The sequence below is a fragment of the Podarcis raffonei genome, chromosome 17 (genome assembly GCF_027172205.1).
Source record: "Podarcis raffonei isolate rPodRaf1 chromosome 17, rPodRaf1.pri, whole genome shotgun sequence".
NCBI lineage: Eukaryota > Metazoa > Chordata > Lepidosauria > Squamata > Lacertidae > Podarcis > Podarcis raffonei.
This window is the reverse complement of record NC_070618.1, coordinates 5253313-5397491: the sequence shown is the minus strand read 5'-3', so window position 1 is coordinate 5397491 and position 144179 is coordinate 5253313. Positions and strand designations below refer to the sequence as shown.

The following is a 144179-nucleotide window of genomic DNA, read 5'->3' as shown; positions in this document are numbered from 1 at the left end:
GTCAGCAGCTGCAGCATTCCTGTATTTAAATGTTACATTCAGAAAAAGCATCTTACCATTTTTATCACACCTCAGGAATACATTTGCATAGACGTTTGGAACAAGATCCTTGATTGTCTGCATTGTAGTGGAGGACTTTCTTCCTTGGAGAACTGACCAAAAGGAATACAATTTACCTGAATTGTCTCCACCCCGTGGCCCAGCTATGGGAGACATTTATGAACCATTATTAGCGCTACTGATTTATGCACCACCAAGCCAGTGCAAAATACTCCTGTTTCCCAGATTCCTGATCCTCTACTCATAAAAGTGCCATTGATAAGCCAAGTCAGTTCCACAATATTACCATGTTTTGACAGTTCCATTTAATGCATGCAAAATACAATTTTTTAGATGTAAAAATGACAGTGCTCTAGACAACTCAGCTTCAATTTGGGACTCCTTCTATAATGGTTACTTAATGTAGTGGCTCTTTCTGGAGCCTGTAAATGAGATGATGTTAGGAAATCCAAATACTGCTCTTCCCCATCTTCCCATTTTTTATATGAAATCAAATGAAAGGACCACACAAACAGGGCAGCAAGATAGCATATTCTCCAAGGGCTCATTTGTTCCTCTTTGGGATCTTGTCTTTGCACACAGGAAAAATGTAATGAATGGGCTGATTCATGAAAAGGCAAATAAGAATGTAGGAAGAGCAGGCTGCTGGATCAGACCAAAGGCCATCAAGTGGCCAGCCAAATGTCTCTGGGAAGCTCAGACCCTCCACGGGTCCCTATTTTCCAAGGACAGTCCCAGATTTACAGAAGCCATTCTGGTTTCTGATTTGATCCCAGAAGGTCCCCTTTTCCTTAGGACATCCCTGTTTTCATTGGAGAAATGTTGGAGGGTATGGAGTTATGTGACCCCTGAGCCAAGGAGTTGTGGGGTATAAATAATAAAATTCTTATTCTTGTTGTTGTTGTGGAATAGAACGTCCCTACTTCCATCAGAGAAATGTTGGAAGGTATGAGATGATAGATGATAGATAGATGATAGATAGATAGATAGATAGATAGATGATAGAGATAGATGATAGATAGATAGATGATAGATAGATAGATGATAGATAGATATAGATGATAGATAGATGATAGATAGATGATAGATAGATAGATAGATAGATAGATAGATAGATAGATATAGATAGATGATAGATAGATATAGATAGAGTGGTACCTTGGGTTAAGTACTTAATTCGTTCCGGAGGCCTGTACTTAACCTGAAACTTTTCTTAACATGAAGCACCACTTTAGCTAATGGGGCCTCCTGATACTGCCGCGCTGCCGGAGCACGATTTCTGTTCTCATCCTGAAGCAAAGTTCTTGACCTGAAGCACTATTTCTGGGTTAGCGGAGTCTGTAACCTGAAGCGTATGTAACCCTAGGTACCACTGTAGATGATAGATGATAGATGATAGATAGATAGATGATAGAGATGATAGATGATAGATAGATAGATAGATAGATGATAGATAGATGATAGATAGATAGATGATGATAGATAGATAGATAGATAGATAGATAGATAGATAGATAGATGATAGATAGATAGATAGATAGATAGATAGATAGATAGATAGATAGATATAGATAGATAGATAGATGATAGATAGATATAGATAGATGATAGATAGATAGATAGATAGATGATAGATAATAGATAGATAGATAGATAGATAGATAGATAGATAGATAGATAGATAGATAGATATAGACAGATAGATGATAGATAGATAGAGATAGATAGATGGGAGAGATGATAGATAGATAGATAGACAGACAGATGCATCCGGAGAGCTAAAGTTCTGTCAAATTTGACATGTGAGGCAAGCAGGAAGACTCATTCTTCTCCCCTGCCCTTTCCTTCTTCACCTCTACTGAATGAGTCTATGAGAACTGATCCTGACCCTATCTGTACCACTCCTTTGTCTGTATAGCCCTCCCCTATCACCCACTGGAGCACAATGGGTGGAATGCTGAGGGAAAGTGATAGAATTTTGGGAGAGCATTTGTTCACTTTGTTACAAAAGAAAGAAAGTGTTGGGTACTGGGTTTTGCGCGCGGGGGGGGGGGGGAGGGGAGATTTGCCATAGCCATCCCCATTCAGCTGAGGTCAGGATGGAAACAGCTGAAGGTCCCCAGGTCCTCGCATCATCTTTCTCTGCCAGCTGCCTGCGTGCCTATCTCTGCAATCTTACACTGGCGTAGTTTAAAGTTTCAGTTAAAACTCTACAGAAGAGGATTGGACAACTTCACACTTCTGCAGAATGTGTTGTAAAGGGGGGGGACCCCAACTATGCTACTGTGAATGCCGCTCTGCAAACAACTTCTATTTATTGATGTATAAACAGACACCAGATACAGAGAAAATGACAGCCAGCTGCACACTGGCAGCCCCTGCATGCTAAAGGATTTCCTCCGACATCTTCCATCCACTCAGCTCCAAGGTCTGCCGTTTACATGTGGGGGCCCACTCTTCCTGTCAGATTGTGCTGGTGCACCATAGTAATGTGGGGTTGTTTGTTATGTACAACAAAAAACAACTTAATAGATTAAGCGGGAAGCTCATTTGCTTCCTTCCACAGTTCTTGCTCCTGAAAAAAGGGAGATGGAAACAGTTGTGAGAGCTCAGCCTCTGCCTGACTGGAGACTTGTGTGGAGGTCCTGTTTTACACTCAACATTAATGCTGTTGGCGGGGGGTCAAGTCACACCACCATGCAGAGAAGCAGTCGTGCCTCTAGCTGAAGATTCAGCTATAGCTGCAGACAAAATATAGGTGTGATGGCCTGGGATTCAGGCTCAGAGGCTGAACCTGAGGAATCCCAGCCTGCACAGGAGTCACTGCCTCCAGAACCAGCTGAGCCGGAGCTGGGGCTTGAGCCTGAAGGGTCCTCACCTGTGCTGGATCCTCAGGTGCAGGCACCAGCTGAGTCTGCTCTGGCCCCTGAGGTGATGGAGGACCCATTGCCTGCAGGTGCTCCACTCTCAGCCCCGTCAGGGGAAGCTGAGGGTGCCTCTGGGTCCAGTAACCCTCCAGCCTCTCCTGAGCTGCAGAGACTCAGGGCAGAGAGGCGGAGGGAACTAAGTTCCCGCAGGAGGAGTGCTCGCCTCCAGGCCAGGAGAGGCGAGTCACCTGTGGACTGGGGCCGCCCTATGCCTCGGGGCAGATAAAAGCCATCCAGCCCCAGTCCCAGGTTGCGGGAGCAACATTGTTGGTAGCCAGTTCCTGCCTGTACCCTGTCCTGCTCTTCTGCCAGAGTTCCTGACCTCACCCGACTCCCTGCCTTGGACCCCGCTTCAGCTTTGACGGACAGCCTCCAGCACAATAGGGAAGCCACTGACCGAATCCGGATAGGACAGGAGTTGTGGTGTGGGACTATTATTTTAGACATGACATTGGTGAAGCCATGCAGAGTTACCTCACCACCAGCACACCAAAAAAACCAACACCCCCCCCAGTGGTGGGAGAAGGATGACCCAGAGGCAACCTCAGCTTCCTCTGATGGGGCTGAGAGTGGAGCACCTGCAGGCAGTGGGTCCTCCATCACCTCAGGAGCCAGAGCAGACTCAGCTGGTGCCTGCACCTGAGGATCCAGTACAGGTGAGGACCCTTCAGGTTCACCCCCCAGCCCCGACTCAGGTGGTTCTGGAGGCGGGGAATCCTGTGCAGGCTGGGATTCCTCAGGTTCAGCCTCTGAGTCCAAATCCCAGGCCGTCACAATGGCTTAGTGAGCTGGGACAGTCAATGGCAGAGAGAAGTCCGGAATCAGACAGAAGCTGAAGCGGTTGAGAGGCAGTGGGGAGGCCATCTCCCAGAACCAGAAGAGAGCTGAAACGGACAGAGCAGCAGCAGGCTGAATGTAGGCGCAGTCTCCTTTCCAGGGCTTGGAAAGAAACCCTGGAGAGGAGGGGTCTCATCAACTGATTCAGGGACCGGACTTACCGGCGACGAGGTGCTGTGCTCATTAGGCCTGACACTCCGCCAAGTCTGTGAAGACTGTATTTTTGCTAATAAAGAGTTAACTCCAGCATTGACAGTGTGCTTTACTGCCAGCTCACTCTTTGACACTCAGGCTTGTAGCCTAAGCTACTTCTGAAATGAATGTTGTTGTTCCCCAAGTAATGCTCATTGCAAGGTACATCTCTCACCAATGGCGTGCGTGTGCTGCTGTGACCGTTTCCCCCCAGACAGGAACTCCAAACTGCCACGTGTTGCTTCACAAACGAGAGGCATGGCTCCACAGTGCATTCTGCACAAGGCTGCCTTTGAAAACTATTTGGTGGCCGTAGGTTTGCATTGCAGAGAATTACAGTTGCCTCCTAGTGATGGTGTGTTGCTGGAATCACGTCTTCTCCTATGACCGTAAATGTTCCCACTCAGCCAAGTAGTTGAGCAAACAGCTCTCTGAAGCCTCTCAGCCAGCAGATGATCTATTGCAGCACTTTTTTGTTCATATGTTGGATCTCTGAGATGGAAATGTACCTTCTCTAAGCCCAGCAGAGGCTGTACTGCACGGAGGCAGGAGAGAAATCAATGGCATCAGTAGCGAATGGCATGAGGATGGTGTGGCAATGGCACTCACCTGACCTCTTGGCCGCAGAGTTGCTTCTGCTTAATGGGGGGAGGGGAGAGATAATAATAATAATAATAATAATAATAATAATAATAATAATAATAAATTTTATTTATACCCTGCCCTCCCCAGCCAAGACCAGGCTCAGGGCAGCTAACAACCAATAATAAAAATAAGTTGATTAAAATATAACTTAAAAAACAAGATTAAAATACAACATTAAAACATTAAGATGCAGCCTCTTCACAAGAGGAGAAAGGAAAAAAGAAGAGGGGGAGGGACTCAAACTGATTCTAAGCCAAAGGCCAGGCGGAACAACTCTGTCTTACAGGCCCTGCAGAAGGAAATCAGATCCTGCAGGGCCCTGGTCTCATGAGGCAGAGCGTTCCACCAGGCCGGAGCCAGTGTTGAAAAGGCCCTGGCTCTGGTTGAAGCCAATCTAACTTCCTTAGGGCCCGGGACCTCTAGAGTGTTGTTATTTATGGACCTTAAGATCCTCCATGGGGCATACCGGGAGAGGCGGTCCCGTAGGTACGAGGGTCCTAGGCCGTGAAGGGCTTTAAAGGTCAAAAGCAGCACCTTAAATGTGACCCTGTACTCCACCGGGAGCCAGTGCAGCTGGAAAAGCACTGGGTGAATATGCTCCCATGGCAGAGATGAAGTGGCAGGGAGCTTGGTGTGGTGTAGGCACAGTGACAGAGCCAATATGGCATTCCTGCCAGCAAGTGTGCACAGCACAGAAGTCTCCCCCACTTTGCCACTCACTGTCTCCCTCCCCATAAGCAACAGCAACATAGCTGTCGGCTGGTCATGTGAGTGCCGCTGCCCCACTCCACTGTCCACTACCCAACACCTGCAAAGTGGGATTTCCAAAGTTTCAAGACCCACACAAAGCTTGTCTTCCGGCCCTCACCACTTACCTGGGAGTAAGCTTTACCTGGGAGTAAACAAGTAGGCATGGTTGGGATTGCGCTGTAAGTCACGAAACCCATGACAATGCTGCAAAAGCATTAACTGGGTTGATAAAGTGCTTTGATCTTGTTTGAACACACAGGTCCATTTGCTGAATTTACCATGTGCTCAGATAAACACAGGCTGGGAGTAAACTTGTCAAGAGAGCAATTTACACACCTCATAACCGCCAGCGTTGGATTCAATTTTAGTCCTCCTTCAAGTGCCAAACCTCTTTCCATCCTTCATTCTCTCCCTTCCTCACATGGTGGCTCGTGGTTTTGCGTCCATGATGTCTCAGTTCTCACCTCTGGGGTTCCCCTCAATCGCTGGAACCAGAATCAAGTAATGACACAAGGCAGGGAGGAGAACTCTCAATCTTTTCATATATATTTTCATGTTGGTGTAGAGATATTTATTTGAAAAACAAGGAGGCAAAGGGAGTGATCAGAAGCCACCAGGCAAAAAGGGCAACAACAACACCATGAAGAAAGGAATAAGCAGAAAAATAAACACAAAACAACCTCTGCAAATATCACCTTCTTTTCTTCTAGGCAAGCTTTCCTGCAGGCTTAGATCATTTTTAGCTGTTGACGTTATCTACAATTAAAACTTATATCAGTTTGCAAGAATGTAGCTTCCTAGGTTGCCCCCCAAAGAATCTTGGGAACTGTAGTCTACTAAGATAATAATAATAATAATAATAATAATAATAATAATAATAATAATAATAAATTTTATTTATATCCCGCCCTCCCCAGCCGAAGCTGGGCTCAGGGCGGCTAACAACAATAAAACAATACAAAAGTACAACACAAACAACACTCTAAAATCATTCATTATAAAATTAATTAAATTCAAGCCACTGGCCACCATTGGGCCAGAGCTCCGCGAAGATTGCCGAGGGAGGGAGTCAGACTGTGCCTTGGCCAAAGGCCTGGTGGAACAGCTCTGTCTTGCAGGCCCTGCGGAAAGATGTCAAGTCCCGCAGGGCCCTAGTCTCTTGTGACAGAGTGTTCCACCAGGTCGGAGCCACAGCCGAAAAAGCCCTGGCTCTAGTTGAGGCCAGCCTAACTTCTCTGTGGCCTGGGACCTTCAAGATCTTTAGACACTCGGTTTTGCCTTCTCCACCAGATGTTTTGGAAAGTGGTTTGTTTCTCCGTCTTGTCCTGTATGTGTTCAGCCACTCCTTGAGATGTTTTTGCCCAATTTGGAGTGATGGTTCCTGAGACAGAGGAGCCATTTTTAGTCTATGTTTGGGTACTGGGTAGTGTTTTGAATCAAGATGGCAGACTGAAATGTTCCAAACTGCATTGATTCAGAAGCCTCTGGAGATATGGTTGCCCAGTTTGGCAAGACTGTTCCCAGCAGTGAGAAGCTGCTTTGAGTCTCTATTTGGATCCAGTCGGATGCCATTTTGAATCCAGATGGCAGACCAAACCATGAAAAACTACCAATTCAGACACCTCTGGAGATTTCATTGCCCAATTAGGCATGAAAATTCCATACTGTCACCCAGTTGCGATGGTTCCTGAGAGTGAGGAGTGGGTTTGGGTTTATGCCTGGATACCAACCAATGCCATTTTAAATATGGATGGCATACTGGACTGTTCCAAATTACACTGATTTTGACACCTCTGAAAATAACGTTTCCCAGTTTTGCACGATGTTTCCTGAAATGGAGGAGTGGGCTTCTGTTGGGATACCAATAGAATCAAGGTGTTGGGCAGAACACTTCAAAACTGGATTTCTAATTTTTTTTATTTAAATGGAACGTTCAATACAACACGTAGCTTCAAGAGGAACTTTATATGGATAGTACTTACGATTCTGTAATGAACTGTTGGAATCAGGTGTCAGCAATCACACTGCATTTTATTCCATTTGCATCCTGAAATACTGTTGATAAGGATGCAGTAAATGTTGTTATAGTAGTCAATTTATATATGTAATACTTTATATTATGCCCATGTTAATTAGTGTTATTAATGTTTTCTCTTAATGTCCATTAAAACAAATTTTATGCAGCACACAAGCATTTAATGCTATTTATGTTGCTGCAGATTGGACCACGGAGACAGCAGGGAGAAAAAGAGATTTCAACATTAATAGTTTTAATTTATTAATTTTAAAAGCAATAAGTCTCACTCATTTGGGGGAGGATGCAAATTCTGCATCTTGTTTAAGGTTATTTGAAGGATGTAGAAAACAGGAGCAGAAAACTCTGTTTTCCAATAGTTTTATATATAACCACAAAACCATAGCCTGGGTGGCTTTTCTTCTTATTTGAAAGATAAGAACGGAGCTTTGAAATGGAGTTGCAGACTGGTTGCAAGATTCGGGAGAAATGTACAAATAGTACATTCACTTTTCCATTTGTAACATGCCCATTATTTTACAAGCCCGCACCCCAGGCAGTGGCTGTCTTGTCTTTCAATATTTGCACAATTTTAGGTGCTTTATACGTGTTAATAATAATTTGTGAATCAAATGAAAGTCAATCTAATCTAGGGTTCTGCTTCCAACAGCGGTTACAGTTTGCTGCAGACACCTTGTTAATACAGGCAGAGGTGCAATTAAATAATACCGTATTAGACTTTGCAGCTGCAGGGTGAATTTGCGCTGTTTGTAGCTGTGGCTTTACCTGTCCCACACATGACAACGTGCAGCATCAGGTGATGGGCAGTGGGGCGGGGCTTGGCCAAAATGCCATGGTGGGCCAAATGGGGAGGCCTAGTGGGCCAGAGGATCCTCACGGATGTGCTAATTGTTGTCTAAGGATCCCCAGATTTTCTACAATTCTGGCTGTGAGGGACAACGGATTTCTAGTAGCCAAACCCAAACACTTTCCTCCCTTCACCACTGTGCCAGCTCACCTAAAGAGGGAGCCATTGTCCTGCTGTTTGGTGCCACCAATATAGTTGGCCAGACAAGGTACAGTAGCTTATTTAATTGCTTGATAAATTTATATGCTGAATTTCTTCCATCATGGAACTCAAGGCAGCTTGCATGGTGTTTCCAAGGTGTTCTTGTCTCCCGGCACTGAGCAGTCCCAGAAGGTGCTTAGCATCAGCAATGTGGTCCTCATACCATGAGCTGGGACCAAATGTTACATGGCACAAGCAGCCAATAGTGCAGAGGCAGCCAATGTGGTGCATTCCAGATATTTTGGACTACAACTCCCAGAAACCTCAGCCACTATAGTTGATAGTCGGGGTGATGGGAGCTGTAGTTCACAACTTCTGGTGGACACCATGTTTGCTCCCCCTGCAACAGGGTTTCACATAATCCACAGATCTCCTGCCTCTCCATCCAGTACTTGTTGGTTGTGAGACATTTTCCTCTGAATACAGAAGAGCTGTTGAGGTGGGAGAGAAGGGAATTTCTCATTGCCAGCAGGCAATGACTTTATTTTATCAGTTCCGGCATTGCTTGTACTACTTGTTCATGTACCCACAGAATCACTCCAAAATGTATTCAGAACGAAGGTGGTTGTGCAGTCACAATACATTATACTCCCCATCTCTCCCACACTGAAATCTGTGGGACTTAAAATGTGCTCAGCTCTGGCAGAACCCAGGCTCTGTAGAAGATTAAAAGGAAGTCCCTGCCTGCAGGCTTACAATCTAACAAACAGGCACTCCCGCTACAAAGGTGGCACAGATAGAAAAGGAAATAAGTGAACCTGTCAAACATTTTTACACACGAGAGGATTGGCAGCAGAAGTGACCCCGGATCCCCATCAACACATTTAGGGCCCCTCCAAGCATCCTTTTCATTGTCCATTCATGAAGTCCATTCATAACCTGATCTCGTTTTTTGACAGAATTACAAGCTGCACCTCACAACGGTTGGTAGGAATGTTTTTGCAAAAAATCTCAGAAACCTCATCAGGAGGGCTTTAAACTGACTAATGTGGGGGAGGGAGACAGTGCTCCTGAAGGTAGGAGTCTATCAATTGATGAAGATGATCATCCAAATGTCATAGACCGAATGGAGCAAACAGCACGCAAACCTAGTGGTGGGAGGAAAAAATCCTTAAATAAGAGACACGGGGGAATGATTAATGGACTTCAATGTCTGTACACTAATGCGCAAAGTATGGGAAATAAACAAGATGAGCTTGAGCTCTTGGTACAGCAAACTAAATATGACATAATAGGCATCACTGAAACCTGGTGGGATAAGTCCCACGATTGGAATGTAATAATGGAGGGATACAATCTATTTCAGAGAAACAGACCAGACAAGAAAGGAGGAGGAGTGGCGTTATATGTCAGGGATGTGTATACCTGTGAAGAGATCCAAGATTTAGAACCTCAAAGCCAAAGTGAGAGCATTTGGGTCAAAATTAAGGGAGAGAAGAATAACAGTGACCTCATTGTGGGAGTTTACTATAGATCCCCAAGCCAAACGGAGGACATAGATGATGCCTTCCTGGAACAGATGGCCAAGCATGCAAAAGGAAGGGAGATAGTAGTAATGGGGGACTTCAATTACCCGGATATTTGTTGGATGTCAAACTCAGCCAAGAGCATAAGGTCAAACAGATTCCTCACTGGCCTTGCAGACAACTTCATTGTCCAGAAAGTGGGAGAAGCTACAAGAGGAACAGCCATTTTAGATCTGGTCCTAACCAATGTTGATGACCTGGTTAGTGGGGTAGAAGTGGAAGGATCATTAGGCGCGAGTGATCATGCTCTTCTGAAGTTTACTATACAGCGGAAAGGAGCAGCCAAGCATACTAGGACTCAATTTCTCGACTTTAAGAAAGCCGACTTCATAAAACTTAGGGAAGTGCTGGGTGAGATCCCATGGACAGTAATACTAAAAGGAAAGGGAGTTCATGATGGCTGGGAGTTTGTTAAGAGGGAGATAGTAAAAGCACAACTTCAGGCAATACCAATGAGACGGAAACATGGAAGGTGCCTAAAGAAGCCAGGGTGGCTATCTAAAGAACTTTTAACTGAGTTAAGATTAAAAAAGGATGTGTACAAAAAATGGAAAAGGGGGGAAACCACCAAAGAGGAATTCAAACAAATAGCCAGCACGTGTAGACACAAAGTCAGAAAAGCTAAAGCACAGAATGAACTCAGGCTTGCTAGAGAGGTTAAAAGCAACAAAAAAGGCTTTTATGGGTATGTTCGTAGCAAAAGGAAGAACAAAGAAACAGTGGGGTCACTCAGAGGAGAAGATGGTGAAATGCAAACAGGGGACACAGAAAGGGCTGAACTCCTCAATGCCTTCTTTGCCTCAGTCTTCTCCGATAAAGAAAACAATGCCCGACCTGAAGAATTTGGAGCAAATGATTCAGCAGAGGAAACACAGCCCAGAATAACTAAGGAGATAGTACAAGAATACTTGGCTAGTCTAGATGTATTCAAGTCTCCAGGGCCAGATGAACTGCATCCAAGAGTATTAAAAGAACTGGCAGATGTGATTTCAGAACCACTGGCAGTCATCTTTGAGAATTCCTGGAGAACAGGCGAAGTCCCGGCAGACTGGAGGAGGGCAAATGTTGTCCCTATTTTCAAAAAGGGGAAAAGAGAGGACCCAAATAATTACCGCCCAGTCAGTCTGACATCAATACCAGGGAAGATTCTGGAGCAGATCATTAAGCAAACAGTCTGTGAGCACCTGGAAAGGAATGCTGTGATCACCAATAGTCAGCATGGATTTCTGAAAAATAAGTCATGTCAGACTAACCTGATCTCGTTTTTTGACAGAATTACAAGCCTGGTAGATGAAGGGAACGCAGTGGATGTAGCCTACCTTGATTTCAGCAAGGCATTTGACAAGGTGCCCCATGATATTCTTGTAAAGAAGCTGGTAAAATGCGGTCTTGACTATGCTACCACTCAGTGGATTTGTAACTGGCTGACTGACCGAACCCAAAGGGTGCTCATCAATGGTTCCTCTTCATCCTGGAGAAGAGTGACTAGTGGGGTGCCACAGGGTTCTGTCTTGGGCCCGGTCTTATTCAACATCTTTATCAACGACTTGGATGATGGACTCAAGGGCATCCTGATCAAATTTGCAGATGACACCAAACTGGGAGGGGTGGCTAACACCCCAGAGGACAGGAACACACTTCAAAACGACCTTGACAGATTAGAGAACTGGGCCAAAACAAACAAGATGAATTTTAACAGGGAGAAATGTAAAGTATTGCACTTGGGCAAAAAAAATGAGAGGCACAAATACAAGATGGGTGACACCTGGCTTGAGAGCACTACATGTGAAAAGGATCTAGGAGTCTTGGTTGACCACAAACTTGACATGAGCCAACAGTGTGACGCGGCAGCTAAAAAAGCCAATGCAATTCTGGGCTGCATCAATAGGAGTATCGCATCTAGATCAAGGGAAGTAATAGTGCCACTGTATTCTGCTCTGGTCAGACCTCACCTGGAGTACTGTGTCCAGTTCTGGGCACCACAGTTCAAGAAGGACATTGACAAACTGGAACGTGTCCAGAGGAGGGCAACCAAAATGGTCAAAGGCCTGGAAACGATGCCTTATGAGGAACGGCTAAGGGAGCTGGGCATGTTTAGCCTGGAGAAGAGGAGGTTAAGGGGTGATATGATAGCCATGTTCAAATATATAAAAGGATGTCACATAGAGGAGGGAGAAAGGTTGTTTTCTGCTGCTCCAGAGAAGCGGACACGGAGCAATGGATCCAAACTACAAGAAAGAAGATTCCACCTAAACATTAGGAAGAACTTCCTGACAGTAAGAGCTGTTCGACAGTGGAATTTGCTGCCAAGGAGTGTGGTGGAGTCTCCTTCTTTGGAGGTCTTTAAGCAGAGGCTTGACAACCATATGTCAGGAGTGCTCTGATGGTGTTTCCTGCTTGGCAGGGGGTTGGACTCGATGGCCCTTGTGGTCTCTTCCAACTCTATGATTCTATGATTCTATGATTCTAAGATTGGGGCTCAGGGCTCATCGTGGTCGTCTTCTTCTTCTTCTTCTTCTTCTTCTTCTTCTTCTTCGATCACTCGTAGTCAAGTAAGATTGTCTTCCATAAACACGGTTTTAACAATGAGTCCGTAAATGACTGTGGAGGCCAATTCTGGATCCACACGTCCTTCCACAGTGGGAATATTAGTTTCTGGGCGGGAGTTGATCACAGTGAGGGTTTGCCTGAGTTCGAGTGTCTTCAAAGGCTGTTCTCCAATTAGAGCACTCGCAGGCAAGTGTTTCCCAATTGTTGGTGTTTATACTACATTTTTAAAGATTTGCCTTGAGACAGTCTTTAAAGCTCTTTTGTTGACCACCAGCATTATGCTTTCCAATTTAAATTTGGAATAGAGTAGTTGTCATGGAAGACGATCATCAGGCATCCGCACAACATGACCAGTCCAACGAAGTTGATGTTGAAGAATCATTGCTTCAGACAGTCCAGGATTTACAGAAGCCATCACAGATTCTGATTTTATCCCAGAATCTCCCACTTTTCCTTAGGACATCTCTATTTTCATTGGAGAAATACTGGAAGGTATGGAGTTATGGGACCCCTGAGCCAATGAGACAAGTAACTATGCAACCTTTAGAAGACATCTGAAGGCAGCCCTGTACAGCCATACCTTGGTTGTCGAACGCCTTGTTACGCAGGCGTTTTGGCTCCCGCCAATGTTCCGGTTTGCGAATGTTTTTCGGAAGCCGAACATCTGACATGGCTTCCGATTGAGTGCAGGAAGCTCCTGCAGCCAATCGGAAGCAGCGCCTTGATTTTCGAACCATTTCAGGAGTCGAACAGACTCCTGGAACAGATTAAGCTTGACAACCAAGGTACGACTGTATAGGGAAGTTTTTGTTTTTCCACATTGTTGTTTTGTTTATTTGTTATTCTGTATGTGTTTTCTCCTGCTTTTGTTGTGCTATAGTGCAAATGTACCCCTCCAGCTAGCATGAATGTTCTGGTAATCTTGGCAAAGCATTATAGAAGAACAAATAAAGCAGAATGTTGTATGGGCAGTCCAATACAAATCCACCACTATTGCACTATCCACAACCTCTTGCAGAATATGCCTGCAACTCTCCAGCCCCACCTCAGCCTGCCCCAGTCTAAAGGGAGCCATAATCGTCTCTGAAAACCTCACACAGAAAAGGAGGGGTGGAGGGCAGCAGTTGGCTTGTGGACATAAAGCTGAAATAATTATTCTTAGCGTGAAATATCTGCATTAGACAAGCAAAGAAGAGGTTGGCCGTAATTTGATGTTGGCATTACCTAATATCACCCCTAGCTAAAGAGAAGTTAAGAGGCGAGAAATAGGAAAAAGCAAAGATCAGAGAAAAGGAGGAAAGAGTGAAATTACGGAGGAGTCATAAATAACAGAGAATTCATCTCTAGTTAATAGCCATTTCAGAAATGACCCATTATCCTCTGGAGTATCTGTGGTGCAGTAAATTTGCACAGCCAAAGTGGCCTCTATATATGAGGGATTATATTCTATTATTTAATTTAAATTTACACATCATTAAATCCCCCTGAATAAAGCCATAATTTTCATAATAACGGAAGTTATGAAGAGAAAAGAATGATTAGCTCCTGCATGTCTTTAAAGAAAGAATTTCATAAAAGAGGTATGACTGATAACAAATCACACTTTGATTTTCAGGAACTGTATCCACTGAGGGGCTTTGGGGGTATGGCTTCCTCAGAGGTGTTACAGGACCTTTCTCCTCATATTTTGTTTTTAAAGCATTAATTTTTTTTTAAAAAAGAAAGTCCGCTTTCTCATGTGCTGGCCAGTTAATAATAATAATAATAAAAAAAAAAAACAACACTGCAGCAAAATCCTTTACTTAGATTTCAACAACTGTTTGGAGTGTGTGTGTCTGTGAATGGACACTGTTAATAACATAATTTGTTCTTTCTTGAATTTCATTTCCTTCTGACCCTACTATTTGCAATGCTACTCTATCCCACCCCCCTCCACAAACACAGACAACCATGTCTTCTCTTTGGCGATCACTCGTAGCTGAGTAAGATACAATCCCATGAACACGGTCTTAATGGTGTGTCCACAAGTGGCTGTGTGAAGGCCAATTCTGGATCGACACGTCCTTCCACAGTAGGGATTTAGGTTTCCAAGCAGGAGTTGATCACATGCAGCTTGAGGGAACACTTCATGCATCTATTGAAGTAAAACTGTAGTCCATGAAAGATTGTGACACAGACTTGTACGTTCAGCTGCTGAAATATACACCCAATATGTAGCAGTGGAGATTTATGTTACTGCTTTATGAATGAACACTGTGTTTTATGAATGGACTCTGTGTTTTGTGAATAACCTAAGAGCTACCAATAGGGAGCTCTAGAATCTGACAGCTTACCAATTGGGTACTACCAAACAGCGACCCCTATTGCTGAAAGCAGGTAACCAGCAGAGAATGCTTCAGCTCAGCCTTTGCACTGTTGACTGAGCACCCCCTGCTGTGCAGATAATGGAGAATGCTCGTAAATCATATCCCTTCTGGCATCCTGGCCAACTCTATTACACTGGTGTAAACCCTGGTGCACCAGAAGCCCAGAATAGCAGCTAATAAAACCCACTCATACATCAGCAACTGATAAGACTTGTCAACCAGTTTTTCCAAAGTCTTCCTAAATTATAAAGCTCCAAAATACAGGCCAAAAGAGAGCAGGTCTGGGAAGAGTGAGGCATACAATGGGCACCACCAGTGAAAAGGCCCTGCTCTGTGTAACTCCTACCCTGTCATTTGATAGGGTGCTCACTTGCCCTCCTTCTTGGTTAATTGGTTTGGCAACTTCCATGCACATGACGTGCGATGCGAATTATTTCCCCCAAGAGTTGAATGAGATTCAGGTGAGGGTCAGATGCCTTGTCAATCCCAGCAGGTATATAAGAGGACGACCCGGCAGTTTTCAGTGTTAATTTTGTGCACTTTTTAAAATCACCATGGTATTTAACAATAATATCGTATGTCCTTTATCGTATGGTTGCTGCTTGCCTACAATCATCACCTAGTGAGTTTGTGGCAAGAGCGACATTTGAACTCACAACTTGATGCTCTGAGTTGAAGCAGTTTGGCACAAAGGTCTTCAACGTGACATCCTCACATGAATCAACATTTATAGGCCACGTTTTGAGTCTTTGGAGCATTTTACCTCCACAATCTCAGTAATACGTGAGCCTGGTATTATTGCCCCGTTACTGGAGATGTGGAGGCATGGCTGGTGCAAGGAAGACAACTGAGGGAAGGTGTGGTACAGGCCCCATTTGAACCCTTAAGCCATGGACATGCAGTAAATACCGGTACTTTTCCCCATCACATTACACTAACTCTCAGTGGTTGTAACGCTGACCTTTGATGAATCCTGACCTTTGTAATGCATTTGCTCCATCTAAATACTAGCAATTTACTGAAGTAATTGCTCTGATGAGTTTTTAAATTGTTTTTAATATAATTTTTTACTAATTATATTGTGTGTGTTTCCTTAGCAGGCTGGAACTGGCATTTCAGTTGAGGGCTCAAAATGCTCTTCAGATTGCTAGTGAATGGAAAGAATTCATGGAAATTAAATATCCATCTAAAATTGTGAAGATGGGGCATTATTCACAAGCTCTCATTATTGCCTATGACAATTTGTCCTAGAATTAGAGCAGAGAAGAAGCAGAATTGGAGCAAAAGACATTGTATTGATATTTTGAATCTTCTGTTTTCCCATCTACTCCTCACTCAGAGGTTTAATTGCTCCCTGAACTCTAAATCCAATCCTCATGGTGATTAAAGATTTATGCAAGATAATTCAATATATAGAGTAACAAAATATGTTTTATTTTCACATCCAGTTGTTAATAATTTAGTACCAGATCCTCGGCTGGTGTGAATTATTGATGTCAATAGAGCTACACTGATTCACACCAGCAGATTAACTAGTTGTTAATGCTGTAATATCAGTACACACACACACACACACACACACACACAAACACACACACACACACACCCCTACCTACTCAAACAGAGGTGCTATATAAATCCATATTGATGTGAGATCTTTGTTGTTGTTTAGTCGTTTAGTCGTGTCCGACTCTTAGTGACCCCATGGACCAGAGCATCCCAGGCACTCCAGATCTAGCCCTACAATTATTTCCAATATGGAGTGTTTGTGGTAAGGATTTCAAGGTCACAGATTGAGGCATCAGGTTTAGGATGGATTGGACATTTGGCAAAGGAGTCGCTTCCAAGATATAAAGCCTAAATCATCTACCCCACTGGTCTTAATCCACAGAGTCTGCCAATCTCAGGATCTGACCCTTTCAAGGGTTCAGCCTCCTTCTCAGATTCTCCAGGAGATGAAGTAAAATCTCAAGGCATGGATCCAGAATCAAGTAAGCAGACTACATTCTAGATGCCTTGAGAGCATTTCCTATTGCTTATTAAGTTCCCCTCCAACAGTCACAGTCAGGTCCCCTCTTCCCCAGTCGACTGGGTGCTGCCCCACCATGCTGCCAGTCACTACTGGGCTCCACCAATGCCCACCTACAAACCTCCACCATTGATCTCCTGTCTGAGCCTCAGGAGACCCAGCACTCCTATATCATGATCCCAAAATTTGTCCTTGCCGTTCTTTATATAGAAAATGTACATTGCACAATGTACTGTACAGCACTGGAGGAAAACGGGAAGAGGAAATGGTGGTGAAGACCAGGAGCTATGTCTTGACATTTGCATCAGGGCCTGAAATGCCCAGCCATATTTTGGGTGGTTAATCTTTTTTAGTAGATGATGAGTGCTATTCTAACATATTTAAAATACTTTTCCCCCCTCTCTGCTGCCTGCTAAGTAATGGTTATATTTTGCAATGTGGATCAAATTTAACTTCCCTTCCACTGACACAAAATGCTAGTTATAGAGCAGTTCAGATAAATAGAGCCCCATTCACACAGTGCGACCTACTCTTCTCTCATCTCCCTGTGTGCCCCAGGATTTGTTCTGGAGGGTCCCCTAACACCCTTGAGCAGATTTTGAGGGTGCGTGGAGGGGGCACCGGGGGAGAGGAGAGGAAAAGCCCTGTTGCACAAGTGGACATTTGTTGTGTGAGCAGAACAACAGCAGTGGATACAACCAGTGCTTTTTTTCTGGGGGGAAATGGTGGAGGAACTCACCTCGAAGTTTGTTTGTTTGCTTGCTTGCTTGTAGCGGCCTACACTGGGCAGTGGCTAAATGTAAGATGTGATTACTAAACTCAAGCAGACAATGATCTTGATTGGAAATGGCCACAACTTTATTAATTACAGATATGGCTGAATTTTTGGCTCAGGCATTAGATGTACCATATTTTTCTCTCTATAAGACGCCCCAGCCCACAAGACGCACCTAGTTTTTGGAGGAGGAAAACAAGAGAGAGAGAAATTCTGAATCTCAGAAGCCAGAACAGAAAGAGGGATTGCTGCGCAGTGAAAGCAGCAATCCCTCTTGCTGTTCTGGCTTCTGGGATAGCTGCGCAGCCTGCATTCGCTCCATAAGACGCACACACATTTCCCCTTACTTTTTAGGAGGGAAAAAGTGAGTCTTATAGAACAAAAAATATGGTATATCTGTCCCAGACAACAACAACAAATTTAAAATGGTGAGAGAACTCAGCTCTCTTGAGTTCTTGCTCAAAAAGATCCCCTGGATACCACAGTAATGATATATTTTAGCCATGCCAGTGTAAACCCTAGTTTTGCTATGTTGTAGAACATTCTAGAACTCCATAGGGAGCTCCTCAAACCAACGCTTTCCACATAGAAGAGTTGTGTGAGCCAGCTCACAGTCTCCAGAGGTCTTTGGACTGTGTTATGGGGGGGGGGGTTGTGCTGACAAGCTTTGTGAAATCCTCTCCAGTGGGTGGAATTCAGTAGAGACAGATGATAATGGTTGTCTTAATACAGATGTTCTCACTTTAGGGAATTCCAGAAGAACTCGCCACTAATCACGGACCCCATTCTAATTCAGGAGTAAAGGCTGCCCGGGGAGTTATGAATGAGAGGGGACAGGATTTAAAGCCACCGAGCTGCCAATAAACAGATGTGTTATCGTACATTGATAATGATCCAGCCCTGGAGGGCACACTCACAAAATGTGCAAGTGATATGATCAGATTGGATAAGCTGCAAATGTTTCAAACGTTTTTCATAACGTTCTGCAAGCACGGCTACTAGATTGTTACCCAGAGACACAGTGCCTATAGTTTCCAGTACCACATCTGGTGTGCATTCCTGCCCCGCTCCTTCACTGGTCACCCTCCGTTCTCACCCAGTGCTGTGGTGTGGGGCTGGAATGAGAGCTCTGCTAGCTGTCGCCAGAGGGCTGGTGCAGAGGGCAGGGAGGGAAGGGGTTAATGGAAGGACAGAATGAGAAGCCCCCCAATGAATGAGTTAGAGAAGAGCTTTCCAAACTGTGTGCCGCTGCATGTTAGTGTGTCACTTGCAATGTGTAGGTGTATTGCACGATATGTGTCTGTATCATTTATGAGGGGCGCGGGTGGTGCTGTGGGTTAAACCACAGAGCCTAGGACTTGCCGATCAGAAGGTTGGCAGTTCGAATCCCCGCGACGGGGTGAGCTCCCGTTGCTCGGTCCCTGCTCCTGCCAACTTAGCAGTTCGAGAGCACATCAAAGTGCAAGTAGATAAATAGGTACCGCTCCGGTGGGAAGGTAAACGGTATTTCCGTGCGCTGCTCTGGTTCACCAGAAGCGGCTTAGTCATGCTGGCCACATGACCCGGAAGCTGTATGCCAGCTCCCTCGGCCAATGAAGTGAGATGAGTGCTGCAACCCCAGAGTCGGTCACGACTGGACCTAATGGTCAGGGGTCCCTTTACCTTTACCTTTTAGTTCAACCTCCAGTTTGCTAGTAAAACTGAATTACAGTGGTACCTTGGTTCTCAAACTTAACCCGTTCCGGAAGTCCATTCCAAAACCAAAGCATTCCTGTTGAAAGTAATGCAAAATGGATTAATCCATTCCAGACTTTTAAAAACAACCCATAAAACAGCAATTTAACATGAATTTTACTATCTAACGAGACCATCAATCCATAAAATTAAAGCAATAATCAATGTACTGTACTATAAAATAAATAAGACAGTATTGTAGATGATAAAAATTAAAATTATTATTTTTTTCTTACCTGCACTGATGATAGTCATTGTTTGGATGGGGCGCTTTTATCCATTTCCGCACTCACACAGTCAATCAATCAGTAGCTGAACTGGGTGCCACACAGTCACAAAAACAAATTAACCGAAAAATCCTCAAAAGCAAAAATGCAAAATAAATAGCAATAACAAAAGCACCAAACTTAATCTGTTCCAGAAGCCCATTTGACTTCTGAAATGTTTGAAAACCAAGGCGCAGCTTCTGATTGGTGCAGGTGCCCCGGAAACAATAGCCGACAGCTGCATTGGACGTCCGGCTTCTGAAAATCATTTGAAAACTGGAACACTTACTTCTGGGTTTTCGGCATTTGAGAACCAAGGTACCACTGTACTGTGTTGCAAAATGATAGATGTCTAAAAAGTGTGTCCCCAACAGGAAAAGTTTGGAAAGGTAGAGGAAACTCAGTTATGCATGTGATTTAAAAAGTGGAATTTTCTCTCTGCGTGTGTCAAATTGTAGGCCATCAGCATAACAATAGCTTTCTATATCTTTATTTTTTATTTGCAACGGCCGTATCCTTAATGAAAATTATGCGGTTAAAACTATTGTGAAAAAGCTTCTCCCCCGTTGAAAGTGAATTAAGGCACAGCATTGCTGAGTCCAGATTTTGTCAAAGCATTCATTTCAAAAGTTGATCTGCTTCTTTTGTTTTCTGCTTCTTTTAGAATATTGTGTCTTCTAAAAATTCCTTCTCCAAAAGGGCAAAGTGAACTACACAAAGAGGTGCTCCATTTTGCCTGAATGCATACAAAGGTGTTACCTGCCTTTGCTATCAGGAATCAAAGGGAGACCCTTGCCAATTTGCACCTCTCTATCCCTGGTGCCCACCAATGACAAGTGCTAACTACCCATCTCCAAGGGATACAGACAGTGTGCTGGAATTCCCCACCTCCAACACCCCTTTTAATTGGATGACTGCCCTTCATAAATATAGTGCCATTGGAATATATCGGTTGTTCCCATTTTAACCAAAGGAAACCTATATGTTCTGTTCCACCTTGAACAGGTTTGTCTGTTTGCGCGACTAGAAGAAGATGCTCTGGTTGTAAGTTTCTAAACTTAGGAACTGCATTAGCGTAAGAACTACCGTATTTTTTGCTCTACAAGACTCACTTTTTCCCTCCTAAAAAGTAAGGGGAAATGTGTGTGTGTCTTATGGAGCGAACGCAGGCTGCGCAGCTATCCCAGAAGCCAGAACAGCAAGAGGGATCGCTGCTTTCGCTGTGCACCAATCCCTCTTGCTGTTCTGGCTTCTGGGATTCAGAATACAGTGGTGCCCCGCAAGACGAATGCCTCGCAAGACGAAAAACCCGCTAGACGAAAGGGTTTTCCGTTTTTGAGTTGCTTCGCAAGACGATTTTCCCTATGGGCTTGCTTCGCAAGACGAAAACGTCTTGCGAGTCTTGCGATTTTTTTTCGCTCCCCCCCCCCTTTTCTAAGCCGCTAAACCGCTAATAGCCTTTTAGCCGCTAAGCCGCTAAGCCTTTAATAGCCGCTAAGCTGCTAAACCGCTAATAGCGCTAATCCGCTTAGCCGCTAATAGGGTTGCTTCGCAAGACAAAAAAACCGCTAGACGAAGAGACTCGCGGAACGGATTATTTTCATCTTGCGAGGCACCACTGTATTTTTTTTCTTGTTTTCCTCCTCCAAAAACTAGGTGCGTCTTGTGGTCTGGTGCATCTTATAGAGCGAAAAATACGGTACCTAAGAAACAGTGTTGCTTGCTTTTTTAAATGCAGTTTCTTATTTCACCTTTTCTGCTACTGAGCTCATATAAATCACTTCTTTGGATGAGTTGACAAAAGATGGTATTCAACGAAGTTTTACTCGGGGTTAACCCACTGAAATTAATGGACTTGATTTAGACCTGTTCATTAATTTCAATGGTCAGGATTTGCCTAAGGAGACCCATCAGGAGAAACCCTGTGCAAGGACATCTGCTTGCTCAGTGGGGTCCCTCTGTCCGCTCTGCACCCCTCAAAAATAGTTGTGTGGGGGCCAGGAGAACCCCAAGAACAGAACATGGGGAGGAAGAGGAGATTGCTCTACAGGTGCCTCGTCTGATTGCTGAATATGATCAGAATATTTTTTTAGAAAAGTAAGAAGGCGCAAAGCCTTCTGTGTGTGCACTTTATTATGCATGCAGAATCCCAAAATCAATAGCTGGCAAAGGTAAATTGTCAGGTTGGAAAGGCATCTGAAGGCATGGGGGGTGCAGCTGGTTTAATAAGATTTGTGTACGCAGTGTTTCTCTTCTGAAATTTCAAGCCTCAAACAGGAGTACACATGAACAACTGCAACCTGTAATGAGGGAGGAAATATAGCAGTCCCTTCTATGATTCTATGATTCTTGAAGGAGACCTTGGGATGAATAGGAAAGTTACCATTAACTTGTGTTAATGGTACCTGCTCTGGTAATCTCGCTTGGACTACTGCAATGCGCTCTACGTGGGGCTACCTTTGAAGGTGACTCGGAAACTACAACTAATCCAGAATGTGGCAGCTAGACTGGTGACTGGGAGCAGCTGCCGGGACCAGATCACACTGGTCCTAAAGGATCTTTACTACCTCCCAGTATGTTTCTAAGCACAATTCAAAGTGTTGGTGCTGACCTTGAAAGCCCTAAACGACCTCAGCCCAGTATACCTGAAGGAGCATCTCCACCCCTATTCTTCAGCCCGGACATTGAGGTCCTCTTCCAAGGGTCTTCTGGCAGTTCCCTCACTGCAAGAAGTGAAGCTACAGGGAACCAGGCAGAGGGCCTTCTAGGCAGTGGTGCCCTCCCTGTGGAACGCCCTCCCATCAGATGTCAAGGAAATGAAGAACTATTCAACTTTTAGAAGACATCTGTAGGCAGCCCTGTACTGAGAATTTTTTAATGTCTGATGTTTTATTATGTTTTTATATATTCTGGAAGCCATCTAGATTGGCTGGGGAAACCCAGCCAGATGGGTGGGGTATAAAAAATAAAATAAGTTTAGTGCTACTTCAGTGTTATTCACAACAGTGACACAATCATAGTTCAGAAAGCTCGCAGTCTCTTACAGCAAGACAAAGCAGGTCTTGTGGTTGGTGGCTTTCAGGCAGGCAGGGTTGTTGTTGTTGAATGATAGCTTTTCTACAAGGGATTCTCAGAGCCATCATTACATAGTTCACAGCGACCTTTGGAGCAATCAGTGGTTTTCAAACAATTGTTTTGGGAATACTGGGATTCCTTGGAAACTGAACCTGGCCCTTGATGAGATCAGTGAGCAAGATTCCCTGAAACGCAGCTGGTTCCCCATTGCTGAACTCCCCTGTATTTTGCAACCCCACTAGAGTATTAGCTCATGATGCTGTGGAAACTCATTTCTTGCTTGGAAATCATTCTTGCTTGGAAGCCTTGCTTGGATTCAGACTTTTAGTTGCTCGGTAAAAACGTAGCCCTGGATCCAAGTGGGTGGCATGGATCCAGACCTTCCTAGTCGCCCTGGGTGACTTTACAGGAACTGAAAGTACAAACAAGTGAGAAATGCATGGGCGTGGCCAGGGGGCAGGGGGATCTGCTCCCCCAATCAAGTAAACAAATTAAAATACTTAAGAAATTGATCAATTGTGTCACAGATAACTTGCTTCTTCCTCCCCCTAACATAAAGCCTGCCCCCCCCCCAGAAAAAATCCTGGCTACGCCCATGGAGAAAAGGTCAGTTCACACTGCATTCACAGGTTGTGTACACACTATACCTTTAAAGCATGTTTAAAGAACAATCTTCCCCTCAAAGAATTCTGGGCACTGTAGTTTACCCCTCACAGAGCTACCATTCCCAGCATCCCTGAACAAACTACAGTGCCCAGAATTCTTTGAGGCGGGAAATGTGTTTGGACTGCGCTAAAAAGCTATAGTGTGCGAGCATCTAGAGCCGAGCTGGCTTCATTCACTGTTTGGGGCTACCTTAACATGACAATGCAGGACTTGATATGTTTAATATACAATATTAAAAAACCGAAGCCCCTTTTTGAAATGAGAGGGCAGCACTTTTCAGCTCTATGGACTTGTTATGGAAATAAGGGGGGGCACTTATGGGAAATCAGTTTTGTCACCTCTTCCCCCCCAAACCCCGAGACAATGAGCCCAGCCACCTTTTATTCACAGTCACATAAGCACTACACTACAGCATGGCCATAAACTTGTACATTCAACCGCTGAAATATACACCCAATATGTAGCAGTGGAGATTTATGTTACTGCTTTATGAATGAACACAGTGTTTTATGAATGGACTCTGTATTTTGTGAATCATGTAAGAGCCACCAATAGGGAGCTCTAGAATCTGACAGCTAACCAATTGGGTACTACCAAACAGCGACCCCCTATTGCTGAAAGCAAATAACCAGCAGGGAATGCTTCAGCTCAGCCTTTGCACTGTTGACTGAACACCCCCTGCTGTGCAGATAATGGAGAAAGCTTGTAAATTGTATCCCTTCTGGCATCCTGGCCAACTCTATTATGCTGGTGTAAACCCTGGTGCACCAGAAGCACAGAATCGCAGTAAATAAAATCCGCTCATACATCATCAACTGATAAGACTTGTCAACCAGTTCTTCCAAAGTTTTCCTAAATTATAAAGCTCCAAAATACAGGCCAAAAGAGAGCAGGTCTGGGAAGAATGAGGCATACAATGGGCACCACCAGTGAAAAGGCCCTGCTCTGTGTAACTCCTGCCCTGTCATTTGATAGGGTGCCCACTTGCCCTCCTTGACATGGAATGCTCTCTATTGGAGTCTCCAGGTCCAGTACAAAGACCGTAAGAAGGGAGAGCAGGGACTTTGAAGTTCCCCACAGCTGTTAATCAAGCCAGGAAGCCCACAGGTCACCTTTGTCACAGTCAGGACGCCTATGTCCTGGCCAGACCTGCACCCAACCTTGTTTTTGTACAGTCTTGTTGTCCTCAGTAACCAAAATTATATTATCAACCTATACAAGCAGAAAAGTTGTTTTCCTTCATTTGCAAGGAATCATACAAAGCAAAATGGCACTAATAAAGAAAAGTTCTAGGGTGGCAACAGAAAGCAAACTAAAAATGCTTTTGCAGTTCATCAAAACTATCCAGCAATATCAAGTTATAGGAAAACTGGTGCTATTAACAGTAATCCTTCTAGTTGGTTAATTGGTTCGGCAACTTCCATGCACATGACGTGTGATGCTAATTATTTCCCCCAAGAGTTAAATGATAACTAATCAGAGGCAGCTATAGGAGAGCTATCAGATTCAGGTGAGGGTGAGATGCCTTGTCAATCCCAACAGGTATATAAGAGGACGACCCAAACTGTCAAGGCCTGCAGTCTGCCTAGCTTCCATGGGGTCCAAAGTTTAACTTCAGAGGATGCTGAGCCATGGTTAAATGCCATGAAGGCTGAACGAGGAACAAGGCATGGGAACTAGTTCCAGGCCTGCCCAGGCCACAAAGTCACAAAAGCAAACAAAAAAGAGCTGCAAAAACAAAAACGCAAAATAAATAGCAAAAACAGACAGACCTCAGTGTAACACTCAAAGCGGAAGTATGGCACTCAAATTGGAAGCATAACACTCAAATCATCAGTGTAACACTCAAAACAGAAGTGTGGCACTCAAAACGGAGCATGTTCGGCTTCCAAAAAAAGTTAGCAAACCAGAACACTTACTTCCGGGTTTGCCGGGTTTGGGTTCCAAGTTGTTTGAGTACCAAGGCGTTTGAGAACCAAGGTACCACTGTATAGTTTATCTTCAGGGTTTTTTTCCATAGGTATGGGGATAACCATGTCTCTTTGTGGGCCCTCTGCACTGGATGAAATGCACATTGAATTATGACACAGAGTTCAATACAACATTCTGTATTCCCACAGCACACACACTGATTTTTTTCAAAGAGGTTGATGGCAGGTCTTTTCCACATTCCTCCTAGCAAATCCCAGAGAACTATTTCAGTGTTAGTTTCTTTTAGGATTGTGGGGAGAGGCAAATGTTTGATGCATATTAGCCTTTGTTTGTTTGTTTGTTTGTTGAATTGATATACCGCCCTATACCCACAGGTCTCAGGGCGGTTCACAGGATAAAATCAGAATACAAAACCATGAAATACATAATCAAAAGCAACAATATTTAGCATTAACAAGTGAATACAGCCTTGTAGCATTGCATAGTGTCATTTTGATGGGAAAGTCACGTGCAGATGATCCCCACCACTTACTAAATTGTTTATTGGGACTGTTGATCAATTCAGGAATATTGAGTTGATCAAGCAGATCTGTCTTTTAACCTGGAAATAAATCTGCCTCTTATCAAAAACTTCAATACAAGTGCCTTTTGAAGCTACTGAAGACAGCTTGCAATTTAATAAACACTGACATTCATTTGGGGAGGAATAGCCACCTCATTTCTCTCTCCTCCTCCCCTTTAAAAAATTCCTTATTACAGTTAATCAGCCTCAAAAAATAGACAAACAATCCACTAAGTTAAACTGTTCTGTAGTCAAAAATTGCCCTCACCTGCTAAAATTTGTTTTAGATTATTAATATACTGAATGCATGAAGTTCTATTTATTTACCACATTTCATAGAATCAAAGCGTTGGAAGGGACCATGGAGGTCTTGACCTCAAATAAGATATTGTAGAGCTGGAAAAGGTTCAGAAAAGGGCAACCAGAAATGATCAAGGGAATAGAGCGACTCTGCTCTGAGGAAAGGTTGCAGCAGTTGGGGCTTTCTAGTTTAGAGAAAAGGTGAGTAATAGGTGACAAAACAGAAGGCTATAAAACTATAAATACTGCATACAACACTAATGTCTCACAACAAATGTAACTGATCTGTAGAAAACACAACCTGGAAAAAAGAGAAAATGCACGTATAGTGGTACCTTGGGTTACAAACGCTTTGGGTTACAAACGCTTTGGGTTACAAACTCCACTAATCCGGAAGTAGTTGCTCCAGGTTGTGAACTTTGTCCCAGGATGAGAACGGAAATCGCACGCCGGCAGCGGGAGGCCCCATTAGCGAAAGTGCGCCTCAGGTTAAGAACAGTTTCAAGTTAAGAACGGACCTCCGGAACAAATTAAGTTCATAACCTGAGGTACCACTGTACTTTTATTTTATTTTATTTTTACAAAAGTGACTAGGGAAAAGGCTTCCTCCCTCCAGCAGGACTCCTCTTAGTCTTATCTAATCCAACCCCTTGCTAAATGTCAAACCTGGCAAATTTACAAGTAAGTCAGAATATTTACTATTCCCAGCAACGAATCCCGCAAAATAGCAACCTAATTAACAAACAAACAAACAAAAACCCCCAGTTGCTTCCATAATAGAAATACACCACCACCCCTGATCATACTGATTTGTTGAGAATCCATTGAAGTAAATGAAGAAGGCAACACTTGCTGAAGCTTCATGTATAAAAAGTACACATGGTGCTCTGGACTGGAGCATTTCTGTGAAATATCTCAGAAGAACAATGCAGGGGGTTGAGGTCCCTTTGGGCCCCTTCCAACTCTGCAATTCTGTGATTCTATGATTCTTTACACTCAGCTAGTTTATCTCATCCTGTGTTGTGCCATTGCTTTGCCCTTCTATACTTGTTTTCCTCGTCACATGAGTTGTCTCAGACCACCCAGAACATGTGCTTGCAGTAATCTCACGTTGCCAGGGTCAGGGTAGTGACTCACCAGTCTGGCCTCAGCACTCTAAGCTACAGAAAAGCAGCCCCTTGAGGATTTTGATTATTTGGGATGTGAAGGGAGAAATGCAAGCTGCTGAGGAATTCCTGAGCTAGAACATGCCAAAGGACTTGTCCAAGCTAGGACCATTCAGAAACAACATAGGGTCGTTAAGGGCCACTGACAATGCAAGAGAACTGTCCTCCCCCCCCCTTGCCCTGAGGCATGAACAGGAACTGGTTTGGAAGGTTGCCAAGGTAACTAGGTGTGGGGTGACAGGAAAAGAGAATTTTAAGCAAAGTGTTCTGGGAAGGAGAAGGAGGAAGAAGGAATGAGATCCATCTTGGGCAGGCTGGCTGAAGGCAGGCTGGGAGAGATGCCTTGGACTCCATGGCTGCACTGCTGTGGGGACCAAGCCTCTCTTGAAAAGACCACTCTGTAAGATCTGGACCCCCTTCATGCAGACTGAAGGTGTAAATAGGTGAATAGACCATATTTCTTAAAGCTATGACAGTCTCCGCCATGTCTCAATTCTCTAAAGGAACACAGACCCTGAGTGAACCCCCAGGAATCTTGCAGAGAGTGAGGGGTGGCCCACGACTTTTGTAACAGTATATTGTTGCTTTTTCACAAAGCTGAAGCCAAATTTGAGTTCAAACCTGTCCCTTGATGAACCACAAACTTGGTTTCTCCCTGGATTTTAAAAGAAGAAACCCCAATAATCAGGATGGCATTCTGCGGCCTCATGGTGACATGGTTGATCGTATTAGCAGATTGATTTGTCTCCCTCTGTTATGAGTTACTGGCCACAGCCTTATCTGGATGTGATCAACAGCCCCCAGTTCTGTAACAAAACTGAGTAACACCACCGAGACTCCTTCAGCTCAGGGTCCCTGTATAGAGTCCACTGGCAAAACCTCCATCCTATGCATCTCTTTTTCTTATTTTCAATAAACACTTTCACCTTCTGGTACCTCACGAAGGGAGGAAAGCTGCCTTTAAAAACCAACAACAATTTGTCCATTTCCCTTGCTTGGTAGTCCCTGAATGGAGCATTAAAGGACTGGTGATGGATTCCTCCGTAGAGGCCAAAGACCATGACAGCAGCAATCCATTCCCTTCATAGTCCCGGCCCTAGTTACGGCAAATGACTTGGCAACCAGTCGAAAGGATGATGACTACAAAGCCAGACAGTTACCACAGCCCAAACAGTATCCAGTTACACAGCTACAAAGGGGCAATGAGAGAGGAGCCTCTGTGAGAGATTATAGGAGGACTTCAGATGGGAGAACTCCAAGGACCCAGATGAGATCAAAGGCAACCAGCCAGGGAAAAAGAGGCGGCTTGAAAAAGCAACAGTTTTTTTCTTCCCAGGAAAAAAACCTTGAGAGAATGACTGATCCCGCTTCCCAAGGGAAAGCCATTTCCTAGCAAAAATCCACCAATGCATTTCCTACACGTTGTTTTAACATTCTTCCACTGTTTGTTATTTAAAATACAAAAGAAAATAAAGAGGCCTGCAACAGCAAAAAGTGTGATGTGGAGTACTGCTGCTGTTCAGTTGTTCCATCTCTCTCTCTCTCTCTCTCTCTCTCTCTCTCTCTCTCTCTCTCTCTCTCTCTCACTCACTCTCACACACACACACACAGACCCCTTCACACTCTGTGATCACCAAGCATGCTCAGTCTTCACTGGTGTGTGTGTGTGTGTCCCACTTCAGTTTCCCCCCTAAAGAATTTGTGTTCTTCTGCAAATTTTGGGATACCCTCACCCAAGCCCAGAATGTGAGGGTTATATTTCAGTTCTCAGATATCAGTCTTCATCCATGTTCTCAGAGCCTCCAGTTGTTGTTTAGTCGTTTAGTCGTGTCCGACTCTTCGTGACCCCATGGACCAGAGCACGCCAGGCACTCCTGTCTTCCACAGCCTCCCGCAGTTTGGTCAGACTCATGTTTGTAGCTTCGAGAACACTGTCCAACCATCTCGTCCTCTGTCGTCCCCTTCTCCTTATGCCCTCCATCTTTCCCAACATCAGGGTCTTTTCCAGGGAGTCTTCTCTTCTCATGAGGTGGCCAAAGTATTGGAGCCTCAGCTTCAGGATCTGTCCTTCCAGTGAGCACTCAGGGCTGATTTCCTTAAGAATGGATAGGCTTGATCTTCTTGCAGTCCATGGGACTCTCAAGAGTCTCCTCCAGCGCCTCCAAGTGTCCCTCTTTTCCAGGGAGAGTCCTGGATTTACAGAAGCCATCCTGGTTTCTGATTTTTGAATGTCCCACTTTCCTCAGGACATCTCTGTTCCCATCGGAGAAATGTTGGAGGGCATAGGCACCAACTCCCTGGGGCCCTGGGTGGTGTCCAAGCACACACAAAATTCCCCATGAAGGGGTTGGGCACCCACAAATGTCAGTGCCAGGGCCATGCATGCTGCATGGCACCCGTGGCCCCGAGCACCCATGGTCGCAGGGCCAAGCTGGCACTCCTGTTGGAGGGAATGGAATAGGATGCCCCTAGGGTTTTTTCCCCCACCCGGAACTCGCCAGAACTCAGTTCCGGCACCTCTCCGGTGGGCACCATTGCCATTTTAAGAGAACAGGAGAGGCATTCATGGTGAGTTCCGGCACCTCTTTTTCTGTAAAAAAATAGCACTGGACATCCCTATTTCCATCAGAGAAATGTTGAAGGGCATGTGTTCTCCTCACTCACTATATGTGGCTACACTTTTATATATAGTGGTACCTTGGTTCTCAAGCGACTTGGTACTCAAAACAACTTGGAACCCAAACACTGCAAACCCGGAGGCAAGTGTTCCGGTTTGCGAACTTTTTTTGGAAGCTGAACGTGCTCTGCTTTGAGTGTTACGTTTCCAATTTTAGTATTACGCTTCCAATTTGAGTGTTACGTTGAGGTCTGTCTGTTTTTGCTATTTATATTGCGTTTTTGTTTTTCCGGCTCTTTTTGTTTTGTTTTTGTGACTGTGCGGAACCCAGCTCAGCTACTGACTGATTGATTTTGTGACCGCAGTACATTGTTTATTGCTTTCATTTTATGGATCAATGGCCTCGTTGGATAGTAAAATTCATGTTCAATTGCTGTTTTAGGGGTTGTTTTTAAAAGTCTGGAACCGATTAGTCCATTTTGCATGACTTTCTATGGGAAAGTGCGCCTTGGTTTTGGAACGCTTTGGTTTTGGAACAGACTTCCGGAACAGATTAAGTTTGAGAACCAAGGTACCACTGTAATTTGCACTGGAAGAGGCTGCTGCTCCACTTTCAGGCTTGATTTGAAGTGATGTATCAATTTCCAAACCCTAAATGGGGCACCAAGGTACGTCAAGGACCCACATAATGCAGCCTATCTGTTAAAACAGGGATCCCCATCCTTTGGGGGCTTATGAGCACATTTGGCGCCAACATGCTGTGAACACCACCACAAACACTGCCATAGGGGCAAGCCCAGTCGCCAAATAACTGCATAGCAGAGGGATGGGCAGCTGGATGCTAAGGGTTATTATGAATTGGCAGTCTTTTTGCAGGGGAACTCCCCCTCCCATAGTTAAATTAAAGCTTGCACTGGTGTCTATAAGATGGCAGTAAAAAACCCACAGAACTTGTGCTTATTGGCATTGCCATGGCACAAAAACATGGAATCCAGGCAGAGTTTGTAGCTTTTACACTGGGTCGCCAGCAAAACCAGAGGTGACCTACGATGCAATTAATGGGGATTTTAAAAAAATAAAAAATAAAATCGCAAATTGCTGCCAAAATGTTGCGAAGTGCATTGAAGACAGGAGCGGGATTAAGAAACTGAGAGAAAAGAAATCAACGTATTCTTCCTATTCCTACCATTTCTTTGTTTATTTAAGAATCATCTTTTGCGTGTAGCTCAAGGTGATTTACAGACAAACCATAAAAGCACCTAAAAATAGTTTTAGAAATAACACAAACATGCCTGCACAGGAGCAAAAGCTGGTTGAAAAGCCTGCAGTCCTATGCAAACTTTGTGGTCCCTAGACCAAACGTTTTCACAAGGATAATGGGCAATTAGAATGCGTTAAAGCAGTCCTGCCATATGGAAACACGCAAGTTCATGAGAACAGATCCCTCTGCAGGATTCCCTTCTCTATGGCTCACTCGAGGTGCAGAATCAGCCTCCATCTCATTTATCGGGCTGCCACTCCCACCCGGAGCTTCTGGGGGCAGAGGAACTACCAAGAGAGCCCCCTCTGCCAATCTCAGCACCCGACAGTGTCAACAAAGGAGGAGATGATCTTTCATATATTTAGGGATTTAACCTCTAACATGAGCACCTTGAACTGGGCCTGAAAATGAACCAGCAACTGGGTTATTTGAGATCTGAAGGGAACCCTATCCAATGACCTGGCCACTGCATTTTGGACCAAGTTTCCAAATCAGAATGCACCCAACCAAAGAATGTGCATATGCACGCGCACACACACACGAAACCATCAACAGGAGGGCTCAGCCACAGCTATGGCAATCTTTATTTAAAGAAAAACCTTTGTAATTAAGTGTGTGCCTGGGATTTTTTTAAATCTCATGTGGATTTTCATTTAAGCTATGAACCAAGTCTGTGTGATCCCAGTTAAGTGGGTCTTACCACAAACCGGCAAGGTGCTATTAGTACACAATGCATGCTCTTCACTCTTTTGCTTGAACTGGTAGGCAGTCTTGAAAGGAAAATGGACCTCACCTAAAAGAGTACACACTCAGTTGCCTTACTATGTTTAAAGGCATTCATTTGCCCGTGTCATTTTCTTACTACAATGTGTGTCAGCAGCCCCTCCGGTCCCTCCCATCCCTTGGTGGGCTTCTGAATTCCTCGGGTAATGCACATATTAGATTCTTCTCCGCTAACAAATGACAGAAGAGTTCAATCTTTTAATCACACTATTGGCATATTTTAAAGGACAAGAGCTAATGCATGCAAGATTGGGTCTAAACTTTTCACTGGGAAAGAAATGTGGCAATGATTTGCCTTTTTGAGAACAGAAAGAAAGAGTGAGTGCCAAAAGCCAGACAAAAGGGAACGGACATCTTTTAAAACCCAGGCCCTGCTTTTAATTTCAAATAATCAATGAAACTTCCCTATGTTATCTGGGCTGCTCTAGCTTCTCAGACGTTCCAGCAGTCCCACTGCTGACAATACTTGGGAATCTCATTAATAAGTCATACAATGAATGCTGCTCAATAACTTGCAATTTCTCATTAGTAAATCAGAATCTGCTGTTATTCGGGCCCAAATGGGAGGGGAGAGAGAGAAAGATCCAGCAGCCTTTAGCGCATAATTCAGGCCATGCACCCAGAATGAAACCTTTAGCAGCTGCCGCTCACACAATTAACATTCTGCAGTGTGCCGAAATGGGACTGTCTGGATGCCAAGGAGCGGTGGAAGGCACAGGCTTGGGGAACCCCCAAGCAAAGAAAGCTCAGAGCCAGGGGATTGGTGGTAGGACAACAATGAGTGGTCAGAGGGAGAAGAGGGAATAGACTGGGAGGAGGTGGTGTCAGAAGCTGAAGAGGCAACAGGGTTTCGTGAGCAGGAAGAGGCTGTGGCAGAGAGCAGTCCAGAATCAGAGGCAGAAGTGGAGGCTGGAGAGGAGGGGGCAGAGACTGGACAGGCTGCCGAAGAAGCCAGGGAGTCTCTCCCTTCGGCTGTGACCAGCTTCCCTCCCCCCTGGTCTTGGGTTGCAATGAGAAGTTTGAAGCAGGACTGTCATTGAGATGAAGAAGGAATTTGGCGAAGGAAATATTCTCGTCAGCCTTACATATAACACAAAGCGTTGCGGTGGGGGCCAACGGGACACTCCAAAGTTGTGGGGCAGGCTAATTGATCATTGGCCACTATTGTGATTGGGCTTCCCTTGTTGTGGGGAAGAAGTTAATGTTGCCATCTGTTGATTGACAGCCAGAAATGTTAAAACTCCCTGCATGAGGCATAGAGCTTCCTCTATTCGCTCCGTGCATCGGATTGCCTGCCCCCCCCCTATATTTAGGGGTTGTTCGCTTTGACCTTGCTATGCCTGTCATGGGGTCGTCTGCTCTTGGGGCAGGGGCCCGGTAGGAATTTTGTCCATTTGGCTGATTGGCTGGGGCCATTTGCTTTTTGCCTACTGCGTAGCAAATCGTCACAACTTGTAAGGTTGTGGTTAGGCATTGGTTTATTGGTTTGGTTGGTTGAGGGGCATGGATTGGCTGTGCCTGCCCCTCTAATGCTGCTGCTGCAAGGGATTCCGTTAAAGGAATACAGGGGATCACTATTGCTTTCGTCCGAACCTTGTCAAGGGGCTAGGGCCACGCAAGAGCCCCTGGTTGCATTTGGGGAAGGCTGAGGGCAGGTTCCCTGCTCCGTCGCTACCCCCAAATGTATTCCCCTTTTCTGACTTTCGCAGGCGTGTGGAATGTCAGTCTGTCCCCCACTGGGGGGCAGATAGTCGCAACCAATGCCTAAGCAACCACTCACATTTTTGTATTTTAATAAAGTTGTGGCCAAAATTATGCCAAAAACCTTAAACAAAAATTCTGTGTGGTGTGTGAGTTATTTGGGGTGGCCTGGGGACCTCGACACACAAAACCCCATAATATATCAGAAAACATCAAGATGAACATATTTAAATTGGCAAGTTGCTTTTTTAGCTCCTGCAAGTACAAGATTCTGGATTAGTTGGGCATTTGGCCAGATCCAGTAGGACTCTTCTTCTGTACTTGAATGCAGACCGTGCCTCACATTCAAGGAAATGAGACGTGCTATTTCAGTGCATCCTCTTGTCACAGAAAAAACAAGTAAGGAACTTTGCCATATGCTATCTTCCTACCAGCTTGGGTTAAACTGGCTCACTTTTGCATGTTTTTTGAGCTAGGGAGCAAGCAGGATCGCTTTGAGCTCAATAGTCACGAGGACTATTGAGTAGTCTCAAAGTGAGTACTCTCCTAAAAAGTAGAGACATCACCTTGCCAACAAAGGTCCGTATAGTAAAAGCCATGGTTTTCCCAGTAGTGATGTATGGAAGTGAGAGCTGGACCATCAAGAAGGCTGATCGCCGAAGAATTGATGCCTTTGAATTCTGGTGCTGGAGGAAACTCTTGAGAGTCCCATGGACTGCAAGACGATCAAACCAATCCATTCTGAAGGAAATCAGCCCTGAGTGCTCACTGGAAGGACAGATCGTGAAGCTGAGGCTCCAATACTTTGGCCACCTCATGAGAAGAGAAGACTCCCTGGAAAAGACCCTGATGTTGGGAAAGATGGAGGGCACAAGGAGAAGGGGACGACAGAGGACAAGATGGCTGGATAGTGTTCGCGAAGCTACCAGCATGAGTTTGACCAAACTGCGGGAGGCAGTGGAAGACAGGAGTGCCTGGCGTGCTCTGGTCCAGGGGGTCACGAAGAGGCGGACACGACTAAACGAGTAAACAACAACAACAACATCCTCATGAGGACTAGCGTGCAAAGAAGAATGCGTGTTACGTGGGCTGCCGAAGTGCAAAGCCCGAGAACGAGGGAAACAGTGGCGGCTGGGTGAATTTCACAGCACTGAGCTCTACTCTTAAAAGCTTCCTTAGCCTTTTCCTTTACTGATGCCATCATCTTTTACTGTAACGTTGCTGTAACTTACGAGGCATGAGAAAAACATAAAAGTTACTGTGCGAAATAATAATGGGGAACTAGACAGGCATATCTATAACATTAGGCTTTTGCGTGCTCATAACTTTCCGCAGACACTGATGTTACTGTGCTGTTTGTTTCTAAGGTCTGTGTTGCTTATATATTGCCGTTCTGTGCCAACATTCTGTCTCCCTGTTGTGCTCCAAGTGTGACAAAGAAATGGAATACTTGGGACTGGTTGTAGGAGAGAGGTGATGCGTTTTATAGCCTCCCATCCCAGGAGCTGGGTGAGAGGGAGAAGGAATTTGCGGGGGGGGGGGGTTAGGACTACAGGTTTTTAGTAGCTAATTTTTGAAGAATGAGTCCTGGAGCTGTGTAATCTTAAATTCTTTTTTAAAAAGTGCTTTCTTCTTTTCATTGTCCTTCCCTCCCTTCCTCCCCACCCATCCCATTTTATTTGTTGTGTTTTATCTACTAGATTGTGGGCCTGGGGCCAGGGACTGCCTTGCTTTTTAATCCCTATGCAGCATGTAGCAAGTTGCAGGCAGTTTAATAATAACAGCAAGTTTGGGCTTGTCCACATTTGAGCATTATTTAGCTGCTAATCTGCTCCCCGCCCCCATTCGAATTAGACCAGAGCAGTCCACACACGCACATTTTTAATTTATACGAGAGGAGCAACTTTGATTTTTTTCCATTCGTACCAGTTGGCGTTCTCTATTGCGCATGCCCCTGCCTTCTGATTGGTGAAGTCTGTTATTCAAATTCAGCACAGTCAGGGCATGTGCGCAGATAGCTACAGGCACACCTAGTTTCAAATAAAAAAATTAAAAATCCTGGCCAAGGTGGGCAAGAGCTCAGCCAGACAATTGTAAATTTGCTTGTGCGTATTTCTGGTTTTGTGCAAATCTGGGGGGTCAAACTGTTTGTGGGGTGTCTGAGAGTGGCTGTGGGTGGGTGTCCCCTGCCCTTACTAGCACACTAGAAAATAAATGAAAGCAATTGTAAATTCTCGGCACACACTTTTCAGACTTTTGCCCATAACATCTGGTGTAGAAACTTTCAACTATCCTTTGCTTATGCAGTTTTGGGGTTCTGTGAAAATCTGAGTGATAGAAATTGGGGGTGTGGGAGGACCATTCAGGAGCACGCTAGAAATAGTTATGAGCACTGTCAGAAAAGAAATAAAAGCAGTGAGAAAGTATGGGTATGGAAAGGGGACTGCCTCCGCGCAGACTGAAGGTGTAAATAGGCGGATGAACCTGTTATGTACTCAGCTGAACAGGATCCAAAAGGCAGCAGTCTGATTGGTCCTAGAACAATAGGATTCAGAATGCAGCAGTCTGATTGGTCCTAGAACAATAGGATTCAGAATGCAGCAGTCTGATTGGTCCTAGAACAATAGGATTCAGAATGCAGCAGTCTGATTGGTCCACAGGAGCCACCCAATCCAGCTCCAGGTGGAAGGGAATCCGCAACCTGATTGGCCTACAGGAGAATCCCAGAATTAGCCAATCACGTGGGGCCCAATGCGTAAATAATGCATATAAGGCAGACATTCTGGGGGAACTTCCATTCCTCCTCACCACTATGAGCTGAATAAAGAGCATGAAATCCACTCTCGACTCCAAGTATATTTCAGAACCATACTTCTTAAAGCTATGACAGCCTCCGCAGAGTCTCAATTCTCCAAAGGAACACAGACCCTGAGTGAGTGCCTGGGACCCCCTGAAATCTTGCTGCAGCTTGGCAGAGAGTGGAGGTGACGCCTGACTTCCGTAACACTATTATATCTGCTCTTTCTAAATTCCCCTTGGTGAAAGCATTCACTTTGGCTAGGATTCAGCAGCTGCCACCAGCAGTTTTCAAAGGACAATATGATAATACTCCATTCCGTTGCCTTCATTGTATCTATGGAGATGGTGGCACTCAGAACATTCCACGATACAGGTTCTGCCGCTTCATTACTGAGGATATATGGATTGTTCTGTCTTCATTATTGGCAAGATTATGTAAGAGTATTTACTTGAGGATATAGAGCGAGCAGAGTAGGGAGGGAAGGAAGGGTCATTCTGAGCATGGCCAGTTTCACTGTGGTGGCTGCAGAATACCTCCAGAATTACTCTGACAACCATGTTGTGGTCTGCAAACCAGATCATGTATGCTTTCTAGGGTAATCTGCACTATTGTATACTCTTGTTATTTTTGGTATACCTGTTCTAATTTTAAAGATAATTTGTTGTAGCTCATGGGTAGCCAGTGTGGTACCTCCAGATGCTGTTGGACCATATCTCCCATCAGTCCCAGCCGGGATGGCCGATGGTCAGGGATGATGGGAATTGTACTCCAGTAATAACTGGAGGGCACCATACCGTATCTACTACCTGTTACATAGCTCATATTGATGATGGAGGAAGATGTTAGTAGTGAGGAGGGGGAAAGGGAGAGCAGTAAAAATGAGAGAAGGCAAGGGCAGGAGAAGGATAATGGACAAGGGAATAGCTGGAGACCTTCTTCCACTTCGCCACTGAAATTTCATGAGTCTGTAACTACTATGTATGTATATTATAAAACCAACATTTAGATTTGTGGTCCATTAAAATGGTGATTTCAGCCTGCATTTCAAAATCACTTGTAAAAAAACCAACATGAATTGCCAGTAAATTTACGGATAGCTTCCAAGAATGGCAGGAAGTCAAAGCAAGGAAAAAGAGGTTATTCCAACCCCATAGGGCTTTGTAAACATTAGAGGTGCCACTCCCTTATATCCCTTATCGGGATTCAGCTTCAGTTCATTGGCCATCATGCAGCCCACCACAGCATCTGAGCACTGACTCAGGACTTGCACATCGACACCTGATTCAGATGATACTGAGGAAAGGAGTTAGGCATTACTGGTGTACTGATGCTGCTGCCCTTCAAATTTCCTAATGGCCAACAGCTTCATATAGATGTTCAGTAGCAACAGGGACAAAACTATGTCTTGCAGCACTGCACAGCATAGATGCCTGGGGGCAAGGCAACTCTCTAAAATCAATTCCGGCAGATAGCAGTGGGACCACTGCAAAACAGTGCCCCAACCCATGGACTTGGACCTGAAGTATACCATGGCTGGTGGTATCAAAAACTGATGAGAGGTCCAGCAAGAGGGTCTCATGAAAGGGTAAAGGTAAAGGGACCCCTGACCATTAGGTCCATTCGTGACTGACTCTGGGGTTGCAGCACTCATCTCGCTTTATTGGCCGAGGAAGCCGGCGTACAGCTTCCAGGTCATGTGGCCAGCATGCCGAAGCCGCTTCTGGCAAACCAGAGCAGCGCACGGAAACGCCGTTTACCTTCCCGCAGGAGCGGTACCTATTTATCTACCTGCACTTTGACGTGCTTTCGAACTGCTAGGTTGGCAGGAGCTGGGACCGAGCAATGGGGGCTCACCCTGTTGCAGGGATTTGAACCGCCGACCTTCTGATTGGCAAGTCCTAGGCTCTGTGGTTTAACCCACAGCGCCACCCACGAAAGGGTAGAGCCCAATGAACACTGAAGTGGGGGAGAGAGGTGCTAAAAGGAAAAACACAATTTAACACCAGATGAAAAGCAGCATGCTCTGCATTTTGGTACACCTCTCCTGGAGACCCCAAAATGGAGGCTAAAATCCAGAACCTCCAAGTGTCCCTATTTTCCAGGGACAACCCTCCCGGTTTCTGATTTTTCCCCAGAATGTCCAGCTTTTCCTTAGGACACCCCTCTTTTCACTGGAGAAATGTTGGAGGGTATGGAGTTATGTGTCCCAAGCCAAGGAGATAAGTATGCAACCTTTAGAAGACAGCCCTGTATAGGGAAAGGGGTTTTTTAATGTTTTATTATGTTATTATATATGTTGGAAGCCACCCAGAGTGGCTGGGGCAACCCAGATGGACTAGGTATAAATAATAAAATTATTATTATTATTATTATTATTATTATTATTATTATTATTAAACAGGACATCTCTATTTTCATTGGAGAAATGTTGGAGGACTAGATGATCCTCGGGATCCCTTCCAACTCTACAATTCTATGAATCCTGACCTCCCTTTCACCTCCCCCTGCCTCCCCACTGAACTCTGAAACGACGTTGTTTGCGTGCATATAGATACAGACCAGGCGACATTACTTTCAGGGCACATTCTCAAGCTGCGAGTACAGTTTTTGCCTTAAACATCATCCGCAGACGTTTAACTGGTGTCAAAGCACATGAAAAGCAAAAGAACATTGCCTCCATCGCCAGCGTGCTGCCAGTCTCTCATTGTCTGAATGACAGAATTCACTCTCTGTGACTGCTCTCACCAAACTGACTCCATGTGCCACAGGAAGGGGGGGGGAGCATCTACTCTTCCATGAAATTTCATGAGCAGTCAAGCAAGGAGACAAGTGTCACCACTGGAATGATGCCTCAGTGGGTGCCTTGGTTTTTTGTTTTCGTCTCTCCTCCTCGCCCCCACCATTGAATGGATGATACCTTTGCTATTTAAAAAATATTTTGATTGTGGCAGCCGAGCTCCGTGTAGCAAAACTAGGAATTGCTTTGGGTGCCTTCTATGTGGAAAGAGGATTGATACATTTTATTAATAAAATATGGGGAAGTTGAGTAAGCTTCATTTATTGATGTTTTGTAAATTCCACTTTAACCCACAATGCGCTTGGCGCTGTGGGTTAAACCACAGAGCCTAGGACTTGCTGATCAGAAGGTCGGCGGTTTGAATCCCCGTGACGAGGTGAGCTCCCATTGCTCGGTCCCTGCTCCTGCCAACCTAGCAGTTCGAAAGCACATCAAAGTGCAAGTAGATAAATAGGTACCGCTCCGGCGGGAAGGTAAACGGCGTTTCCGTGCGCTGCTCTGGTTCGCCAGAAGCGGCTTAGTCATGCTGGCCACATGACCCGGAAGCTGTACACAGGCTCCCTTGGCCAATAAAGCGAGATGAGCGCCGCAACCCCAGAGTCGGCCACAACTGGACCTAATGGTCAGGAGTCCCCTTTACCCCTTTAACCTTAAATTCCATGTCAGACCCCTGTACAAATTGCTTTGTTCCATTTTGGAAACGGTTTTATGTGTTTTAAAATGGTAGCAATTTTTATCTGTTTCAAGACTGTGTTTTCTATTTTTTCTAATCCATTGTGGGACCTCATGGGGAACGGAGGGTAATACACAGTGTTAGAAACTGAGATATGCAAGTCAAGATCTAAATGGCACCTTAAACCTAGGTTATGGGTGCAACAACGGAATGTCTAAGCATGCTTTTTTTATAACAAGAATACAAAGCTGCAAATGAATGAACGGCGGCTATAATCTTATATTCGCTTTTCACATGGTCTAGTCCTCATCTGAAGACCGCAAAAAACAAAGACATACTTCCCCTGCCCACGCCCCTAATATTGTTAAAAGGGTCTCTTCTCCAGTCTTCAGAGAGTAGCTAGAAGTGGAGAGGCAGAAAACAGTCCTCCTTTCCTTCCCCTCTGCAGTTTTAATCTGAAATCTTAGGCGCAGTACCGCTCCCAGAGCTCAGAAACTGCTCACATTAATGAAATTCGCTGTCGCAAAGCGCGCCTAGAACAATGGGAGTTTCGAATGCTGGCAATACATCTTATAAATAAATAAAATTAAATTTGCTGGAGGCTTTTGTTGAACAAAATCCCAGGGATTGCAAGAGATTTATTTAAGCAACCCTTAAGAATGCAGGATATAAAGTCTTGATGTAAATCCTCACCTGATGAGTTGGGACAAATGTGGTTGGTTGGTTGGTTGGTTGATTATTTAATTTCTATACTACTTAATATTTTATAAATACCTCTGTGTGGTGCGTGGTACACACAAAAACTAAAGCAACAACAGACAATGTCAACAAGATATTACAAAAATAAAAAGGTAAAGGTAAAGGACCCCTGACAGTTAAGTCCAGCCGCAAACGATTCTGGGGTTGCGGCGCTCATCGCGCTTTACTGGCCAAGGGAGCCGGCGTTTGTCCGCAGACAGTTTTTCTGGGTCATGTGGCCAGTATGACTAAGCTGCTTCTGGCGAACCAGAGCAGCACACGGAAACGCCGTTTACCTTCCCGCCGGAACGGTACCTATTTATCTACTTGCACTGGCATGCTTTCGAACTGCCAGGTTGGCAGGAGCTGGGACTGAGCAATGGGAGCTCACCCTGTTGCGGGGATTCGAACCACCGACCTTCCGATCAGCAAGTCCTAGGCTCAGTGGTTTAGACCACAGCACCACCCATGTCCCGATTACAAGAATACACAGTTGCATATTAAAATGTTACATTAATACAAAGGGTGTGTGTGTGTGTGTGTGTGTGTGTGTGTGTGTGTGTGTGCATTTTCCAAAAAAACTCTCCTCCACCAAAGTCTCACAATGAGAAGAGTTACTGGAAACAGTGGACATCACCTTTGTGACCTCCAACAGCATTGTGACCTCCAACAGATTCCTAACAGAAGCTTCATGACCTGGAACAAAGGCTAATGAGAAACCCAGGACTGTGTGAGCACAGATTTAGGACCTTCCTTGGTTATAAAAGGAAAAGAGGTGTTCAACATCAGCTCCTGTGATACGTTCACAGTATGAGTCACCTGGATTGGGCAAGCTTGAGATAAATGATGGCCCATTGCCTGGTCAGTCTCCTGTTGTATCGCCTGCCCTCTTAGGTTCCATCTCTGCATCAGTACTAGACCTCCATGGACATTAAGCTGGAGAAACCTTTCCAATCTAGACTTTGATAGAGCAGCCAGTGGCAAGCAAACATAGCATAGTGTTGTTTTCTTCCTGGGACAAATCAATAAATATTTTCCAAACAGTGGCATAAATTTTAGGAAAGAGGTGTATGCCTCACCCTGTAGTAAATCCCCAGTCGCTATTCAATATAATTTTATGTAGTGATAATAATGTTGAGACAAGAGAGAAGTTCAACTCCGTACGATATAGTGTTCCCGAATGCTGAGAAATCTTATGGCTTTATGGGGTAAGCACATGCTGCTCTTAAAATAAATTGGTTTTATGTCTGGCAATACACTGTTTCAATATTTGGGTCATCATTTGTAGTAATGAGAAAGGACAAGCGCCAATAAAATGTGGTGTACATCATAAATACTGATTAGCTTTTCGACACATTAATAATAATGACATTGCAATGTTACCTCTAGTACCAGCACAAGCTTGCACATGGTTTTTTTTCTTCTCTATCATCATACTGTAGGAGATCAGGGGTGGGATCTCCCAAATTCATTGGTGGTTGCTGCCTACTGGAATCGATAGGGTGAAAGTCAGGGAGCTTGATGGTTGAGGAGCCAGAATCAATGATACAGCAAATGAGAGGTGCAGCCAACCAATTCTAGTTTGGCTCCATCCTCTGCCCTTGTCCTTCAATGCTGATGCCATGAAGCTGTTGTGACATTTTAGGGTGCACACACATAGCAGACACACACTCCACAGAAAACCAATCCTTCACCCTTTTTTTGTTGTAGACTACCTCCTTATGTATGATGTTTTTAGGGTGGTCTTAGGCTAGGGGAGATGGGACGTGGGTGGCGCTGTGGGTTAAACCACAGAGCCTAGGATTTGCCAATCAGAAGGTCGGCGGTTCGAATCCCCACGATGGGGTGAGCTCCCACTGCTCGGTCCCTGCTCCTGCCAACCTAGCAGTTCAAAAGCACATCAAAGTGCAAGTAGATAAATAGGTACTGCTCTGGCGGGAAGGTAAACGGCATTTCCATGCGCTGCTCTGGTTCGCCAGAAGCGGCTTAGTCATGCTGGCCACATGACCCGGAAGCTGTACGCCAGCTCCCTCGGCCAATAAAGCGAGATGAGCGCCACAACCCCAGAGTCGGTCACGACTGGACCTAATGATCAGGGGTCCCTTTACCTTTACCTTTTGGCTAGGGGTGGGGCAATGTCTAAAGTATTTAAAGGGTCTTGCACACCTTTGTTCTGGGTTTCTCTTACCTCCTTTCAAGGGGGGGGGGGACAGAACTCTGTTGCAACAGAAAAATAAAGATTTGCCACGCTTTCACTGGATCCGGCCTCTATCCATTCTTCTCTGACCAATCATGGACTTATGGGACTCAGAGTCCCTTGGGGAGTTAGGCATCAAAAGCCAACCCCCAATTTTTCTACAACAAAGTCAAATGTGTTTGGTGGTTTTGACTCACATACTTTTATTTACTGGTGTCCAGTGATGACAACCTACCAGATAAGGTGTTCTGGCATCGTTCTTTTCACTATGGGTCCTTGCAGACTGGTGCTTATTGTGAGATTGATGCTCCTCATTCAAGCATTAATTTTTGCAGCTCCCCCCCTCCAACAGCCCATTTACAGCCCAACCTTTCTGATCCAAACAGGATGGGATCACCTATGTTACTTATTCAGGCAGGAGGAACGTTGAGGGGACACACTGGCTCAGAGGAAGAAGAAACAGCATCCACTGGGAAGTCACTTGCAAAAGTGAATATTCACACCACCTTAAGTGTTGCCTGGAGGGGGCGGGGAGAAGTTGCTCTATGGAAATTGCTAACTTCTCTCTGAGAACTGAGGTTTATGAAACCTGGTATAGCCCTCCAACACTCATTATTCAGTCTCACACACACACACACACACACACACACACATTTCAACCCATGTTTTCTGAAATTGAAAAACAAGTGTTTGTCTAATATTAAGACAATCTCATCCTAGCAAACATGCTGTATTTGAGCATATCTATAGCTGGACCATAAGGAAGGCTGATTGCCGAAGAATTGATGCTTTTGAATTATGGTGCTGGAAGAGACTCTTGAGAGTCCCATGGACTGCAAGAAGATCAAACCTATCCATTCTTAAGGAAATCAGCCCTGAGTGCTCACTGGAAGGACAGATCGTGAAGCTGAAGCTCCAATACTTTGGCTACCTCATGAGAAGAGAAGACTCCCTGGAAAAGACCCTGATGTTGGGAAAGATGGAGGGCACAAGGAGAAGGGGACGACAGAGGACGAGATGGTTGGATAATGTTCTCGAAGCTACCAGCATGAGTTTGACCAAACTGTGGGAGGCAGTGGAAGACAGGCGTGCTCTGGTCCATGGGGTCACGAAGAGTCGGACATGACTAAACGACTAAACAACAACAACATCCTGAATGTGATTTGGTTTATTTCTGGCCATTTTACCAAGGCAGGCTTTTCTAGCCTTGTTAAGTGCTTGCTTGCATCTAATTTCACATTGTGTGTGTGTGTGTGTGTGTGTGTGTGTGTGATCTCTTTTTTCCAGTATGACGGCTTTCCCCCCTTTCTTTCACATCCCTCTCCATTGGTTCCCTTCCTACCTGTTTGACAAATCATTCAGTGTATCCTGCTATAGAATGTTCGTTCACCTGCTCTTTCCCATTGGGTAACCCACTTGGTGGGACTGTCACTCATGCACAACAATACTGCATCATTTATAAACTGATGAAACCCATTTCTTTTTCTCTTTCACTTTCTCTGCACCTTTCTATCTGCATGCCTCATCTCCATTTGAATTGTTAATTTTGGTACCTTAACAACAAGGGAGATGTTGGGGTTATCACAATCACCTTTTTCTCATTGTATGTGAGTTCTTTTTCACATCATGGGGGATGTTTTGATCACTGCCATTGTCGCAAGACACCTGATGCTATTTTAGATCAGAAGCTTTGTCTCTCGCCACTGCAACAGCCCATAACTTACATTCCAACCCTGTATCTAGTTGCCCAAAGGTAAAAGTGAGGCTCCCTTTGATCAGCGAGCCACTGGTCCATGGCTGGTGGAATTCCCCAGGGGTCACTAATCTCAGGGACACTTGGAGGGTCTGCTAAGGGCCCCCTAAAAATATATATATAACCTATAAAAACTCTTTAGAATAGAGTTTTACACATATCCATAAATGTGAGCTTATCTGGACAGTGCTACATAAATAGTAATTATTGTGGCTTTGTTAAATAGACTTGCTTTTACTACCCATTAATAATTTCGCTAGGCTTTCATGGTACATCAGCTTTCCCCAGCCTGATGTCATCTGGTTGTTTTGGAGTACAACTCTCAGCTCCTGATGGATATGATTGTTTATAGAGCAACTTAAGTAAAAGGGAACAGATCCAGGTCCATGGAGCTTCCAGCCTAAATTTTAGCACTGAGGTCCAGATTCAAATCTAGATCCACTTGGCCATGAAGCTCACTGGGTGACCTTGGGCCAGTCACTGATATCTCTCAGTCTATATTACCCCTGGGATCGTTGTGTGGATTAAATGGTGGGGGAAGAATCCTGTACACCAAGGAAAGGGAAACTTGTGGCCTTCCAGATGCTTTTGGACTACAAATCCCATCATCCCTGGCCACTGGTCATGATGGCGAACCACACCTGGAGGGCCACAGTTTCCCCATTTCAATGTATGCCATCCATAGCTCCAAGGGTGAAAGGTGAGATAGCTTATCATGCAAAGGTCCAAAGTTGTCTCCAGGTACAGCTGAGAACGATTCCTGCCTGAAAACCAGAAAAACCAATGCCAGTCAGCAAAGACAACACTGAACTAGAGTCAGACCAATGCTCAGATCCTGTATAATGCAGTTTCTTAGGTTCCTAAATACAGTGGTACCTCTGGATATAAATGGGATCCATTCCGGAGCCCCGTTCGCATCCTGAAGTAAACGTAAGACGCAACTGCGCGTCTGCGGGTCGCATTTCACCACTTCTGCGCATGACGTCATTTTTAGTGTCTGCGCATGCACGAGCAGTGAAACCCAGAAGTAACACGCTCCCTTACTTCCGGGTCGCCGCGGAACGCAACCCAAAAATATTCATCCCGAAGCTACTTCAAGCCGAGGTATGACTGTAGCTCTGTGTCAGGGACTGGACTGAGGAGGAATGGTGGGGACCGCTCCCCCCCCCCCACTTCTCAGAGAAGAAGGAGACAGTGGTTTGCAGAGGCAGTTCAGAGGCTGTAGAGGGGAGAAGCTGGGAAATATTGGAAGAGCAGCAGTAAGAAGAGGAAGCGCCAGGGGAGAGACAGCTGACAGATGCAGTGTCTTTAGAAAGCATTCCAGACACTCCCCCCCCCCAAACTCGGTGGGCATTGAAAGTAGGAGAATAGAAAGCTCAGAGGCAGGAAGCACAGATCAGCCAACATAGGGATGACGTATAATAGGAGAGACAGAGGGGGTAGGACTTTACTCAAAGCAACACTGTTATGTACTGAAGTTCTCACCCTGGGCCAGCAGGGGGATACTGTAGATAGTTTTCACTCAGGTCCACATATGCAAATAAGGGATTGAAAGTGACGTTCAGTGATTGGATAGTTACAGAAAATGGTTACTGTTGCGTTCTAGTGGAGCTCTATATAAGCAGGCTGACTGAACCCTTCAGTTTAGTTCTGTTCTGGCCTGTGAATAAACAAGAGCTGTTTGAAGAATCGCTGTGTCATCTGATATGTTCACCCACAACTTAACAAACACCATAATCCGAGAGACGGCATTTCTACGTCTCTCTCTGAATACTAAATAAAATAACCTTGTCTTTCCATTACTGGCAGCCTGCCATGAAGGAGGGGGATTGAATTCCTGGAAGCCTGACACTCTGGTTTGTTGCTGTGCAGAGGTGTAAGGCGGCCCCCAAGATGGGGGACCCTGGTGCATGACATGCACTGTGTGCATGTGACAACGCACACGCGACGGAGGAGGCAGAGCACTCTGAAGGAGCTGGATACTGGACTTGCGACATGTGTGATGCATGTGTGATGCACACAGGGCCACCTCAAAATTGAGGGGCCCCCGCCTACTTAAAACAAATATTGAGAGTTGGCACGCCTGTTGCTGTGTGATGTGTGAAACGGCCTGCAGGTATCGCAGCACCTGATCCAGATGTGGAGAGGCAACACCTCTGCCTCGTTGATGAAATACATAGGCACATATAAAGTGACTTGCTAATGGGCGATCCAGCAAGTAATCAAATTTGATGAGGAATTTCAAGAGCGCACGCACACACACACACACACACCCCACCTTGAGGATAAACGAGACCCTATTTATGTGAACAGCAATAGGTTGTTAAAGACAATGGAAAGTACACAAAACACAAAAGAGTTTTAAATATTACAAGAGCAGCTGAGGAATGCCACGGGGAGAGGATTACAAGGAGCGAGAGAAGAGGAGGATTCAAGAACAAGAGGGGAAAGGTTGAGGTCACTGCTCTGATATTTAAATCACAGAAACTACAAACGAAAGGCGGAAAAGAAATGGGGTTATTTGTTCTGGAGAAGGGATGGAAGGGTCTGTCTGTTTTGGTTCTCTCGGTTTCTTCTTTTTCCCATCTTAAATTTGGTTCTCTGCCTTGCTGCAGCAATTTGCTCTTTTAAAAAAATCTGGGGGGAAATCTCTTCAGCATTAAATTTCTTCCAATACACATTTTTCTTATGCAATTTTGACTAATACACACATTTTTGCAAGCAATTTCTCTCAGTATGATTCAATTTGTTACATTGTGTTCACTAATGCATTCTTATGCACACTTTCCCCTAACACACACACATTTTTGTAAAGAAATGTTTGGTTGGAGAACTGATTTGCAAAAATTGGCTAAGCACAAATTTTAAAAGATAGCTGTGTTTTAGTTCCCACATGGCTTCAGAAAGTGCAAAGTTGATAGAGTCAGTTTTAATTGATAACTGAATAGAATTTATCCTCCATCCTTAATCTTGAGTGAATACTATTAATTGCTCTTGAAAACACCATTAAGAGGCATCACTGATCACATAACAAAATTAACCAGCAGTTACGAATTATGAAAATATACTTAGAGAACTTTATCAGGGCATTGGGAGGGCAGCTGTGGAAAAAGAAGGCTTGCAAAGGCTATTTTAAGGTGAGGATCACTGTAGAGCTGCTGTAACAAAGTGGCAAAACCAGGAAGTCGTGGATTCAAATCTTCTCTTAACCATGTGTTTAGTAGCTTTAGATAAGCTGCTATTCTCTCATCCCTCCATCAGCAATGTGGAAGACATAATACTGACATCTTTTACATAGTGGCTGTAAAGATGTTTGATATAAAGTACAGTTAGAGATTTTGGGGGTGGGACCCCACTAAACCCTAGAAATTAATAAATGGTATAGTTTTGATTATTTGTAGTACTGAAGGGAAGATTTCAGGGCAGTGGAAAAATACAAGCTAAGCTTTCTTTCCAAACAAGGACTTCGTCTAGGTCCTAGGATAGTGCCATTTACATGACCAAAGGTGTTGATGGCACATCTGAGAGGAATTCTTGGGCCTGGGCAGACAGAAGGTTGCCAGGGTGACTGGGTGTGAAGTGACAGGAAAAGAGAGTCTTGCGCAAGGTGTGCCTGGAAGAAGAAAAGGGAGGTGTCCATCTTGGGCAGGCTGGCTGAAGTCTTTGACTCCATGGCTGCACTGCTGTCGGGAACAAGCTCTCTTTGAGATGACCATGCTGTGAGAGCTGGACTCCTTCCATGCAGACTGAGGGTGTAAATATGTGGATAAATCAAATTTCTTAAAGCTATGACAGTCTCCGCCGCATCTCTTTCAGCTTCTGCCTTCTGGAAGAAGGTACAGGGTTATAAAGACTAGGACTAGCTGTCTGAGAAACAGTTTCTATCCAAATGTGATTTTGGTTTTAAACGCAGTGTAAGGTAGTCTCTATGGGAGTACATTGTATTTAATTATGGGGTATCAAAGTTTTTAGGGGGCTAACCAGGCTGGGATAGCTGGGATAGCAGGATTGTTGGTTTTTGAATGTCTGATGTAGATTTTTTCAATTTTGTTGTTCTGTATGGGACAATGACAATAAAGATTATCGTATCGTATCTCAATTCTCCAAAGGAACATAGACCCTGGGTGAGTGCCTGGAACCCTCTGGAATCTTCCTGATGCTCGGCAGAGAGTGGGGACGGCAGCCAACTTTTGTAACACTAGGTAGAGGGTTTTGTGTGCTCAGAGTGCTATATAAAAGCTAAGTAGTGTTAAGTAATGTGTAGGCTGCCTTTTACTTAACGAAAGCTGGGCTTCATAGAATCACAGAATAGTAGAGCTGAGAGGGCCTGGAATTTGGACTCAGAGGCTGAACCTGAGGAATCCCAGCCTGCACAGGAGTCCCCGCCTCCAGAACCAGCTGAGCCGGGGCTGGGGCCTGAGCCTGAAGGGTCCTCACCTGTGCTGGATCCTCAGGTGCAGGCACCAGCTGAGCCTGCTCTGGCTCCTGAGGTGATGGAGGACCCATTGCCTGCAGGTGCTCCACTCTCAGCCCCATCAGGGGAAGAGGAGGTTGCCTCTGGGTCCGGTAACCCTCCAGCCTCTCCTGAGCTGCAGAGGCTCAGGGCAGAGAGACGGAGGGAACTAAGTACCTGCAGGAGGAGTGCTCACCTCCAGGCCAGGAGAGGCGAGTCACCTGTGGACTGGGGCCGCCCTATGCCTCGGGGCAGATAAAAGCCATCCAGCCCCAGTCCCAAGTTGCAGGAGCAACATTGTTGGTAGCCAGTTCCTGCCTGCACCCTGTCCTGATTTCCTGCCGGAGCTCCTGACCTCACCCGACTCCCTGCCTTGGACCCAGCTACAGCTTTGACGAACAGCCTCCATACCGCACCCTTGACCTTAGACTGGACTTGGACCTCGCCTCTCGGTTAGCCCCCAGGACCAGCACAAACCCCCTGCAATGCAGGAATCTCAACTAGATCCTTAACAGGTGGCAATTCAACCTCCAAGGACGGAGAATCCACCACATTCCCAAGGAGCAATGACACCTTCCCACCCCCAGATGTTAAAAGTGCAGCACTCACTGTAACAACTTCATCATAAGAGCCAGTTCCTATAAGCCAAGGTCCCTTTGCCTTAATAAAATATAAAATATTTGAGTGCCAGCCCCCCAAGTTGATGGGCATTGCCATTCAAATGGTGTGCGGGTGCCATGTCTTGTGATCGATTATGTGGGGTGGGGTTCACCTGGGGCCCCCATTTTTTATTTGGGTTGGTACCCCTGAAATGCATGGCAAGTACTGAAACCTTTTCTTCTTAAAAACAAAACAAAACACTGGAGTTATCCAGCCACTACAGTGGTACCTCGGGTTACAGACGCTTCAGGTTACAGACTCCACTAACCCAGAAATAGTACCTCGGGTTAAGAACTTTGCTTCAGGATGAGAACAGAAATTGTGTTCCGGCGGCATGGCGGCAGCAGGAGGCCCCATTAGCTAAAGTGGTACCTCAGGTTAAGAACAGTTTCAGGTTAAGAATGGACCTCCGGAACGAATTAAGTTCTTAACCCGAGGTACCACTATATAAAATGGAAACAGGCATCTCAGACACCAAGAAAACAAGGAGAAATGGGTCACTCATTCAGTATATGATTCGGTGGGTGGGTGGAGCGGGAATAGAGGGAAAACTAGAAGCTGGAAGAACATGCCTGCAAACAAAGCAAGGGTTTGTTCACATGTTAATTGCAAGAAGGAAAATGTAGTTACACAGAGAGAAATTGTGGCAGCAAGGAGGAATGCATAAAATAGTTCAAACGAATGGCCTGGGGAGGGGGGGTGCTTAGGAAGTTGATAATGAGATAAGAAGCCTTTCACCTCTGGGTCTCTGCCTTGAGCACAATCCTGATTGGTAGAATTGCTCCTGAGCAGATGCTCAGTGACCTGTACATCATTAACTTCTGGCCTTGAGGCCATGACCTTGCATTGCTGAAGTCGATAGATCTGCTGTTGACCTCTGTGACCAAAATAAGATACCCCAGTGGAGCCGACCCCCACCTCATGAACCTGACCATCCTCCTTTGCACCAGTGCAGATGCCTACTTTAGATCCAGCCAGCCTGCCTGCATCGTGTTAAGCCATTGCCATCTCTCAAAAGTTGACACTCTAGTCTGCAAACCAACAAGGAAGCCATGTACAGGTGAATCTGAGTCTTGGAAAATCTCATCTGTTCAGTGCTCAAAATCGTGTGCTTTAACATCCTCTGTATTAATAATTAAGTTGCAGTAATGTTCAACCATAAAAAATATTGTATCAATTTTGCTAGAACCCAAAACTAAGATTTTGTCAAGGGTGTATAACTTGCTGTTGAAATGGAATACTCAGGATGAAACGGTGAAATCTGTTATGATTAAATGGGCACAGAATGTTGGACACAATATTATGTTTGCTGACTGGGAACAGTTATGGACCACAGGTATGAAGTTTATGGCATGTAATGCCCTAAGAGAGAATATTATGAAAATGATATACAGGTGGTACATGACCCCAGTCAAGCTTGTAAAAATCTATCATTTGCCCGATAATAAGAGTTGGAAAAGTAAAGAAACTGAAGGTACATTCTTTCATCTTTGGTGGACCTGCCCAAGGATTAAGGCTTTCTGGGAGACGATATATAATGAATTGAAAAAGGTATTAAAATATACCTTCTTGAAGAAACCAGAGGCCTTTCTCCTGGGCATAGTCGGCCAATCGGTGTTAAAGAAGGATAGAACTTTCTATATGTACGATACAACAGCAGCAAGAATACTTATGGCAAAGTATTGGAAGACAAAAGATATACCCACTCTGGAAGAATGGCAGATGAAGGTGATGGACTACATGGAATTGGCGGAAATGACTGGTAGAATCCGAGACCAGGGAGAAGAGTCGGTGGAAGAAGACTGGAAGATATTTAAAGACTATTTACAGAGATATTGCAAAATTAATGAATGCTAGAATGATGTTGGATTGAAATTAAGTGGTTTCTAGCTGTAATGGTATATTTAAGGTTATAATAACTTAAGATTAAAGATCAGGGTAGAATAAAGAGGGAAAGAAACTGCTGAGCTAATAAATTGAATTGGAATACAAAAAAGGGAGGTATGAGGAGGTCCAGGAAACAAGTAAATGAAAAATAATGTGATGAAAAGACTGATTGTTTTTAACTATTTTTATTTTGTATTTTTTCTTTTTTTCTTTGCTATTTTGTAATGTAAAAACCCTAATAAAAATTTTATTAAAAAAATAAAATAAAAAATATTGTATCAATTCATCCACAGATGGTTTCTGGTATTAAATATATTTCTTTTTCCAGCTAAAAGGTAAGAGGGTGAAAGTGTTTCTGTGTTTCACCAAGTCAGACCATTGCTTAATTTAGCCTAGTACTGTCTCCTCTGGTTAGCAGCTGCTGCTGCTGTCCAAGATCTCAGGCAGAGAGGCCTTTCTCAGCTCTGTTCCCCAAGATCCTTTGTTCCACTGGGATGCCAAGGATTCAGCTGAACTGTGGACCTTTTGCATACAAACCCTGATTGACCTCAGTTCTCCCTTGCTCTCTCTCTTACACACACACTTTTACTGGCCTTGCACTCCTGTGTCTTTCCACAGCAGAACCACATGCAAAATCTGAGGCAGGCAGTAATTATTAGCAGAGCTAAAAGTAACTGTAGCTCAGGGGCAAAGCACCAGCCTTGCTTGCAGAAGGGTTCCTGGTGCAATCCTTGGTGTCTGAAGATAGGGCTGGTCGATGTCCTTGTCTGAAACCCTGGAGAGCCATTGCCAGTCAGTGCAGTGATGACTGGCCTAGATGGACCAGTGATGTGATTCAGCCTCCTATGCTGGCTTGATAAGTGGCGAGCTCCCCATCTATTTATTACGGCATAAGCAAAAGCTCATGTTATCTGTGGTGCAGAGAGTTGCCCTGACACTGCATCACAAATAGCCTTAAAAGTACAAGTGTCAATCCCTATTTCAAAGATTATCTCCTTTGTTTAGCCTGAGCTAGTGAAGCTTTTCTTGACGTAGAGATAAAGAAATGGAAAGAAATGCAAGGCCGGTCGCTGATGCGCACAAAGACCTCCATCTCCTGTGATATCTTAAATACGTACTTCAGCGGAGGGGGAAATTCATGAATGCATCCCCATTGCAGAGGCTTAAGAGATAACTCTCTAAATCAGGAGTTCCCAAACTTTGGCCTGTGAGCTTCGTTCAGGGGTCTGTGGTGTGTCTGTGGGTTTGTGCTTGAAGACAGGACGTGACCACATCCAAGTCGTTAAATATTCACAATGATTTTTAACTGTATTTTTATTGCATCTTTTATTTTGTATAATACAGTCGTACCTTGGAACTCAAACACCTTGGTACTCGAACGTTTTGGCTCCCAAACACCGCAAACCCGGAAGTGAGTGTTCCAGTTAGCAAACGTTCTTTGGAAGCAGAAACGTCCGAGGGGGCTTCCACGGCTTCCAATTGGCTGCAGGAGCTTCCTGCCACCAATCAGAAGCCACGCTTTGGTTTCTGAATATTTTGGAAGTCGAACGGACTTCCGGAACAGATTCTGTTTGACTTCCAAGGTACGACTGCATGGCATTCAAATTGTAAGGCAATAAAATACAAGAGGTGGGGTGAGGATTGTTAAGTGGTCCATGAAGACTCTCAGCAATTTCTTCTCCTTCTTCTTCTTCTTCTTCTTCTTCTTCTTCTTCTTCTTCTTCTTCTAGTTTCAATATTTTTAACATATACAATCAAAACACAATTTCATCTTTTCTCTTATTTTTGTTGTCTCCCTACCCCGTTTTTCATGTTTCTCCCCTTCTGTTGCACCCTATCTTCTATTAAATCATAACCTCAACAGCACTGTTATCTAACTCTAGGATCAGGGAGTTGAGAACCTCAGCTCTGAAGACTGAATGTGGTCCTCAGGCTCTTCCCAGGCCACACACCTTCCCAGTCCAGAAAGGTAAGAACCACACCTGTTGCTTCACCCACCTTTGCCTCTGTCCCCATCCAGCACTGCCATGAGAAGGTGTGACCCCCCAGGCTGAAAAAGCTTCCCCATCCTGTACAAGATTGTGGGTCGTCTTCCAAGTGATAAGCCTACATGCTCAGTCATAGTAACCCAAAGTGTATCCATAAGGGATACCTCTAACCAAAATATGGTATATTGGAATGAGAGAGACAGATGGATTCCTGAAGCACCTCATTATATCACTGTAATAGACACATTTTTCTTTTGGCAGAATGCATAGGAACCTGCATTTTGACATAGCTCACTGAACTGTGTTCACTACCTCTTGTCATTACAATGAGGCTTCTTGCATAATGTTTCTGTTTAAAAAGAAGCGCTAAATATGAAAAGTCATTTCGCGATCTGACTGGCAATGGTAACTTTGGCCTGTAGCTGCAGAAGCTGTATCTGCACAATTCAGAGCTCGTTAACCACGGCACTAAAACACCAAGGCATTAAAATAACATTAATGAGTGCAATAACAGACTCTTGCATTTTTCTCACTGACTGACCATTCCATTAAGGTATGCCTATATTACTTAACATGAACAGAAACACTGTGTTGAATGCTGTTACTTAGAGCTAGAAATGAATTGGCATTCTATAACGAACTTTATGCAGGTAATGGTTCATTTGTTCGTTCATTATATTTCTATGCCACTTTTCACTCATTCGAGCCACAAAGGAGCTTACAAACCATTGTTGGTTTAGTGCTACGGACAGGGCCAGCCCAATACATTTTGGTACCTGAGGCAAATCACAAAATGGCGGTCCCCTCCCCGCCAGGAAAGAAGGGGTGAGTGAAGATCTGCATCAGAAACAAGGCGGGAATAAAGATCTGTATTGGGATCCGCTGGCCCTATAAATCTTGCCACCTGAGGCAGTTGCCTCAACTTGCCTCATGTATGGGCCGGCCTTGGCTAACTGTAGGACTCATTGTGGAGTTAGAATGTTCCATTGCGCCTTCCCAGGATTGGTGGAAAAATAGACACATGGATGTATTTTACCCAAAATAGACACATGGATGTAGGCAATGTCTGAGGCAATTGCCTCACCTTGCCTCTGGGTGGGCTGGCCCAGCTGGGCACTGTAGTTGCTGGAAATCGTAACTATGTGGGGGGTAAACCATAGTGCCCAGAAGTCTATGAGGGAAATAACGTGCTTCAAATGGACTTAAAGGCAATGGTTCCTGACCTTTTCGGTATGACATCCCACAAGTCCAAATTTACTTGGTATGGTGACCCGTTGATTTATTGTCAACTGAATTTTGGACCTTAGGGCTCCTCTGCTGCCAGTTGCAAGACAGCAGTTCCCAAGTGTTAAAATAAAATGCATGAGCCTTTCTAAGATTCATTTACAAGTGTCAACAAAGCATTATAGCATACCAAGGAAGCAAGAAGCTGTAAGAGGAATTCATCACATCAGTTAAGGATTACAAGCAATAATTTTTCTGGGACTACTAAGAGAGCCTGCAACCCACTTGCACAGACTTTGTGACCTACTCACAAGTAGGTTCAAAAATGCTGCTTTAAGGTATAGTGTGTGCACAGCCATTTTGTCTAGTTCAGGCCTAAGACACTTGACGGGGAGATTGTTGAGATCAGTATCAAGATGTATCTTAAACCTGGGTCTTTCACAACACTAGTGCCCCTCCTGCACTCAATGTTGTGTGCCTTGCTGCAAAATGGGGTTGTTGTGGAGGCCACACCCCTGGAATCAGGCATTGGTGTGGATGCGTCATTTGACAAAGCCCATGTACAATCACACATGGGCTTGCACACAGATGGGGCACCCACACAATTAGGCAGAGGCTTTGTCAGTTCAAATGGCTTTCAATGTGCTCGATGAACAGGGATAGGACCAACAGGGCAGCCTCGCTCTGTAATAATTGTGCAATTTCCCCTCTTGGTGTGATTCACAAGTGCAGGGCAATACTGAAAGCCCTGATCTTGTTAAGTTCAAAGTTATTTTGGCATTGGGGAGTTCTATTATAACTGGAAATATTTCACATTATCAAATTTGACAGGAAAGTAAGAAAGGTTGTCTATCTTATAGAGGATGGCAATTCTTACTTATTACCTTTTAAAGCTATATCATGCTTAATAGACACACTGTATTCTTCCTTCAAAATCCTGCAGAAGACTCCTTTATGGAGACTGGTTAAACTGATATTCTGGTTAAAAGCTTGAAAGTTATTTGATTCCTGTCTAGGTAGATCTCATTAAAAATTCATTCAGTTAATGAATTCGTAAGTTTCACTAAATATCCACCACCGAATAACAGCAAGCTGTAATGTTAGGGTATGCTACTGACTCTAGTATTAAGGCAATATTTTGGCAACAGATCAGGGTAATTTAGTACACTGTCACAGCCTAGCCAAACATTTCAGTTCTGTGTTCTTAAGCAAAATTAACTGTTTATTTTTCAAGACACCTTTTCTGATTGATTTTGACAGCGGAACAGGGCATTGCTGAACTAATTAAACATCTGGGATTATCAACTGAAAATTAATCTTCATGTTCAGACTCTGCATTGGTTGTGCAACCTCTGGAGACACCACAGAAATCCCAATGGCCATTCCAAGCCTTGGAAATTCCAGACTCTGAAGGCAACTAATTTGCCTGACAATCGCAACAGTGTCTGAAAACTAGTATTAACTAACCAATTAAACAAGCCTAATTTATTTGGAAAATAAAAATAGATCAATTTTCTAGCTCTCCCCCAATACACACCACCATCTCTATGAAGCAACCAATCTATTTCTAATCCCTTTTATAAAATTGTATTTATTAATCATTTTGCTTTGTGTTAATCTCAGTTTTCACAACTGTTCTGCAATATAGGGGGAAGACTGAGAGGAACTTCCAAGTAAATGAGTTTGGGATTCAGGCATAAAGTTCAACGATTTCAATGAGTTGTATAGCTGCAGAGGAATTTGAGTGTGACATAGGATATTCCCAAAACACATGTATATACAGCTGAATCCTGTCCATGTTTATCCAGAAACAACTCCCACCAAGTTCAGTAGGGCTTACTGCCAGGTGCACATGTCTGCAGCCTGCCTTAGCAGGAAGTCCCATAATTTCAGTCCTATGCACTCCCAGTTATGTGCCTGGATGCCCCCGATTCATGCTTCCAGACAGCAGCAGTTGATCAATGAAGGCCACATAATTAGCACTGGTTTTTAATCGGGGCTTTTGGGGGGCGACGGGGCTACTCAGGAAGTCTTCAAGCTCCTTCCCAGCGCTTGTTGTCGGCGGCAGGTTCTTGCGCGTCTGCAGCATGGTTGCCAGATGTTCCACCCATGAAAGGGCTGTCCAAAAACCATGACAGCCTCGCGCAACGCACTTGATTCGTCCTCTTGCGAGGCGCAACCCTCCCCCTTCTCTCCCTTACAGGCCTCCGGAGCGTCCTTTCCTTTATTTTTACGTTAAACCCGCCGCCAAGGTAGAATTTAGCAGCGCTGGACGGAAAACACACTGCGCACTAAAGGTTTCCTTTAAAAATACACACAAACAGCTGGGTCGTGCGCCCAGGCGGGCGCAAGCAAGCGGGCCAGCCAACGAGCAAGCAATCGGGATCGTAAAAGCTCCTTGTTCGCGTTAGGCAGAGTTGCTGCACTCTTATTATTATTATTATTGCTATTCTTGTTGTGAAGTTGCGGGAAGCCCAGATCAAGATTCGTGATTGACAACCGCAGGGGCAAGCTGTGGCCACGCAGCCTGCAGTCCCTGGAGCTGCTCTGTGCTAGTAAATAATAGATCCCTCGATTTCTCTCCTCCTCCAACGTCCGTCCGTCCCCCGCCCCAATTCCTCCTCCTCCTCCATCAGTCAGATCCCCAGCTTTGTCCGGGCAGCTCTTTCATCGCCTGCTTCCCACACTGCCTCCCCTCCTCCCTCCCTCGCTGTCCTCAATGCATGATGGATGGAGAGCCAGCCCGGGAGCTGGAGCGATCAAGCCTCGTGCAATCGCCCGGCCGTCCAATCGATTGCACCACCAAAAAAATAAATAAAATAAAAATGCTATTTGTTTCACTTCCTAGCACCGGGGAGGACGGCTTCCCGAAAGAAAGCGTGTCTTAAATTTAAAAGGAGGCGGTGGGGGAGGGCGAGAAACAGGATCCATTTCCTCGCCAAGTGCGCACCAGGAAGGAAATTCGTTGCTATTAATTAAGGAATTGCAACGAAACCAAACACCCCCAGCCCTGTCTTTTCTTGCTTGCAATGACACTTTGCGCTTCCTTCCATGCAAGGAGGGCCCTTTCCTTGCTGAAGAAGTGCCAGAAGGCCAGCAATGGGGCAGATAAAGATTTATTATTTTTCAAGGCCCCCTGGTTGCTTGCGTTCCCCTTCCCGCCCACTCCTCCCCCTAGATCGCCAGGAACAAAGAAGGGGGAAAGCGGCTGGGAGCTGGGGGGGGGTGTTTGAGGATGATTCCGGGTTTGGCTCGTCGGGTCTGCCTGAGGCAGAGCTCTCCAGTGCTATTGATCTCTGCACATTTCACCCCGTGGTCGCCGAGAGAGGTTTCCTGTCTCTGTGGAAACTCTGTCTCCGGATCCCATGTGTCAGAGCTCATCTGGGAGAGCATTTCTTCCTCGAAAACGGCATCAGCTGGAGAGATGCGAGGCCGCTGTTCCCCAGCCTCTTGACAGTTAACTCATTTCATGCAGCCGTGCAATCAGTCACATGCACGGGTGCAATATAAGACCCCTTTATTATGCAATGTGCGGATAAACACACACCTACTATAATAATATTAAATAAATGTTCTGTATTCCAGTCCATTATAGCCACGGAGAAAACACAGCGACCCTCGTTCCATTTTATTTTTAAAAAGCAGCTCTTAACACATGCAAGGAGGGAGTAGAGAGGCGCTCGGTTTGTTCCCCTTCTCCGCCTTACAGTACTTTCGGCACAAGCTCGGGGTTTTATAATCCGAATTAATTAATCCGGAGCAAGTACCGCCGCTTGGTTCCGTTTACACACTCGCAAACGTGACTGTCTTCACTCCACCCATACTTCTCCGTTGAGAGTGAGAAATATCCGCTCTTGCAGCAACCCTGATGATACACCGGGATGAGTAAAAGGGCGTTAAGGGCCATCACAGACCCGGTCGGGGCAGGTGATGCGGAGTGTGCGCCCTTAGTGGTTACTGGCAGAGTTACAGGGCTGAGTAAGTCACCCTTGCCCAGTCTTCACACAGCACCTGGAGGTAGGAAACAGACTCTGCACTGCAGGGTTAGCTTTGTGGATGTACGAAGCCCCTATGAGAGGCAGATTCAGCCTCTTTTGCCACGTAGAACCCTTTAATGTCTGGAGCTGCTAGTACGATTGGATGCAGTTGCGACGAAGAAGAGGTGCGGAAGAAGGGGAAATCGGGAGGAGGTCGAAAAGGCGGCTATTTCCATAGGAAGGGGAACTGCACGCTGGCGCAATCGATCGCCGTCTCTGCATGAGTCCCTGTTCTGATATAGTTCTGCAAACACGGCGTTTCCTGTTTCTGGCCGATCCAAGCGGGCGGGGCTGGTCCCGAAGTGAGAAAGAAAAAAAATAATAAGAAAAGCTTGCTGACAAACCCCCCCCCCCATTGCATAGTTTACGCGGCGCTTTTGAGGCCGGCGTCAGCGGAGCTGGGAGGGAGGGAGTTTCTCATTCGGGGTCTGCAGTAGCAGAGGCGAGAAACTTCTTTTCCCAGGGACCTGGGATACAAAAAAGAGACGGCGGCACAAAGGCAGATCCCGATATTATTTCTTGCAAACGGGCGCGCACGCTCTCTGCTCTCCGCCGCCACCCAGCACCACACCGGATGCGAATCGGGAGTGGATTTCGCCGCTGTCCCGCCAGTATTTTCGAGAGGAGGGCCCAAGGGTGTGCGTGTGCGTGTTTAGAAATCCGCTGCGTGGATGCCCTTCGCTTTCCCTCCCCCTGCCGGCCTGCTGCTGCTGCTGCTGCTTTTGCAAAGAGGCGGTGCTGCTGCGAGCAGCAGCTGCTGCGTTTCCTGGGGAGATCGGCTACCTTTGTTTTTCTCTTGCACCGAATTACACCCCCACGAGGAACACCCCGCACACGCTCGTGGGCCGGGCGTGGAGGAAGCAGTTGGGGGGGGGCAAGCGAGGGGCAGCTGCCGCTTCTCTCTCCCTTTTTCTCCTCCCCTCCTCCCTCCCCTTCGCTTCCCTTCCACCCCCCCCCCGGTGTACTTTGCTCGGCTGCTCCTCCTCCTCTTAAGGAAGTTTCCTCCCCCTCTTCTTCTCTTCTCTTCTTCTTCTACGAGCGCCGCCGCCGCACTTCCCCATATTTCGCAGCCTTGCCTAACCGCCCGCCCCAACTACTCCCGGGGTGGGGGGCTAGAGAGAGAGAGGAAGGGCTTTGGCCGGCGGACCCCCCCCCTTTCCTCCAGCGCGGTGGGGCTGAGCCGGGCACCGGCGCCCCCCGGCCCCTGAGCGAGGCCGAATGCCGGTGGCAGCGGCGGCGGCCAACTCGCACCCCCGCGCGGTGCAGCAGCCCGACGTCCGCCCCTTCGCCGCCTCCGTCCGCCTCCGGGACCGGGACCCCGCCAAGCAGCACCAAGGCGCCGAGGAGCGCCCCGAGCCCCACCACCGCCACGGCCAGGCCGCCGGGGAGGCGGCGGCGGCGGCGGCGAGGGCAGCCGGCGGCAGAACGGCGGCTCCTTCCGGCGCCGCTTCGCCGCCCGCCCTGCTGGCTTTCTCGCCGTCTTCTCCGCCGGGCCCGCCGCCGCCGCCCGAGCCCCCACGGACTCGCTCGCGCTCCCGCTCCGGATTCTTCAGCCTCCTCGCCATGAACGGCGGCGGCGCCACAGCCACGGCAGCTGCCGCCGCCGCCGCCGCGCACTTCCAGCCGCCGCCTCCGCCTGCCCCGCCGCATCTCCATGGGCCGAGCCTGCCCGAGTTGGGCGCCCGCAGCCAAGGCAGAGGGAGCCCCGCCGGACACGGGCACCCCAGGGCCCCGCCGGGAGCCAGGGCGCCCGCGCCAGGTAATGGTGGGGGCCCACCCAGGCGGGGTTTGGGCGAGGGAGTGTGGGGCGCTGGGGGGCGGCCATGTGGGAATGGGGGGGGCGGTTGTGGGGAGTAAACATGGGGGGGTCTGGGGGGGGGGAGGAAGAGGCCGGCGGCGGAGCGGGGAGGAGGCAGCCTCTGAGGGAACGGGAGGTGACAGGATGTTTGTGAGGTGACTAATAAGTGGGTGCTGAGGTGAATTCCGCGTGAGGCGCCGAGCAAATATTCCATAAGGCGGGGGCCGGGAACAAAAAACGGGGGGGGAACACCTCACAAAAAGGGGAAAACGGGGGGAAGGATAAAAAACAAAAAAACTTGGGAATGCCTTGGCCCAGCCTTCAACTTAATCCTGTTTACTTGGGAGTTGGAAGTCCCACCGAGTTCAATAGGGCGCAACTTCCTCGTGAAGTGCGTTGAGGATGCCCGCCTCGTCGAAAGAGCGCTGGCTCTTCAAAGCCTCCTGGCTTTAAAATGATGCCTTCATTTGCCAGGTGCGGGGTCTAAAGAGAAGCCATAATAAACCGAGGAAATGATTAAAACCCAGAGACAAAGAGTACAAAACAACAACAACACCCCAACCACCAGAAGCACACCCCCCCCTCAACAACATGTGGTAGGCAGGATGGAAATGGAAGCTGCTTTTCCTCAAAGGGGTGGGGTGGGGGGCTAAGGTCCACAAAAAAATCAGCATTTTGATTTCCCACAAAAGTTGTCCCATTCAGCGCTGCTTCTCCTCCACGGGTTGTTTGCCATCACTCCTTCCACTTCTCAGGGGTGCTTTGCTCTTCCTCTGTGTGTTTGTGGGTCGGTGTTAAGTGTGTTAGTGTATGTATTCTCTTTTAATATGAAGGGCATTAAATACGCTGGCTTTTTTTGTGTGGAGGGGCAGAGAGAGGGGAGAAGGCCTTGGAGGCTGGGAGGACTTTTCCTGTGCTTCTGTCGCCTGCATGTTGGCGACACATGTGCATCTTCCACTTCTGGGAAAGAGGCTCCTGATTCTTTAGTAATAAGCTTGGTGTAGTAGCCTGTGAATCGGTGTGGACGATTGTAGATTGTGTTGTCACCTGGAATTGGAAGCTGGAAGACTGTCTTTGGAGTGAAATGGCAATAGTGTACATATGGAGATGAAAAAAACCCAAGCTGGCTTTGGGGGGGGGGGAAGCTCTCAACTAAACAACTTGAACAATTTTGCAGCTGGTGATTTTCAGAACAGCTAAAACTTTTAAGTGCATTGAAGCTAGAAATAATGTGACGAAGTTCAGTGTGGCGCTGAACCTAACAAGATGCTGCGGTGGGAGTTGAGAGAGAGAGAGAGGGGGGAAAAAACTTTTCACCTTCCACAGATATCAGAATTTGTGACTCTGGAAGACCTGAAATGCCTGCCAAAGAAAACTCTAGACCCATGGTTCCCAACTTAGGGGGCACACCCCACAGAGGGGCAATTTGATTTTTAAGGGGGGCAATTTGGAAGCTTGTTTAGACCAGGTTAATGGCCTTTTAGGCTTCCTCCATGTGAATAGGAATTCACTTTTTGAATAATAAGAATTATATGTCACCAGGGGTTGGGGGCATCAGGATTTTAGAGATGCTTAGGTGGGGCATGGCCAAAATAATGTTGGGAACCACTGCTCTAGACCCTAGAACAACCACTGTCACATAACATGCACTATATCATACAATAATATCCATACCGAGTAGACATCTTTACAGCAAGTATACATGGTATATAATTTTTTTTAAGGGAGTATTCTGGGTTTTCTTGGTTCCATAGAAAGGATCATGTCATTGACAGGGGAACGTATAGTTGAGAGTGCCCATCTATTTGTAAATTAATTAAAATGTTTTTTTTCCTTTGAGCCTGTGATTGTAATTGCTTTCCTGACTGTTCAAAATCTTATTGGTTCTGCTTTTGACATGAGGTGTTCAAACTATCCTGTGGCTTTAAGAATAATAACTGATACAGTAAGGCAATATTTTCAGGTGTTTCATGACTAATACCACTTTATGAATTAATAGTTTGGAATAAATTAGAAGTGCCAGAGCTTTAAGTCTTCTTGGAAGTCACTCCCTCTGCCCTTGATGATCTTCCTCCTAATTCCACATGTACGTGGGCTGGTTGTGGTTACTCACTAGGGAAGGAAAGGCACTCTACCAGTTGCATTGCTCATATGAGCACTTCTTTAAAAATCAGGTGTCAGGTATCCATGAGTTCAGTATCAGATCAGGCTCTTGAACTACATTGTGATAGGTTCAGGTTTTGTCTAAATTAAGCAACTTTTTCTGGGTGCTGGAGATAATAATTTTCTGCACTGCACCCACTAAGTAATGTAAAAATGATCAATGTATTTTATTAAATGTCAACTTTCACCTCAGTAAGATAATCTTAGATATGATTTGCATTTAAATTAAGAGTTGCTTGTTAATACTTGAGGACATGAATTCTATTGTTCTCCTGAAAGTTCACATGTAATAAGCCCCCATGAATTTGCATTTGTGGGGCTGGTATGATCTGAAATATGCCTGGTCCTGATTTCTTCAGAAACCTTTATACCTAGTATGCTGATAAAACAGCAGAGAAAACAGTACTTGTGGGCTAGATGTGTATTTCTTTCAGCTGGGCAAAATCTTTTTTATATATATAAATTGTGGTAGCTGAATTTCAGATAACCAAAAAAAGTTAAATACGTCTTCTTTTATTGAATTGGCTTTGTGCTGAGCAGCTGATACCTGATTTTGAACGTTAGGCCTATGTCCTAATGCAGGCATAGGCAAACTTGGTCCTCCAGATGTTTTGGGACTACAACTCCCATCATCCCTAGCTAACAGGACCAGTGGTCAGGGATGATGGGAGCTGTAGTCCCAAAATATCCGGAGGGCCGACTTTGCCTATGCCTGTCGTAGTGTAAGGAATTATTTACAATAGTATTCAATGAGAGATACATCTTTTTCTGTTCAACTTTAAGAACTGCAAATATTTTTAAGAATCTCAATTCTAAACATTCTGGCAGACGCTTTGTTATTCCATTTTTATTTAATTTGAATACTTTTGAAGTCATTAAATGGAGTAATGTGGAATAAAGAGCAAAATATGTGACATAATTTGTAATGTATAGAGAGCATGCTTCAGTACTAGGTTATTTTTAATGTTTAGCTAAAGTGACTGATGTAGTCCTGGGGCAGAGCCAGTAATGATGGTACACTTTCAAATAAAGTGTTAGTTTTACATTGGGCTGTAGTAAGTAATTCAAAATGGTTTCAGTTCTTCTTTTCATTAGAGTTATTTCTTAGACCTGAAAAATTCAGACTTGCATATTTACACCTGCACATGATTACTCAAGAAAACCCACTGAGATGATGGGACTAGTTTCAAGTAAGTGTGCATAGGAATTGTCATAGGAAAACATAAAGCACTCCCATTACATCTTGGAGACAAGTATTAGACTTTATTGCATTTTATTTTATTTTTAAAAATAAATGGAATAGACTTCCAATTAATGATGTCACTCTAAACCAAGAAGAGGTTAGTTGTAGATGATCAATCCCTCCTTTTTCACACAACAACAGTGGCTTATCCTCGCATAGTTTCTGGTTGAACTATTGCTTCAATGGAGAGTAAAGCAATAGGGAGTTCATACTTTGGCTGACCTTTGTAGCAAGCCATTGTCATCACTGATACAACCCTTTACCTTCCCCTGTCCTCTTCCTATGTGTGCTCTGCACAATCTTCAAATCTGCTCTGAGGGGTTGAGAGAACCCCCAAGACAGATTTAGGAGGCACATTATTCAGTTTATTTAGTCATTGAATAAACTTGTTAAATAAATTTTAAAACCTGTGGTAAGCTTTCAAGTTAACCAGAACTCTTCTTCAGGCAAGATGGTATACAAAGCAGGGGTTGAGGGTGGGTGGGTGGGAGACAAAGGAAAACAAGGTTCAAACATTAGGATGATGTTGTAGCTGTGAGGTTAGCTTGTTCTAAGATTGCAGGCTGGATAAGTCCCTCTCAGGTGCTATAGGAACCAGGTTACACATGTAGAATTCTGGGATAAAAAAAGCAATGACTGCTACTCATTTCTGAGAAATTAAGGTCTAATTTGTAACCCAGATCAATCCCAAACCTTAAATGGAACACACAGGTTGCTGGGTAGGCAGAGACCAGAAGTAAAGCGAAACATGGCAGCCTTTAATTTAGCAAAGCCACTGATTAATTTTGATGTACTAAGTAAAAAAGCCAAATGAAGCCAAATTGTATAGTATTACCAAGTGCTTTGAGGGGATGTCCTTGGCTGTGCTAAATTAAAGAGACCTTGTGTAACACCTTCCCTGATGAAGAGTTCTAGAGAACTCAAAAGCTTGCCACACTTTGGTGACATTTTGGCTGGCCCTACTAAAGGCATTGCCCAACTGTGACTGTTGGGTAAGTGAGGTGTCTTGTATCATGCTGGGTTTGGAGAATTTGGGAGAGGAACAAGAGTCTGCAGATGCATACATCTTAGCATTTATTCTGGCTCCAGTGCACTCCCACTGCTGAGTATAAATCTGTATACAAATGTTGTTACTAACAACCCTGTACTGTAGTTCAAAGCTTTCCAAACTGTGTTGTAACACATTAGTGTGTTGGCTGCAGTGTGTCATGCAAACATTCCCCATGTGTCACCAACGTGAAAAGTTTAGAAAGCTCTGCTGTAGTTTCTTTAGAAATACTGCTGTCTGATGCTTTTTCTCTCAAACCAGCTTCAACCTGGAAGGAAAACTTAAGCCACATTCACTTAGCAGTTAAGTTGAGGTGTGCGCATTGGAGACAGCCATTGTGCATGCGTGGATGACAGCTTATGCACAGATGAGATCTTCATGTTTGGAGGGAGGGGTTGCAGGGGCAAGGAAACCAAACAGGTAACATGCATCAGTGAAGACATCCCCGCATCTTCTGTAGTGTGCATATAAATGTGCACATGCAACTTGAAATGCAGCAGGGGAAAACTTATTTCACTGTGTTTTAAGCTGCTAATGTGCACATAGCCTGACTGTCTTGTCCAGCAGAAGCTGAGAGACTCCTCCCTTCTCAGATTTCTGTGATGTGGGGGAAGGGGGAAGGGTCTCTTGCTTTGTGCTGGGTTGCTAGCAGAAGATGATCGTCAGTAAGAGACTTATGGTCATTGCTGTTGACCACACAAATGGGCCTCTGTAACCGTTGCTGTTCCTCCCTACTTTGTTTCTATGCTGATAAGATGACATAGTGAAGGTTCCATACTCGCTTGTGAGGGTGTAAGTGCTTTTGAAAAGGGTGTTTCAGTGTAGAAGAACTAATTTTTGTAGTTTCAGCTTCTCATGCTGCTGGAATTCCCTCTTCTACACAACAGTTGATAATAAAAAGAGTGTTGTCCTCTATTGCATCTGATGGTATTCCTCCCCCCCCCCTCCTTAAATAAACAGGTGGGAATCCTACTTGTGGATTCTCCTGATCAATACTCTATCAAACTATTTCTGCCTAGAAGGACAGACAAACTTACACTCTCCTTTCAAATCACACTGTCTAGCTATTTTAAGCAGCCCAGAGGACACAGTAGTAAACTACTGCTGGTCAAGTACAAACTGTACAATGATGTAAGCATGCAGTAAACCAGTAGTATAGTTGTAGGTTGAGCATATCTATATGCAGCTGGAAATTGGTATCTTTTGTGGGGGTTATTTTTAAAAATAAAAGATTGAATTATTAGCATTTCAGTTGTGTGTCTTTTTTTAAAAATCTGGTTTATGAAATTTAAAAATCTAACATATTTTAAAGCCTGTATTCTTCTAATCTTAATCTGTAATCATGATCCTTTATCACTCAAATTGAGTTGAAGTCTACTTTTTCTGTAAAAAAAGAAAAAGAAAACCAGGTAAAAAAAAAGACATCTGAGTCAAACATAAAAATATGACCTAGTTATTTGACTGCTACTACTGTGGGCTTTTTCTTGAACCAAAGAACAAGCAAACCATCAAACCTGCTAGGATATAGGATCCAGGAGATGTAATTCTGTATTTCCCTAGGATCATCCACTGGAACCCACCTGGGTGAACTTGTTTTTTCGTTTATGCCTTGTAACTCCCTGAGATCTGCAGTGTGTTCAGTTCTGAATATTTTATTACTTTACTAACCAAACAAGGAGGATATTTACTTCTGATTTCATGAAGAAACGCTGTTTTGCTCACTAACAACCAGCAATTTTTGGAAAGTGATAGGCACTCAGTGACCTTGCTTTGTGTCCTGCATGTGGACAGAGACAACCAAACAGAAATCTTCTCTCTCTCTCTCTCTCTCTCTCTCTCTCTCTCACACACACACACACACAGAGAGAGAGAGAGAGAGAGAGAGAGAGAGAGAGCGCGCGCGCGCGCCAGGGGTAGCCAATGTAGTGCATGCCAGATAAACTACATTTTTCATCAGCTGCAGCATTGGTCAGGGATGATGGGAGTTGAAGGGTACTATCTAAGCTTAAAATAATTATAGGAATATCCCCTTATGATGGTTAAGGATGTCTTTATTTACAAATCAGTGTTTTACTATTATATAGTAGCCAGTTAGTATGCAAGTGTATTCAGGAAATGTATGAACTACAGTTTTACCTGTTACTGGTGCATCAGGTACAGCTATTCCTAGTCAGGGATAGCCTGGCCATGGTGATCCATGCTTTCATAACCTCCAGACTCAATTGTTCCAATGCACTGTATGTGGTGCTACACATGAGCCTAGTCTGGAAGCTCCAGCTGATGCAAAATGCAGTGGGCAGATTTTTTTAATGGGGGCAGGCTACTGCCAGCACACAACTGAGGTGCTTAAAAGCTTGCACTGGCTTCTCATATGTTACCAGGACAGGTTCCAGGTTCTTGTATTTTTACAAGGTTTTTAACAACTCTGGTCCAAGATATCTTAAGGGCCACCTGATCTCTTATATTCCTGCTTGAGCACAAAGAAATTTGGGGGAGTCTCTTGTTTGTGGTTCCCCACGTCTCAGATTCACAGCTTGCAACTACTTTGGAAGCTGAGCATTCAGTGTTGTGCGGGCCTAGTCCTGTGAAAGTCCCCCCTGAGATTAGAAAGACACCCTCCTTGCTGAACGTCAGGCACACGACAAGACTTTCTTCTTCCACCAGGCATATTAATGTAGTGTTTGGCTTAGTGACGCCTTTTTGTTCTCTGTGTGGTTTATTTTTACTCTCACTGCTTAGAATTGATAATGATCAAGCAATATATAAATGCCTTATATAAATGATACAATATGGAGTAATGTCAGAAGGATAACAATATTACAGTAAAGGCAAAATAATTTTGTGGCACGTTAAAAGACAAATTTATTGTGGCATAAGCTTTTGTGGGCATGAACCACTTCATCAGATACATGGGGTGTGTGATTTAAATTGGTCCACTATTCCTCCATATTTGGAATGCCACTCTGTAGAGAATAAAAATAACATTTGAAAGTAGCCTCAAAATATGCACCTGCCCATATCAAAATGACATAGTTTAACTCTTGACGGGGTTACACTCCCTCTGAAGTGGGCATGTAGCTTGTGGGTATATCTGGATCCTTTGCTGTTGCTCAAGGCTCAGGAGGCCTCAGTGGTGTGGAGTACCTTCCATCAGCTTTTGCTTGTGGCCCGCAGCTGCACCCATATCATATCTGGACAGGGATAGCATAACTTAGGTCATCTGGCAACCTCTAGGTTTGATTACTGCAACACGTTATATGTGGGGCTGCCTCTGAAGATGATTCAGAAACTTCAGCTGGTGCAGATTTGGTGGCTAGGTTGCTCACTGGGGCAAGATAGTTTGAGCATATTACACTAATCCTGGCCCAATGGTACTGGGTGCCAGTTAAGTTAGACCAATAAAAAGTGCTGGTTTTGGACTATAAAGCCCTAAAGAGCTCAGGAACGCAATGCCTCAAGGACCGCCTTTCGCCATATGAACCTATCCTGTGATCATTATCGGAGGCCCTTTTTCCCCACAAGAGGTCTGAATGGTGGTGACACCAGAACAGGCCTTTTCTGCAGTGGTTCCCTGTTTGGAATGCTCTCCCTAGGGAGATGCCATATCTTTAGATGCCAGGTGAAAATGTTTCTCTTCAATCTTGTGTTCAGCGAATTAACATTTTATGTGGAAGGGAGTTTATTGGTTTGGTTTTTTAAAAATGTATTTTGTATTCTCATTTTGTATTTTTCTGTTGTGAACTGTCCTGGGATCTTTGAATGAAGTGCAGTATACAAATTTAATAAACAATAATGATAATAATAAACTTGGCTCATTGTATGTTACATAAACATTGGAGGGATAGGTGGGCCAAAGGAGTGTCAACATGGTATTTTAAACTGTTGCTCTTTATAATCCCAAATAATTCATTTAGGCTGCAATCCTATGCACAGTTCCCTGGGAGCAAGTGCCTTCCTCCTGAATTTTGAGAACCTATATCTAAGTCTAAACACACATAGGATTGTGATACTTGCAGGGGAACTATAAATATCTGGGGTGTTAGAAAAGTATAATTATGGAGTTTGTGCATTTAGAATTGTTTGGGCCAAATCTTCAGAGTGCTCTTTATTTATTGAAATTGGCTATCACAAAAGTACTGGCAAATAGTAAGATGGGACAGTGAATTTCTGAGCTTAATTTTTTTTTGTTTTATCAGCAGTCTTGGCCAACTAGAGTTAAAGTGTTCTGTGAAATTTATTAGTCAAACCTTTTCCCTATTTCCTCACTTTTTAAAATGTAATCTGAGATCACTACACTTAATACATGATTGAAGTGTCACTGTGGTTCAGTGTTAGAAACTGAGATGAAAGCTAGGAGCTAAATGGCACCTTAAACTTAGGTTATGGGTGTAACAATGGAATGTCCAGGCTCCCTTTTTTATAACAAGTATACAAAGCTGAAAATGAATGAACTGCAGCTAAAATATTAAGTTCATTTTTTACATGGTCTAGTCCTTCCCCTGCCCACGCCCCTAATATTGTTAAAAGGGTCTCTCCAGTCTTCAGAGAGTAGCTGGAAGTGGAGAGGCAGAAAAAGGCCCTCCTTTCCTTCCACTCTGCAGTTTTAATCTGAAATCTTAGGCGCAGTACGGCACCCAGAGCTCAGAAACTGCTCGTGCTAATGAAATTCCCTGTCACAAAATGCGCCTAGAACAATGGGAGTTTCGAGCACTGCTGTGGTTTTAGAAATTAGTGTCACCAGTACTGACTAGGCAAATCTGGATTCAACTCCTCTTCATGAATCTTCTGGATTGCCTTGAGCAAGTCATTCTGTCATCCTTGCTACATCTATGGAAATGGTATTGCTAAATACCAACTTTAGAGGACTGATGTGCAGTTTAATAAAGTGAAAACACTTTCCCCAGATGAAATCAGGAAGTAGAAAAAACTGTGTTTGTATGTCAAATGTTATGAAAATCATTGAGGGGGTATATACATTTTGTTAAATAATTAAAATAAATGTTTGCTATGCATAATTCAGGTTTTCATCAGTATATTCATAATTAATGCCCAAGATATGTACCACAGTTTCATATGTATGCTTATTTGATGGCGAATGTGCATAGGATTGTAGCCATAGGTTGTGTACATACTGACTTTGAAGCACATTCTTCTCAAAGTAATCCTGGGCACTGTACGTTACTCCTCACAGACTTACAATTCCCAGCAATCTGTAGCAAACTACTGAGCCCAGAAAAAATGTTTTTAGAATGCTTTAAAGATAGTGTGCGTATTTGGCCTTAGTCCTTGAATTAGCAAAGCAATATTGGGATGGGACGTTTTGCTGAGCAACTTAACTTCTCTTTCATATAAGAACTAGATCCTAGAGACACACAGGCAAAATGAAGAGGAAAGCAATCTTTAGCCATATCTCTGTCTTGTAGGAGATAGAGAGAGAAGCAGCTTGGGCAGGTTTGCTCAGTATGTGAGCCAGCCCATTTATTGTGGCCTGCCAGTAGCTTGCAGTCACCATTCGCTTCATGTTTTGCTGTCCTAGACAGGCAGAAAAAACCCAGGAGGTTTACCATACATAACTGCTGGTTGCATTTGGCTTGGTGAGTCAGAATTTGTACAGGCCTTGGCTAGAGACAGGTTTCTCGGTTGGGAGGTGAGATCTTCCTTGTAATGGAACATTTTAGTTGGCTAGTTTATTTATAAGTAGATGTTTTTGGCTTTATTAAGGGAAACTTTATAAAAATAAGTTTTGAATATGTCAAGGCAGTTTTTGGGGTACCCTTGCATGCTTTTAATACCTCAAATCTCTCATGGTATTTAGGATTGTTTTATTAACTGTACTAAGATCTTTAGGGTTAGTCTTCAACATGGTTCAGTTTCATTTTTTTTAAAAGACAGTAAAAGTGTTCATAATCAAAAGGCACATATTCACCAGTTTTACCATCAAATACTGTGATGAGAGGTTATGAAAAGCTGTCTTCTAAACTGCTTTAGTTTGAAAGAATTCAGTCTGAGGGATCTACGCCTTTTTTTGAATATGCAAAATTCATCATGTGAAGGTTATAAACCATGTAAAAAGCAGTGAATGAAAAACCGCTAGTTCACAGCAATCTTGACAGATGTTGTACATTTTCAATAGTGTGAGTCTTGAATTGGCACAATTTTTTTTTATTGTTTTAAAGCAGTATGTTTTGCCTTGTAATTGAAAAGCATGTACTGTAGCTTTATAGCAAGTTGTAGCCTTAAAATTGACATTTCATGATACCCTTAAATAAAAAAAATAAAGTTTTCATAATTTATTATGAGCAAGTTCAATAGTTTCTTGGCAATTAAAAAAATTGTGATTGATTTTTGGTAGATGAAAACTGGACTTCCATATTTAGTGAGTGCCTCATTTTAATACCTTAAATTAGGTTAGTCTGTAACACATCCTTAATGAAAACTTTGACAGCAGAGGTTTACAGTATTTAATGGAGTGCAAACATGCAGAAATAACTCAGTACCTCTGCTAAGTGACATTTCTCTTGAAGCTTCTGAATTAATTACTAAAGACTTGGAAAGTACAGTTAATAAAGGAATTAAGTCTCAATAAATAAGTAAATATATAAATGGCAATATTTAATAGCCAGAAGCACATAACTTAAACATTTCCCCATTTCATGTAGCTGTTGAGTGCTAGTATCGGACTGGGAAGAACTTGGTCAATGAAGTTTACTGGGTGGCATGAAGTTGGTCAGTATTAGCACCAAACCTTCCTCATGATGGCTGTTGTTTGAAATAATTTCTAGACCACCCTTTATTTTTTTAAAAAAACCCCAAACAAAACACATCTGAAAAAGACCGTGTGAAAAAATGAACCCATAACCTAAGTTTAAGGTGCCATTTAGCTTCTAGCTTTCAAGGCGGTAGGATGCTGGAGTAGATAGTTCTCATTTAGCAAGTCTAGCAAGGTTCTTCCTAGACTTGTGTGAATCAATGAGTCCTTAGATAGAACTTTCATATGTTCTCATGTCACCTCAAGAGACACAAAAAGGAAATACAGTACAATATCCAAACTCAAAAGTAAGCTGAGGTGCAGAAATAGGTATGCATATAAATGTGTATATTATACACTCTCCCCCCAAATATGCATGTGCGCACACATGCAGCCCGCCTTTACGCGTGTTCAATATATTCACAACCATGCATACGTGTATTGTGCTGAACCTGGAAGTGACCTGGAAACGTCATAAAGTTGTCACTAAAAAAGCGGAAGCCTGTTTGCAGGCTTTTTCAATGGGCTTCAGTTATACATAATTTCACTGACGCATGCAGTGCCTTGGAACATAACCCCCATGTAAACGAGAGCCTGTAAACGAGAGAATATTATTTATTCATAATAAATATTTCTGACAAAACTGAAAATCTTGGTCTGAGGGGAAAAATATTTACAGGAAACTTACCTATCTTATCTGTAGAAAATCTGAGTACATATGATAAGTCTTGAAATATGTAGGTTGATATGAAGGTGGTGTTTTTCTAGTGCCCAATCTGTAAATATAGATAATGCCAAATTCACCTCATGTCACTTTAAACATGATGCATCTCAATTGAGTTATTTCACTCATTTTGTTATTTGTCAGCTGCTGAATAATCAGATGATGTATGAGAATATGTGAACTACATCAGTTATCTTTACTGGGAACTTATCTATCCACCCTTGCCCCCTATTTGAATAAATTATTGTAGCATGAAGAGCCTGGGTGAATTTAGTTGCATTAACTAAACTTTGTAAAGGATTATTAAGGCTTGGAATAATATTAGGCCAGAGGTTTGCAATGCTGCATTTTTAAATATGAGCAAAACACTCATGGATGAAAGATGGCAAATGGTTGAAATAATTTATAAGTTCATCTCATGTATTGCTAATCATGTTACCAGTTTTGAGAGCATACTTCTGCTAATGAAAGCCTGCATCTGAGACTTTAGGCATTTGACAGATGTAACATAAATTGCACTGTTAAACTAGCTGTGTCTATGAATAATAAAATCTGCAGACAGAAAAGTATTTCATAATTGAGGGGAAGATCTATTTCTGTATGGTATATTAATATGAAATACTGGATTGAGTGAGAATTGTTCATTTTTACTCTGTATATATTGGGATATTCTCTCTCTCCCCCCCCCCCCAATACCAGCTGAAAAAATGTGAAGGGGTTCTTCAAGCAAGGGCATTTTCAGTCTGCAGCTCCTATTGATTTAAATGGGAGTTTAGTATCCATTAGCTTTCTGAATCATCCCTAAGGCAGTTGAAGTACCAATGTCCTATGTTATAAGGTACAGGAGCTGACATCTGCATAGCCAGAGTCCATCTGGATATGGCATAAAGTCAGCAATGGCTTAGCTAGAAATGAGGCAGAGATGATTTGGAGATGTTACTCTCTACCATAACCTTTATAAAGCTGACAGCAGACTAAAATATTTAATTCCATCTTTTCAGAAACAGACATAGTAATACACATGCCAGCTGATTATTTATTAGTCTTAGCAAGATATATATGCATAAAGTGTCCAAAATGCAGTCCAAGGCACATCTGTAAATAGATTTAATGAAATATATTGGACTTAATTACAAATTAGCCAAGCATTTTGGCATTCAGTTAACCCAGGTTTTTTAAGCAGCTACTTGCCTACGGTGAGCAAGAACAGGTGATCAAGAAGGGAAGCTTTTTAATATGGGATTGAATGTTTGTTTCAGGTTTCCTGTGCCATACAAATAACTAAAGCAGATATTTGATAAAGTAAGCTAGTTACAGTTTTGGTGGGTTGTTGATTTGCAGGAGTGAGTTGCCAGCTGCCCCTTTATTGCCTCCAGGTGTACAGCAGAGCAGCAACCATTGTAACTGGAAGCAGAATACTGTACACTGCTGACTGGATATGCTGTTGCAGTACTTTTGCATTGCTCTCCTGACTTTGTAAGCACTGGGAAGCAAAACACGGCCACACTGCTTATGACCCATTTGTAACTGTCCTGTGATATGCTGTTGTACTCCCGAGTAGTTTGAGGTGGGGGGAGTGACACTTGGTGGGGCAAGACAGACCCCTTGATTAAAAGCCTATTTAAACAATTGTGCGAAAGAGGCAATGTAAAAGAAGTTTGGTAACGGTGAAGGAAGTGGCAGTAGTGTGAATACTTAAGAGTTATATTTTCCATATATAGAATGGCTGAGTATGGAACTGGCCATATGTGATGTAGCTAATTTATATCAAGATGATAGAAGTGTGATTATCAGTTCAGGGCTGCTGTGGACTATGCAGTGTCCACACTAAGTTCAGGATCAATGTGGCAAGCCGAGGTATGCCAGATTGCCCAAGGAGAAGTGAACTGGTCCCGGTTGGATACGGAGCAGGTAAAAACTCCCGTGCCAATCAGTAGTGGGACCGCGCTTGTGAATAGCTGCTGTAACCTTACCTGGGCAAGACAGTGAAACCCAGAACTGTGATTACTTTCAAAGGGAAAGGGTGGCAGTAGTAGTGGAGAGGGCAGTACATGTTTGGTCTTCAAAACCATACCCACCCTTTTCTCTTCCCTTGCTCACATTTTGATTAAGATCCTCCATAAAGAACAGTAGTAGAAAACTCAGAAGTTTGTTCATTACGCTGTGAGATTTTAGCAGTATTAATAAAGTTGTTATCCTACTGTGACTTTCAGATTTTTCTAATGGACCACTGTGGGTTACCTATGCTTTTTGTGCACTCTGGTGAATATCAAATTTTGTTATCCAAAAGAGAGGTCTTAAAACTAGAAATAAATTTATCTACTACCACCTGAAGATGGAAGTTTGCTTTGAAGGGGTTACATGCCCGCAACCACTAAACAATATTCTGCTTGGCTGCTTTGGACTATTTTTACCTGGTGCTTCAAAATTAATCTCCAGCTTGGCTGATATAAAAAATACAATGTTTTTCTTTACTTAATTTACTTCTGCTTTCTGTCTCACGAGAGAAAAGAAACCCTTGTGCTCTACTTGGTGCTGGTGAAAGGTCTGAGTGACTGCTGGCTTTAATAGTTTCAATTTAAAGACTACAGCCATTATTTTTTTTGGTTCCAGCAACACTTAGGTCCCATCTACATCATACATTTAAAGCACATCTTCTGCAAGAATCCTGGAAACTGTGGTTTATTTAAGGGTGCTGGGAATTGTAGCTCTCTCCGGGGTAAACTACTTTCCCCAGTATTCCTTTCTTTGGGGATGGGGCTTTGGTGTATGGTGTGTATGCACCTTGGCATGACCTTGAAGCTGTTTTGCTCCAAAGGGAGACTTGTTTAATTAAGGCTGTCAAACACCTGCATTATTTGTATAGTCCATCTTAAGGCACTGCAGACTTTGGGCCTTAAATGTCATACTACTTCCCCCCCTCTATATCCCATCCTCATTTTTCTTAACATCCAGTCTGATAAAGTGTTGTGGAGAACTTGAAAGATGGTTCCCTATTTGTAACATTTTTTGTCGCTCCTAATAGAACCTATATTAGCCTGTTTTTGAATCAGAATTAGTGTCTTAACAGGTTTGTGTTACAATGCCTCTGTTCCAAAACAATAATCCTAGCAAAGAGATGCCCTTATGCCTGCAGGTCTTGTTCTCAGTCTACTTTTAAAGTTCACTTTATTGCATGCACAACACAAGTTATTTTTAAAAACACATGCCATTGCCACTTCAATACAAACTTATCAAAGGAGCTAAAATGTGAAGAATTAACTACAGCTCCCTCTTAGATTGGGAACAAAACATCAAGCTGTCACAAGCTGAATGACATCCAAAACTCTTTAAAGGGATATTGTCAGGGAAGAGAGAAGACACAATATTAGAACTAGTCGCTTTTTGAGGGGGGCAGGGAGAGTGAACTTAAAGCTATGTACAAACAAAACGTCAGTGATGGTGCCACTCTGGAAATACATTTCCTGATTAATGTTTGAATTACTCTCTAGTGGAGCTTGGGGGGAAAACATTTCTTCAAGTTTGCCTTGGAAAACAGCTGTGTCCAGTGTTGTTTGGCTGCTGACCTTTGATGTCATGAACCAACCTCCCCCTTTTCAAAGAAAAAGAGATTGCTTTATAAAAACACATGAATGAAAATTTAAATGAATAAATGCACATGTAAAGCTTCAGAAAAAAAGAAAGCACACAACCTGTCTAAAAAGGGGGGGGGGGAGAGAGAGACTGAACTACTAACTGAATTAGCATTTATATTGCTGGTAGGTCTGTCTGTCACATACCTTATGAAGGTGGGAGGATGCCAGGCTCACTATGGGAGAAAAATCCTGCTGAGACCCCTCCTTTAACATTTCATTTGTACACAGCTTTCAAAAGCATCATTTTAATTACAAATTAACTGCTTCCATTTTCACCTCTCTCTTCATCCTGTGTTTACAGAAAGAGCTGAAATTTCACTTGCAGGATGCATTGTTTTCTCTTGTATTTTTTTTTTTAAAAAATCTTTTGATTATTGATAAAGCAGCGATTTTTGTAGCTGTGCTTCATTCTATCACACATCCAGGTATGGGTTTTCTCAGTGTCCTTTAGTGACTGAAGAGGCAAGCAAGTACGTAGCTGGAATGAAAGGGGCAATAGGGATGTAGGCAGCAAAGGGAGAGGAAAAGATAACAGCTGGTGATGTTCATTAAAGCAACAAGGTTATCCCTGTACAACAGGTTTCTCAGACTGAGGGTCAAATAAGACAATACTTTAAATTGGCTAGTGCATTTAGTGTTTCTGATTTTTCATATGTGGGAAGGGTTGGTTACCACACTATGCATACGGGTTTGTGTTTCTTTAATGCTTTTTCTTTGCACTGTTGTCTTGTCAAAAACTAACCTCTCCTGAAGCTGTTTATTGCCTGCAAGGGGACCTTGGAGCTATATAGCAGGTTGTATCTCAGAATTAACTTTCAGAGATAAACTGTTTTCCAGGACCCTGGAAGTTTCTGGTGTGTGATGTTAGTTTCCCAGCTTGAAATAGCTGTAGTTCCCTCTTTCAACTAGTAGCAATGGTATTTCAGGGAGTAGGAAATTGCTTGTGATGTAGGTTCCCTTTCTGTGGTGCTCTAATCAGGTTACAGAAGTAGCAGCTACACTTTTCATCCCTGAACCACCTTTGCCTCCAGATATCTTTCTGTAGTTGTCTTCATTCATCATTGGGTTCTGTTGCATTCGCCTCTTTACTATATTGTGAGTGTATACATAAACTTCTGTGGAAAATTCAAGGCAAAAACTTACGTAGAAAGTGTAGACAGAAATCTTCTATTCCAACTGTGCACTAGGGGTGGGCAATATCAGATTTTCAACATCGTGATATATTACCAGCCAAACATTGCAGTCTGGCGGTATACCACGATGTTGGAAAAAACAAGCTGCATTGGTCTCAGCCTGCAAGGCACCAGGTGAAATTGCCATAGTTCTCACTGCAGGAGCTGAGGCAGTTTCACCCCAGCACCTAGCAGGCTGGGACAACACAGTTTGTTTGTATGGCTCAGCTGGGCTGCAGGAGGGCTCCCGATCCCCAGCTGAGACATCCCAGTACGAGCGGGGAGAGCACTGGGGCTCCTTTGCGTGTCTCTGCTGGGGATCAGGAGGGCTCAACACCGCAGAGCCATCCCTGGTGTCCCCGTCCCCCGTGTCAGTGGTGGGCCGGGGGATCCTTTAACTGCTTGGAAGTCGCTAGCAGAGGGACTCAGGAATGTGGGGGTTTCACCAGCGATATACCACTGAGTGAAGCCAGCATCATGGTCTGCTCCTCATACCAGTCCTGGGTGAAATATTGATATATTGCCCAGGCATACCGTGCACCAATTTAATTGTTTAATTGCGAGCCTGTTTGAATCTAAACCAAGTTGGGCTTCATTTGTAGCTAGCTGGAAAGCAAGTAAAAGGGCTTGATTTTGAGTCAGTCTATGTAAGTGTCAGCTCCGTGACACAAGGTTTATTACTTTACATCTGTTCTGCCTGCCTGCATGCAGACAAGGGAGAGAAGTTATATTGTTGTCTTGCCCTGGGCTGTTTTTCATTGCATTCCTGTGACTAAAGCCTGTAGTGTGGGAGTGTCTTTCTGCCCATGAGTTAGACATGGGATTTTTAACCTAAGTCAGTTTCAGAATATCTCTGCCTGACCAGTAGATTTAGAACAGTTTGGCCCTGCCTTTTCATAGAGGCTCAAAGTAGCTTTCTAGTGTGCTATTGTAATCTTTTCCCTGTAATGATTTCTAGCCCCTAGTGGAATAGAGTGTTTCTGGAAAGGAAAATCTTAAATTAGCCTTCAGTGTTGTGAATAGCATAGATATTTGTAAGTAAATTGTGGCTTCTAGCAACATGATGGAATGCATTTTGGGGAGGGAACTCCATGACATGTAGCATATTGCCATAATTTTAGACATTCTTTTGTGAAGTGCCATGCTTTAATGCACACATACTGCTCTATTGCATTACAAATACACCCCCTTAAATGTGCAAATTTACACCCTTAAACATGAAAGCTGAAATGGCAGGTGGCTATTTCCTGATTTATCATTCAGACATACAGGGGGCATTAAATACCTTTATGTGGCTTCAACTGGTATTTCTTGTTGAAAAGATTGAAATGTAAGAGGAGGGGTTGGTGGACTGGCATTGCACTATGATGAGTATGACTGAAGGAAGAAGTGAACTGGAAGTTCTCATTTGTTCTGAAAGTGGATGGAAGATGTGCAGGTAGATGAAATGAATGTAGCAGAAGTAGTCTCATTAAATGAGAGTTCATCAATCTGTTGTTTCAACAGTAGGTCATAATAGAAAACAAAAAGTGAATAATTACAGAAATAAAACATTTCCTTGAACTGACATTTGTGCAGGAAAAATAAAAAGATGATGTGCACAAAATGCAGGAAAGCAGTATGCTGAAAAAAAATTGGCCAAAATTTGATACTTGTATATGGATTATTTTTTTAGGATAGTTTGTATATACAAATCTCAAAGGAATGTAGTCTTTTAGCCTAAGATCAAAGAACATACTCTATCATAAATTGTACCAATTTGTATCTCAAATGTGTTTTGAAAACAGTTGCTGTAGATGGGCAGAGCAATCCTATACAGTATACCAATTATGTGGTGGTGGGAATATTGTGGTGGAACAACTTGCTGTATGTGTTCAGTCTGGGAGGAGAAAATAGTTGCAGAATACAAAAAGGCTTAAAAATAGCAGGCATCCCTGGAACGCCCATCAATAGGGGTGTTGGCTATAACATACATCCCTTTGCTTCCCACATTTGGAGCGAACCAGTTAGCTTATGATGACTGAGACACATGTCTTTGCATCACCATACATGCAACACACATGGTGATGCCAGAGCACGCCCAGTCCATCAGCTGCAGTAGCCTGGTCAGCAAGGAAAATGTTACTGGTGCCTCCAGACATTCCTATAACCACTGGTTTGGAGCAAAATGTGCAAAGGGAAGGAAAGGGAGCTCATACAACACAACATCTGAATAGATCTCTGGGCAGGTGTAAGTGGTGTCACCTGAGTGCTCTGCCTGTGAACATGGCTCTGCCTGAGGAGGGGACTGTAGTATCCATATCCCTTCCCCTTTGGAGTTGCATTTGAGGTGTATGTGCAGTGGTAGCGATAGTTTGTTCTGTTCCATGCATCCTAGCTTTGATCCTGCAGGGGGAATACATGAGCATTTGGCTAGCAATGACAGTGAGTGGAGTGGAGTGTGCGGCTTGTACCAACAGAGAACTTACTCTGTTGGGGTGGGGCAGGAAGTCTGTCTCCTTTGTGTGGGAGAAATACTTCTCCCACTGTTGGGGGTGGGAGGAAAAGCGATATGCTTCAGACAAGAACATAAGAATAGCCAACCTATGGGAAGTTCACAAGAAAGACCTGAGCATAACAGCACTCTCCCACTTGTGATGCCCAGCACATTGACATTGAGAGGCATACTGCCTTCAACAGTGGTGGCAGAATGCAGCCTTCATGACTAGTGGCCATTGATGACAAAATACCGGTACATACGACGAAGGGGGTGGGCTAAGACATAGGAAATAATTGCAGCGGTTATACTTGGTGGCATGGTTGCCCACTTTATGGGATGTTCTGTCCCGACACCCCCAATTGCAGGAGTAGGGATGGTTGTTGGGCATTTGGGTCTGGTGTAGTAAAATAGGGGTGCTTTCATGGCAGTGACATATCTGGTGGTATGGTGGTGGGGCATCTACCATATCTTATAGCCTCTCAGCCATGGCTGCCATATTCCAAACAGTAAAAATCTGGACAGAAAAGTTGCTGGGCTTTCTTTTTTCAAGCTTTTGCAAAATCACATAAAAACTTGATGTTTGGGGACTATTTTTATTGATTATTGGCAAAAACGACACAGCCGACATGGGCTGCCATACGTTCAGATTTTCCTGGACATTTTACCAACTTCCGTCCAGACACTGCTGCTGACTGCAGTATTCTGGGATATTCCAGACGTATGGCAACCCTAGAAGGATTGCTATGTTCAGAAAGAAGAAAGAAATGTCTGTGTTCTTACAAGAAAGTACTTTTAAGATTTTTAATCTGAAGGTGCCTACATTGCCTTTCTGGGCTGTAATATTATTTTGATTCTTGATGTTTACCTGCTCTTGCGTTTAAATATTTATTTAGCTAGATTTTATTTCTTTCAGACTGAGGGCTATAGAACAGCATAGCTGTCTGCCCAGGCTGTTTTCTCTTTCTCCTCTTCTGAATACCCTTCCCCCCCTGCTGCCCTGCACAACAATATTTGTTGTGTGAATGGGTTATTTGTTGTGTGGATGGGTTACTGTTGCTGAAAAGGGAAGCACAAAGGCTAAAATGTGGTTTGGGCGTTTGGGAGTATATGTGGACATGACCATATGGAACACTTATCTATAAACACTGGTGTCTTCATTGAGTTTTGTCTGTATTGCTGCAATTTATATGATCACAGCAAAAGGGGCTTAAGTCAGAGTGACCACCTATATATTGTAGAGGCACCAGTTCCTATATCTTTGTGTTGGAGCAATCATGAGTGTGAGCAGAGTTAGAGAGAGAGATTGTAGTCTAGCTCTCTTCCTGATGTGTTAAATTTTCTATTCACAGGTGTTTTGTGTATGAGGGAGCATTAAAACATGCAGTTTGAAATGTGTAGTCCCTAGAGGGGTGACTATTCCGTATCTGGAGATAATCTCTAACGGAACAGGGGAAGGGGCTGCAGCTCAATTGTAGAGCATCTGTTTTGCATGCAAAAGGTTCCATGTTCAATCTCCAGGTAGGGATGGGAATGTCCCCTGCCTGAAACATCGGAATGCTGCTGCCAGTCAGTCTAGACAGTACTGATCTAGATGGACCAATGGTCTGACTCAGGATAAGGCAACTTCCTAGCTGTGGATTATACATGTCATCTTCTTTTGCGAAGATGAAAATTGGCTAACTGCACGTGTCCCATCCAGTCTTGTGTAATTGTGGATAGGAATTAAAGCATAGGGTGGTACAATAAATGATTAACATGCCGTCATCAAGTCAAGAAAGAACATAGCTGCTGGATTGCTGATGACGTTGAGGGTGGATCCTTGAACAATGAAATGCTTACAGCCGGGGCATTGAAACTGGCTATTGCCAGATGGATTCAGTAACTAGGAGTAAGAATTCGAACTGCATTAACTGCTAAGATTCTCCTGTTCAAATTGGTACATCTACCAAATTATGTTCCTTCTGTTTGGTAGTCCTATCTAAATAGTTCTGAACTTGTCCATATAATTTGGTACTAAAGGAGGCGGCGGCACAAGGAGAGTGAATCCCATGTGTTTATAAAATATGCACCAGACTATTGATCCTATATTGTAACTTCACAAAAAGGACTTCCTGCTGTCAAATGGAAATTTGATGTTGCAGTGTTTTGCCTCAGATGACAGATTTGGCAGCCTACAGCTATTTGATGAAATGATTTTGCGGTCTGTATTTTTTTCTCTTGCACTCTTATATAAGGGGTTTATTTTGCCATCAGCAGTCTTCCTACTTGTGCTAACTTTAGGGTGCACCAAGTCAAATGTAAGTGAAGGTATGAGGTGGGGGGCATGTGAACGTCTTTAATTGAGGGGATGGAAGTCCCCAACTATTCCTTTTTGACTATCAATATGATGAGCTGCTACCTAGTGAATAATTTAAAATCTGTCTGTGGGCATGTTTATATTTCTGTATAAATGTATGCTGTTTACATTACTGACAGTTCACTTGGGTTTACACCAACTCATGTAGGAAATAGGAGGGGATGGAACTGAACTGTCAATGTAAGAAAAAAAGGGATTTTACAAGTGTTTAGAATTCCAAGATAACAATAGGGGTAGTTTGGGTGTGCTTTTATCTTGCTTAAAAAGTGTAATCCTTAAAATTGCAGAGCTAGATGCATTTGACACTCATTTTTTGAAACACCCCCCCCCCATGTTCTTGATTTGGTAAAATCAGGTTCCAGTTTTTTTGGCCAGGTCTTCATGGTTGAAGCATTTTCTGCTGGGAAATAAGTGTCAGTGATTACCCTTAAACTAGAACATAGATTTCTTCATGTGTCTCTCTTTATATGCTGTCTTCCACTTCTGTACAGTTTCTGTTTTCCTGAAAATGTAAATTCAGATGTAGTGGCAATATGAAGATGGGTTTGAACAAAGCTTTTGTTGCATCAAAGAAGGGTTAATAGGATTCTAGAACACATCAAAAGCAGTATTATCAGAAAGACATTGGAAAATATTACAGTATTTTACAGAACTCTGGGGAGACTTCTGCCTTGGGCTATAGTGTCTAACTTGAGGATGTTCATCTCCTATAGGGATAGACAAAATTAGAATTGTGCGACTTACTTAATTGGTGGGTTATTCAGTGCCTTGACTGTAGCCCTCAGAAAATCTGAAATCTGTACAGTTGGGAGTTTTATTCCATTGTGTTGTGTTCTTGCAGTGAATGTAGTATGATTAGTGATGTGTTTTAACATTAACAGTATAAGCTATATGTTCGCATTCTTGGTCACTCTTCTTCAGCCAACTTTTCCACCTATGTAGTGCTTTTGCCTTATAATCAAGAGTGAATAATGATAGATTTCCTGCTACAGCAGCATGTTTGTTCCCGCTTTGTGTCTCTTCATTTGTGCACCATCCGTTGCCTATCTTTTCTTGTGAATTACCGATTACCTGTCTTGGAGGGGGATGTGCTAATGGACTGTGCTGGTGCAATTCAGCTTTATGTGCATCATTTGCATTGAAGAAGAATATTGCTTGACTTGTCAGTGACCAAGTCCTAAATATTGTCAGCAACATGCTGAGCTTCCAACACTCTGGATCCAGCATAGATTATACTACCATTAGCTAGTGGTGGATGTCTGGAAAGGCAGAATAAGAAGAATGGTATTGTACAATCCAAACTTTAAAAGCCTCAGAAATAGGACTTGGCTCAAGGGCTTAACATATATGGCAGCAGTGAGGTAGCTATCCTGACTTCAACAGCTTAGGGACAGTCATCGTAAAATTCTAATTCTGACCTGTTTGCTGCAAATGGGTTCATAATGTCACTTGCACAGCCAGTATAGAGGGGGTGGTGTACTTTTAAAGGTTTTTAAAACAGTGAGCAAAAGCAGTATGTGTTGTGGTTCACAACCTCCTCTTTCTCCGCCTCTTCATTTTAAATGAAAATGCATTAAAAGGAAGGAATCAAGGCCACCCATATGCAGAAAGATTCCTTCACTTCAGTAAAATTGTGTCAAATGGACAATACCCAGGATTTTGCCATTTTCCAACTAATAAAGTAGTTGAAATAATTTAATGTGGGTATCTAATACGTCTGCCTTTTAATCCAATAAATCTCAGGTCTGTGTGTTTGAGAACAGTTATTCTTGGCTCCCCCCTTTTAAGGGTCATCTAAGCCGATAGACTCTTAAATTATCAAATACAATACTGCTTGAGGTTCTTTGTGTTGAAATAGGATGACTGGGTCAGTCTTAATCGGAAATAACCATGACCCGTATTACTTTATTGTGACTTCCTCCTAACCCCCAACCCCAAAATCTCTTAAAAGGATTTCCAGAAATAAGAGCCCAAAGCGTAATAGCTTGTAAGAGCCAATACAGCACACAACTTCATGGATGATATGGACTGGAAATTGAGAAACTTATGGGATGTGAACTCTTACTGATATGTTACATACATGGGTTTTTCTGTAATTCAGAAGCTGTCCTGGTCTTTAATGTTTGAAAGTTTTATGTGATGTAGGCTACTATTTGAGTCCTGTAAAAACAAGTGTGACACTGGAACACATTGGAGACTGAAATTGATTTTAGACAGGCTACTCTTCCCCATCATGTGCACATAGTTTATCAAATAGATGCCTCTGGTCAAACAGATATCGGAACCTATATAAAAACTTGCAGTACATATTATCAAAGGTTGAAGTTGGATGAGTATACACATGAGCAGAGATCCTTCCTTAAAATTGCCTTTGAGTCCCTGAAAAGGTGACTGTACTTAAGCTGTAGTGGGAGAGAGAAACTGATGGCGGAGCACATGGGTGTGGGCAGGGGGGCAGCTGCCCCTCTAGATCAAGTAAAACAATAGAAATATTTAACTAGCTGACCAATCATGTCAGTTTTGCCCCCCCCCAAAAAAAAAATACTGGCTACAGAGGAAATGGGTATGTGGTATTTCAAGAAAGGCATTTCTATCTCAGCTTTGCAGCATCATATAAAACACAGTGGTATTTTGATCTCTGGTGCTTTTTAGAGTTAAGCAAACAGTTTTCATATGAGAAAGGAGGCAAAAAGATTATTCTTTGCACAACTCTCTCCTACAGTCTCACTGTAGAATTCACTTAGCATAGCTCTCCTCTGGTCTTGAGACATGACCCTTGGGTTTAGCAAACAGAAACTACCACAGGGAAAGAAAAGCAAAGGGTAGTGTGCTGAATGAAAGATTGATATCAATAGGTCATAGGGCCATTGTTTTGCTCAAAGGCTGCTTTAAGTATGCATTTACATTTCTGTTGAATATTCAGTAAGCATTTTTCCCTGCTATTATGTGTGTGCTGCTAGCATCCTGGTGCTCTGAAAGAAGGGTTAAGAGTTCAGAACATAAGCAATTGATGATAAATTCCAGCCTCTTAGGGGTCTGGGTCTCCTTTCCTTGCATCTGTTTCCATTGATGCATTTGCCACTAGAAATGAATGTATCACGGCACACAGAAGCATCTGCATATATTTGGTTTCCCCCTACGTTGCAACCACCTCTGAATCTTTCTGAGTGTATATTTTAGTTTAATGATAGTCATGTCTCTTGACTTCTAGTCACGTGAACACATTATTTGAGGACAAAGTAGATGTAATACAGAAGATTGGTGAGTAGTAGCTCCCCAAGTGCTGAATTCCTAATATACTCTCTCCCTGCTATTGCTCTTGACACTTATTCAAAAAACGGAGATCTAATTGAAGAATTTCTTGCATCATGTCTAGTAGGTCCATAACAGAAAGGGTGTATGTGTGTGTTGCTGTAGAAAAGTGAAAGGTCTGTGGAACTTTCATCTTGGCAAGCATATGCTTTTTTTAAAGTTGTAAACATAAATCTGAAATTCTTTGTGGCCTGTAGGTGTTCTTGCTGCTGATTATTATTGTGGTCAAAGAAGCCTCACTTGTTTCTGACCTCGTTGAAAACACCTACATGTTGAACTGGGGTTTGCATTTGAAGCAAAATATTTTCCTTGATTTGTATATCCACTTTCATTCATGTCTCAGGATTTTTTATGTCTCGGTGTAAATTGGACTGTGTTCTGTACAGTATTTTCCTTCCCTGCTTAACTGGGTACAGTAGCCAAGCTGACATTCAGACAGAACTCTGCCAAAATAAACAAAAAAAGAAAAACCAACCATCCATGGAATTGCGCCCTGGATGTTTGTACCAGGTTTCATTCTAATATTGTAGCCATGAGGTGTGAAAAAGAACAACATAAATATTCAGGAGAGAAGGAACATTCTTCCTCGGGATCTTTTCAGAACCCACTCCTCTCCCCTACCAGGAAACTCCCATGAAATACTTTTATCTTTTGAAGTGAGTTAAATGCTTTTTGAGACAAGTTTTTATCTATATAAAAATGTTTGTACCTCATATTTTGGGAAAGGCAATCTACTGCATTTGAGAATGATAATGTGCTATTGAAAAGTGTTGTTATCCAGATTAAATTTGACATGCAATATGCTGCAGGGCTCTTAGTAAAAGAACAAGTGCAATGTTCTCACACACACACACACACACACACACACACACACATTTTAGTATGACTGTATAAGACTGCTTCTGTTGCCAGATAAAACACTTTCTTCCAATGCATGGCTTTGTTTCTATTTCCAATTCAACCCTCCTCCCCTCAACAAAGCCATTCTCAGATGGCAAAACTAAGATACATTTGCTTAGGTAGCATAGATACAGCCGTGTGTGTGTGTGTGTGTGTATCTTCACTTGTATTGAGTATATTCACAAGTTTGCTTAGACAAAACTAAGACATTTGTTCTTTGGAGACTGCAAGCCTATAGCGTTCTTGCTTGGGAGTAAGCACCACTAAACAGATTAGGTCTGTCTTCTGAGTAAACATGCATAGCATTGCTCTGTAAATTTAATAAATTTGCCAAGTAGGTATAATTATAGTATGCTAACTACCTTATAAATTATGCAATTTATATTAAAACAGTAAGACAAATTTAGGTTTTATAAGAAAGGAGTGTATTTCAATTTCCCTATTTCTGTTTTTCCTGTGGCTGCAACAGTGTTACATCTTTAGTTGTAATGCTAACGTTTATTAACAAAAGTGTCAAAATGGTGAGTTAAACCAAAGGCCTTATGTCACTAGGCCAATAAACTGTTTCAGCCTTAACAACTGCCTTTTCCTGCCTGCCCCCTTTCCCTTCTTAGAATCTTCTGAGATTTCAGCTTTGCAAGGTCCCTTCTCCACTTACCATGTAGCACCTGCATTTCCTCTTGTCAGACGCATGTACAAGCACATACACAAATACAGTCATTTGATCAGCTGAGGCACTGGGGCCATACTTATCTGCTGCCCACACTACTCCTGCTTTCTCCCCCCAGCTTGTTTTGATCTTCTGCAGAGGTGCAATGTGATTGTTGTTGCTGTTTGTTTGTTTATCACATTTATATACCACCTTTATCTTCCAAGACACTCAAGGTGGTGTGCATGGTTCTCCTCCCCATTTCATCCTCACAACAACCTTGTGACTGGCTCAAGGTTACCTAATGAGGTTCATGGCTGAGTGGGGATTCAAATCTTACTCTCCCAGGCCCTAGTCCAACATTCTAGTACTCTACACTGGTTCTTCAGAGTGCTTGGGACAGTGTAAATGGTCTCATATTATCATTGGAACAGCCTCATGAACTAGGCTAGAGAGGGGAGATGGGGATTTGCCCAGGGCCCACCCTGCTTCAGAACTGGTAGAGTAGAGTGGGGTTTGGGTCATCACTCTCCCTTTTAAAAGTCTGATTCACATAATCTGTGACACATTGACAGACATGGGTTGAAGATGGGGTTGCATTCACTCTGTGAAGATAAGCCATGACCACCCAAATCTTTCTGCAGCATCATAGCTTCCTTGTCTCTGTGTATATTAATAACTTCAAGTATGCTAAGATAACAGTTTGATTTAGATTGGAATCATTTGTGGTGGGGGAAAAATATGTAGTATTGTGGCTTATGGAAAGTGTCTGCACTTCTGAGAAGCACGCCGCCAAGAATGATCTGTTAGTAGGGAAGGGGAGAGAAACAAGAATTCACTTTCAGTTGAGCCAACTAGGATTGTTTTGTTGTTACTGCTCTAATTTATGCTCTTTGTAAATTTTGAAGTGCACCTAAACTGGAAGGCTGTGTTGTTGTTTATATACATACATATATACTAGGAGTACAGATTCCAGTATTCTTGTACTTCCTTTCAAACCCAGCCATTGTATCTGTTAAAATCTGGCTTGAGTCAGACTGAGCCTCTTTGCCAAAATTCCTATCCAAAGGAGCCAAGTTCCTACTTTCTTTCTTTCTTTCTTTCTTTCTTTCTTTCTTTCTTTCTTTTTGTAAAACTTCTTGGTAATATAATTTTACAGTCACAGCAGTTTACAGTTTCATTCCTACTGTGATATGTCTTATAGCTCTATTGGCAGTATTGGAAACCAACAGGAGAGTTACCCACAACGAGAGTTGATAATATAAAAATAAATTGGGGGGGGGGGGATTACAGCTTTGTCTATTTGTCAATCTGTTTATGTCAAAATACTCCTACCACTGTTTATAAGCAGCAGTATACTAGTTGCTGATAAAATTCCTTTGTGATCCACTGCCCTTCCCTCTCATAGTGCCTCAGAAAGAATTACAGTGCCAAAGGCAAGTCAGTGGGGCTGGTAGCTAAGTGGTAGAGCTACTAGGATCATAGAATTGTAGAGTTGAAGGGTACCCTGAGGGTCATCTAGTCCAGCCCCCGCCATGCAGGTATCCTGTCCACAGTCGTCCCTGGGTGAACTCGAACCACCAACCTTCTGGTTAACAGCCAGATTTACTGATTTATGATGAACTCAAGTACAGGGCATCGGACATTAGAAAGCCATTGCTAGGGTGTACTTTGCTGCAAGGGGCCAATGATTTTCACAAGGTAATTCCACATGCTTAGCTATTCCTTTTTTTAAAAAAATGGCAGTTCAAGGATCAATCAACATTATATCTGCGCTAGCCTTACGTGTAGAACAGTAGGAAGCGATACCCTAGTAGGATAAAGTGACTGATTCAGACATTGTGTTAAAACCATAGTTAAGGTTAAAAATCCCTGCTGCACTTCTTCTTTCTCTCTTTGCTTGGGTAACAAACCAAACAGAAGCTGGCTTTGTGTGTGTTTCTCTCCAAACAAACCATGAGTGGAAGCCAAGGCTTGCACTTTGCTTTTTACTTAAGGTTTGTTTTGGAGAAACAAACCAGGAGAGCCGGTTCACACATAACTCAAAGACAGCCTGTGGTCTCTTTCTTCCCCAATGTGCCAATGGAAGCAACAGTGGAGGAGCGCAGCATGGACTTTTGAGCAGTGTACACCAACATACCGCTTGTTCACATTAAACCCCAGTATAACCTTAACTATGCTTTAAAGTGATGTCTGAACCTGGCCATTAATCATGCTCCTAATAGGTCAGGCATCTGATTATTCTATTTTCTAGAAGAGAGGAAATAATGAATTGTAACTATGTAAGATGTGCCAAAATGATTCATTGTCAAACTGAAACATGTTAGGTACAAACATACAGTTCTTCTGGGAGAAAAGAGCTAAACAGTTTAACTAAAATAAAAGAGCATTCTACTCATATTTAGTGTTCAGCTTGATATTAGCTTTGCATTAAATTATTTCTACGTGCAGTGGCTCTTTCCTTCCACAATTTATAAACTGGACAGTTTATTAAGTATTTTTTAAAACTTAATAACATTGTGGCAAATACGGTAATTGATACTGTTTGAGCAACAGTAGGATAATCCTGTGTATGGAAATGAGTTTCAGGGTGTTGGGGATTTCTTGGGTTGAGTACAAACTACCCAGATGAATACATCAGAAGACTGTGGCTTAGTTTGCATGTAATACTAAGCTAAACCATGGCTTAGCACAAACCAATTAATGTGTGGGTTCCCATAGCAAAGATTCCAGTCCTTTTGCTCCTCCTCTGGTTGTCCTGCTACTATTTTGCTGTAAGTCAAGCCGGATTTTGTCTTTGCATTATGTCCAAACCTGGGCTCAAGGTTTATCTCCTGTAGACAAGCCATGTTCAGTAAGCCATAGAACAAACCTTGGCTACAGCTTGTGGTTTGGCTAGAGAAAGAGATATCACAAGTCCAGGTTTCGACGTAACACTAAGCAGAATCATGGGTTTACTCACAGAAATTTGGGAACAGCACGATCTGAAGCAACCATTATTTTATGTCCAGGACATTGCACATTTAGGCTATGCCATGGTTTAGCTTAGTGTTACATGTGACCCAGGTCTGTGTGCCACAGTGCTACACTTTAAAAGTCCTCATGTTTTTGAAACACCCCTCCTCAATAGATGACGTCGCTGTTAGGACTGGGAAAGCTAATCTTTAAGGAGAGTGGATGCCTCCAGAATGCTGGTTCTCTCAGACTTCCTTGGGTTAGGTCATTTGAGTAGAAAACATTCAACATTTTCTGCTAAAAACTTCTGTAATTCATTGATTTGTGTGTATGTATGTATATTAAAATCTGAATTAGGATCTCTATTAAAATACTTATGGGTTTCTGAGTCTCTTTTTTTTTTTTGCCTGCATATTTTTTGAAAGTTTGTGATAGTACATATTTAAGTTTTTGGCAGCAGCTGCATTGTCCGTGTATGAAGTGAAAACTATTAATCTAAGCAGCAGTGAGGGCTAGAAATGTTAGTGGAAGCTAGGATTCTCAGGATTTTAAGAGCATCTACGCTGCAGAAACCAGTTTTTTGGTGGTATAAATTGTTGCCCACCCCCAATTAGTAGAATTAACTTTCAGTATGGTGTTATGTGAATACTGTTGCCCTGAGTCCCTTTCAGTGTACTCGTTTTTGGAAAGAAGATGTCTTTGCAGGTCTTGCTTTATTCTTAGCCTCTCACATTTCGAGTATTACCTTGGTGCTTAGTTAAAATAGTGAGGTCTGTTATGGATAATTTCTTTGCAACTGGCCATTTTGGCTTCCTGGATTTGAAATGCCGAGGCACATTTGAACTTGCAAGAACTTAATTGTTGCAGCATTTTGACTACAAATATTTATTACAACTGCCATTCCTTCCCCTAAAGGAGACTGGAAATAGTATTTCAGGGCACTTGGAATTCAGTGTGCCCCATAATCCCTTCTCACAGAACTACAATTCCCAGGGTTTCTTGTGGGAGGAGAAATGATTCGACTGTTAAACCAGCCTGTGCAGTGTTTATACTTTCCAGTTCATTGCTCCCATTTCCCCATTGCTTAGGCCTCATGTGACATCTTAAGGTGGTTTGTCTAAGATGCTACATACCACAGTTACTCACAAATAGTTTTCTTGGCCCTTTCCCCTACTCCCTCGTGATAATAATTACACAAGTCCACTAATTACATGAGCTCAGTATGTTGACTATTAGAGATGGAACAGGATACCCCTTGTTGGATATTAGAAGAAACGGGATACCCCATCTTTTAATGAAAATGCAAACTATATTGTGTTAGATCTATTATTTTAATAGATACTCGTACCTTTTTTGCCTCTATTTTGAATTCTGTACCAGTACACAGTGCAAGTTTAGATGTGGCTTTGAGGTACATTTCTGCACAAAGCCTAAGGTATACTTGGACAACCAAACTACCAACATCAAAGCTTATGGAATCCTTACCATTTGGTTACTATATTGATTGCTATATCTTTTAGTCTATTTTTTGTTTTGTTTGTAAGTAGTCCAGGGAATATTTTTTGGTATTAGAATCATAGATTTGTAGAGTTGGAAGGGACTATGAAAGTCATCTAGTTCAACCCCCTGCAATGCAGGAATCTTTTGCCCAGTATGGTGCTTGAACCCACAGCCCTGAGATTAAGTCTCATGCTCTACCGACTGAACTATCAAACATTATTTTTTGTTGGCATCAGTCAGTCTTTAGAGACAATGGAGTGTGCATCCAGGGGTGAAGACAAAGCAGTGGAGAATCAAAGTGCCTGATGTGGCTGCAGAAACCGGTAACTCACAACTACATTGATTTGCTGCGTTATCAGCACTGACGTGACCTGTCTGGGGCGCAAGCCTGGGCAGTGTGTATGGAGGTCCTGGGTTGCCCAGAAAACAAGACCTCTTGGCCTCACCAGTGTGGTGCAAAGGAAAGCAGAGCAATACACTTGGCACCAGCTTGGCTGTGGGAGTTGCCAGAAGGAGGCATACAAGGTGCCATCAAACTGCCTAAGGGACTCCACCGGATTTGTGTAGGGTTTACTTGTTAGCTTTTTCTTCTCCTGAAGATCTCCTGCAAGGCAGCGGGTATGGATTTTTTCTTGGGGATTATTCATAAAGCCTTTCTCATGAATGAGTATAGCCGCAAGGCAGCAGAGGTTTCAAATCAGGGTTATCCTTCTCCTAGATGGGCTACTGGTAAAGCCCGAGGCTCTTAATCTCAGGTTCGTGGGTTTGAGCCCCACATTGGGTGAAAGATTCCAACATTGCAGGGGCTTGGTCTACATGACCCTCATGGTCCCTTCCAACTCTATGATTCTATCTTCCCTGGTTGATGAGCCCCACATGCCCCTCATTTCTCTCTACAGCACATGAAGCCAACATTAAATGACTAATAAATAAATACAGTACTACAACTTAATAGAGCTACTGGACAGCTGCCCTTCAGATATTCACATTAACATTAGATGATTTTTTAATTATAAGTTGAAGCCTAATAGCGCATTCTAGAATGCATTGCCACTTATACTAACTTTGCTTAGGTAACAGATAAAATTAACTGTCTAAAAAATTATTGCCATGAAATTCACATCTGTATAATTGATTTTAAAATAGTTGGCTCTTGTGAGCCAATGGAGCAATAATAGATTTTTTAAAAACACACACACAAAAACACACATTGGGCTTTGTTCTACACGGAGGGAGGGCAGCCAGATGGCACAAGTTTAAGGCCTTAGTGAGATTTGACCCAGGGATAGGGTGGGGGGTTGATTATGTATCATTTCCAGTGTCTTGGGTTGCACTTCATTTGCATATTTTGAAATGGAGCTAGAGAGTCACTTTGTGAACAGTTTATTCAGCAGAATACTGGGATTGGAGTCCTAAAATCAGAACCCTGAATAATGAAATCATAACTACAGCATACAGCTGTAGTTGTACCTTGTAGAAGAGGAATAATTCTGCAGATTTGAGAAAAGAAGCTGTACAGTGACTTGAAAGATGCAAGCAAATTATTGGGGGTTTTTTTAATACAGTGAGTGAATTTGAGCTTTTCATTGATTCATTCATTCGTTACATGAATAATCCCACCTTTCCTTCATAAGAACTGAAAGTGGTGTTCATGGTGTTCCCGGGCAGTGTGCCGTATGGGTACAGACAAGAACCAAACCTGTTTAAATTTAGCAAGGTGGCTATATCACATGTCTTCAGACCATCAGGACTTTTTATATAGAAATATATATCTAGAACTAATCTGTAATATTAAATAATTAAGATGTTTTGGGATGGGGGTAATAGAAAGTTGAACAAGTTAGAAAATATTACCAGGGTATTTTGCAAACATGCTGGCAAAAGTTTCTAGTGGCATTCGTAGTACTTTGAAAATGTGTAAGTGTATATAATATCTATATAATATAGACAAAAGTAAATGCTGAGCTTGAATATTGCCCTTCATGAAAACAAGACTGGGACAGATGCTCACTAATTGGAGCGAGACCAAGACAGACAGGGAGAGTGAAAGTTAATTTATGTTTGACGGGCCATGAAATAACTTTTTCATTTTGGCCCTAGCATGTCATTCTGTCTGACTATTAATGTGAATTGCTGTACTAAGCACTTCCATCTACTATAAGATCCTCTAGGCGAGGCAACAGAATCCTGCTTGATTTTGTTCATATATACTTCTGTTTTAAGGTGCAAGTCACCTTGTGAGTTTAACCTACTTGAAGTCTGTTGTGAAGAATTCTGCCATCTGTATTTAAATATTCTGCAATTGTCATGAACAAGCACTTGGAAAATTGATAGGTGTTCAGTAATGGTGTTGTATACCTGAAGGAGCGTCTCCACCCCCATTGTTCAACCTGAACACTGTGGTCCCATTCTGGGGGTCTTCTGGCAGTTCCCTCACTGTGAAAAGTGCAGTTACAGGGAACCAGGCAGAGGGCCTTCTCGGTTGTGGCGCAATCCCTGTGGAACACCCTCCCATCAGATGTCAAGGAAATAAACATCTATCTGACTTTTAGAAGGTATTATAAGACTGCCCTTTACAGGGAGGTTTTTTATGTTTGATGTCTCATTGTATTTTTATATTATGCTTGAAACTGCCCAGAGTGGCTGTGATATAAGTAATAAATTAATAATTAACATGATGATGATAGAATCTTCAGGTTGGCCACAAGTCATTGAGGATGGCAAACTATTTTTTGTTGTAGGCTACCGCATTTCTGTGCTAAAAGCAAAAAAACTGAAGCATAAACCCATCAAGCATGTGCACAAAAATAAGGGGTCTTGTCGGGGGGGGGTGCTTTTTGTGCTGCTGAATATATAATTTACAGTTACATGACTAATACTTAAACACTGATTTGTGAGAATACTTGTCATAACCTAAGGTTTTAGTCAAAATATTGTGGGCAAAATGAATAAAACATTTTGGGGAATCAGAAGTGCAGGATTGAGGGAGAAAATTCATCATAACCTCACGTTATGAGAAGTAAAGATGCATTCAGCTACATGGGCTGCTGTGCAGACTGACATGAGATAGTATGTTACAATTAATGGGCTTCTTATATTCATGCATTGTTAATGTTACGCTCAGACATGTGCAGCTTCTTCTGCAGTCTGGCATGTAAAGTTACCAGATATACTCAGTTCTGCATATAGTAACTGATTATATTGGAGGTGAGTTTGCAGGTCTCACAACCTGTCAAGGAAAAATGGTACATGGTTTTGGAAACCCATGTCTTATTCTTAAACAATATCCTTTATTATAAGCTTAAAAATGTACACTCCTTCATTGTGGGACTTCAAATATGGCATAGAATGGTCTTGATATTGTGGAACATCTAGAGAATTGTATTAACTTTAAGGTGAAACCACACATTCTTTAAGATCTCAGGTGACCTTCCAGAAAAATTATTATGGACAACAGGAACAGCTGGTTGCCTGGTATTTTTATTCTCTGGGGCCAATATGGCAATAATGATGCCAACTGTCTTATAATGAAAACAGCATTCAGGTAGTTGGCAGTTTCCAATTGGTTGCTCCGTTTACTGGAAAGAACAACTTTCAACAGCCTTATAGGTTTTATTTCACTTGGCAGTAATTGGAGTAGGTGAACAACAACCGGCTGGAGTTTACAATGCAGGGCTGGCAGAGAGGCAACTGATATGTGAACTGGAGACGCAGCAAAAAGAGTGTGATCAACTCTGAGAACAGCAGCAGAGGAAAGATTGCATATTCTAGTTTCAGAAGTGGTATATATCCATATTCAGACAGATTATTTAATAAGATTTCTTTCCCATCCTCAACAGAAGTTCCCAGGGTGGATTACAGCAATAAAATACACAGTTTTAAAAAGTTGAAACCATTGCACATAAAATCATTCCAAATGGAACAAAACTGTATAAATTCAGCGGAAGAGGTATGTCCCACAAAACAAAGGTGAGAAATCCGTACAACAGAACTGCTAGATGCACCTTTGTAGGCAGGGTTCCACAATGTAGGGGCTGCCACAGGGAAAGCCCTCACCTGGGCTTCCATTCCCTGCACTTTTGAAGGGTGGTGACACTACCAAAAGAGCCCACTCTGCTAGGCCTGGGCGACATATCAATATATTGCCCAGGAAAGGTATGAGAGGCAGACCGTGATGGTGGTTTCACTCAGTGGTATATCGCTAATGAAACTGCCATCACTCCTGTGTCTCTCCAATGCCCAGCACAGTGAGGGAGAAACAAGCTTCAGCTGGCCACTGGAGGCAGAGGGACTCAGAGCCTTGGCTGTTTCAACAACAATATACCGCTGACTGAAACCGCCATCACGGTTTGCCCCTCATGCCAGCACAGAGTGAGAATCAAGATGCATCGGCCAGGCACTAATACAGCTTGTTCCTCCCTCCTTTTTAAAAAACTTCTTGACTAAGGAGTGCACGGCTGCCCTTGCCTCAGCCAAGCAGATTTACAGAGCCCCTAACCCATCACTGGCTCGCACGAGCCAGGGATGGGGGCTCCATTAAAATGGAACTGCTCCGGGCTGAAGAAGCGCCGATCCTTCTCCTGCTTGCACATGAGCAGGAGGAGGATCTGGGCTCCCTCAGCTGGGCAGCAGGAGGCTTTGCGCTCCCTGGTTGAGGTCTGCAAATAAGCCCCTGTCCCTCTGGCATGCGCACACACCAGTTGGGGACCTTTCTTGGCTGGGGGGCAAGAGCCTTCGTTCTTCCCGGCTGAGAAAGCCCTGCCAGTGAAGGCGAAGGGAGCCCTGGTGACAGAACCTGTAGCAGCACTCTCTCCATCTTCGGGCAAGGGAGGGGGTGAACAAGCAGCCTCTTTCTCCCAGGAGGAGGAGGGCCTCCCCCTTGGGAAGCTGTTAAGTGTCCACTTCTTTTATACCGGTATATTTTCTTGTTGAAGCACCTACCACGATGTCAATAAAGGTATGGCAATTTATCTCACAGCTCTAGAAGGAATGGAAACCCCCTACCTGATAGTGGCCAACCTGATTTCTGAAGGCATGGACAACTAGAGAAAGATTGGTTGGCTTAGTCAATGGGCTTGTATGGGAGAAGGCAGTTCTTCATTACCTGTCCTAGACCTTTTAGGTCTTTGTAAACTAAAACTAGCACTCTGAAGTATTGCCAGAAGTTAATGAATATCTAAAGTGAATCTCTAGATAGGCAGGGAAAGATTGCTGTCTAAAGTCCTGGAGAGCCACTGCCAGTGTATGTGTAGACAATATACCGTATTTTTCGCTCTATAAGACGCACCAGACCACAAGACGCACCTAGTTTTTTAGGAGAAAAACAAAAAATATATATATTCTGAATCTCAGAAGCCAGAACAGCAAGAGGGATCACTGCGCAGTGAAAGCAGCAATCCCTCTTGCTATTCTGGCTTCTGGGATAGCTGCGCAGCCTGCACTCGCTCCATAAGACGCCCACACATTTCCCCTTACTTTTTAGGAGGGAAAAGGCGAGTCTTATAGAGCAAAAAATACGGTAGCTAGATAGACCAATGGTTTGACTCTGTATAAGACACTTCCCTATGTCCCTAGAGACCCTCAGTGTTTCTGCAGCTGGAGTAACGTCCACATCAGTTCTAGCCTTCAGTCAGTTCTTACCTTACACCAGTACTTTCCTGATTATTTCCTTGCATCATAACAATGTTCACCCATTCCTCTATTTTTACATTGCTTTCCCAGAGTCCTCTGGCCTATTTACATTACTTCTCCCTCCCACATATGACGACCCTTTGTCTACAGTCGAAGTAAATTTTGCCTATGAAGCCAATTCTAGCTGTCCACATTTGGGGAGGTTTGTAGCTTGTTTTCTGAACAGGGTTAAATTGCTGTTATAAAGCAAGTTACTTAGAGGTCCCCTGAGCTAATGTTATAACTGCTAGAAGGAAAGTCTGTATGCACTGATAAAAATAATTGTCAGTTTCCTGTTTTGAACTGTGCATTCTATTGCTATGGCATATTTTGTCTGGGCCACTTGACCAGGACATTCCTTTAACAGAAGAGGCTCCTCTGTAGAGTTTATTATGACAGTGTTCAAGGTGGTGAGATGATTCATGGGAGCACAGAGCATAGTTTTCTGGATTATTATTTTTTGCCATTATTAAAAGAGGCAGCTGGTTAAAATGTAAAATATGGGGCGTTTTCAGATATACCATATGAACTCCATATATAGATACTTGCATGAATGAATGCTGGAGTGGTCTGGTTCACCAGCTGCATCCCCCCTCTCCCGTTCAACATAAATGTACATATAAGAAGGTGCTATTTTGTATTATTATGTTTGACTATATTCATCTTTTCATTGTTAATTTCTCTTAAAATTAAAACTATAAATATAAAAATTGGAAATATCAAGTGGAGACAAAATTCCAAATAGTATAAACTTTTTCTGCTCACCTAAATACAGAATGGTTGTACTGCAACTTAGCTGTGGCTTTCACAGATGGTGCATGACAGCTGAGTTGTACACATGGGCAACAATACAAATCTGTTTTCTCACCCTGTGTGAATGTTTGAAAGTCAGAGCATTAAAAATACATTTTGATCGATATAAGTGTACTGCAGGGGAGTTCTGTTTGTTAAATAGGAATCACCCATCGGAAGGTAGTTTCCCAAGTATTTTGTGGTATGAAATTGGGGTGGGGGGGGTCTGCTGTTGACAAGATAATGTCAAAAATTCCACTGAGGACATGTAAGCTTTGATCATGTCTAATTTAGCTCTCTCTAGTTCAGCCTTCAGTTTCTCCTCTTCCCCCCACCCCTGGCAGCCACGCACACACACCTACATGCATAACTTTGCTTATGCTGTTCTAAAATTCCCTTTCTCCTGTAGGGGAGAAATGTGATCCTGCGTGGGTTGTCACCACCCATCTCTCCACTGGTTAGAAAGTATTTCTGTACCGTCATCATAACATATCAGTGTTGTGTACAACATAAAGACATAAAATACCATTAAAAACAAGACAAATAATAATTTAAGTGATTAAACTACTGGGTAATCAAAATTGTATACAACTACTGTTATAAGAACAGCCTTCAAGAGACAACTGAAAGTCAAAAGTAAGAGTGCCTGCTGAATCTCTTTTGGAAGAATGTTCCACAGCAAATTTTATCCATATTGGATATAACTGGGGGGAAACTGCTCATTTTGCTACACCTAAATCCCTCCCTCCTTTCTGCAAAATGCCTGCAACGGGGTGCTTTGAAGTAGCAAAGGGAAGTACTGCAGACACTTTCTCCCTCAAACTTAGTTGCCTCTCCCCTCCTTTATCTCTGCCAGAATTCTGACTCAATTTCAAGCCACTAATGTGAATATATGTGAACAGACAATAAAATAAATAAGACTTTTGGAGTGCATTGAAATAAAAGCAACTGTTATGTAGCACCTCACAGGTTTATGTGTCATAAGCTTTTGTATACCCAGAGTCCATTTCATCGCAGACCTAAATTGGTAAAACGTCTGATGTAATTTGTCAACATGAGACAACTCTCTTCCTCTTTTCACCTGACTTGTTCATAAATATTTGTCCTGTCTGGCTTTGTTTCATGAACCAAATTCAAAGGAGGAGGAACGATCGGACAAATCAGAGCATTTTTTGAGTTTTCCCATTTTTGTTGTTTTTTTGCTTTGGGGGGGGTCAAAATTCCATGGTTGGGAATCAGTTAGAATTAGGAAATTGTAAACTTGTTATGTGAACGCTTGCCTAACAGATTTTTTTCCAGGGAAAGCATTGTTTTGGTAAGCCAGACCTGCATGTACTGACCTAGATGGTCCATTGGTCAGACTCACCATAAAACAGCTTTCTGTGTAAGTCTTCAGAGCAGAGCTAACAAAGAGAATCTGGCTACAAAATAAGTATCAAATGTGACAAGGAACTTGCTTAATCATAAGGGGAAAGTGGAAGGCACCACCCCAAACTGTGGAATGCCCTCCAGGAACCACTGGGGAACTAGTTTCCTGTAGCCTGAATGTGAAAAATGTTAAGTATTCTGAATGGAAAGCTGTAACATTAACTTATAAATAAGGTGGAACCACACTCCTTGAAAGACAGCAGTCAGGATCTAGAGAACATTGAAAGTGGCTTTCTGCATTCAAGGGGGCTTTGGACATTTGTTTCTCAAACTGCAGCCCTCCTTGTTGCACATCAAGCTTTGTTCCTAATATTGAGGGGACTTGCAAAAGCAGCTTGTGGTACGGCATGATGGGAATAAGCTGTTTGAAGAAAAACAAGGCCAAAATCCCACTGGGCATGTGCAAGCTCTTGGGCTTGCCAGGAGCAGCTTGTTGTGTCCCCGTATATTTTGTGCAGCCATGATGAGAACTGTGCTCCAGTAGCTGTGGTAAAGCCAGCTAGTTTGCTAGCGAGGTGGCTCAGGCTTCAAATGATGTGAACTGGCTGTAGTCCATGAACAAACAACATCCAGAGGCCAAGTACTGGGTAGGGCTGGACATGTTTTTACTGAATGCAGAATAGTGGCTTCATAACAGAACACTGTTTTTCCATACTTCGTGCTGATCAGGGAGGAAAAGGAGGGGGGAAGAGCAGTGATGTGGGGAAGGGAAGGGAAGGGAACTCCAAACCAAAAGAATTTCTGTGGCATAATGCGACTAGTAGCAATTGCTGCAGGACATTCTACAAGCTATTTTCTCAGCTTCATGGGCTAGCAGTGGCATTTCAAGTGTATGGGTGGAGGAAAGCATGAAGGGCTCTTTTAAAGCATCACATTTCTTTTCCTCTTCAACAGTTTGGTTGAAATAGTTTTTTAAAAATACTTGAAATTAAATGCAGTTGAAGAAAACAAAAATGCACACCAAGTGAAAGCCATGCTTTGAGAGAGAGACTGCTCAACTGGAAAACTCTCATGGCAGTGTACATAATAAAATGATTAATACAGTGGTACCTCAGGTTACATACGCTTCAGGTTACATACGTTTCAGGTTACACACTCCACTAACCCAGAAATAGAGCTTCAGGTTAAGAACTTTGCTTCAGCATAAGAACAGAAATCGGGCTCCAGTGGCGCGGTGGCAGCAGGAGGCCCCATTAGCTAAAGTGGTGCTTCAGGCTAAGAACAGTTTCAGGTTAAGAACAGACCTCCGGAACGAATTAAGTACTTAACCCGAGGTACCACTGTACGTAAAATCATCAAAGTTGTTCACAAGTATACATAAAATGATTATCAACAAAATAGGGATAAAATCAGAAAATCATTTAAAAACAAATATAGATAACTAATTATATGTCTGGGGAGGTTTTCTGAAATACATAAATTAGTTTTCAGCAGGGATCTAAAACAATATAGTGAGGGTGCCTATATAGGAAGTGTCTGCAAAACAGACATTATTTTAGGTTTTGGGAGGAAGGATACTGTACTTGGAAGAATGTTCTGGTAAAATCTGTTTAGCAGTCTGTATAATTTTCGGTATGCTGGGGGTGTAAGCTTTCATGTTACAGGGAAATTCTTGTCAGGCATAACTATTCAATGCAAGAAGAGTGGCTTATAGCATCTAGATTTAAACATTTTGATACAATTTGAAAGTTTATGACATTAGGTGGTCCAGGAAAAGACTACGTCATTTACACTATGGTTTTGGGGAAACCAGCATGGACACAAAACTTTGGTCTCTAAGAAGTAGTGTACACAAATCTAGTGTTAAGGATATGACAATCTAAATACTTTATTTTAAATAATACCTTGGCAACAGATTCAGTTCAAAGAAGCCATATCAATGACCGACTGGCTATGTTATGCCCACACCTCTTAATATTTATGCAGTTGTTCTCATGTTGATGGCTTTGGGGTTTGCTGTTCTGTAGTTGAGAGTGTGTGTGTGTGTGTGTGTGTGTGTGTGTGTGTGTGTGTCTTCAAGGGATGAACATACACATGCAGTTCAGAACTGGTCTAACTTCTCCAATAGGTTTTTATATATACAGATTGCCACAGAGAAGAAAGTGTGTTTCAGTATTAAAGTTCTATCTTTAGTATTATAATAAAATTGCCTATCCTTCTGGTTACTAGTCTCCCACACATTTGTAATCTCTGTTAAGAGCTGGAAGGGATAATCTGTGAAAGGCCCCTTGCCCTCTTCTTCTTTCTGCACCACCCCTTCTATCTTCCTTAGAGGAGGAACAGAAATCTGAATTTATAAGCTAGCATAGGGCCTCTGAAATTAGGCCAAGGACTGCACGAAATCATATTTAGGGTCACATGCCCACCCCCATCTATAGGGCTGCTCTGAAAGTTGGTAATATGCTTCTTCCTTTTTGCATAAGATCAGCCCAAGGCAAGTGGCAATAAGATATAATGAAAACACATCGTATGCTGGAAAGCTATAATATACAGTTATGTACATCATGTGTGTTACACAGATCAGGTTAGATATTTAACTGAAAAAAGGTTGCTCACCTTTGCTATTGATGTCTACTCAGAAGTAAGTCCCACTGAGATCTATAGTACTTACTATCGGGGGTGGGGTGGTGATTTTATCCTGTAGTAGGTTTTTTTTGTAAATTACTTTAATTTTAAAGAGAAAATACAGTATCAAAACACTATGCTTTTTACATGCACAAAATATTGTTTTGAAAAGAGTACAGAATAAGAAAGAAAATAAAAGAAAGAATTGTTAAAACAGAAAAACGGAAGGGTACTGATAAAAGGCATATTATGCAATTCTTGAAGAGTAAAGCATTCTACATTACCTTTATGTATTGCTATAAGGGGAGAGGATAGTGGAGACAGTATCCTGTAGGATTTTATATTTAGTCATTTCAGAAAGTATACATTGTATTTTTAAGCAGCACAAGTTTACCAATACTGTTAAGTGCATATATACACATAGAATAAAAGCATACATTAAAATCAGTAAAGGTATTTTGTTTTGCCTTGCCATCCAAGCTGCTTTAGGGTCTGTTTAAAAAGTAAATGAGCCTTTTTCCACCACTGCATATATACGTGTATCTTAATGTGTTGGCAGTAAGACACGTGCCAACCTCTTGTTGTGCACCTACCCCTGTTTTATTACAGAAACACCTTAGAAAGTGACAAAGGAAACAGGAGAATAGACTTTTATCGAAAAGCTGAGGGAGAATAAATGGCAGAGGTTCTGTGCTCTTTGGCTCACTCTGGCTTAAGTAGTTACATTGAAATTGTCAATTGGAAATGAAATTGGCCACTGTTAAATTTATAGCAGTTTGAGAAACTCACGAGAGGCACGACACTTGGTTATTTATCTGCTAACATTTGTACTATATCTTCTAAGAAGCCCACACTTGATGCTTTAGTCTGGCAACAACTCTGTGAAGGTAGGCTGATGCAAGGAGGCAATGGTAACTTTCCCTTAAGTCCTCTTCATTGAGCCTTAAAAGCCGAGAAGATTCTCTGAACTAGGTTACCCCGCATCCCAGAACTTAGTTCTGTAATCATTGCACAAATGTCTCCCCTAACTTTGTGCTTGTGTATTCTTGGAATACAAATATTAAGTCAATGAACAAGTGCACATTGTTAATCTGGAGAAAATGTTTTGGCAGTTCGTGAAGAAATGTCTTCCTCCTGTCCTAGAATCACAAAGACAGAAGCCATGATAGCTAGATTTGAGTATACGGTCTGTGTTTTCAAATGCATTTTTTTCCTTTCTTTACTTGCAGGTGGTGTTGGTGCTTCCTTCCAGTGCCAGTTAATCCATCAAGACCACATCTGTACTGATGACAGTGACAAGGTAACTGAATTAAATGAGTTTCCTTCAGGTATTAAAAGTGTCAATTTTATGCAATTGAAAGTCTTGTTTAGCTGAAGTTTTATAGCAAAACTGCTTATTTGTCTCAAGAGGATGTTGCTCTTTATTAAAAAGGTGTATTTTTGTGTCAGTTGTTTTGATTTTTCTATTGACACCACCCCCATGCGACGATGGGTGATAACTTGTACACAAAGAATTTATTTTCTTCCTCTCGCAAAGTAAAGCTTCTCTCATTTGGTTACTTTTGCCTTGCAAAGTATGAAGGAGTGTTGTGTGTGGGAATTTTCGGTTTCTGTTATAAATATTCCCTTTGATTCAGAAAAGGTTTGGGTCTCTTTCCTTCACTCCCAAAACTCACTTTGGGCCCACTCAAACACTGAGATCACATGGGTATGTGGTTGCAGTGCAGCGTCGTGGGTAAAATGTGATAAGTTGTTTGTGTAAGCTGCTTCCTATTATGTAGATTTTAACTATACTGATGCTACTCTTCAAATATAGCAAATGTGTGGTTAGCATAAACTGTTGGTGCAGAGCTCTTTTCAGATTATAAATTAATGCACACTTCTCAGATTATAGGACTAATTTCCATGGCTTCCTGAGCTTCACGGGAAGGAGAAAACAACTACAAACTATTGAATAAGTCAGTCACAGGAGAAAATTGTATGCCTCTATAAGCTCATTGCAACTTGGAAGCAGTAGAGAGAATAAACTGCATAGGTGTCTCCCTTTCCACACCCCATGCCCTGGACCTAGGATAAAAAGGTTCTCTCACCAGTTCTTCTGGCTACTTCAGGCTATGACAGATGAAATGGTCTTGTTTTTAGTCACCTTGGATTATCTGTACAGCAAATTCTGAAGTTGAGAAGCTTTTCACTTAGAGCTGTAAATATTATTCTGTGCGTCTCTTCCACTCAACCTTTCAAGGGAGAGGGGAAATGTACTTGCTTCTGAGCTAAGGACTTTAAGAGGATGTGGTAGCTACCTCCCCCCACTGCTTGCCATTCAAGTTCTTCTGATGGATAGGGAAGGTGACAGTTCTCTCAGGTTAGAGCAGGGGTAGAGGTTCCAGAAGCTATGAAATCACTTCGGGGGGAAATTGAGTACTGTGGGTCCAAGGAATCTCATGACAGAACTGAAAGAGGGTTCAGATCTTAGCTTAGTGATGAATAGAGTGACTTTGCGAGGAGGGATTGCTTTCTCTACTTTAGTTGCCCAGTTGTAAAATGAGGAAAATAGTGCATAAAGCTGGCTGCGGGGGGGGGGGGGGGGGAGATGCATGGAAAGCACACCTGAATAATCACATACAATATAAGTACTTAAAATAAATTACTGTTTGAGAAGTGATGTTTTTGAGTTTGCACTTTTTGTGCCTTGTTTTTAAATATGCTAATATGCATTATTTCACCTTTTCATTTTTTAATATTTCTTCTTTGGTTTTAAGAGCAGTTGAAGTAGCATTTGTCCTCCATTAGCGATGGTGGCATTTTGTTGTCTTTAGGGAGGGTGCTCGATATAGTTGTTCTCACATCACATTTTGTGTGGAAACTGGCCACTGTTAGACTAGGTTTTAGAAAGAAGAATGAATAGGAGGTACAAGTCCTGGTCATCTATTTATAAATGCTTTTTCATATCAGTATGGAATTCATTTGTTGTAAACCAGGGTCTAGAATGTAAAACACATGGCAAAAGAGTTTTGAATAACATCAGTCCTCATATTTCCACTTAAATTTATTGATTTTTCTTTCACTTGGACACTGGTGGTGGTGTGTGTGTGTGTGCATAGACATTCACTGCTGATTCCATAGGAAAGATATGTGATTGCACCCACCCATGTGGTTTGGTCATGAGATAGTCACCCAACTGCTAATGGATAAATAGATCTCTTATTGTTAGGAAGACATATAGATATGATCTGAGATCAGCAAAAAGCGAGAGTTAGGCTTTTAATATGTGGCCTTAGGAGAATATATGTCTGAAGCATCACTGATACTCCTCAGAATCTTTTAAGAGTGCCACTGATTCTTCAAGACTTTTCTAGCTGAAATCTGCTTGGGCTTTAGGAGCCAGTATATCTGAACTTATCTGCTGTAATAAAAAAAGAGGTTTGAAAAACTGCTGCTTTAAGTGCATCAAGCAAAACAGGTGACAGAAAAAATTCACTTCTGAGTATTGCCTTCAGTTTCTTAGTGTGATCGTGACTTCACATGTAACATTTTTAATGTGCTATTTTAAGCGTTTTCCAGTTTGCAGCTCCCTTCTCACTTATTTTGACTAACCTTTGTTTTAAATCCAGTCATTAGTTATTTTCTATTTGTGGCATCAACAACACAAACTTTCCTGCAGAGTGTTTTCACTGAAAATAGTGTCTAAAGCTGAAGTGTGCCCAGCCCCACCCCGCATCTTATCACTGATTCTCTTTGATTTGTGCTTCACTTCCTGGATTCTCCACAGGAAAGTGTGTTTCCTGTTAAAGAGCCGCTTACCTATCAGTTTATTTAATTAGAATTTACCATATTTCAACATCTTGCAGCTCACTAGCAACATCCCTTCAGTCGCCTTACCCATATGAATTGTTATGTACTGACAGGTATTCTGCTAGATAAACTAGAGTTGATTAAAGGCAATGGGTTTAGGGCTGCTCTGGAACACAGGGGGAAAAGATGGTAATGATGATTTTAGACTAGTGGATTTATAAAGTTAGGTGAATTTATTTGAATATATTTCTGGATTTGGAAAGCTCTGCAACATATTCTACAGATCATACAGAGGCAGAGCCTAGAAAGGCACAAATATAACTGCATTTTAAAGGCAATTCAATAACATTAGAATCTGATTTATCCTGCTTTCTTCTTCCCATTACTGTGCTAGATAACTGCTCTGCAGAATGTTCTTATTCCTGTGAAGTAAAAAAACAACAACATAAAATATTCATTCTTTTTAGTTTCTCTTCATTTTTTCCTTATTTTGTGGTGTCTACCAACTTTGCCCTTTAATATTTTAAGTTCTGGTTTTTATAGCCACCTCTTCATCCCTATCCTTTCTATTTCCATGACAACTCTGAATACCTTCTATTGTGGCACCTTGATTTGAGCGTGCTCCAGTGAGTTTTATTGTTGTACCTTACTCTAATTCTGTGCTTTCCCCCAAAAGTTTTTACTTTTTAGTTGATATTTTAGAGCCTCTTATTAGCATGGAACTGATTGAAGGATTATTAATACTGATTTCTTGGTAAAAGGTGCCTAGTTTTAATTATGATATTACTTGGGACCTATTTCTCTCAAGGATAGTTTTCTGGCTCTGTTGTTACTTTATCAAAGTCAACCAAACTGTCCATTTTAATTTGGATTAGTGATGCCCAGTGCTTCAAACAAGCTCTTGGAAGATTTGTTGAACTATAAGTTAATATAAGTATTGTTTGGAAATTTCCCCTGATATTTAGGAGGAAAACAGCACTATCTGAAAATTGAAATGTGTTACTGCCTAAATATTTTCCACACTTAAAATACTTGACTTTGATTCAGGAAGGAGCACAGTCAGTATGATTTAAGAAATCCTATAATCTAGCTTTCAGTAGTGATAGTTTTGTCTTTTCTTGCATTCTTCTGGTGTACGATTCCTAAAACTACAGGATGGGTTGAAGAAGAACTTTTCTAAAACGGATTTTGTGTTTTTGTTAATGTACCCCTTCAAAGCTTGCAAAGGGAGGGGAGACTGCTTGGGGGTCTATGACAAAAGGCTTGGGAAATGAGCATCTCTCCTAACAACTGTAGCTTCCAGCACTGTGTATATTCACTTGACTTAAGAGTTCTGACATTTCAGCACAGTATAGAACTGAACTATTATTGCTCCATAAAATAACTTGGAACCTGTAAATGAAAATACTGTTGTGTGTATCTTTTTAAAATTAAATGACATTTCTGTGCCAGAGAGGCAGGTTTCATTGCTTTCTAAAAGGCAAGGAAGTTGCAAAAATGCTGTTTAGTAATGTTCCCCGGAGGTAAGACCAGATAGGAAATAATTTTATAGGGCTAGTGAAACTGCATTTTGTGTATTTTTTTTACATCAGGCAGAAGTAAGTGTATATCGCATATAAAAAAGAAATGTTTTCAGTGGTTGCATTATTCTGCTGTAACACACATACACTATATTTTATTTTAAAACATTTCTCAGCTGCTGTTTTGAAGCTTAAGGTGGTTTACACAATTAAAACAAAAATGAAAATACAGAATAGACAGCAACTGGGGGGGGCAGGGGGTAGAGCAAGCCAAAAGCCAAACAGAATAGATATGCTTTAACCCTTCCTAAAGGCTAATGTGGAGTGGGAGCCACACCTCTTGGGGAGAGATCATGCCCATAGCATTGGGGAAAATGTATATTGATTGCTTCTAGCTGCAACAGTTTGCACTTCGTGTGCAGAAGGAAGATAAAGCAGGGACTGAATAAGTGACTGAAGATGGCATGGAGAGCTATCTAAACACAGAATCCAGATCAGACAAAATCAGTGTGCCTTTAATTCATTTAGTTCACAAAATGTTTTCCAGGAAACCCTGTGATTCTTTAGAAGCTCCTAAATGAGATCAGAAATGATGAGGTGACTTAGGAGATCATTTGCCTGCCTACTATCAGTCGTGTGTGTGTGTGTGTTATGCCATGCACTCAGTTGATCTTTGGTGATGCTGAGGCCTGAAAGATATGTCAGCTGAGCATGCAACCTAGAACATGCCTTAGCGGGAAACTCATTGTGTAGAGTGGACTCTGAAAGTAAAGCATTCGAAAGTAAAGCGTTCAAAAACCACAGGCACAACTTGACAGCTGAAAAATTATACAAAAAACTTCTCCTCGACGTTCTTCACTGTTCCCCAACCCCAATGTATATTATCATCTTTTTATGTTGTTCCTTTTCTCTCAAACTGCTTCTTGCTACATTCCTTTTAGAGCTAGTTATTATTTTGGTCCTGTTGGACTGAAGTAGAAAGTGTGCTTTTAAAAAAGAAAGGCCTCCCTTTCTTTAGGCAGTGTTTTGTGACTGGCTACATAATTTGTTTGGGGCTGTTCTCTTGGAAGAAGGTAATGCTTCGCTTTACCTCAGGATATGTACTCAGCAGATGCAGAGAAGAGGAAATGGCGACAAGTTAGTATTGGCATCTCTTATTTGCTTGCTATCTATGAAATATGAGAGAGATTTTTTAAAAAAGTTCAGGAGAAAAATAATGTTTTCAAATTGTTTATGATTATATAGAGCATTTCCTAATTAAGTCTTTTTTCTGTCTGCTGCATTTTCATTACTGAAGTTAGCCAAATTCAGCAACACCCCAGCAAGAAATAACCTTGAGGTGTACATGTGTGGAAGAGTGATAAGGTTTTTTTATTTCTTTATAATGGTGTAGCATCAGAAACAGGGCAAATGTGAGTGTTTGATGCTCCTCATGTGAATGTCATAGGCACTGATCAATAGGTGCCTGTAATACTAGTGCAATAGTAGTAAAATACCTTTGTCACAGATTTGCACTTGATAGGGCAAGTACAAATTTACCAATGAAACTGCTTGCTGACATGGCGTAATGTGTGCATACACACATGTGTCTGCCTATCTGGTAATCATCCACATCTGGAACAATCCTAAATATTTCTGAATGAATTATGAAAAATTACCAGTGGAACATGCCCCCATGCACTAGGTTGGTGTTTAATCAAGGGGAGAACTTCCCTGGCTTTTTCACACCACTGCCACAGTGCAGCAATGTCTGCTCTGATCTTCTTGACTTCTGGTCTTTCCCAGTCTATGCTATCCACTACAACTTATTTCCACCTGAACTAATATAGCTGCTTGTGGTTCCCATGGTGACTGGCAGTAGCATTAGATAATGCCATGTTCTGTTGTAGCTGCCAACAAAAGCCAGGCTCCTATCCTGGTATTTTTGGCTTGCTCTCTGCTCTAGTGCTGGCTGCTATTATGAGGTATGCTTTGTGCCACATGTTTCAGCAGTTACATAAAACGTCCCAATTTTTTTAGGCGTATTAAAATTGCTACTGTAATTTTTGACTACTTGTGTACCAGGTTTTCTCTTGTGGAATTATGGCAGCAATTTTGATGTCCCTTTGACTTGAGTGAGTTGGTGGGGCAAAGAAGTATTTGTGTGTTTGTACATTTTCAATGCACAATCTTCTATGGTTCGTGGCTGGTAGAAGAGGTGGCCTCTCTTTTGGCAGGGAGGTGTTTCTGTCAACTGCAAGGGCTCTACTGCCATGGAGGCTTTGGCTTTGCCCAGGCAGGTGGAAGGCTACTCCTGGCAATAGGAAGTGTGGGCAGGCAACCAAAAGCGTACCTAGGCTCCTTTGCATCCTTGGCAAGGAGCTGTATTGGCACCTCTGAAGCCGGGAGAGACCATGGACAAGAAACTAAAAAAGGTGGTTTTTGTCTATTGCACTCCACCAGTGACTTCCTCTGTGGGCATTGGGGTTGGTTCCGCTCTGCTTCACCTCCCTCTCCTCCTCCATTGGTCTATCTGCCTTCCTGTGGCGGCCCATGCCAGCATCCAGATTCCTCTGCTGAGGTGCCTGGAAGAGCCTGCGTTCCTTGCCTGGCCACTCAGAGAAGCAGAGGAGTGGCCCCAGAACACACAGATGGGTGGAGTCCTAGCCATTCCGAGCCAGAGTAGAAAGGCACAATTTATGTGCCTGCCTGGGCCCTTAGTGGGGGCCAACCTAACCAATCCCTACGTATGCTCCTGCCAAAGCCCCATGGATCCATGAAGCTGGAAAAGAAAGAAAGAAAGAAAGAAAGAAAGAAAGAAAGAAAGAAAGAAAGAAAGATCAGAGCAACCACCGCCCACCATTTTTTGCCCTCACTGGTGTGAGCCAGAAGGGCTTGGGATGTTGTGGTGGATCTGCTACTCTGCCTTTCCCCAGTCCAGTTATGGTTGTTATCGAAACATATAATTTCAAAACTCTGTGGTCTTAGTTAAATATACAAAATATATGATTCTTGGTTTGTTTTTTTGGAGCAATGTTGAACAAATCTGTTATTTTGTAATGTTTGAGTGCTCAGTCTTTTGACCTATTCTATGTCTATATACGTTTTCACTCTATTGAAATCAAGAGAAACATCCAAGCCTTTAAGTCAAATTGGGCAACTTGCTTTAAAAAAATCTATCCCCTTTCAACTCCCCCATTGTGTGGTGGTGGTGTGGTTTGCACTTCACTGCTTTCGATCTGTCATCAGCCTTGTATCCTCATGAGTTTTGTACTGGTGCCTCTCTTGGAGGGGGCAGCCACAGCCACCACTACTTATTTGCATAAAAGAATGTCACTGTGAAAATTGCTGATTAAAAATTGCTGATTAATTAGCCTTGAGGTTGAGCTTTAAAAATGCAGCTGGGAAGCAAATACAGCAGCCAAAGTACTTCGAAAAATAGACAGACATACTATTGTCAGCCAAAGTGATTGGCTGATCCTAGCTCAGTGGAAGAAAGTATTGCAGGAAGGGAAATGGAAAAGTATATTTCTCTTCTCTTCAGTCTGACTCCTTTCTTTTTATAAGACCCTGCATGAAAGTGGCCTCCCTAACTCTTCCCCCCCCCCCCAGCTCACATGGGACCAGCACAGATAGTTGGGCCTGATGTATTGTATATTTTGATTTTAGCCAGGGAGGGCGGGGTATAAATAATTTTTTTAAAAAATATTCTCCTGTGATTTTACTGGTACCCTCATTTTTTGAGTCAAATGTGGCTGTGTTGAATTTTTATTTTTTCAATTGGCCATTTATATGTATATTTAATTTAATAGCACAATGGTAATGGCTCCCAGTTGGTTTGACAGCACTTATATCTTACACCAGGTCTTGGGCATCACTCAAGCTGAAATCCAAGTTGTCGCCCCTCAGGTCAGTACCAGGACCGTTGTTCTAGGGCACAGTCACTTAAGATATCTAGAATTTTTTATCTCTTAGTCAGTGTTGGAACACATATGTTGCCAGTCCACGTGAAGCTAGTTAAAGGCTCCCATTACTACAACATTTCCTCTTTTGGATGCTTCATTGATTTCAGCTTTCATCTCAAAATCTCTGAGCATTTTGATCAGGAGGATGATAGCATGTTCACATTAATAATTTTTTGGGACCTGGTATCACTACCCACAACGCCGGCTCCCTCGGCCTATAGAACAAGATGCGGGCCACAACCCCAGAGTCGTCCGCAACTGGACCTAACGGTCAGGGGTACCTTTAGCTTTTATCACTACCCACAACAATTTTATGGAGGAATCTTCCCCTTTTAGAATTTCTGGCTTACTAGCCTTAGTGCCCTTTCTGACATACAGAGCAACAGCACCTCCAGTGAGTCCTTTCTGCAGAGTTCTCTCCATTCTACCAGATTTCTGTTATGCCCATTATATTAATGCTGTCCTTTAAGACCAAATACTCCCATTTACCTATCATGGCTCTCTTGGTTCTTGGGTTCACAGAAGAAAGCCAGGCTATGATCATGCAACACCACCCCTTCCCCCCATACCCTATTTATAATAGGTTAGAACTCATAAAAGCATCAACAATAGGATCTAATTTAAAGAGTAAAATATTTTAAATGTGACTGTTGGGTTTTTCCCCAATCTATGGTTCTTAGATTGGTTATTGTTTTGTAGAATGAACCTTAAAGCTTGTTGGAATCGCTGTTGGCCGTATTACCCTAGTGTCTTTCTGATGCACCTACCCAACAAGGGAAAGTGTCTCTTTCAAAATAACCTTTTGAAAGGAAAAAAAATCGCTTTGGGAATCTTTGCCTGTCAAAATATGGTGCTAGGCTTAGCAACAGTTGCTAATCTAGGTCCAAGCAATGAGGAAATAAATTCTGAAATTGACCTGCCACATCTAGATAGTAATTACTGTACTATAAAAGCAGATGGGTTTCTTTGCCTTCCCATTAAGACAGTTTGCCCTATGTTTATTTAATCGGTTGCCTAATCAGATTGGTAGGATGTTCTGGTGTTTTGAAGCGTGAGGCAGGTTTTTGGGGACTAAACAGAGCTGGGGGTTTGCTCTCTTGAATTCTGGATTTATCACTCTAAGCAACTCTCATTGTCACACTGTCAAGGTCTCTCTTTCTCTCTCCCCCTCCTTTCATATTTACTGTAAAGACAGAATTACCGTGTACTACTGCACTATAGCCTTTTAAAAAATCGGTTTTTGAGACTTAAGGCAGAGTTTAGTGCTCCCTCCGCTTACATTTCAGCCCTCGCCTCTTAAGGCAAAAGGTTCATGTTTCCAGTCAGCCGCCTCCTGCCTGCTCAGAAAACAGCCCACGAAGGAAGCAGCCCTCGCTGTTCCTCTTCCAGCAGCTGTTAACTCAAAGCTATACTGCTGTCGAAGGTTAAATCTATGGTTTTCCCAGTAGTGATGCATGGAAGTGAGAGCTGGACCATAAAGAAGGCTGATCGCCAAAGAATTGATGCTTTTGAATTCTGGTGCTGGAGGAGACTCTGGAGAGTCCCATGGACTGCAAGAAGATCAAACCTATCCATTCTGAAGGAAATCAGCCCTGAGTGCTCACTGGAAGGACAGATCCTGAAGCTGAGGCTCCAATACTTTGGCCACCTCATGAGAAGAGAAGACTCCCTGGAAAAGACCCTGATGTTGGGAAAGATGGAGGGCACAAGGAGAAGGGACGACAGAGGACGAGATGGTTGGACAGTGTTCTTGAAGCTACCAGCATGAGTTTGACCAAACTGTGGGAGGCAGTGAAAGACAGAAGTGCCTGGCGTGTTCTGGTCCACGGGGTCACGAAGAGTAGGACACGACTAAACAACAACAACAACAACAACAACAACAACAACAACAACAACAACAACAACACTAACACTGCTGTCGAAGTTGGAGGCTCCATCTGGAAGAACGGGAGCTGCTGTACTCGCAGCCCAAGCAGAAGGTGGGCCTAGCAGGGAACTGGTGCGAGGAAGCGGCAGCTACAAATTGAAACTAAAAAGCGGCCTCGGCTCCGCCTCCCTTAAAGGAAAGATCCGATACAGGAAGGGCTGTTCTGTAACCACGTGCGCAGGCGCCGCAAAAAAACCAACTTTTTTTATTTACATACAGCGCGTGCGTGTCGCCGCCGCCTGCGTCATCGCGTTGACGTAAAGCAGACCTACCCTGTGCGGTGGTCTCCGCGTAACTGAGCTAAAACAAAGGAAGACGCGGGAGGGAGGGGGGAGAGAGGGGGGGAAAGGAGGCGGAGCCCGAGGGCTCGCGGGCGGGCTGGGCAGCTTGGCAACCGCGATTGGTAAACCGGGAAGTCAATTCAGGTGACGTCACTGTATCCCTGCTGGCCGAATGGTAGGTGGAGGGGTTCCAGAGGGAGGGGGCGGGGCTGGAGCATCATGGAGCGCGGCGGCGGAGGTGGCGGCGGCGGCGGGAGGGGACGGCTCCGGGAGTACTGGCGGCGGCGGCGCCGCGGCGGCCGGGTCCTCCCTGCTTGTGATGGGCGGATGGAGCCCCGCTGATTATCCCGGAAGCCATTGCAGGGGGCGGAGGAGGTGGTGCTGGTGTGGAGGGGAGCCCGGGCCTGCTGCTGCTGCTGCTGCTGCTTCCAGCGGTGGCCGCCGCCGCCCCCAGACCGGAGGAGTTTCCTGCTGGCTCCGCTCAGGTACCTGTGCCTGCGTGGGGAGAGCGAGAAATCTGGGATCGGTTTATCTCTCTCCCCTCCCGCCCCCAGTTCGGCTCCATTCCATCAGGCTCTGCCCTTCCTGGCTTACAGGCGGATCCGGGAAGGGATGATACGCTCTTTTCCGAAACAATCCCGGCCGGGGGGGGGGAGCTGTCTGCAAAACGCTGCTAACCTCTGAGGGGCTTTCCCGCCCGATGCACGGGTGGGCGGCTGACACGTTTACCGATAGGTCAATTAGCAAAAGGAAGGCACAGCAAAAATGGGACGCGCTGGATCCAAAATTGCACTATGAATAAAGGGCGGCAGGACCCACTGAAAGCAGTGGCCCCAAATGGCTGTGGGGAGGGGTGTGTGTTTGCTTTGATCCCCCCACCACCACTTTCCCGAATGGAAAACGAGTCTTGCCCCTTGTGTCTCCTACCCAACTCTCAACAACCCTCTATTGTGCATTGTTATGTGTTTGCAGAGGGCATATTGATTTTTAAATGAAACACCCTATCCATTTGCCTTTGTTTTAATTTATATATTATTTAAAATGTAAATGAGCAGAGTGTTTTATAGGGCAATTTAATCAGTACACCCCCTTCCTTGCCCTATGGAACTTGTCATCTGCTCAAGCAGGGGAGGGGGAGGAGGCAAGGAAAACTGCACTGTTGTGCTTACCTTTTAGTTGTAGGTGACTTCTGAGGGAGAAGTGAATGGCTTCTAAGTGCTTAGAAGTTAACCCAGTCATCTTTCTTTCTTTCTTTGGAACAGATTTCCTATAAATTGACCAAATATAGATAATCGTGTTACTAAAAGAGTTTGTACAAAGGAGCATGGCAAACTAAGCCACAGTGCTGAATGATGCTTATAATATAGCTGCAAAACATTTTTCCTAGTATTGTGTCACAAGAGATTTTGTTAGTGCTGTAGGGATATCCTTTTATATAAATGAGTTTATTCTAATTACTGTTATATCCTCCATTCTTTACTCCACCTCCCCAAAGTTGTTGCTGCTATTTTCAAGTGCTTTGAGAATAAACATTTAAAGAATTAAGTGTGGTGAGGTGTTTTTTGTGAAGAACTTGGGATTAATGCACCCTTCACATTTGTTAACTTGTTCTACCTTTTTTAGTAGCAGTTTTAGTCCAGGTACAAAAAGCATTTATATGTTGTTCTTCTGAAATAGGTGGAGTGGACAGAAAACATTGGAAGGGAGAGGAAAAAGTGTTCAGTGAAGAATGAAAAGAAAGGTTGGTGTGACAGCAGTGTAAGGAATTGTATGACAGTGTCTACATGGATTATTGAAAAGCTATACAATTTCTTTAATTGCATACTTAGCAGTTTTCCTGAAGACACATTGCATACTTGTGCAAAATTAGTCGACTTGTTTCCATAGTTGTGCATGATTAGTGTAGATAGTACTTGTAGGGCAGATCTGGGGGTTTACATTTTGGTAAACAGGAGTATTTGCCATTCTTTCAAGAATGGTGTCAATGTGAGTTGTGCAGTTTCTCTTACATCGTATGGTTAAAAAAATATTTCAAAATTACCTTTGTTGGGAGAGAGACTATGGCCCTGTTAATTCTCCTTGATATCTCAGTTGCTTTCAATACTTTTGAGCATGGCATTCTTCTGAAGTGGTTGTCCAAATTAGGAGTGGGCAGCACCACTCGTTTGTTGTTCCATTTCTGCTTGGATGGTCATTCTCCAAAAGTGGTGCTTGGGGAATATTTTTTGGCCCCGTGGAGCCTTCAGTGTGGGGTTCTGCAGTGTTTGATTATACTCCTATGCTGCTCAACATCTACATGAAACTGCTGAGCAAGGATCATCTGGACTTTTGGGAGTGCATTGTCAGCAATGTGCTGATGACACACAACTCTCCCTTTTCTTTTGCATGCGCAGGTGTGGCAGTGGATGTGCTAGGTTGATACCTTGCCTCAGTAAAGGGTGGGGTGAGAGCCAATAATCTGAAGCGTAATCCAGGCACAACTGAGGCCCTGTTAGTGCGTGGTTCCGTAGTCTGGATGGGTGGGGTGTGGCATAATCTGGATGACATTGCGTGCTCTCTGAAGGAGGAGCAGGTACCTAGCTTGGAGGTACTTTTGGATCAATTACTGTCACTTGAGACTGAAGTGCTTTCAGTGATGTGGAATGCCTTCCATAAGCTTGTCTGGTGGCCCAGGTGAACCCTCATTTGGACAGGGACAGCCTAACTTCTGTTGTCTACACTCTGGTAACTTCAAGTTTAGACTATTGCAATGGGTTACATATATAAAAAGGTAAAGGGGCCCGTGACCATTAGGTCCAGTCGTGACCAACTCTGGGGTTGTGGCGCTCATCCCACTTTATTAGCCGAGGGAGCCAGCGTACAGCTTCCGGGTCATGTGGCCAGCATGACTAAGCCGCTTCTGGCGAACCAGTGCAGCACACGGAAACGGTGTTTACCTTCCTGCTTGAGCGGTACCTATTTATCTACTTGCACTTTGACGTGCATTTGAACTGCTAGGTTGGCAGGAGCAGGGACCGAGCAACAGGAGCTCACCCCGTCGTGGGGATTCGAACCGCCAACCTTCTGATTGGCAAGTCCTAGGCTCTGCGGTTTAATCCACTGTGCCACCCGCGTCCCTTGTTACATATATACGCTAAGTCTATACACTTATATATACTTTACCTTTTACCTATACACTAGGTCACTCTTTGAAGTATATTGTGGACCATTGTGAGAAAAATGGTTGCTTTTCTGTTCTATATGCATTGTTTTGTTGTTTAAAATGCATACATGCAAGTCCTTGCACCTGGAAAGAAATTCTAAATGAGTAGAAATAAAAGTGTACACTAAATATGTATGCATAAATATATATTTGTGAGGAAGAGAGGTTATTTGAGAGGCATAATAACTTTAGATATCCAGAACTCTCTTTAAAAGCTTATGAACTGCTGAACCTATAAAAAAGCATTTGTTGTATCCAGTGGTTCACCGTCCCCTCTGCCGTCTTTCCATCCCATCCCCCTCTGTCTGAGCTTCATGCAAGACATACCTGTGCAAATTTGGCCAATCCACACACACACACACACCCCACTTCATGATGGAGCCCATTCTGTTCAGAGGTGTCCTCAGAGAAGGAGGGGAGAGAAAGATTGGTTCTGTGAGGAGTCTTCCATTCACACAATTGTTGGATACAACCCCATGTAATTAAGAACATGTTGGGATTTTAACTAAAACATTTTTTTCTGTACTTGGGGATGTACCTCCAACAAATATTTTTGTTCATTCATTTTTGAACTACCACTACTTGTTTGGGGTATCTTTATCTGCGAAAAACTTAATTCAAAACAACCTGGCACCCATGTCAGATCTGTGCAGTTCACATATATCCTGATAACTACCTGTCTTATATACATCTGGAGACCTGGAAACTAGCTATTTGAAGAGTTTGACTCCTATTGTATTTATCCAATAGTATAACAGAATAAAAGGCTGTATTAAGTGAAGTCCTGTGGGTGTAAGAACATCTCTCTTTTCTTTGTGTAGCCTTGCAAATACCGTCAAATCTGTTCTGGGGGTTCCCCAACACTCCAGAGCAGGGATGTTGTTTTTTGGAGGCCACACAAGGAGATGGAGAGGAGGAACTGTGTTGGATGCAGTATTACATTTTTCAGTCAATTTGAGCTGTACAGATTAATGGACTACAGTAAATTATTGGAGGAGCGTTTTCTTGCACTGTTCTTGCATTTGAAAACAAAAACTGTATCTCCTCAAATGTTTTTATTTTCTCATGCTTCCCAATCACAACTTTTCATAAACAAGTAAAATACGTTAGATATGCCAGAATGATATATATCTGGAGACTGGTTGAGTAACACATAACCTTTAAGCTATGAAAGAACTCCTAGGTGGCCAACTTTAATTGCATTTAGACAAGCCCCAGCCAGAGGAAAACATAAAATTGAATGTGTAAATTAGAGTGATCATACCATTCTGTTGCTGAAGCTTAAGACACCTTGCCAGAAAGATCTAACCAATGGTCAATACCATAATATGTGAGCTTTTCTAATGCCATATCTCCTGTATTTCTAAGATGAAATCACTTTAGGGAAAAAACTGACTGGTGCCTAATGTGTTTTGTGGCAGCCTTAATCTGATATCTAAAGTTGACAGTTTATTTAAAGTTTGATTTATAAATAAATAAATAAAATTATTTAAATTGCTAAGAAAAATCAATTTTCTAGTGATTTACTATTTCCTGAACAAGGTTGCTATAAGTACTGGTTTGCAGCTAAATCGAGTTCCAAAAACAACGTAGAAGTATAATCCAAAATCTTTTGAACATATAGTCCATGTACCTTTGAAGAATTACCTTATTTGAGACATTTTGAAGTCATACAAGGACACTACACAAGATGCCTTACTGTAATATTTCAAATAGGACTGCCACGTAAGGAGGATCTAAGACAGCACAAGCATCTGGACCAAAAATAATTCTTAAACAAATGCTGCAGCTGCATATATTGTCACAAGTATTCTGGCTCTAAGGATTGCTGTTGATGATAAAGTTGGAAGAATGTCCTTGTGGCCCACTAAATTGCAGCATATAACCAAGGTGGTTCTGTTTTATGGTTTCCCCTCACATAGGAAATCTGAATTAGACCAATTGGGGGACGGGAATAGATAAGGAACAATTGCTTGTTTATGTTACTGATTTAAAAGTATTTAATGATGAAATGTTTGGGCTACATGGGGCTGCCTTTTTAAAGGTAGTCTGGAAACCGATACAATCACCAGTTGCTAGTAGGGGCAAGGAGGTACCTCGGATTAAGTACTTAATTCGTTCCGGAGGTCCCTTCTTAACCTGAAACTGTTCTTAACCGGACGCACCACTTTAGCTAATGGGGCCTCCTGCTGCCGCCGTGCCATCGGAGCACAATTTCTGTTCTCATCCTGAAGCAAAGTTCTTAACCCAAGGTACTATTTCTGGGTTAGCGGAGTGTGTAACCTGAAGCGTATGTAACCTGAAGCGTAAGTAACCCGAGGTACCACTGTATGTTATAAAAATTCTGCATCAGTTACATTGGTTGCCACTGTGTTTCCAAAATTAATTTTAAATTGCTTATGCTACCCTTTTAAAGTCCTCAAAGACCTAGAAACAGTGTACAAAGGACTAACTGCACACACATGAACATACCCAGACTGAGCTTCAGAGGCCCTGCTGTCCATTCCATAGCTAGTGAAGGTTAAGTTGGCAGGTGAAAGAGAGACAACCTTTTAATTGGTGACTACGCTATGAAAGTCTTTTCCCCAGGTGCTCCATCAAGCTCTCTTCCACTCTTTAGGTACATGTTTATATTCTGAAACACCACTATGGGGTGTTTTTATGTTGATTTTATACCTAATCCTGCTGTTTTTAAAGTTTGTGTTTATATGTCTGAAATATTAATTGTTCTTACTTTAACAAATAATTGATAAAATTGCTGCTTTGGAAACATACAAAAAGGTTGTAAAGCCTGCAAATTATTTAGATGTGCGTCTCTCATATGTGGTCTAAATTGCAAAATATTCTGTTTGGGCCTATGGTGTGCAAAAAAGGATGACCTGAACCTGCACTAATACATCATTCTGTAGAGGTATCATTTCATATATGCTGCTATTTATATGGATTGCAGAGATAGAAGGAGATTTTAAAAACCTTTTGCAATAAATTGAACATGTAGGTTAATACAGCATAAACTTCATAAAATTGTAACTTGTATTGATCTTTATTCTTGCAATCAGTAATTTCTTGATCAGATCTAATTTGGCTTCTAAGAAGTTCTGATTTCTAGTGTAAAGGAGCTTTCCTGAGTTTTATGGTGGTGTTTTGAGTAATCCCAGTTCCTAAATATGCAGAATTTCTAGTTTAATATTTGGTGCACCTTCTTAGGTAATTTACTAGAGAAAAAGAAATAGAAGAAATTATGTTTAAGGTTTTTCCAGTACCAGTAGTAAGAGGTAATACCTGGCACAGAATGAAAACATGACAATTTGGTGGCTGAAGAAAGAGTTGCTTTATCTCCTGTCTTCCTGCTACCTTTTTCTCCTCCTTGTATGTGTCTTGCATGCACGCACACACTTTTTATAATATTTTGGCATATGCTGGCTGTTTTTCATACAATGATAGAGGTGGGCCACATTTTTAGAAGTCAGTAGTATATAGGGATAGATGCTTCAATGGGTAGCTGGGAGAAAGCTGAAGTTAGAAGACAGTGTGTGTGGTGTAGCATTTATGCCACAAAGCATTGCATAATTGCCATATTTTTCTGTTAATAAAGCAAGCATTGCTTTTTAAAATTATTATAAAGTCTCTAAAATCTATAGAATTCAAAATATTCACAAATAAGATGGATTTCATCAAGGGGTAGGGTGCCGCACAAGGGAAGCAAGAGTGCATTTTTGCTCCAACGTCTTTTCTGGTGATGCAATTATTCGTGTATATTAAGTCTTCATGGAGAATGTTGTTGACCTAGAGCACTTACTGTGCCATTACTAACTCAATATTAGTTTGAGTAAGCATTGTGTTCACACCAGTGTTCGGAAATGGCTTGGGGGAGGCGGGTGGATAGTGTGTGCAGTTCTGGTTGAAAATATTGCACTCTAAAGTCTAATTTCTTTTTGGCTCAACAGTATTGAAAATCTTTAATAGGGGGCTGCAGCCATAGAAGTAAGGCATTGTTTGTGTCCTTGTAGGGAGTAGGGAAGCACAACCAAGGGCATAAGTAGGACTGGACTGCTTGACTTTTATAGTATCTGCTGCACTATCAGGCAGTTGGGTGACCCAAGAGGGGAGCTCCAGCCTGAAGAGCGAGAGAGACAGCAGTCAAGTAGCACCCAGCTGTTCTGGTGCACAGTGATTTGTTCCCTTCATAAATATCGTGTCTTTTAAAAGCTTTAGCTGTTTAAATACATGGGTTTTAATGGTGCAGGACATGGGCTTGACTTGGGTTTATTAATGCTTGATGTTTGGAATGGGTCAGATTTTGCTTTGTATCAAAGCAGATTTTAAGTTGGGGGGGGGGGAGAGCTTGGCTTAGAAACAAGTGAAATTCTTGAATTCCTTTCTGTTACTGCAAATGAAGTGTTACCACTGGAGTATTCCAAATTTTGTCCTGAATTGGAGACTTTGATTTAGAATTAAAGTGGTTGTAGTGTGCCCATCAACCCCAAAAGCCGTCGGCATTCAGCACTTAATACACAATAGCATGGAGTGTGTAGATGCCCTAAATCTGGTAATTTGCAGTGAGTTTATTGTATATAATCATAAAAGAAACTTTGGTAAAACTAATCTTACTATTTTTCAATCTAGGTTTTTCCCATGGTTGAATTTAAGCTTTGTTGTTACTAATATGATAGGTTGTGAGGAACTGATTATTGGAAATATATCAGTGCCTCCAGACAGAGCTAGCATAAATTAAATGATGAAGTGTCTCACTTCCGATGGGAATGGTTTGTGCACATTCTCTGATGAAAGCTAATGGGGTTTTTTAAATACAGATTTTAATTTGGATATCTCTTCTTACAAAGAAATTCATACGAATGTGGTGATAATGTCCGTGCTTGTACAGTGAATAGCTGGTGTTGCTGCAATTTTAAGCAAACTTTCCTAGGAGCACTGAACTTAGGTATAATACATAATATTGTGTTATACATGAGCTATAAGCTTTACTATTTCATGGTCTTGTAGCTTTGAGAAAGTAACTTAGATGAAATTTGTTTTTAAATTAAGGAACTTTGTGATCAAGATGACACGAGTCTTGGGCAATCTGTGTGTTTCTTAGCCCTGCTGCCTTCACCCAAACATCTCTCCAAACTTGTGTCAAAATCTCCTGTTGCTTGTTAGTCCCCATTACCATTTTTGCAGTCTTGTCATCACTTGAGGGTGGTCTCACAAAGCCAGTATGTGAAAAACGAGGGGGAATGTTGTGGACCCAAGTGCTGATTTGCACGTAACAGGATGCCAGCACTCTGCTTTCTTTCCTTCTGGCACAACAGAGGGGTTGGCATTGATTTGAGAAGTGTGCACCAGGATACTTGTTCCCAGAAAGCCGAAGTTTATTTAATTGTAGCTTTCCGTTAATTTGTGAACAGCTCAGTTTTGACACCTAGACAGTGTGAACCACAGAGCTGGAAATTTTGGGGCAACCAGGAACTTGAAGTAGTATCTGAGCTGTCCCAGTAGAGGAGTGTTTCCAATAGCATATATGAAACTTGAGCATTTTCTCATGCTTTGATAAAGTAGACTGAAGTCAGTAGTCACCCAGCTTATCAAATTTGCAGTATGGGACTCTGTGCTTGCCCACCCCTTTCAATTGCCTTTCCCCACCGATAGATAGATAGATAGATAGATAGATAGATAGATAGATAGATAGATGAACTGTTACTGTAACTATCCACAGGTCAGGATGCAACCCATTTGTGGGTCTCGGTCCCACTAGTATTTATTTATTTGTTGCCCAGCCTTTACTGTAAGGTCCTAGGGTGGGTGACAACATCGAAACACAATATTAAAAACAGTTTAAAACAAGTTACAATCATCAAAATAAGGTCGGTCCTAAAAATATACACCCCAAGTTTCAAAAGCCAGGGTTAAAGAGGTGTGTCTTCAGCTTTCTGCAGAAGCTGTATCATGAAGGGGCCAGATGGACCTCTGTGGGGAGTGAGTTCCACTACAGAGAATGCCCTCTCCCAGGCTGCCACCCCCCAAGCCTCTGAAGGAGGAGGAACTACCGAGGGCTGCCTATGCTAATCTCAGCAACCAAGAGGGTCTGAAGGGGGGGCCTTTCAGATTTGGGGGCCTAGCTGAATAGGAATAAGGGCTGTATTAATGGCATCCCACATAGTCACACAAAGTCATCATTTACAGGTACATAACTGTACATTAACCTAAAGGTGCGTAGTGTTCTGTTTCCCTAATTTGTGTACTGTATTTGTCTTTTAAGCTGCACTGACCTGTCAAAGATAATATCTTTCAGATAGATGAAAACTAAATATGTACATCTTAGATGCTGTAAATACTATATGTATTGGAAAAGTAACTGTAAAAAAGCTATCAAAGCTAGCTCAGCAGACCAAAATTTGGCTGCAGTGTAAATCACATACTTAGTGGGTGGTGAGTGCATTTGTTGAGCTGCAACTCCATCTGTCTGTAGCTCCTTTAAGAATTCACAAACCTAGAGCCTATTGACATGAAAGTTGTGCTTAAGCAAGCATATTTCAAAATGGGTATACCATAACCCTTATTCCCTTATAACAGTTCTCAGTTTGTACTCTGTTCTCTTCATTTCCCTCAGACATAAGAGAAAAAGTTTAGAGAGAATATGAGCAATAAACTGCAATATTTCTGAAGTTGTGAAACATCTAGACATTGAATCTCCGATTTGTTCTTTGGAAATGTGTAACGCCTAGTTAATTTTTTTATTTTTTGGAAATGGTTGTTCTAATAAATGACGTTCTAAGTTACCCATTACTTTTTGATTTATTTATTTTGTTACTCCTTGCCCCGCAGAGTGAAGATAGTCCAAGTCCCAAGAGACAGCGCCTTTCTCATTCAGTCTTTGACTACACAGCAGCATCACCAGCCCCATCACCGCCAATGCGACCATGGGAGATGACATCAAATAGGCAGCCTCCTTCAGCTCGACCAAGCCAACATCACTTCTCAGGGGAACGATGCAACACACCTGCACGCAACAGAAGGAGGCAAGTAGAATAGATGGACAATGGTTGTTAAGGCAGCCTTCCTGATTGAGGATTGGAGCAGCTTACATATCGAGCTCTTAATTGAACAGCCATTTTCTGAGCTATCAAGTTTTATTACTATTAGAGTTAATTAAATAGTTACTTAAGAAGGTAGTGGTGTGTCTACTCTGCAGGTGTACATGTTTGTGGGTGCTAGTGTCCTGGAAGTCATGAGAACTTCACCAAGAATGTAGTGTTTTGTACTGCAGACAAGCGAGTCTTATCACCTTATTGTACTGGTATTGTGAGAACTGATGCCTACTACTTAGTAAATAGAAGCTGCTTCTTTTTGGTTTTTGACTGCCCGTGTTTAGTTATATCTAGATTGGGTTTTTTTAAAATGTTCATCTTCTTTCAAGGAATGCATTGTGTTTCCCATCCACCCCTTGTCTTCACAATAAAAGTGAGGAGCATTTGGCTTAACAATTGCACCAAATCACCTAAGGAGCTTGACAAAGATGCCAACTGCAAAATAAACCTGAACAAAACTCCAAAGGAATATACCATGTCCGGCTGCTCTTAGTAGTATTAACGTATTTTGTTGTGGTGTGAGTCGTGAACTTCATGGAGCTAAAATTGTACGGTTTCCAGGAGCATACAAATGATGCTCCTAATTTTTTCTTTAAATGCATTATTATTATTATTATTATTATTTATTTTGCTTAATGACTGGAGACAAAACTGAGGACATCTTTACAGCATTTGCTATAAAGACTGATGAAAATGGATCTTCTTTGTAGGGCTTCCAGGAATGGGTTACCAGGGGTTTTTCCACCTGTGTAGATTCCCTCCCTTCATGTTTGTATCTCATCCTTTCTCCAAGGAGCTCAGTATAGCATACATATGAATTATTCATTTATTGCCACAACCCTTTGATGTAGGTTTAGGCTGAGAAATAGCAACTGGGCCAAGGTCATTCCGTGAATTCAAAGATGATCAAGGAATTGAACCCGCATCTCCATGATCAAAGCCCACCATTTTAAGAATGATCCTGTGGTAGAAGCAGTTTTAGATTGCCCCAGGCTGACTTTTCCTTGCACTGTAATGGGCTTAAAAGATTACATGAAATCTATCCTTCGCTGAGCTCATGTCATGTCCTACAGCATTGGTGAGGTTTCATGCAACTGTTGTGTCTTTGATGTGAAAGCCAGTCTTGGGCTGACCAATAACTGGCTATCACCGTGGTTTATAATATATTTATATGCTGGTTTCAGGATGAATCTCACAAAATGGCTTACATGAAAATAAGCATCAGTGAAAGCCATGTAATAAAACAGGAAAGAATAATACTTTTTTGAAAGCTAGATTTCTCCTCTGAAGAGAAGATGGTCCGTAGGTAGTCCCGTCTTAATACTGGAGAAGGAAAGCTCACCTCAGCTGGAATTGGGGAGCTATGAGGAGAGGAAGAAAGCAGTGAGAGGAAGTCTCAAAAAGAAGACTTTTAAAAGTGATGTGAATGAACCCAGAGCTTTGGAACACTTCTTGCTTGCCAATAAATTCCCCTTACCTACTACCAAGTTCTGCAAGAATATGCATTAAGATTGCAGTGTGGAAGAAAAACCACCACATTTACATGATGGTCACAGAAAAGTTTGTCAGTTGGCAGCTGTCATCACAGGGAGAGTTAGTTACATAACTTCCAACTCATGTGATAAATTCCGCTTGACCTTCATTACTGTTAACTCTGAATTTTGGGGAGAAAGGGGCTAGGTGATAGCTTTGGTATTATTATTTGGTTGGAAACTACAGATGACTGTAATAATAATAATAATAAATTTTATTTATATCCCGCCCTCCCCAGCCGAAGCCAGGCTCAGGGCGGCTAACAACAATAAAATAGTACAACATACCAATCCATAATCCATATTTTCTTATAGCTGCCAAGTTTTTTTAAGCAGCTGCTGTTTCCCTTCTGGTATTCTGTTTACTTGATAAGGAAAATGATGTTAAGTGTTTACAGATCCATCTGATTTACATAAATTTTGGAATGCAGAAAGAAAAGTACAAGTTTGAGGTCATAGTCCATCCTTGAACAAAGGAACTTCAGGGGGATTAACACTACATGTATTAATTGGCTTGCTAATGCAGGACTTCTGTGTCATCAACTACTGTTTGTGTGAATAGCCACTGTTAATTAAAGCCATTATCACTTATTTCTGCATTTCATATCCCTCTGACCTCTGATTGTAATCCTTTCCCTTGCATACAGTCATGTGTGTATGTACTAGCGACTCAGATTAACACTTCATGCAGCTGATGGAATAGACTAGTCCAAGAAATCTTATGCCGTAATAAATTTGTACGTCTTTAAGGGGCCACAAGATTCTTTGTTTAATCTAGAAGGGAAACGTGTGTAAAAAAAATCTTTGTCCAATTTGATTATTTGCAGCCCTCCCGTTAGACGCCAGAGAGCAAGAAGAGATCGATTATCTCGACATAATTCCATTAGTCAAGATGAGAACTACCATCTCCCCTACGGACAACAACAAGCAATAGAAGAACCCCGAGCCTTCCACCCTCCGAATGTATCTCCCCGTATGTTGCACCCAGCTGCTCATCCACCACAGCAAAACGCAGTGATGGTTGACATTCATGAACAGGTATTTGAAAGGATGGAGCAGTGTATTCCTAATTCCTGGTAGATAGGTTACACTTTGTGATTTAAAATTGGAGGTTACACTTCATTTGTGTGCCAAAAATGTTTTTTTATTTTCTAATGTATAAAGATAACACCCCTCGTCTCACTGTTTTGGGTGTGCTGCCTCTGAGGCTGGATAATGGTTTTCTGTTCAGTGGCTCTCAATGCAGACAGTCTAATCACAGCTGCTGCAGAGACATGGGGGGTGTTGCTGTAATAAAGCCCTGCTTGATCAGGCCAAAGGCCCATCTAATTAAGCATTCTCACAGTGGCCAACCAGATGCCGGTGGGAAGACCATAAGCAGGACATAACCCAGTAACACTCTCCCCACTCATGTTCCCTAACAACTGGTACCTAGAAGTATACATCCTCAATACTGGAGCTACTACACATCTATCATGACTTACAATCATTGAAAACCATAGCCTTCGTGAATTTGTCTAATCTCTTTTTAAATCCCTGTTTGGCTAAAGGCCACACATCATCTTCACATTGAGGGTAGTTGTCTCTTACATTTCACACTATTCTGTTCCCATTGCCCACAAGACAAATGCAGTCATGTGACTGCATGAATTCAGAGTGGCATGGAGAACAATACATTGGGCATCCCTGCTTTACAGAAAGAAGGGTGCTGTGGGGGGGGAGGCAAAAGATAGTAACTCTTGCCATTCTCAATTGAATTGATTCAATTTTTAGAAGGTCGGGGGTGACTTGCACAATGGTGACTTGCACAATTTCACTATAGGTAGCCAGTTGACAGTATTTGTGAACAGTGTCCTAACCTGGTTATAGTGCATTTGTGGAAAACTGGAACTGGGTCATCTCGAATGTTTTCATATATTTTGTTTCTAAATCCTGTCTTTGTTGCATTTTGAAATATTTACTAATAGTCTTTGTGCTGTGAAAGAAAAAAGGGAAAAGTTGAGCATCCTTCTGAGGTTGGTAGCTAAGCAGACCTGCTGAAAGCTCTTTGCATTTTTCTTTGCAGATCCACCAGGGCACAGTCCCTGTTTCATACACGGTGACTACGGTGGCACCACATGGGATTCCACTTTGCACAGGTCAGCACATACCAGCTTGCAACACACAGCAGGTCCCTGGGTGTTCCGTGGTTTTCAGTGGACAGCATCTCCCTGTCTGCAGTGTGCCTCCCCCAGTAAGTAGCATCTTAATCTTAATTTTGAAAACAAATGCTTCAAACGACTTCGGAGGTCGCAGAAGACCAAATGAATTTACTTAGAGCTGAATTTTCTCTATATTTACTTGGAAATCACGTATTACTTAGGGTGGTGTGACTTCTGGTTAAGTGTAAAGACAATTTTAGCCTTCATATAAGAATACTTCATCAAGATTTTATGCATATTCCACAAACTTTTAATGATTTTATTGGTAGAATTTTGTGGGGTGGAGGGGTTGGATGAGTGTTAACCTTCTGTGCTCTGTAATATAACTAGCACACTGAAACTCTTGAAAAAATCCTGGATTCTAAAGCATAATCCCTTTCTATGCATTAAAAAAAATCTGAACCAAAGTAATCCAGATTTATGGTCCAAAGAGAGATGGAGCCTCATCCTCTGTGTTCAGATTTCAACAACTTCTGTCTTACTTTGCATAATTTATTTACTTCTGCTAGGTGTGGAAAGGGTCCATCTTTTCCATGGGAACTCTATTCGCTATAAATTGTGCTTTATTCTTAAGAATGTAATGAGGAATCAAATACTATGTGTTGCATAACCTTTGTGAATGTTTCTTTTCTTTTTCAGATGCTTCAGGCATGTTCTGTTCAACACTTACCAGTTCCATATGCGGCATTCCCACCTCTCATTTCTAGCGATCCGTTTCTTTTGCATCCTCCACACCTCTCCCCACATCATGCTCCACACCTGCCACCTCCAGGCCAGTTCGTTCCCTTTCAGACACAACAGTCACGGTCGGTAGGTATCTCTTTAAAAAAAACCAAAATCCTTACTTCCTCTAGTAGTTGGTTCTGGAACAGTGAATTTAAAGTGGGATGCGTTGGTTGGCTGCCTGGAAAAGGAGTCAGCCAAAAATCATGAAGACTTTTGCAAGTGAGAGCGAAGCTTCTAGTATAGAAGTCTGAGAACTGCAAAATCTGATCTACAAGCTGAAAGCCGTAGCTGCTTTAATTTCCAGTCTGCCAGAAAAGCAGAAGCAAAATAAGTGTTTTCCAGCACTAGTTTCAGAGAAACTGAACTACAGAGAAAAAAGATGGAGCTCTTACTATTTTGAATAACCATGTTCCTTTTTGAGCCTTAAGAGCATCTAGAGATTGAGAGCTTTTTTTGAAAGATGGCATTTCATATTTGCAATCCATGGTGTGTGTTAAATTTCTTTACATCCCATACTATTAACCATTGTTATATGGCACACATAGTATTTGAGAGGTTCAGATGGGCTTTTTCATCTCATTTGTGGAAAAACGTGATCTCCTGGTGCTTCCGAAAAGGTATTCGAACTGAAACTCAAAGCAGATCTGTAGGGGATTCTATAATTGTGAGACAGTTGCTGATAATTTCTCTCTGAAGCAAAAGTGGGCTATGTAGAATGGAATGAATGATGATATAGTCCTCTCTGTCTTTCAGCACAGTGAGTGCCTGTTCCTTATCATTTTAGTTTTTCCTGTCATCCAGAAATGGGGGACGCGGGTGGCGCTGTGGGTTAAACCGCAGAGCCTAGGACTTGCTGATCAGAAGGTCGGCGGTTCAAATCCCCACGATGGGGTGAGCTCCTGTTGTTCAGTCCCTGCTCCTGCCAACCTAGCAGTTCGAAAGCACGTCAAAGTGCAAGTAGATAAATAGGTACTGCTCTGGCGCGAAGGTAAACGGTGTTTCTGTGTGCTGCTCTGGTTAGCCAGAAGCAGCTTAGTCATGCTGGCCACATGACACGGAAGCTGTCTGTGGACAAACACCGGCTCCCTCAGCCAATAAAGCGAGATGAGCGCTGCAACCCCAGAGTTGGCCACGACTGGACCTAATGGTCAGGGGTCCCTTTACCTTTTTACCTATCATTCAGAAATAGAAAAGTAGAACTGCAGTTGTACTAACTGCAAGGAGAGTTAATGTAGGACAGGGTTTCACAAAATGGGATTGCCTGGTCCCCTGCTTTCCCAGGGAAGGGGCATTGCATGTGCATGAAATTGGTGGGTCACCCTGTAACATTAGAAATCTGATGATAAGTAACCAGATAGGCAACCAGAGCAGCTCTTGAGTGGACTGAATGCACAACAAGATGTGGCCTCCTCAGCCCCCAGGTTTAAAAGTGGAGGCTAGCTCAACAAAACGCCCCGCTCTGAAAGCCTCAAGCTAAGGATGAAAAAGGTCATTTTGCATTCTAAGCAACCAGAGTGTCATCACGTCTAGATACATATCCTGGAACAAGAACAAGTGAATGTTCTCAGTGATGTGGTAGCAGGAAAAAGTGGCACAAGATCATAACATTTGTACTGAAATGGGCAGCAAATGCCTAATTACAATTTGATAAAATACTCAGAACGGAGCTATTAAGCATGAGAAATGTGAATTTCTGGCAAAATACACAGTGAAAACACACCAACTGAATAAAAGTCATACTTCAGTGCAGTATGAATATGCTTTTACTGTGTAGTATTGACTAGATAAACTTCGACAAATAACTATTTCTGGCAAATAACTGTGGTAAATTATATGTTTCACAATTGTTCGTGCTTTTTTTGTTTTCTCCTGTAGCCTCTTCAAAGGATAGAGAACGAAGTAGAGTTGCTTGGAGACCATCTTCCTGTAGGAGGTTTCACCTATCCGCCTTCAGCCCACCCACCAACATTGCCTCCCTCAGCCCCGCTACAGTTCTTAACGCATGACCCTTTGCACCAAGAGGTGTCCTTTGGAATAGTAAGTGATGGCTTTCAGCTTTTGCTGTGATTTTCACTACGCATTTATTTCACATTTTGATTCTGCTAGCATGTTCTGAATTGTTTCCCCGCCCCCTTTGAACATGCATATTTACTTATTTATTTACATTAACCTCAACATGTGCAACTGTTGGAAACAGAAAATAAATGAGCCTTGGTTGGGTAGCGAGATGTTCTCGTGGGTGGAAGGAAGGGAAGGTGATCCATGCTGATTTCCTATCTTCAGAGCAGCTACCTCTATTTCCCCCCCCCCAAAAAAAATCAGCTCCAATACAGCATGGGAGCAAGCACTGGGGACTGCTGGGGTGCTGTGGAAATCAGCAGAACTAGGCCCCCACCCCCAGGAGTGCCCAATTTGCAGAAGAGGATTCTCTACTAGATTTGACTTGGTTTGTGTTCCAAAAGTGGAAAGAACCCTTCTTTTCATAGACCAGCAGGTTTGAATCCAACTCTAGAATTAGGACCAGCCTGTACAAGAGTTTATCATCAAATTTTCAATAAGCCAGAAATGGAATTGTTTGGTCAAGGGAAGATTCACTGTGGTGAAAACACTTCTGAAATGTAAAAGTATGACTTTTCCAGTGCCACCGTGGGCTGATGGACTGCTGAAATTTCCCCCCTGTTTGCATTAGCCTTACCCGCCTTTCATGCCTCGAAGACTCACAGGACGCAGCAGATATCGATCTCAACAGCCAATACCGCCACCTCCTTACCATCCCAGCCTATTGCCATATGTGCTGTAAGTCTCTTTGTCTTTGTAGCTGTCCTTGGTAGCTTGGCTTTAGGATGGATAACACCGTTTTCTGAAAACAGCAGTCTATGGAGTTGTCCCCCCAAAAGGGCACTCTCTTCTTCAGTACAAGATGGGTGAAGGGAGACCTCAAATATTTTTATTTGTAATTAGCGTGGATGCTGTAACATGATCCTAAGTGCTTCAAGTAAAGAGTGCAATCCTATGAGAAGTTCTCCTACCCTTCCCCATTATGATGAACTGTGGCCTTACAAGAGCAGCACTGTGTTTCCATGCTGCTCGCATTCATTGAAATGAGACTTGGAGAAGTTTCTTGCTCTGTTTCCCTCCTCTGTACCCTGCCACAAATGAGAGCAGTCCCTGCCTCTGAGCCAAACCCTCTGGGTCGTGCCAGAGGACTGAGAGGGTACAAGTAAACCAAGCCTTGGTTGTGGTACGATCTTCATATGAAGCATGTGGACTGTCCCTCTCAGATAAATTATTGTGGGCCAAACCATGTTTAAACAAGGCTTTTAAGTTCGGACCCAAGGCCAAACCATGGTTGACAAACACCATGGTTTGTAAGCCAACACTAAACCATGACTTCACATCATGCTTTGTTTCCAGAAAACAAAACATGGTTAGTTTTCTGGGTTAGCCAAACTGGACTTTGACTAAACAAACCATGGCTTGGCATTCTGTGTGAATCAGGCCACTGTATAAGCAGGGGGTATTATATGTTTTAGAGTAGCTTCAGTGCTTCTGTAAGTGACCTTGTGACGGAGAAATGTTTTTCCTTCTGCTGCCCAATTCACAATTACTTAAAGCCTGCCTGTGCCTTCTGAAGTGTACCAGGTGCCTACAGGGGAAAGGGTCTTGATGGTGGCACCTTGACTGGCGATGTTCTCCACAGGGAGGCTTGCTAAGCCCTTGTTGTGGTGTGATTTTGACACTAGGCAGAGGCACTTAGATTATTGTAATTTTAACCTTTTCTAAGCCAACCTGGAACCCATTTAAAGGGCAAAGCATAAATCAAATATCAAAATGAATAATAAGTTAAGTTAAAATACATTTTTAAAAACACCTGTCCAGCTTGCCGCTCTGGAAGCATGGGCATGTGTAATCCAATGTGTAAAATGGTAGGAGAGTCAGCTTTATACAGATTAGTAAATAGCATGACCTAGTACTGAATTGGAACCAAATTTGAATGTAAATTCTTGACCAGTTTTGAAAGCCTCTAGGGACAGACCCAAAATTAGCTGCTCTTTCTCTGTATGTGTATGTGCACAAGTAGTAAATCTTGATGCTAACTTCCTTTTTTTCTGCAGATCAATGCTTCCAGTGCCACCTGCAGTCGGCCCAGCCTTCAGTTTTGAGCTGGATGTAGAAGACGGCGAGGTGGAAAACTATGAGGTTGGTTACAGATTCCACATTTATGCAAATCACGAGGCTTTGAGTACATTCCTTAAATTGGTTCCTAAATATGTTGCTTATTAAACTAGCAAATTGCATTTTGCTGGAACGACACCAAAAAAAAAATGCAGTAGCTGCTACCAAATCTATGTTTTGTGAGGACATATACTTAACGCTGAACAATTTCTAGGATTTTCTTCCTTCCATGCGAAAGCTACACAGTGCTGCATGTTGGGCCTCTTGATTGGGCCTGTATGTAGCCCCCAGACAATTCAAACGTTAAACCAAGAGCAGTTGCCTTATGGCGCAAGTTTGCGAGATTTCCCAGTTTTACACTACTGGTTTTGCTTATCGTCCCTGATGATAATGTGTTATGAAGAGTGCTTGAGTAAAGTGGGTGAGTTTTTAAAAGGTGACCTGAAAAGGGCGTCTTTCTTTCATAGGCACTGCTGAACTTGGCCGAAAGACTGGGAGAGGCCAAACCGAGAGGACTGACGAAGGCAGATATTGAACAACTTCCATCTTACAGATTCAACCCAAATAACCATCAGTCAGAACAGACTCTGTAAGTTCTTTTGCTCCTCTCTGAGGCCTTGGTGTGAAGTTGTTTGACCCTGGTTGACTGAAATCCAGCACAGCAAATAACTGTAACATAACTAATAAATGCATTCACTTGTCTTCCTTTTTAATAGTACTTTCCAGCTTCAAAGTTATTTAACTGGTAGAGTAAGGGATTTTTTTTATAAAAAAAAACAAACTTCCATTTATTGGTGAGCCTTATGAACAGTTGGGTTAGAATATTAAATACAGATTTCCCCAATTTTTAATACTTTGATTTAGACGAATATTGCTACGGTCCAGTGAGCTACACAGCTAATGATGAGTTCGCTCCTCCATCTAATATTACTGGAGTCACATAGGAATGGCAGGGACGGTGTGCAGAAGCTGCACACCTTATCTTAACATGAAATCAGTGCTCCTTATTTTTCCAAAAAAAGCTCCCAGCTCCACATGCCACATGGCTATCTGCTTTATAATAGGAAAGTTATAAAATCAGATTGCATTGCGGCATGATGGAATGTTGCTTTTTGAAGAGAAAAATGAAATGCCATAATAGGCACACAGAAACAAGAAACTTGTATGAATTGTGGTCACTATTCACATGAAACTGAACCTTTTACAATTCCTGTTATGACGTTTCTTGCAAAGTATTTAATACAGAAATCTGCTATTTTAATAATAATAAAAAAGGGTCATACAATTCTCACTGAGACATCAAGCTTCCTTAAGAAGAAATAAAAATAGGGTTTTTTGAGGGGGGGAAGGAATGTCTTCTAAACCATCTCCCAGTAGTCCTGCTATATTTTGGATGTGAAAAGTAACTACCAAGTGTTTGCATTAATGGGAAAATTGAATTGGGGAGTTGGCATTTGCTACACAACAATGAGCCCTAAGCCCTCTTCAGGCTTTCCAACAACAGCTTTTAAGTTGCTCATTTCTAAAATAATATTAGAAACTGATATTGGCCTAGAAACAGCATTTTCCTTAGTAGCCACAGGATCCCTCCTCCCTCCAGTCCTGAAGTCAGACTCCTTCGGCTGCCAGATAGGATTGTCTGCCAGCTTTCTCTGCAAAACACGTTTGTTTTAATTTCTACAGTGTAATCTCAAGAAGTTTGCAAATGACACTCCTGGGAGAAGCAAAGAAAACTGTCTTGCTGGTATAGTTGGTGCTGGTGCTCAAAGTATGAGTTGTGAGCTGGGGAGTCCATGGTACAAATTTTTACCCCAGGTGTAGAATGATTGGATAGTCTCAGCTGAGACCTTTTTCTTCCACCCTTGGCTCTTCACTTCCATTATGGGGTGGTGGTAAGGATTACTGTCATAATATATGTGTGGTGCTTTGAACACTGAGAGCACTATATAGATATGCGCTGTTAATAGATAAAATCTTTTGCTCTGGATTGATGGTTATTTGTTTTCCTAATCTTGCACTGTGCAGTCAGTTAAATAGCTATGATGCATTGGGCAAGAAATATAGGACATAACAAATTGTATGTTATGTTCTATTACATATTTATAAATAAAACACACACACACACACAGATATATATATATCTCAGTGGCAAACCCAGCACCTCTATATCAGCAGTTAAGCCTCCCTCAATGAAATGTACTACAGTCACTTTATATTTAAAAAGTCTTTATTTTAAAAAGCAAGGAAATGCCTACGTTTTCAGATAAATAAAACCAAACTGTTGTTGCTCTTTCTAAATAAGGTATTCTGCATTTTTTTCTTCTAGGTGTGTAGTGTGCATGTGTGACTTTGAATCAAGGCAACTACTTAGAGTTTTACCGTGTAACCATGAGTTCCATGCCAAGTGTGTCGATAAATGGCTTAAGGTAATGATAATAATAATAAATAATAATACATAGTTTTAGAAATGAATTGGAGTAGTATAGATTTGTACTCCATGCCATCACTTTTGCCACAATATCTGTTGGTATACCACCATTAAAAACAACAGCTTGTTAACTGTCCATCATGTGACTTATATTTATTTAAGATGAAGCTTTTTTTTTTGTCCAAAATGTGTCTTTTCAAGAATGACATTGAATGTGAAATATAACCTAATTTGTTTTAAGGTTGAGAAGGAACCAGAAGCAGCAAAAGCAGTATGATGACAGACAGTGTACACATGATGCAAAATATGGAAGTATAATTGAAGTAGGAAATTAATTATGACTTACAGAAAATGTACTGAATTTCCATTGTGTCACTGCAGTGGTAAATCCTAAAACATCGAGACTGCAGAATATATGGCTATTTGTACAGTGAGGTCTATTAACTTTGAGTTTGCCTTGATTGTCCATACATAAATCATAAGGTTGTGGCAAATGTGAGGATTTTCTGCAGCTCTTAATTACAACCACTAGATGCCGTCATTTCCTTCTGCATAGCACAGAAAAGAGCTCCGAGTAGCAGAGAACTGTAATTATAATGACTAGCGGTTTTTGAATGGTGTTCATGGCAACGTTAAATGTTGTCTTAAATTCAAAGTGCCCTGTGCAAGAAGAAAGGCACTTGTGCAAGGAAGGAAGGGGGTCTGATTTTTGTTGTTGCTGATTCCCCCTTCCTGTTGCAGCCCCTCAAACCATGTTACATGATGTTCTTGAAGGTCTCGCAACACTCAGAACCATGTTTTCTTCCGGGGGGCTGGGGCAGGAGCAACAAGAATGAAGCCCTCCTCCATGAGCAGAACTTTGCTCATGAAATGTAGGATCCAAACCACCATTTCTGAAGAGTTCAGAGATGAAAGTACATATCTGTGAACTTCAGGAAAGGTTGCAGGAGTTATAGTCATTATGGTGCATGGTTTTTTCATACTTAAAAAATCAAAAATCCACTTAACATTGTCAGGGAGAACACACAAACTAGTCTCTCACCTGCTAAAGTCACCACCAGATGATCTTTACCACATCATTAAACAACTAGAGCGTCACAGTTCCACTGTAGTATTTAATGCAGGGCATGATTAAAATGCGACAGCAGCATTCAATGCTCTTAATTTCAGAAGCTAGAGGAGTGTATGCACAAGAGGCTCATAGATCACCGGTAGAACTTGAAGTGTGTTTAGCAATAAATAGTAACTCCCCTGTCCCGGGACACCTTATTTGAACCCTTTGGTGCTATTTGAAAGAGAACCCAGTACAGTTTTCTTGGTTTTAAAGTTTGAAAATGTGTGTGTATGTGTGGATTATAGATCTCTGTGTGTGGCAGGCAGCTGAGCACGAACTGACTTAGCTGAGAAGCATTCTGTTCCCACTTGAAGTCTGCACATTAATCATGTGAAGGAGACGTGAGCGGCTGATGAAAGTTCTGACTGCCCTCATCAGGCTGCCCTTACTGATTCACACATGCTAGCCATGATGCCTATGTTCTGCTCCACTGTTGGAGGCAGTATCTGTATGAATATTAGTAGCTGGGAGTCACAGTTGAGGAGAGTGCTGTTGCGCTCAGTTCCTGGTTGTGGGATTTCCACGGACATCTGATTGGCCACTGTGAGAACAGGGCGCTGCACTAGATGGGACTTCAGCCTTATCCGGCAGGAGTCTTGCGTTCGTCTCTTCCTGTTTTTGGAGCATTCTGGTCTCCATGGTGGCTAGAGGAGAAGCGCTTTGTTCAGCGTTTGTGATGCCTCTGCTGAAGGGGACACTGGTAGCAGACACTGTGGCACTGGACAGAGCGGTTTAAACCCCAGAGTGGCTGGGGCAACCCAGGCAGATGGGCCGGGTACAAGTAATTAATAATAATCATAATAAATTAGCCAGCCATTTTAAATTATTGGAAGTCAGATGCTTGATCTCTTTGGACATGTAATTACATGAGAATAAGATAAAGCTAAAGGCAGTCGATTTCACTGAAATCTGAGTTTTGGTGCGATTCTCTTTCCTCTTAATTATCTTGCTAGGGATGTATGGTTCAATGTAGTAATTTTTATTCTATTTTATTTTATTTTTGCAACTCAGTACATTTTCTTTAACAGTCTTTTGTGTGAGACGATGTGCAATGCATTAATGCCTGTTTTTATTCCCCAGGCAAATCGTACTTGCCCCATCTGCAGAGCTGATGCTTCGGAAGTGCATCGTGACTCAGAATGACCAGTCTAAGAGCACAATTCTACTTTGGGTGTTCCTAGTCACATGTGTATATATATATATGAACTCTCCATTGAACTTAACCCGTGTGGCTTCCAGCCTTCCCTTTACACAAAAGGGTCAATGGACCTTTCTTTGCACTGTGTGATTTAATCAACTATAAAGCTTATAATTAGTCTTCACAATTATGGGATTGTTATACTAACTGTGTGATTGGAACTCCAAAGACTTTTTTTTTCTTTTAGCTTAATTTCGTGTGTGCACTAACATTCCCTGGTTTTTGTGTGATCATTCCGAGTGTTGCTGCGAGATTACAGTGGAACGTGATCTTCTAGCATGTGCTTTTATATTAAAAAAAGAAGAAGTGGTAGCTCCAAACAATATAGCAATCTACCTTATATAGAGCCTTCAGATACTGTGAGTGGGAATAAACGGTGCGGGTGGGTGCGTTGATCGCAGGGTGTTTGTGTGTGTGTGGGCGAGCAAGTGTTTGGGCGGTAGTGTGTGAGAGGACTTATATACCAGCATGTACTGAGGATGTATGTGTGTAGTATTAATTATGCTGCAATGTATAATCTTGTGTGTTATTTAAACAGTACTAGTACTGTACACTGGTTTCTTTCCTTGCGTTTGCAGTTGCACACTGAATGCTATAAGGGTGCAGCAGTTATAGACATTTGATATTTCATCCCCGCCCCCCTCCAATTGTATTTAATAGTACAAAAAGGCCTTTTTGCTTTTATTCAGACAACAATTATGCTTCCCTTTAATTGGAGATCCTATGTCTGTCATTATACAGCATATTGCTTCCTCAGTTACTACAAATAACAAATGAGCCTTTTCTCTCTTTTTTTAAGGCTGCGAGAATTTTTCAGGTTTTTGAGATTTGCAGCTCATTGCTAAATTTATAATGCGTTGCAGCATTGCACAGCCAGGTAGCAATATTAAAAATTTCTCAACTGGTGATTGAAAGTTGATGCTGTCCTCTCTTAACTTTCTAAAAACTCTTCCAAGCCAACATTGGTTCTTTTTCTGTTCACTTTCAAAACTGGATTATTATTATTATTATTTTTTGAGATACTGAAGATATCATTTCGTTTGTTTTCCAGTTTTGTCCATAGATACAGAAATGGAGAGGATGTTGGAGTCTCTGCAAATGCTTCTTGTATTGTTGGCAATATACTTGCTTAAATCCCAGTTTAGCTTACAAACACTGGCACTAAGTCACATTCCTTGCCATACGCAAGCAAACATCTACAATTAAAATAACTTTAAAGGTATCCATTCTCTCTCTTTTCCTTTTTAAAAGCCTCAGTCTCGTGAACAAAATGAAATCCTTAGCACTTTCTTCAAGACAGAGTACAGTCGTACCTTGGATCTTGAACGTCTTGCGACTCAAACGTTTTGGCTCCCGGATGTCGCAAACCCGGAAGTGACTGTGAACGTTCTTTGGAAGCCGAACATCTGATGCAACTTCCGCGGCTTCCAATTGGTTGCAGGAAGCTCCTGCAGCCAATCGGAAGCCGCGCCTTGCTTGTCGAATGTTCTCAGAAGTCAAACGGATTTCCGGAACGGATTCTGTTCAACAACCAAGGTACGACTGTATATGATTTTAACCACCCTAGCCATGGTACCGTGTTAATATTTTACTGCCTGGCAAAAACGACACAGGATACAATTTCTTGCTTGCTAAATTTACTTGGTGGCAGGCTTTTGTGTGGCGTTGAGACATCCTCAGTGTCCTATTAGTATGAGGAATATTCACGTTCAAGAATGGGCTGATACACAAAATCAAGGAAACAAACAAACAAAATGCTGTGAATTTGGAGTTGACCTCCTTTCAACTGCCTTCTGAATAATTTTGTATTGGGGGAAAATTGGCTTTGCTTCACATTTCAGACTTGGCATTTTTACACTTTCTTTTTCAATACACAACATGGCTACCGTAGTTCTCCCAAGAGCTGCACATTTCTTTGTGGATCCTTTGCGTTTCTCTTGCATTCTGTGCGCCATAGTTTGTGGTCGCAACAGCACAAGCGCCACAGCTAGCAATATTGCTGCAACCTGCTGCCACTTGGCTTTAAGTTTGTGCCCTTTTTGATGCTTTTTTCTTTCTTTTTTTGGTATGCTGCTATGTGTTAAGTCTGTTTATTCGTCCAGGAACGGTGTTGGTTGTAAATCACCCTTCTTTCCGAAGGCTCTGCTGACCAATCGCAGCTTGTGGTTTTGCAAAACTAAAAGCACAATCCCCCCCCCCACTTTGTTTCAGATACTGTTTGCCTCGGTTTAGTAGCTAGGCACCTTAGTCTATCCATAGTGTCAAGAAATCAATGTTAACGAAGCAAATGGAACAGTTTGACATACTGTGTATGACAGCTTTACAATTATTAGTTTCCCCCCTCAGTGTGTGCTATAAGGAATCGCCGGAACATGTCAAAAAGGTTAAATTGCACATAGTAAACTTTATTTTTTTAAGCAAACAAAATCATGGGTTGGGGAGGTTGGGGAGAAGCATTGCCACACATGTTTTACAATACTTTTGGGTCTTTTTTTATATTGCTGGACAAAAGAAAAGATTTTTACAAATCGAATCGTAACACTACCCCACTCTCTGTCCACTGTCAAAGCATAGAAATAAGGCACTTTCTCTGTAACAGACTAACAAGGCACATAAACACTAATTCTGAGAAGGGGGGACCTGGGCGCTGAATCTGGATCCATATTCCAGTGGGGCATCTTGTCCCTCGATTCCCAGTTTCATTTGAGCGAGGCTGTTGGCGGAGGGATGGGGCTGCAGTAGGGACTACTTTTGTAGTATACTGGACTTACATTATTGCACTCCTGTGGCTGATCTCTTCTTTGAACGACTTTTGTTTGCCTGGGACTCTTGCAGATGTGTGCAGATATGCTTCCTGTGGTTAAGTGTCTGTAAGACACACATGTGCATGTGTTCTCAACCAGCTCTGGCCGGCTGCAGGGGAGTTCTTAACACATTGCTCCCGGCAGAAGAGAAGAGCATTCATGCTCAGCCGTTAACTGCCATGCATAACGCACCATTTGTGTGTGTCTAATTCCACAGCCCTCAGTGGTGCCTAAGAGCACCCAATTGTTTTGGGTAGCCTTTGTCCCCTTATCCCTACCTCTCCCACTAAAGGAAGAAAAGAAAAGTTGGCTTTATCATGTTGGCACTGCTGGGGTTTTATTTGCATGAATTGTCAACTTAATTTGACCTTCTGTCTTTTTTAAAACAATAAAAAAATGGGTATAAAGGCCTTATGGATCTCTCTAAGGTCTCACTTTGTGGCTTTCTTTACAGATTTATTTTGTGTAAAGTAATTTCTTTTGTATAGAGTTTTGTACAGTCTCCAGAATGTGATATTTGTCGCCGCTGTTAACATTTACACCTCTTGTAATATTTGGGATTTACCAACTCCTTTTATTTTGCTTTCCAAAAAACACCTTGCAATCTTGGTTACTATTAAATGGCCTAAGAGAGCTGTGGATCTCTTTCACCTTCTCTCCCTTCTTTGGTACCTTCAGTTACCTCATTTTGCTATTTTGTGTTGCAAACCTGCTAATGATTATGAAAGCTTATGGGTTTTGTTAGAATCATATTTGTCAAGTGTTTTCTTCAAAAAAAATCATACTCCATTGTATCATTTAACATGTAGTTTTAAATGTATTATAAATATCTGTAACCAAATCATTTGAAGGCTTGATAAATTTTTAACAAAATTTGTACATTTTTTATGAGAGTTACTAGTAATGCTTTACTAAGTAGTGCAATGAATTTTTATTTTTAATCCCTGTGCCCAATTTTGGAGTTGAGAGGGTTGTTCAGTAATAAATGTATGATGTACACTTATACAACTTTGTGTTGGTTCTTCTCACACTCGAGTACAGTGTTGGATCTCTGTAGCTATTGGTCGTGATTTAAGCACAGAATATGAAATTCTGTTAAATTACATGATTCCAAATGGAAGCAGGTATGGAAACCTCATTAACATTTGCCTCTGATTTATAAATTGCATATCAGTGGAAACATTAACACAAACTTTTTAAAGTCCCCGTTAAGATGGGGCTACCCAAATTGTACACAGTATTCAAAAGGCAGCCGTGCCATATTTTTTTATGAAGGCATCATACCAGCTGTTTATTTTTTAAATTGCTTTCCTAATTCTGAACACTGAATTTCATAGAATCATAGAATCATAGAGTTGGAAGAGACCACAAGGGCCATCGAGTCCAACCCCCTGCCAAGCAGGAAACACCATCAGAGCACTCCTGACATATGGTTGTCAAGCCTCTGCTTAAAGACCTCCAAAAAAGGAGACTCCACCACACTCCTTGGCAGCAAATTCCACTGTCGAACAGCTCTTACTGTCAGGAAGTTCTTCCTAATGTTTAGGTGGAATCTTCTTTCCTGCAGTTTGGATCCATTGCTCCGTGTCCGCTTCTCTGGAGCAGCAGAAAACAACCTTTCTCCCTCCTCTATGTGACATCCTTTTATATATTTGAACATGGCTATCATATCACCCCTTAACCCATTGCTACAGCACACTGAGACCATGTTTTCATTGTGCTTTCCACTGAAAATGGTCAAAGTAGAAAGCATAGAAAAATAAAGAAATCTCTTCCAGTAGTAAGCTAGAACATGAGAAGTTATATTTCTTGCTGGTGTGAGTTTGCTACACGTAGAAACCCTATCTGGTTGGCACTTCAAAGTACAAAGTACGGTTCAGACTTACTGCACCTCACCCTGATATAACAGGTAGAATGGCTTTAGCCAGTGTGAAATATCTGCTGGGGACAGAAGCAGAGGTACCATCTCACTGTATCGGGCAATGATTCTGAATGAAGAAAACATCTATATATGGTCAAGAAGTATTGCCAATAGTGTATGTGGTTAATATGTACAGGGATACACTTACCGTATTTTTCGCACCATAGGACGCACTTTTTCCCTCCTAAAAAGCAAGGGAAAATGTGTGTGCGTCCTATGGAGCGAATGCAGGCTTTCGCTGAAGCCTGGAAAGTGAGAGGGGTCGGTGCGCACCGACCCTTCTCGCTCTCCAGGCTTCAGGAAGCTATCCGCTAGCCGTGGGAGACCCAGCTCTCCCACGGCTAGCGGAGCGCCGCATTAATCCCGAAGCTTGGGGCGTGCGGAGCTCAGCGCGCCCCAAGCTTCTGGGTGCCGGCAAGGTCTCCGCTAGCCGTCTAGACCTTGCCGGCACCCAGAAGCTTGGGGCGCGCTGAGCTCCGCAGCCCCAAGCTTCGGGATTAGCGCTCCGCTAGCAGTGTCTAGGCTGCGGATAGCAGCCTGCTTCCCGGAGCGTCGGGCGCCCTGAAAGCAGAGCGCCCGGCGCTTCGGGAAAACATCCGCAGCCTAGGCAACCCTGCGGGAGGTCCCGCAGGAATGTCTAGGCTGCGGATAGCAGCCTGCTTCCCGGAGCGTCGGGCGCCCTGAAAGCAGAGCGCCCGGCGCTTTGGGAACACATCCGCAGGGTGGGGAGCCCTGCAGGAGTTCCCGCAAGGCTCCCCACGCTGCGGATAGCAGCCTGCCGCCCGGCGGGCGGGGCGCCCTGAAGCAGAGCGCCCCGCGCACCAGGCAGACATCCGCAGGGTGGGGAGCCCTGCAGGAGTTTCCCGCAAGGCTCCCCACGCTGCGGATAGCAGCCTGCCGCCCGGCGGGCAGGGCGCCCTGAATCAGAGCGCCCCTCGCGCCGGGCAGACATCCGCAGGGTGGGGAGCCCTGCAGGAGTTCCCTGCAAGGCTCCCCACGCTGCGGATAGCAGCCTGCCGCCCGGCGGGCGGGGCGCCCTGAATTAGAGCGCCCCTCGCGCCGGGCAGACATCCGCAGGGTGGGGAGCCCTGCAGGAGTTCCCTGCAAGGCTCCCCACGCTGCGGATAGCAGCCTGCCGCCCGGCGGGCGGGGCGCCCTGAAGCAGAGCGCCCCGCGCGCCAGGCAGACATCAGCCAGCCCCACAAGCTCGGGGGACAGCAGGGAGGCGCAGCGCCACTATCCCGCTGTTTCTCGACCTGGTTCGGTTTCCCTGACCTGCTTTTGGGGGGAAAATAAAGGGAAAATTTTTTTCCTTTATTCCCCCCCCAAAAAAACTAGGTGCGCCCTATGGTCCGGTGCGTCCAATCGTGCGAAAAATACGGTAGGTTTTGTGTGTCATGCTACTGTCCTTACATTTAGGGTTGTAATCACGTTCTCAAAAAGCAACCTTGAGTTGCATGTGCTTGAACATGTACAGAGCTGGATTTCAATGTTTTAAAATCTTTGCTCCCTTGGGGGTTGGGCAGGAGCGGCACACATGCTCAGAGGCGGGGTGTTCTCTTAACATTCTTCCCTGTCTACGTGCCCAGGGCCTTTTGGCAAAGGGAAGCCTCTTTCAACAACCCTTTCACCATCCACTCTAGCTTTCCTACATTATCACACGGTGTGAAGGGACTAAGTCTTACTGGCCTCATTTCAATGTGGGTCTGGCCGATCCCCCCACTGCAAGATCTTAGGAAGCTAGCCATATCCTCAAACCCAGAAGGCGAGGATCAAGTATGGCTTCCTTTTTTAAAAAGCACTAGAAGTAGAAATTGTAGAAAGATGTCTTGACTTGGGGTCAAAAGAAAGTAGTTTGAAAAAAACTTGAGACATTTCATTCCGAATCTACTTTGTTGTTTAGTTGTTTAGTCGTGTCTGACTCTTCATGACCCCATGGACCAGAGCACTCCAGGCACTCCTGTCTTCCACTGCCTCCCGCAGTTTGGTCAAACTCATGCTGGTAGCTTCAAGAACACGTCCCCTTCTCCTTGTGCCCTCCATCTTTCCCAACATCAGGGTCTTTTCCAGGGAGTCTTCTCTTCTCATGAGGTGGCCAAAGTATTGGAGCCTCAGCTTCACGATCTGTCCTTCCATTGCAGAATGTAGGCACCCTACATATAGAAATGAGCAAACCAG

General features: G+C 42.9%; 2 protein-coding genes across 5 annotated transcripts; both read left to right on the top strand.

Moving 5' to 3' along the window:
- The first annotated feature begins 58574 nt into the window (after positions 1–58574).
- Positions 58575–60577, top strand: LOC128404585 (uncharacterized). Its single transcript, XM_053370272.1, has one exon. It carries the CDS (start codon positions 59585–59587, stop codon positions 60575–60577), a length of 993 nt encoding a protein of 330 aa, XP_053226247.1. The 5' UTR covers positions 58575–59584.
- Positions 60574–141088, top strand: RNF38 (ring finger protein 38). 4 transcript variants are annotated; one of them, XM_053370268.1, is made up of 12 exons: positions 60574–60769; positions 103377–103447; positions 123639–123832; positions 126261–126471; positions 127499–127666; positions 128274–128444; positions 130236–130397; positions 131050–131156; positions 132476–132560; positions 133004–133125; positions 134863–134962; positions 137159–141088. In XM_053370268.1, the coding sequence occupies exons 1-12, from the start codon at positions 60574–60576 to the stop codon at positions 137219–137221; spliced, it is 1650 nt and encodes a 549-aa protein (XP_053226243.1). In that variant the 3' UTR covers positions 137222–141088. The 4 variants fall into 4 exon arrangements, with proteins under 4 accessions (XP_053226243.1, XP_053226245.1, XP_053226246.1 ...); XM_053370270.1 differs by lacking the exons at positions 60574–60769; positions 103377–103447 and adding an exon at positions 113699–113786; XM_053370271.1 differs by lacking the exons at positions 60574–60769; positions 103377–103447 and adding an exon at positions 113874–114096.
- The last annotated feature ends 3091 nt before the right edge of the window (positions 141089–144179 follow it).

Coding starts and splice junctions, on each gene's coding strand:
- LOC128404585 (XM_053370272.1), top strand. CDS start 59,585: ATGCGAATCGGGAGTGGATTTCGCCGCTGTCCCGCCAGTATTTTCGAG.
- RNF38 (XM_053370268.1), top strand. CDS start 60,574: ATGAACGGCGGCGGCGCCACAGCCACGGCAGCTGCCGCCGCCGCCGCC. Junction 132,561..133,003: donor GCGAGGTGGAAAACTATGAG/GTTGGTTACAGA, acceptor TTTCTTTCATAG/GCACTGCTGAACTTGGCCGA. Junction 133,126..134,862: donor CATCAGTCAGAACAGACTCT/GTAAGTTCTTTT, acceptor TTTTTCTTCTAG/GTGTGTAGTGTGCATGTGTG.